General features: G+C 34.8%; 5 protein-coding genes across 6 annotated transcripts; 3 read left to right on the plus strand and 2 right to left on the minus strand.

Annotated features, from left to right (window-relative positions):
- Positions 1-17,435: 17,435 nt before the first annotated feature.
- Positions 17,436-49,072, minus strand: acoxl (acyl-CoA oxidase-like). The gene is made up of 17 exons (XM_042769511.1): positions 48,854-49,072; positions 48,582-48,678; positions 48,120-48,206; positions 47,640-47,726; positions 46,746-46,844; positions 46,312-46,426; positions 45,893-45,979; positions 45,731-45,803; positions 44,710-44,842; positions 43,473-43,507; positions 38,984-39,100; positions 34,606-34,759; positions 32,950-33,039; positions 28,254-28,363; positions 25,613-25,724; positions 20,072-20,159; positions 17,436-17,492 (listed from the first exon to the last, which is right to left on the minus strand). The coding sequence occupies exons 1-17, from the start codon at positions 48,979-48,981 to the stop codon at positions 17,455-17,457; spliced, it is 1,650 nt and encodes a 549-aa protein (XP_042625445.1). The 5' UTR covers positions 48,982-49,072; the 3' UTR covers positions 17,436-17,454.
- A 2,082-nt stretch (positions 49,073-51,154) lies between these two features.
- Positions 51,155-67,420, plus strand: lhcgr (luteinizing hormone/choriogonadotropin receptor). The gene is given in 13 exon segments (XM_042769512.1): positions 51,155-51,604; positions 57,984-58,055; positions 59,437-59,511; positions 59,657-59,731; positions 60,499-60,573; positions 60,876-60,953; positions 62,400-62,468; positions 62,727-62,801; positions 63,890-64,075; positions 64,277-64,342; positions 65,574-65,987; positions 65,989-66,026; positions 66,029-67,420. Coding segments are annotated over 13 exon segments (2,142 nt in total). The 5' UTR covers positions 51,155-51,449; the 3' UTR covers positions 66,793-67,420.
- Positions 67,421-70,193: 2,773 nt separating this feature from the next.
- mertka (c-mer proto-oncogene tyrosine kinase a) lies at positions 70,194-99,840 on the plus strand. 2 transcript variants are annotated; one of them, XM_042769513.1, is made up of 19 exons: positions 70,194-70,461; positions 72,496-72,847; positions 73,381-73,481; positions 73,568-73,732; positions 82,672-82,758; positions 83,114-83,229; positions 83,530-83,710; positions 84,819-84,964; positions 91,929-92,064; positions 93,335-93,476; positions 94,941-95,029; positions 95,127-95,222; positions 95,302-95,382; positions 96,337-96,429; positions 96,574-96,692; positions 96,786-96,895; positions 97,613-97,772; positions 98,424-98,560; positions 99,292-99,840. In XM_042769513.1, exons 1-19 carry the CDS (start codon positions 70,365-70,367, stop codon positions 99,743-99,745), a joined length of 2,862 nt encoding a protein of 953 aa, XP_042625447.1. In that variant the 5' UTR covers positions 70,194-70,364; the 3' UTR covers positions 99,746-99,840. The 2 variants fall into 2 exon arrangements, with proteins under 2 accessions (XP_042625447.1, XP_042625448.1); XM_042769514.1 differs by lacking the exon at positions 70,194-70,461 and having other exon boundaries at positions 72,564-72,704; positions 72,770-72,847.
- A 3,265-nt stretch (positions 99,841-103,105) lies between these two features.
- Positions 103,106-116,235, plus strand: tmem87b (transmembrane protein 87B). Its single transcript, XM_019071512.2, has 20 exons — positions 103,106-103,311; positions 105,769-105,829; positions 107,103-107,194; positions 107,279-107,413; positions 108,156-108,212; positions 108,299-108,352; positions 108,446-108,539; positions 108,631-108,692; positions 109,505-109,688; positions 110,496-110,595; positions 111,311-111,404; positions 112,080-112,151; positions 113,263-113,371; positions 113,450-113,508; positions 113,593-113,696; positions 113,787-113,860; positions 113,960-114,030; positions 114,729-114,781; positions 114,886-114,916; positions 115,497-116,235. The coding sequence occupies exons 1-20, from the start codon at positions 103,174-103,176 to the stop codon at positions 115,536-115,538; spliced, it is 1,686 nt and encodes a 561-aa protein (XP_018927057.2). The 5' UTR covers positions 103,106-103,173; the 3' UTR covers positions 115,539-116,235.
- Positions 116,236-120,133: 3,898 nt separating this feature from the next.
- Positions 120,134-143,396, minus strand: LOC109078315 (fibulin-7). The gene is made up of 8 exons (XM_042769515.1): positions 142,905-143,396; positions 141,492-141,654; positions 138,501-138,677; positions 130,150-130,275; positions 128,268-128,405; positions 126,139-126,276; positions 123,583-123,721; positions 120,134-121,788 (listed from the first exon to the last, which is right to left on the minus strand). The coding sequence occupies exons 1-8, from the start codon at positions 142,974-142,976 to the stop codon at positions 121,413-121,415; spliced, it is 1,329 nt and encodes a 442-aa protein (XP_042625449.1). The 5' UTR covers positions 142,977-143,396; the 3' UTR covers positions 120,134-121,412.
- Between the last annotated feature and the right edge of the window lie 783 nt (positions 143,397-144,179).

Consider the following 144,179-nt stretch of genomic DNA (forward strand, 5'->3'; position numbering starts at 1 on the left):
TGAAACAATGCAATACAAGCTAGGTTTACAATTGCAATACAGGTATTTGGTATGCAGTTTATTTTGTTATTAATTAAATTATCCAGTTTGTGGCACAATATGACAACATGCACCTTTTACACACAAAGACAATTAAGAAAATAGCTCTAACCACTCTTCAATTAGTTTACATCGACAAGTGCAGAAAATCTGGAAATATAAGGGAATGCAACTTTTTTGCAGAACATTAAGAAACTTCCATGTTGCTGTTCTTTGCAAACTTTAATAACACGTAAACAAACTGATGTTTTTTGTGAAAAGAACACTTGAATAAGACAGTTTGGTAGTTAGGTCCAAACTTAGTGTACAGCAATAACATGAATTGACATCCTTTTGAAAACCCAGACTGAGCAGATTTTAACTACATTAGAACCTGTGATCTAATTGTTTACCTTTTAAATAAAGGTACAATTATGGCAGTTGATAGTAGCATTAAAAACTATAGCTGCAGTAATATGGTATTGTCTGTTCAGCATTGTAGTGTGGTTACTGTTACTCAATGTATGCACAACTGCATAAATATTCATTAACTGTGTGTCACGTGATGACTAATTACATTTGGGCTTTTCTTAACACAGTATTCAACTAAAAAACTGCCTTTGGCACTTCTTTATGCTGTTATAGCGCAGATCCAGGCTATCAGGGCTCCTCTGTAAACGCAAGATGCTTGGCTAGTGTTTATTTGAAATCAATTCAGCTAAAATCACTGAAGAATTTAAGAAAAAATATTTAGAACCTGTATGATAGACATAATGTGCAACTCATATAACTGAAATTCCCCTTCTACATACACTCTTAAAAATAAAGGTTCTTTATTGATGGTTCTCTGAAGAACTCTTAAAATCCATGGAACTTTCCCATTGGACAGTAGACTCTTTATAGTGCAATAAGGTTCTTCAGATGTTCTTCACACTAAGGAAAAATGGTTCTTTTAAGAGATGTTCAATGAAAGTTTCTTTATTGGCATCTTTGGTTCCAAGAAGAATCTTTAACATCCAAGGATGTTTTTTTATCGGACAAAAGTTCTTTGAATGTTAAATAAGGCTCTTTAGATGTTCTTCACACTAACAAATGGTTCTTTAAAGAATCGTTCACTGAAAGGTTATTTGTGGAACCCCAAATTGGTTCTTCTATGGCATTGTTGAGAACCCACCCCTTTGTAACCTTTATTTTTAAGAGTGAACAAGAAAATGTAGTGTTGTACCTAAAGTATATGTCATTTTCTCAAGGCCTTGGCCACTAGCAGCAAGTTCTACCATTTTCCTTGGCAAAAAGCATGATGCTTAATCTTAAAACATCAGCTTTGCATTCATAAGTGCATTGACCACCTCCAATTAGTCTTTCATTCCTCCCAACCAATATGAAAGAAAATAGAAACCATTGAGACCAGCAACCTAATTCACTTAATTGTTCTTCCACATCCTCATAAAGCCAAGCTTTTTCTCTCATTTAGAGCTTCGACAGAGGCTGGGTGCTGCTGGGATACTGTGGCTGTGGGTAGAAGGCCCATTCGGCCCTGGGATTGGGGACTCCAGCGATAGGGGCCTGGATGCAGCAGGACGGGATGTTGAAGTCATCGACCACCTTCAGCGCATCATCCTTCACAGATCTGCACAGCTCCAAAAGTTCAAAACAAGCAGAGCACAATCAAATAAGCGTTAATGCAATTACACAACTACAGTATATCATACAACTGGATGCTCCGAAGAAAATGTGAGTAGAGCTTGACCAGTAAGAAAACTCCAACAGTCACTCTCCATAATAAGTTGCACTTTTTTTTTTTCAATAAAACAAACACAAAAATAAATTATGAACAAAAAAACACATTTATACTTAAGGTTAGGGATTTAATCCTTAAGTATGATCAAGAGCAAACACAGCTAATGATACTAGACACTAGTGGAAACAAAATTGGATAATTCTGAACTCACCAGAAGAAAAATTCCCCAAAAACACTGAAAAAATAAAAAATGGTGTAGAGACAATTTTAACTCTGAATATTCTGGTAAATTTCACAATTACACAGACATAACATGAGATTCTGAAGTGGAAAAGCTGAATTAGGATACTCCAGTAATCTTTTATTTACAACTTTAAAAAATAATTTCTACAAGGTATTAGACATCAATTTATCACAGTAAATGTATAACCATAAGCATTACCCTTCTATAACAGCACCCTCTGGTGGATATTAGCAAAGCAACATTGAAAAACGTTAAACTTTAATTTCTATTTCATTTAATCTATATTCCAATTCAATTCAGCAGAGACATTGATGTGTGAGTCATTCATGTGTGAGAACACAGCCAGACTGTCATGTCAGGGTCAAGAGAACAGGAATGAGAAGTTCCTGCCTCAGCTGTGATAAAAGACGGAAATGAATACTCACCATAACCAATGTTTTGAGCAGAACCACAGCATGCTGGATCAGATGACATACTGACCGTATTACTGTACTTACTGCAAAACTGAGTTTTATAATTATTTGTATACTTTTGTATCTCTTGTGGTCCCAATATGGTCAGTTGATCTGTCCAGCATTGTGACATCCTAAACTTCATCTAAAACACATTTTTTAGTCATTATATCATAGACTGATTAGACCGAAAATCAGGGAAAAATACAGATTTATACTATTGTCAGTAGGATTTTTTTACTTGATATATTTGATAAAAAAAATTCAATAAAACAGTAATATTGTGAAATATTTTTAGAATTTAAATTAATTGTTTCTATTGTAATATATTTTCAAATGTAATTTATTCCTGTGATCAAAGCTGAATTTTCAGCATCATTACTCCAGTCTTCAGTGTCACATGATCCTTCAGAAATCTAATTCTAATATGCTGATTCGCTGCTCAAGAATCATCATCATCATCATCATCATCATCATTATTATTATCAATGTTGAAAACAGTCATGCCGTTTAATATTTTTTGTGGAAACTTATACATTTTTTTTTTCAAGAATTCTTTGATAAATAAAAAGTTCAAAAGAACAGCTTTTATTTTAAATAGAATCTTTTGTAATATTATAAATCTTCAGTGCCACATTGGATCGATTTAATGCATCCTTGCTGAATAGAAGTATTAATTTCTTTCTTTGAAAATAAATAAATATATTTTACTGATCCCAAACCTTTGAACAGTATTATCATAGAGGCCCGGACTATTCAATGAAAGATCAAAAATGGTGAAAAAAAGAAAATAAAACACCCAAAAAATCGAAACTTATACACATTTTGATGACGAACAATAAAAAGTTCATGTTATTTTGTAACCTGTCCATGCACAGACGGCTACAGAACAAGGGCGTACTCGCTTAGAAATAAGACTAAAAACATTCAAATTGATTAAATGATAAGAAAATTGGATTCTAATAGGGGAAATTCACAATCACACTATTCATCTCCTGTCAATGCTTCATTCCTGAGGTGTCGCACTGATTCCACAGACATCCTGCGTGAGTCACAGAACCTGCTCTTTTCTCCCACATCGCCTGACAAAGAGTTAATTTATCGTCCTGACACTTTGGCTCCTGCTCAAGTCCTCCAGAGCTCAAGATGAAAGACAAATGATCACAGCCTGTCAGTTTTCTGCAAAGCTCTGCTTGTGTATTTTGACTTTTATAACCCTGTACTATGAAACCCTCTCATTGTTCTGTTTGAGAAACACTCGCTTATCTGTGGCACATTAACGGCTGAAATATGTTTGGACACGTCTTGCTCAATAGCCGTCTGTCCAATAAGAAGTCTGAAATACGTCTGACCACTCTTGTGCTCTCTTTCAAGACTAGATGAAAAGAATGTAGCTCTATGTAGAGGTTACACGCGCCACTGAAGCAAACGGAGAGATAAGGAGAGTGTGTAAACAGAGAGAGAGAAAGAGATGGCATGAAAGAGGAGAAAGGGAGACAGAATGGAAAATTCTGCCAGAGTTTGCTTACTCACACACTATGTACAGAGAGGTAAAGTTAAGTCAAACACAGTGTAATTTGATCAGCTTAAATAATTACTTTCAATTTTAAATTATTATTTTATTATATTTTTTTCTAAAAGGAGAGCTTTAAGTAATGAATGCTGGCAAAGTATGATCTTTATATTTTGAAGGTCTAAATAAAATAGATTTTGGTATCAAAATATCAATTTAAAAGTTTGGGGTCAGAAAGATTTTGTAATGTTTTCAAAGTCTCTTCTACTTACAAAGGCTGCATTTATTTGATCAAAAATACAGTTAAACAGTCTGAAATATTATTACAATTTCAAATAACTTGTTTCTATTGTAATATATTTTAAAGTGAAATTTGTTCCTGTGCTGCGCAGCTGAATGTTCAGCATCATTACTCCAGTCTTCAGTGTCACATGATCCTTCAGAAATCATTCGAATATGCAAAATTGCGGCTCAAGAAAAATTTCTGATTATTATCAATGTTGAAAACAGTTGTGATGCTTCATATTTTTGAGGGAACGATGATACGTTTTGCTTTTCAAGATTCTTTGATAAATATAAAGTTCAAAAAAGAACAGCATTTATTTGAAATATAAATCTTTTGTAACATTATAAATATTTTTACTGTCACTTTTGATCAATTAAATGCATCCTTGCTGAACAGAAGTATGAATTTCCTAAAAAAGAAAAAAAAAAGTGAATTTTATGAAAAGCATCTAAGAAAATCGATACTTAAATAAAACACAATTGAAAGTTCCAAAAGTCTTCATGAAAGAGAAGTAATATGATCTTTTCATACTTTTTATTTTTTATTTATTTTTGCATGTCCCCTAAAAATCCCCTCTAAACAGTTATCCATTACCCATAAATCAACACATAATGCTCACAATTAAAACTAAAAAACAGTCTCCAACACTGCCTCTGTGTTGGGGTGAATGTGTGTGTGTGTGTGTGTCTGTGTGAGAGTTCAGTGAAGCATGTGAGTCTGGCTTTAATGTTGACACATGTAATGAGAGGAGAGTGTGTACAATAAGACTCATTCTAAAGAGCTGGAGCCACACACAGAGAAATCACACTTACATGTGAGGATCTCATCCACAGATACTGTTCTCAGTGCTCAGATTATTTTTGTGAAAACCATGATACATATTTTTTTCAGTATTCTTTAATGCTCTTATTTTTATATTTTCTGAATTCTTTGAAAGTTCAAAAGAACCACATTTGTTTAAAATAGATTTTTTTTTAACAATGTAAAGTTCTTTGCCTTGCTCAATTTAATGCATCCTTGCAGAATAAAATAATTAAATTCTTAAAAAAAAAAAACTATATCTGATTGACCTTAAACTTATGAACAGTAGTGTAAAGGGAAAAAAACACTTGGGTTAATGTTTTACGTTAATGTGTGTGTTTTTGGCTTGCTGATTTATAATGAAAAAACGCTTAGATTTTAACTAAATTAAAGATCAAACTATCTTTTGATTCAAGTACAACCTCATCTACAGTTCTTTCTCTTAGAGAAGAATAGCTCAATGAAATCCATTCAGACAATACCTTCTTAATAAACTTGCAGCAAATTAAACTATTAATGAAAGTGATTCACTCAGTACTGTTTCTTCAACACAGAGATGTTCTGGTTTATCTTCAACAGCCACTGACTCTCAGATCAATAACAAAATGTAATGGCAATCAAAGCTCACTGAGCCTAACATTATTTGCATGGCTTATTTCACGGCATGGAAAACTAGACGATAGGCAAAGATGCTCACTCTTATCTGTCCAAAACATGTTTTCATCTCGTCGGTGGATAGATCCTTTATTTAGCAACCCCACTCAATCAAAAAGTAGACAAATATAGTGAGTCCTAATGTAAACATAAAAGTTCCAAAGGAAAAAATGAGCTGCACTTTTAAAAGACCTAATGGAGTTCTCAAAGTCAATGAAAGTAGACACAAATACAGGTACGTTAATAGTTAACAAACAGTAAGAGCATAAAACTAAAAATGAATATGGATACCCAGTTAACAGGGGCTGCATCCGAAAACTTAGGCAGGTGACGTGCTGCCTCGCTGCCGTATCAGGCAATGACTTTGCAGGCAGCGTTTTTGCACGAAGGCACCTCACGAAACTGATTTTGGACAGGCTTCTGAGGCAGTGTAACGGTTAAATGATCTACAGCTAAATATAGAGAGCTTCGGTCATAACTAAGTGGATATTTCATTACTGCAATATTAATTTCTCGCTAGAAATTACATCAAAAGTGGAAAACTTTGATCAAAAACAAACATTTACGCACAAACTGACCACCGACCGCAACTTTCGCAACTTTTTTTTTTTTTTGGCTTAACTGTCACGAAATGGAATGCACAGGATTGTGGGATATCAAAGGCAGCGAAGGATACATCTATGCTGCCTTCAAAAATCGGCCAGATGAAGGCATCTCAGGAGACAGGAACTGAAGCTAACACTGAATTCGGATGTGCCTTGAATGTGTCCTCCGAAGGCAGCATTTTTCAGTTTTCGGATGCAGCCAGGGAATATTCTCAGGAGTTTGGCTAATGTTGTGACAATGTTCTCTCAAAGTTATGAACACATGCATATAACATTAATAGAATATTTGTTCAAAGTTATCTGCTTTAATAATTTTCTTGAATAATTAGCACAAAAATGTTATCTATACTTCGTTAATGGAACATTTTATTTCTGAATTTATTAGTTGGATGTTCATGTAATGTTTTTTAAACGTTACAAATTGTCAAATATAACACTTATAACAATGTTTGCATGCTCATTTAACATTCATATGACTAAGAAAAAATGTTTTGAACGTTTAGAGGACATTCAGAAATAACGTTGTCACGACTAAATGAAATATTGGCAAAACGCTCTTAGAACATTAATCATATTAGCTGGGAAATTATCTGGGGACATCAGACAACTCTGTTCACAGTGAACCGTTTTGGTGCATGTCTCTCAAAATACTACCTCGTCAAGGACAGCTCTGTTCACAGCGAACCATTTTGGTGCATGTCTCTTTAAATGTTAATGAGCTACTGCTCACCCCGCCCCTCAATTCCATTTTTTGTGTATTCGGTGGCACGTAACCATCAAAAACAAAACAAGTTCACTGCGTCTTGAGTGGCTCTGATGTCGGGAGAAAATTAAGATTCTTAAGGTTCACTTTTACATCTAGCTACAAAACACCTGCATTGCTTACAAGACGTTGTTGTTGCTACAGCTGCTCGAGCGCGGAGATAATGGCAGACAGCGTACAACTGACTGAGGGCGGAAATATGCTAATACTGAACAGTCCGTCAGCGGTCATGGGTGGGGCCTGAACAGTATGACAGCATACAGCTCAGAAAATCAAAACTGCTTGATAATTGAGGTTTTTGAGGGGTAAAAAAAAAAAAAAAGAGAGAATGAATGATTTTTATCATTATAGAGTGGTTGTGTCCACACACTGCTAAGACACATTATATGCAAACACCATGTAAAAGTGAATTTTGCATCCGATGTTCCCTTTAATAATGTTTTCAAAACTTATTATTTACACATTGTACATGGAACGTTTTAATTCTGAAACGTTTTAGTTGGATGTTTGTCTAACATTTACAAAATGTTACTACATGTACAGAAAGTTTAAAGGGGTCATATGATGTTGCTAAAAAGAACATTATTTTTGTGAATTTAGTGTAAGGCAATGTGTTTACATCGTTTAAGTTTTAAAAAATATTATTTTTCACATACTGTACATTATTGTTGCTCCTCTATGCCCCGCCTTTCTGAAAGGTGTCCATTTTTGCTCATTGTTCTGAAAAGGGAGGTGTGCTCTGATTGGCCAGCTATCCAATGCTTTGTGATTGGCTGAATACCTCAAGCATGTGACGGAAATGTTACGCCTCTTACCAGGTTCAAAAAACTTTCCTCCGTAAAATGTGTTGCACACACTCGAATATTTGGACAATGAAACACACAGTGTCTCCACGACATGGCAGCAGCGGTAACAATACTACAGTGAGAATTAAAGTTATTCCTTCTTTCTTTGCATGAACATTTGGGAAGTGTTATGCAAATCTTCCCACACAGTGACGTAGACATGGGGGGGCGTGTCTGAACGAGGCGTTTTATAAAGAATATCTCTTTGGGTTTGAGACTTTAATATTTGCGACTTTACGGATCTTCTGTTTGCACAAACAGCTTTTAACACTCCAAAAATCGCATCATATGAATGTTAAGGAACATTCAAAAGTAACGTTTTCATAATGTTTGCAATGGAACATTCCCTTAACATTTATATAACCAAGATAACATTCAGAAATAACATTTTCACAACAACACAGCTCAGATCATTTGGCCTGAGAAATGTTCATATTGAAACTTTTGATTGCACACTTTGAGCACAATATGAGACATTAAAATAGTTTGACACATTTGACATCACTGGGGCCAAATGTGCAAAGTCTCGATTTGCTCTCCATTTAATCTCAGTGCCGTCCAGGAGGAACAGTCGAGATACTAGAGATCTGGTTTGTGATTCTTATGCACGTCCTTAAGTGAACAGCAGCTAATTATAAACAAGCGATCGGGTTATTTTCGCCACGTTATGCAGCCTGTCACATGATAAATTATCTTCAGTAAGCCATTGAAAACATATAACAATAGTTCATATGAGCTTGCTGAAAGGACCCGTAAGCACATGCCTTCAGTCACGTGCGGCGGCCGCTGCAGTCGCTCTGGGAGAACAGAGGGGGTTGTTTGTACAGAGACAGCGGCTGTGTTGGGTTTGTTCGAGTGGTAAACATGCAGTAAAGCACCTGCTGACCACATACTGACAGACCGGTGTCGACCCCGCTGTCCTCTCGGCTCCTGTGTGTGAGAACCCCAGTGAGGCCGCCTGGCTGTTTAATCACAGCTAATTGTGAACAACTGGCTAGTTTATGTGTGTGTGTGTTTAAGGTGGACAATGGTAATGTGCACATTCTGCCACTCTCTGTAAATTCCGGCTAATGTGTGAAGGGTTAATGAGGGGGTCTAATCCAAAACAGCCTCAGCTGGGTGGCAGAATGGCTTTGCGCCTCCTTTACTGCCTAAAGACTGATTGACAGCATGCTGATACCCTCCTGATGTGGCTGCTGGTCAAATTCAACCCATTCTGTCTCCTAAGGTGTCAAAAATTGAAGCGTGGTCACTTACAGCATTAAGATGCTAAAGGTATTCCTAAGCGTCGATCAACTGCTTGCCTGATGCTTTTGATCAAGATGCATGTACGCAGCCAACAGGGAATGTTCTCACTAACTGTCACTAAGAATGTTTTGTCCTAACATCAATATAACTTTTAAAACACGTTAAAGTAATGTTTGTGGAATGCTCATATAACTTTAACTCTTTCCCCGCCAGCCATCACTATTTTTGATCATTTTCACAAAAGTTTAAGAACCAGAATATTTTGTTGTATAAATATATCTGAACATGCAATTATTATTTTTTTTTAATCGACACGTCAATATGGGTAGGTTTCATGAAAAAAGCAAAGGAAAAAAAAAACATGGATGGATGGATGGATGGATTAGATCGCTTCCACCACCATATCTTAAGCTTGCACGATCCTATACCACTTCCTGGATCATAATTTCATTTAGGTACATTAGGCATTTTTTATTTATATGCTGTTTAATGTTTGATGGTTGCATTATTTTGCATATCCATCTGCTTACATACGCAATAGTTTTTTTCTACTTCCTGCCAAGTTTCTATTCAGACGTTCAGTACTTTTTCCGAAGATGTGTAATGGCGCCCCCTACAGTACACCAGTGAAAACACAGAAAGCCAGAAAATTCCGTCAGTGACGGATGAGGGAAAATTCTGTTAATGGTGGGGAAAGAGTTAATATTTGACATATATTCTAATAATGTTGAGAGAAAATGTTTTTAGAAGAACAACATCCTCAAATCGTCCTTATGATGTTATTTGTTACTTTTTTATAACCTTTAAATAATGTTCCAATCACAAGAAGAAACATTCTTAGAATATTAAAAAATTAAAGATCAAAAAATATATTTTGGGTGAAAGTTAGGAAACATTTTTGTAACCTTAATTTAGAGATCCAATCATGACAACACAACACAACTGGACATTTCAATGTTCTTAGAATATTAAAAATAAACATTTAAATAATTTTAGAAATAATGTTAGCAGAATGTTGTAAAAAAGTTTTTGTAACCTTTAAATAACATTCGAATCGTGACAAGAAAACAGGACATTTTCAAAACATTTAAAAAATAATGTTTTTATAAACTAAATGTTTTATCTGAGTAATTCTCTGCATGCATTTGTAAAAGTAGATGTAATTTTTATGTGTATTTATACTTCCATAGATATTTTTGAGTACCTAACCCCACCTCTACCCTAAACCTAACTACTTATCAACAATATAAAATGCATAGCAGTATAAATGGATTATAAATGAGTCGTGTTGCACTCCAAGTGCTCTTAAGTTGTACAATATCGTTATGAAAAGAACCAATCGAAACTTTAAGTTTTAATGGCTAAAAATATCCCCGTTCCTTGAATGTAGTCGCATATCATTCAAAATAAACATTTGAACTTTAGAATGGCGTATTATTGTGAATTATTGTGGCTATTCAAATAACACCACAACATATATGTCATAATGACAATATCATTCTCCAATTCCCATCACGTCTGTGCATTGATGCCAGTGTTTTCTCATTTGAAAATGAGTTCCTAGTTCATTGATACAGCGACACCTTTAGCGTCTTAACAGTGTGCTTGACAGTGCTTCAGTTTCTTGGTAATGAGAAGGGGTTGTCAAATGAGTGAATACCTGGCTGCGGATCTGTTGGCTGGTGTTGGGGGTCAGGTAGTTGTGCTCCAGGTACCACGCTCTCTCCTGATACACCAGACTAGTGCCATGAAGAAGGCAGAACTGTAGGAGAAAATATGCAATAGTGCAACATAAAAAGACACATTAGCAACACAATTTAACACACAGGCTTGATTTGAACATGTTGCTTCTGATGCATATTTAATATTAACAGGTTGCAGTAGTCAGTGCACATTAAATACTCACAATTTATAAAATGTGTTACGTGTAAGTCTGATTCATTTCTCTTAACCACTTCTTTTGGATGGTTTGTTTTAATGAACCGGTTCAAAAAAATAATTGCAGCCGTTCTGTGACAACTCCATGCCATGATATGTCACGCTAAAACATTCAAATAAAGTCAATTTTGTAAACACATAGCTGAATATTACCTTTAAGTTAATGAGGTTTTTTGTCACTCTGTGATCCTGCATTTCGAATGGCATACGATTGACAAATATTGATTAACCTATGTCCTGGACAAGTTTCCTACATTAAAGTTTTGCACCTAAAACACAATACAGACATTGATACACAAACACTGTTTTGTTCTAGGAGTCTAAAATATCTTAAATGGTGAAACAATGTGGTGTCCACAATGGACAGTTTTGAGCGCCACTCTGGACTACATAAAGAGATAATAGACACTGATAGTCATTATAATACGAATGAACACTGAAAACAATGCAACATGCAATGTCACGTGCGTAATATCATGTAGTCACAGGGAGAACATATCCATCCAATCTTTAAAAAAATCAGAAACAACACTGAGGAATCGATTCTTGGAACCAGAGTCAATTCCAAAACTTTTGGAACAGCCCCAGCAGAAACTGCAAATGCAATGCAAACCTATTTATCAACTTGATCGTTTGAAATATAGGCTTATATGAAGTAAATTAAGGGAGTGAATGCTGTCAAGATGCTGCGAATCAAACGCTGTCTGAAAAGTCTGTCAGGCCTGATGCACAAGTTTCACATGCAGAAACAAACAGCACTTTCAATTCAGCAAATCTGACTGGATCCAGACGATTCCAGCGGTTTACAGCTACGGTTTGAGGTTTGGGTTCAACTGGATGTAAATGTTTAAGTTTGCAATCCCCCGCTGACAATCGTTTTTATAATTTACAGCCGTTGTCAAAGAAAATATTCAGTGCAGTAACCCAAAAATGAAGTCAGTTTAGTTTAAATGCTGCTGCTGATGCAAAATCAGCGGACTTTTAACTAAAAGCACATCTGGACTATACTGCATTTATTCTGACAATAAACTACCAGAAATGACAGGAAGAGACCATCTGAATGACATGAAACTACCATCAATGGGTTCGATTCCCATTGAAAGCAAGAACTGATCGAACCTTTAGTGCATAAAAGCGTCTGGCAAATGCATAAATTTAAATATTACCTTCAGAGTGGAAAAATATATAATATATATTATATTCTCAGCACAAGAATATACTGCAAATCTGTTCTCAATGAGATATTGTTTACATGCAACTAAAGGCTGTAATTCACTGCATGAATTTTGCCCAGATTTGTAGTCTGGTGAGTCGACGCTATTTGCCAATACTCAGAGCCAGTCTGCAGATTTTGAGTGATTTAACAGAAAATGTTTCTGCATTCATTTGTTGTGTTCGGAATGACTCTGGTAGTGTGTGATCCTCAGTCAAGTGTATGATGCCTAGTGTTTTTAAAGATTTTAATAGTTGTGTAGTGCATTCCAGCCTTAAGTGCGTCAAACAAAACTCCTACACACATTTCAAAGTTTCAGCGACATGAACTTGACAGATTTTGGCAGATCAAACATTCATTATTGCCATTTTGTTTCCCGGTGGACTGATAAAAATGTGCACCCTGACTCCTGGAATCCGTTTAAAACCAATCAATCCCAATTTCTGCCACTGTTTTCGTGTGCAATACGCACCAGATAGTCTGTGAATGGCGTGTCACCATATAAGGCTGAGAGCATTCAGTATCAGCACAGTGCAAGGCCAAAAAATGTAAGTGGAAAATACTTGCTGACCACCGTGTATGTTAAGTTATTTATTTTCCATATCTGAAGGACCCTACACAAGCTGTAGCCCTCTTCACGTGCATCAACTTGAGTGAGTACAGGATGTTATACAGAAGATGAAGGGGATGGAAAAACAGAAGCGGTACGAGCTAATATCTCTTCTCCTCAGAGGTGAGGTAGCAACCAAACCACCTAGATACATCAAAGAGCTGGACAGGAAAAAACAGAGCATGCAAAGCAATCGGTTGTAAAGCATGGACACTAAGAGGAATAATATAACCTTTGACCTGTAGCAAGCCGTGCACCGTAAAGCAAAATAAACATATAGAGGCACATGATCTCTCTGGCTGTCATTCTTTGTGTTCTGCTCCCTTCCTCATATGGAAAGCAGAGAATCAATGGCTTATCGCAGAGCCATTGAGTTTCTTATCAGGCCACACCGAACGAGGGTTCGTCTGAAATGGAAGTCACCTTGTTAGCGTGTCAGCTATGGGAACTGAAACCATGCGCATCACGCACAATCATCAGAACAAATGAATAGTAATTATTAAAAGCTTAAAGACCCCAAGAAATGACTTGACGAGAGTAGTTTCCTTTCCTATTTTGAAATAGGAAGATTGAAACAATAAACTGCCAGTATGCTTTAGTCACGTCACCGCCATGAACTATGCTTTACTACTTACTAGTTAGAAACAGCTGATATCGGAAGGAATATTTTCTTCCTAGAATGAAATGCTTTGCTTTTCACAGTTAAAGCCAGGTCAACTTAGTCATTTTTAACCTTTAAAACAGTTAAGTTACACTCAGAGAACAATACTTTCACCAAATCTGTATAAACACACACACACTTATACAATTTAATTAATTTAATTAAATTTTTTTAAAATACACACAGACACACACACAGACACACACACACACACACATTTATACCATTTTTTTATGTATATATAATATGTGTGTAAATGTGTATACACGGACAAACACACACACATTTATACACATATATATATATATTTGAATCAAAAAAACACACATATATATATATATATTTGTATGTATGTATACAACCAACCAACCAATGAATCACAACATTGCAAACTTTGATTTCAAGCAAAAACTTACATGAATTATTTTCTTTAATAACTACATTCACATACAGCACTGTGAATGACAAGCGATGGAGAAATTTAAAACTGTTCATTTTAAAATTTAAATTTCATATTTGTGGTTTATTGCTAAATAAGCATAAAATAAATAAATAGTGTGTATTGCACAGCATTCAATAAGTACTAAGTTAGTTTTCCATTCCAAACAGAAACGTTCCAAAATACTTCTGGTATCTGCACTTTTTGCACTTGACAGATGCTATCTAGAAACAATCAATTTGAAATGTCAAACTGACGTAAGATCACAGAGTCCCATGACTGTGCGAATTGTAAGCATGCTCCTCAGTGCCAATAACAGCAACAGAAGTCTGAAGAAACAGGTGGAAGTGAGGTTTTCCTGTTCCTCACTGGCGCGCTTTGTCTCTCGATCACAGGACTAGTGTGACAGCACACCTCATGACCTGCCAGGAACCAGGTCATTATCTGAGATTTATTTATGCTAGCTGCTCTCCAGAGGACCTGACAGCTGCTGTCAGTGTGTCTGAGATCAGTCCAGTTCTGCTCCGGTGCTCAGCAGCTAATCTGATACTCATATGACTGCAGCGCACATCCTGATACTGCTGCGTCACATCACTGCCGATGACAGTTAATGTGTAAATCCACCGTAAGCCACAACGAATGACTGTTGAAATCATTTTATCATAAAGCTGTCCCATGAAAAGCTGAAACAAATTTCTTAAACAGTTCAACATTTCTGTCACCGTTTACTCACCCTCATGTCATTGCAAACTTGTATGACTTTCTTTCTTTTGTGTAGCACATAAAGAGATCTAAGGCTGAATGTTCACTCTGCTCTTTCTACACAAAGTAAGAGATTTAGACTCTTAAGAGGACAAAAAAAGCACCATAAATGTAGTTCATGCAATATATTCATATTTTCATTTTTGGCTTATCAGTATAAACGCATGACATATTGAATACGAAATATTTTCTGGATATTAAGTAAGAAAAGGTCTGTGGAGGTTTTTCCCCCATTCGTTGTGCAACTGAACAGACTTTTGCAAGCAAAACCACCAACTGTGACTTTTTGGGGCTTTTTGCATAAAAAAAGTTTGTTTTTTGGATTCTGAATGGTTGAAATGGCATTGTTTTTATGGTGTTGTAGGTGGTTGCTAAGGCATTGCTTTGTGGTTAACAGGTTAAGGTGTTTTAGGTGGTTGTGAGGGGATTATTATTTGGTTTTTTGGGTGTTGTAGGTGATTGATAGGGTGTTGCTTTGTGGTTGCTAAGGTGGTAGTTGTTAGAATATTCTAAATGGTTGCAAGGTAAAAGCCAGGTTTAGGTGTTTTAAGTGGTTGCTAGGCTGTTGCTATGCAGTTGTTAAAGTGTTCAAAGTGGTTGCTAGTAGGGCTGCCCCCGACTAAAGATTTTTCTAGTCCATTAGTAGTTGTACATTTAAGCCATTAGTCGACAAATTGCATGCTTAAATTCATTTCATTATTTGTGTATATACTGGGGGTGGAGAACTAAGCCATAATTAGTTTAATTCATAGCCTACCGTATTAAAGGGATACTCCACACCAAAATGAAAATTTTGTCATTAATCACTTACCCCCATGTTGTTCCAAAACAGCGTACGCACTTCTTTGTTAGCCGTGCTGCATGGATGCGCTGTTTTCGTTCAAATCAAAGCGTAAATACACGTAGAAAACGTATCCTTGTATTGCGGCTTCCTAAGAATAGCATACGCAGTTTGTGTTCAGCGGATATCCTCCAAAATGGCACTACGGTGATGTGGACAGATACAGAAGAGATGAATTGTTAAATAAAGTCAGTATTTTTGTTTTCTTCGCATACAAAATGTATTCTCGCTGCTTCATAATGTAAAGTTGAATCACTGATGGCAGATGGACTATTCTGACGATGTCTTTCATACTTTTCTGAAACTTGACAGTGTATTTTATTTGACAGTCTATGGGACAGTCACAAGCCTCCCGGTTTTCATCCAAAATATCTTAAATTGTGTTCTGAAGACGAACAAAGCTTTTTACGGGTTTGGAATGACATGGGGGTAAGTGATTAATGACAAAATTTTAATTTTGGGATGGAGTATAGCTTTTAAGCTTGCTGCAAAGCACCGGCAACAATACTGACTATAAATGTGTCCGAAAAAAATAGCATGGAGATATTTAACTTATTTATGAAAAAACTAGTTCTTTCTGAGTCAGTGTCGGCTGCACAGATGAAGTTGACGATGCTGACTCGCCGTGTCCACAGTACAATGAAGCGCCTTCAGAGAAAAATACACCTTTCATACGGATTACATAATCAGAGAGTATTTGTTTTGAATCGCTTCATTTTAAAGTAGACATTTCAAGCTTTCTACAGAAATATTTCTCATGTCTGTGAGGCAGTAGCCTATAAGCTGAGTTTCAGTCCATTTTTGTGCCCCATTCCAGTTCACGGAGACCGAGACGGCAGAAAGCACATCCTATTTGTTTTCTTTATTTTACAAAAGCACAATGTTTTGTTGTTATTGCGAGTGAAAAGAAATGAAAGTAAACCCTTTACAGTTTCAAATGATGTATTACTCTTATCCGCATAAGTAAAAATGTTGGTGTATTTTAAGTCGTTTCTGCTGTTATCAGGAAAAAAATGACAGTGATCACTCTGGCACCGCCATGTCATGCACAAGCACGCTAACAGCTCCCACACTCCACACAAACACTTGGATACGCACTGAATAGCACACATTTATCTAGGTTATCATTAGATCGAGCAGCCATGTTAAGTTGCTGCTACATGCAAATGATAAGCCATATTTGAGGACGATGAATGATAGGCGAATATTTGGATTTCATGCCATATCTACTGTAATTACTAGCTGTTAATGCTGACAGTTTTTTTTTCTGAGACTAACCAACTAATACATTTTTGGTTAACTAAGCCTCTTCTCATCAACTAACATTTAGTTGACTATTAGGCAGGCAGCCCTAGCTGTTAGAGTATTTTGAATGGTTGTAAAGTATTCTGGGTGGTTGCTTTCTGGCCCAAGTCAAAAGACTGGGGTCTGTAAGCAAAAACCCAGAACACCAAATTATTGTGGTGATGACTTTTGCATGGAAAGCACCACTCTTTTTTTGTAAAATGTAAAAGTGCTTGCTTGTTTTATTATGCTGGCCCTTTACACTAATTTAGCCCCTTTTCTCAGTTTTGCAGCCTGCTTTTTCCAAACACGTGGTTAAGAGTGGAATCCTCTGAAATCTCCCTGCGCCGCTGAGAAGCTCAGTTTATTGTTTTTTGAGTGGGCACGAGGCTGTTGTTGTTGTTTCTGAGAACTTTCCATTGGAACCGGCTGATGAGTCAAAAGACAAAAAGAGTGTCATCAACAAACAGACAAAACAGACAGAACCACAAACATACCTTGGTGAGCAAGGCACAGTCACCTTCCACATTGAAATCTCATTCTCGTACGGCGAGAGCAAACTGCTCCAAGGTCACTGCAGAAATACAATTAGAGAAATTAACTGCATTATAGTGAAATTAGAAGGGGGAGTTGCATTACACATTTTTTCCCTTAGGTCCAAGTTATTTGTATCAAAAACAGTAAAATTACTATTTTTCACCTTCTCCCTGACCCTTAAAATAAAATGAGACACTTTGTCTTTAAGAAACACTCTTTTCACATTTGAAATGAGAAGCAGTGCTTTGATGTACCAAAATCTGCTTCACCCCCGTGCAGATGTTTTCTATCTTGGCAATATTTATTTCAGCTTGAAAGAAGAAAGACCAAAAACAATATAAAACAGAAATGTATTTATCATTCAAATCATCATATTTTGCATTCAGTTAGTCAATTTGCATTCTAGAGTAAGCAAACTACCAAAAATGTGATGTATCTATTTAACTGAAAGGTAGAACTTTCAGGCTAACAAAAATATGTTCTAAGAGCGTTTTTCTAACGTTCAAATTAAGTTACAAAAACATTCTTTTGGAATGTTCCAAAAACATTTTCCCAACATTCCATGTTATCATTCTGCAAACATTCTGGGAATGTTACTTTCGAAGGTTACATTTTGAAACAAGTAGTAACATTTTTAAAAATGTTAGACAAATGTCAAAACGAAGTTGTTGATGTTTTTTGTGCTAACGTTTTGAGAATATTATTAAAGACCAGATAACTTCAAACGAATGTTCTGTTAACATTACTAAAAGAACATTGGTTCATAACTTTAATAGAACGTTGCCAGAACACTAGCTAAAGTTCAGAGAACTTTCCTACAGTCACATTATTGAGAGTAAATGCTTATTCATCTGATCATTCATCATTTATAACTGCACAAATTTCCGAAAGTTACAGTATATTTTCATAGTGCATCAAGCCCTTTTATCTCAAAAGATGAAAGAAAATTTTATTTCTCATGATAGGAGCCTTTTAATGTGTCTTTGTTTGATTTAAAACAACTGTTTGTCATATTATGGCAGAGTTTATGCCATGCTTTGAATGGACAAAAGTGCTTGAATTTACAGAGATGGCTACTTGCATCTCCTTACAGTGCCTGTGACTCTCTCTTTATGACTAATTTGAGGCACTGAAAAATGTCATAAATATTCTGTGATCTGTGATCGCTACTATGTGTTACAATCAGGCGTGTTAAGTCAGTATTAATATTATAAATGAAAGCCCAAACTGGAACACTTGTGTAAAGTGTGAATAAAAGCCCCTCATCTCAATGTTATCAGCACCATCTCAAGAGAAAATTAGCGCATGATCTGTGTGTGTGTGTGTGTAAGTGTGTGGGAGGAGGGTGAGAGAATGGAAATTTGCTATCAGGGGAGGAAAATATATCTTGACACACAAACCCATGCACACACACACACTGAGCATGTGGAAATACTCTAGAACATCAGAGGCTGAGAGATGCACAGCGCCTTTCTGTTGCTTACTGAGTGTAAGAGTGAATCAGAAAGTCAAAGGGAAGTTAAACAGTGTCTTTAATGATCAAAAACGTGTGGTGAGTTTATAGTCTACACGGGCACATGAATCACTTACTCTAGACCTCACACAAATGCACTACTAATACACTGCGTTTGATTGAGTTTAGGATACATTTAATTGTAAAAAAAGGAAAATTAGCTTTTAGGGATTAGTTGCAGCAACATCCTCACTGCAACAGATGTCTTTAAATTAGTCTTTTGACATATTTTCATGGACAAATATTTCAAAACCCTTACATTTTACCTCAAAAACACTGCTCAAGATATTAAGACTATACAATTATCAAGGTTAAAAATGTTTCTTTGCTTGCTGTCTTATAAATTTATTTTAATTATTATAAAAAAAAAAAAAAAATTAGACTTTATTTCAATTTACTGATTTTATTTTGATTATATGTTCATTTAACTATTTTATTATTATTGGAATTGGAATTATTATTGGAATTATTTAATAAATAAATACAGTGAAATCACTAAACAGTAATTGTTGCTCCAATCTGTAACTTAAATTTAACTAAGGATTTTTATGATTTTTCCACTGGAAATTCAGACAAAAATGCTCATTAAGAATAGTTGTTTTGTCATCTGAAGTGTAATTACAAATTTAATTTGAGATTTTATTTGTCTGCAGTTGATAAAACCATCTGGCAAATTTTACAAAAACATATTTGAGCACCCGAGTCACAATTTCAAAGCCAGTGTCATTTACAATCAAATGCTGTGCCAGTTTTTCTCAGAACTAACTTCCCATTTCTAAGCCCTTTTTTTGCAATGATTTTCAACCATCTGATCTTTTTGTGAAATACTTTCCATGAAAATTGTCACACTTTTTTGTGGTTTGTTATTTTGTTAAGTAATTCAGTGACTTTCAGAGGTTTCTTTTAATGTGTTGCTTCAGTGTCCAAATACTTTCTGGTATCATTGTGCATACGGCATCCCGGCATCCTTCAGGGTGACCTTTTGGACCCCTTTGCTATAATTTAAGTCTTTTGTGAGAATTTGGATGTAGAAAGAACATCTGCTGACATTCGTGCAACACATGGACTATATATAATGTAGATAAATGTCTGCTTTCTCTCACCTCTGTGTATGTGTGCCATAGCCAAAGTGGTCACGTGATGTAAACAAGCGTTCCAGGCCATGAAGAACTCATCTTTGTTTTTCTCCACCTGTTCAAGGGAATAAATAGCATTGAATACAATTTGTTACAATTTACAGTTTCAGGAAAACAGAACAAAAATATTGACGACTCATGTTGCATCACAGGTTTTTGTCCAATCAAATGGTCTCTAGAATGAGAATGTCCCACCTCTGCAGCCGACTAGCAAACCAACATGACCACTGCGTATTAGGCAGAGTGAAAAATAATTATTTCACACTTTCTTTTAAGGTGTCTTTGTTACACGTTGCATGTACTAACTATTATAATAAAAATGAATTATGCATAATTACATGTAAGTAACCCTAAGCCAAACCCAAATCCTAACTCTAACCATATAGTAAGTACATTACCAATTAATATTGCTCAGTACTTATATGTATAATTACACCGTAACAAGGACACCTTAAAATAAAGTGTAAATTTTTCTTCTTTCTTTTTTTTTTTTTACTGTGTATTAAGTATTTGAACACTTCCCTAAAAAGAGAAAAACTCTCTTAGAATTTCGATTATTCATTTATTTTTTAAATGACTAAATTTGTTGCAACTTTTCTCAAAAATTCTTAACTGATTTGTGTGTTGATTTGCAGTAAAACCCCACCAATAATCATTATGTATTTATACCATATAATAGCTTGTTTGCAAACACGTGATTCTGATGACCCACGAAATTCAGATGGAGGGCAGGAAGTGAAAAACAGAATGGATGTCCGTGCTATACTGATCTAGACACTGTAAGAGAAAGGTATAAACAGAAAATCATAACATACGTTGACCTTACGTTATTAACTATCGCTATTGACTTGGTGGATTTAGGCTAAGCAATTGCTTACCTGAACTAACCCAGATTGCAAAAAAACTATTCTGAAAGTGAATGAAAAATATAATACAAATTCATAAATGACAATACTCAAAAAATCCAGCAAATATAGGCAAAACTGTATGTAGCCGTTGGTCCTGTTAGCAGCATTTAAAACAAAACTTTTATCCAAATTCTGAATTGATTATAGTCTAGAAAGCGAGCAAATAGCGCATCCATATAATCACTGAAAAGCTGGCACTCACAGTGTTCCGTTATAATCAATGAAGCTCTCTAAACTGCACAAATATCTTATTTACATTGTGTCTACATGTGACATTTAGCATTGAGTGAATTCTGACTGTCTCACGCTGAATGCATAAAAGTTGGCAGCCCTGTATCTATTTATATATTTCTTTATTAATATCTTAATATATTATTATATCTTATATTAACCATTTGCACACACAAGCATTATCCGACTGGGGTCCTCCTGACTGCAGACGCAGGTTTATAAGCCACTTTTTCCTGCATTTTTGTTTTTGTTGTTGTTGGTTTCTTGCCTTTTCCCCTCTTAGGAACAACAAATTGTCGTACACGATAAAAGCTCATTGTGGTTTTCACTCGGTTTGACCGATTTGAGCATCCATAAACAATGCAAAACATAGCCTCTTTGAGTTTCTGCTAGCAATTCCTATATAGAAAAATCCCCTCCTGCCATCCAGCTGCATTTCACAATGACGTCATGTGCAAACAACCTATTACAGTAAGAGTAGTTAGTTGTTTTTTTATTTTGTTTTTCTTAATTACTGAAATCAATTTTATTTCTGACAAATCACAACTTTCCTTTCCTTTTGAAGTCCCAGTGCTCTGTACGGCCAGTCCTTTGCTGCTCATTTAACAAATGACAATTTACTGCAATAGGACAGTTGAACACGTAATGTCAATTTGTTTGTGCTCAGAGTTATGGATATTGCTAATATAGATTTTCCCCCCTGAGGTTAACAATTTTTTACAAAAAATGCAAACTGTTGCAAATAATGCAGCAACTGGTTTCAGTGTGATTCTTGTAAATGCAAGATCGCCAAATCCTGTAAGGACGTTTGATATGTCTTGTCTAACTCAGGTTAGCGTTTTTTTGCTGAAAACTCGTAATAACACACAAAATGCAAGCTGTTGCAAATAATGGGGACAATAGTTCATTTGCACTAATTCAGAAGACAGAAATCACAAAATCTTCCCATTTTCAAAGGGAATCATTTAACATTTGTTTTTATCAGGGATAGTCTCAGATGTTCTTGCATATAACAAGAGAACTATAAAATGAAAGTGAACAGCATAGTAAAAGGATAATCTTGTTTTTGAAAAACATTTTGGGGAGATGACATCTGATTAACATGCTGATTAGGTCCTTGGCAAGGGCTGGATGTTTGCTGGATAGTTGTTGCTGGATTTGATATATTCATGATAGGGAACATTCACCACGACTCATTTCTACACCCTTGAAAATCAGCCACAAGTGATGTATGACTTTGGAAAAACGTATAGATTTCACTTTTTTAGGTTGGTTAGTTTTGGTTTACTTGCCTTTTCCCTATGAGCAACAAAGAAAAAGTACATGATAAAAGCTCATTATGGTTTTCACTTGGTTTGACCGCATCCATAAACAATGCAAAACATAGCCTCTTTGAGTTTCTGCTAGCAATTCCTATATAGAAAAATCCCCTCCTGAGCTGCATTTCGCAATGAAAGTCATGTGCAAACAACCTATTACAGTAAGAGTAGTTTAGTTGTTTTTTTCTATTTGTTTTTCTTAATTACTGAAATCAATTTTATTTCTGACAAATCACAACTTTCCTTTCCTTTTGAAGTCCCAGTGCTCTGTACGGCCAGTCCTTTGCTGCTCATTTAACAAATGCAATTTACTGCAATAGGACAGTTGAACACGTAATGATCAATTTGTTTGTGCTCAGAGTTATGGATATTGCTAATATAGATTTTCCCCCTGAGGTTAACATTTTTTACAAAAATGCAAACTGTTGCAAATAATGCAGCAACTGGTTCAGTGTGATTCTTGTAAATGCAAGATCGCAAATCCTGTAAGGACTGTTTGATATGTCTCGTCTAACTCAGGTTAGCGTTTTTTGCTGAAAACTCGTAATAAAACAAAAATGCAAGCTGTTGCAAATAATGCGACAACTAGTTCAATTTGCACTAATTCAGAAATGTGAGACCCTTGAGCAAGGCACTGAACCCCAAACTGCTCCCTGAGCGCCACAGCATTGGCTGGCCACTGCTCCGGGTGTGTGTTCACGGTGTGTGTGTGTGTGTGTGTGTGTGTGTGTGTTTGTTCACTACTCACTGCTGTGTGTGTGCACTTGGATTGGATTAATGCAGAGCGCAAATTCCGAGTATGGGTCACCATACTTGGCCACGCGTCACATTCACTTTCAAAAGCTTTGTTTCACCCATCACTGTAGGCTACATGCTTTTTAAAATCATTACAAGCGATGTCAAAATTCTAAAACAAATGGATCTTTTGATGTTTTTGGGGGGTTTTTTTGCTAGTGAATCGCTTGAACTGAATGATCGACGTCAAGAGTTTGAATCAATCGGAATGGTTCCAGCGTAAGTGACTGACTCAATTGAATCGGTTTGCTTGTTCCTCTGCTTTTTTTCACGTCTTCAGCCATGTTTACATGACACTGTCAGCACTACTACTGGCTCAGCTGACTAGTTTTATGACATTAACTAAAATAAGAGAAAAAAGTTTGATGTTGAATAAAATATATATTTTTTCCATTCCAAAGATAATATTTAACACAAATCTGCAAACATATTACGGAGAGGTAACTGTAATGTGGGGTTTGTTTCATGTTCATGTTTTCATGTCTTTTATTTTGGAGTTTAGTCATGGTCCTTGTTTTGTCATGTGATATCCTTGTCTGTGTAATGTTCTGATTGGTTCTTTGGTTTATGTGTCATGTTGTGATTGGTTGTCCTGTTCCTCATTGGTTATTGTCCTGTCATGTGGTTCTCAGTTCTGTTAGCTTGGTTGATTCTTGTCATGTGACCCTTAGTGTTAACTATAAGTAGCCCTCTTGTTGCCATTGTCTCTTGTTGTGTATTGATGTTGTAACCTGCTGTTGGTGAGTTGTGTTTCTGTTCATGGTCAAGTCTGTTCATGCCATGCCAAGACAAGTTTGTTTCAAGTCAAGTCAAGTATTTGTTTATTGCTTAGATTTCACATTGTTAATAAACTGCACTTAGGTTCATCTACTACTCGCCTTCAGTGGACTAATCATAGAGTAACAGGTTTACTGCTAACTAGTTGCTCACTACTGCTAACACTCAAAATACATGTTAGATGTTACATTGAGCATTATGATCGAGTTTGTAGCTTAATTGATTCTATTTGAAAAAGTCTGAGCACTGCAGTTCAGTGACAGTTCAATAGAAATCATCCAGTCTCTCACACCACTGAAGTGATTGTTCAGTTTATCAGTATGTATTGTAATAAATATTAGAGAAATTGATTGTTGGGTCTCACTTTATATTATGTGGCCTCAACTACTATGTACTTACATTTAAATTAATCATTTGGTACAATGCACTTATTGTGTACCTGCTGTACATGGTTTTACATTGTACTGATATTTTTAAAAATACCTGCATGTAATTACATCTGTAATGAATTTTTATAATTACACTGTTGACTCATCCCTTACACCTTAACCCACCCTTAAACCTACCCATACCACTAAACCTGTCCCTAACCTTACTCGTATCCCACCTCAATGGCAGCAAATGTGTTTTGCAATACAATATGAACACAATAAGTACATTGTACTCATTTTTTAATGTGAGTACATAGTAGTTAAGACCACTTCATATAAAGTGGGACCGATTGTTGCATCTGATTATATTAGTCTATAGAGTGATAGTCAATGAAAAGAGAGCAAATGAGAGCAGCAGATGAACAAAACTGCAGAACAACGTAAAGTTAAAGAGAGTAAACTTTATCATTCAGCTGAACTGTGCTCGTATGTCTGAAACACTTCTGCTCTCTTATCAGTTCTTACTCCACACATATCTATTAAACCTGTGCAGTTTTCTAGCACATTTCTTGAAATTCTCAGGTAATATCAATGATATGACCTATTTCAGATGTGTCCAAAATACAACAACATTGGTTACATACACATAAATTAAACTGTTTGATCAAAATTATCACTAGGGACAATTAGCAGACGCTGGATATTGATAGAGACATGTCCCTAGCGTCCCTACTAAATTCTGCGCCCTTGGATCTCTCTTTTTTTTTTAAAGTTATATAAATATATTGTTCCTAAAGTAACATTTGTGGGATGTTGTTATAATTTTATCCTTATGATGGCATTTCTACATGAATGTTTTAAAAAAAGTCTTTTCTCACCTTTAAATAACATTATAATCACAACAAGAAAACTGGATTTCTTAGAATATTAAATCAAAAAAAATTTTTTTTTAAATGTTTTAAACTTTACCGCCATAAATATTCAATCAAAGCATTTCACAGCTACTCACACTTGCCATGGATCTCTTGTCACTTGCTCTGCCTTAAATAAGCAGCAGTAAAACACACAGAGAGGAAACTCTGTTTGTTTTCAGTGAGAACAACTGACCTTAGTGTAAAGTCGACTTGCCAGACTGCGCTGTAACACCCTTTCCCTGTAGCTCACTGCTTTCAGCAGGAACATTAGGTCTCCTACTTTGTCCACGCTGAAGCCAAGAAAGCTAGATAAACAAGGAAACAGCCAAAAGCAATACAGATTAACTCAGTCAAACAAAGAGATACTGTATAAAATCACTGCAATAACAAAAACACATATACAAAAAAAAAATCATATTATATAGACCACACAATAAGAGACAAAAAAAAATATCTCATATTTTAAAATATTATGAATAACAGCACGCAAAAAAAAAATTACACCTATCAAATTTTCCTCTTAGGCAAAATTGCTAAATTGGTGACCTAATTGTGAGAGTAAACACAAGCGATGGTAGACAGGTTTCTCAGGGCTGAACAGTGTGTGTGTGTGTGTGGCTTTTCTGGAATGTGGAGTTGTAGAGGCTGGATTATAGAAGCTGATCTTACACAGAGAAGCCAACAGCCATCTAATGAAGATCATTATGCCCAAAATGTCATGATTGAGCTCAGAACATCATTAAAGATGTGGACATCTATCTATCCATCCATCCATGTCTATCTATCTATCTATCTATAGACCCCTTAATCGCCTACGTCACTGTGACGTCACCGCTCTAGCTGGAGGCAAAACATAAGGAAGAACTCATAGCAGGCGCGCTAAAAGTTTGAGGTTTTGACTTTAAAGTGTCGTCTTGTTGTGTTTTTGGCTGCCAGAATAGAAGGAACAGCACTTTTGGTTCAAAACTAAAATTTCACCGGATCCCGGCCGACATTCCTTCACAGAAATCAAGAAGACAATTGTGGTTGAATGCAATACGGCGTACAGACTAGACAGAGACGATCATAAATAATGCTCGTGTTTGCTGTGCACACTTCATATTAGGTAAAATAATCTATGCATATGTACTGGTGTGTTGGTTTTATCTAGTACAAATCAGCAAGTTTATGTTTTATAGGTGAAAAGCCGCCAACCTTCAGCGCACTAGCTAGCTTAAATGTTAAACAAACATACAGCGATAGATGTGTGTGCCATCCTTTGAATGGTCTCTTAAAATAATCCACATTGCTAATCATAGTTAGCCCAGCGATAGGTTACATTAGACAATAAGCCTTGACAAAATTCCCCAAACCACCCGAAAGTAATTCATATGTTGTCTAGGAAATATCCAAAACCTGGTTAAAATGTTTCCAATGAGAACAAGATACAAGAACTACACCAGGCTTAGCTAAAAATAAATAAATAAATAAATTAGGCTACTGTAATGTTATCCACTTGTCATTATATTTTGGTCAGATAACCAGTTTGGTCAGTGAACTGATTGATCAACTGAATTAATTTATAAATGTATGCTAACTCCCACTTTTTTATTATTATTTTTTTTTGTCACGGTCCCGCAGAGTCAGTGACTGTACATATTCGGACAGTTCCGAACCTTCTTCTGCATCCATGTTTAATAAATCCCTCCTAAAACGTGCTAGTTTACGCTTGTCTACATTGCGTCCGCGCCTCTTTTCGCCTCCAGCTAAGCCCCGCCCACCCGGAGACGTTGCAATGTTTACAAACTTTTAAGGGGTCTATAGGTTACTAATAATAATACTTTGTCCCACAATAATTTCATAGCGCATCACCGCATAACTGACACGCTGTGAGGATAATAAAAGATTAGGCTATTGGCTTACTCCTCATTAAAAATGTTTTTAAAAAGATATTTTAAAACAGGTCTATTATTTCTTTTTACAATGAATTATAGGCCTGTAATTAAAATTATTAACACTGCAGTCATCAATGAAAATTAAGAGCAGCTTTATTTCAAGCACCGACTTTTTTAAAAACAACCTGTTTAACTCAAAATACATTTCTCTCTCTCTTTTTTCCCTTGACTATGTATGGGCCACAAGATAGTATTTAGGAATAATTCAAGCATAAATCAGCATATGTTGAAGTAGATTTGTCTATTGTTATCTCTGAAAGAATATGCGCCGTTAATGCAGCGTCAGATGCCGAAAGCGCTGTTAGTTTGTACTTTTTTTTACTTTCACTTTGTATAATTAACTATGGTTAAAATGTTCACTGGCATAACTCTTGAGCAAAGTTTACACGTTGCTTAATATCAGCCTTCATGGTTTAAAACAGAAATATTTCCAATATTGATCACAGGAAGCAGTATCTGCTGATAAGATCTCCGATAGTGATCTTTTTGAAGCCTTTTTTCAGTGATGCTTCAGTCAGGATTTTTACAGACATTCATTCAGTTCACTTTTAGGTGACTCTTGTTTTTTTTTTTTTGAACGGTGTTTTAGACATCTTTTCAAAAATATATAATTATCTCACCTAATGTTTGATCTTGCAGTTTTTACAATGTGGCAACTGCTGCACATTAGCTTACACAGAGCATAAGCCTGGTTTGCTGAGCTGTATGTGAGGTGGCCTTATGTGTGCGCGCTTTGAGCGTGCACGAGAGCACCGAGAGTGCACAAGTGCTGAATGGTTAAACACAAGCAAGACTTAAAAAGAAATGCAAATTATAAACTTTAGTGATGATGCAAACTTCCCAAAGCGATTATCGGCGATTATCAGAGCACCCCTACCATCTATCTATCTATCCTCTTACCTGGTTCTAAGGCTGTCTGACACTGAGCTGGTCCAGTTTCTAATCAGTCCCATAACCAAGTTGTTCCCCATCAGTTTGGTGTACTGGGTCAGCAGCTCCCGTACCACCACCTGCAAAACAACACAACACTCAGGTGTTTGTAGATGATACAACAGTCATAGGCTTGATCATGAACAATGATGAGTATGCATACAGGAACAAAGTACAAAATGTGACAGCCTGGAGCTCCAACAATAGTCTCATCGTTAACACCAAGAAGACAAAAGAGATCCAAAAGAGATTTTTAAAGAGTCCCCTTTTAATTGGAGTGGCTGTAGAGAGAGTCCCCGGTTTTAAATTCTTGGGGTTGAACATTACAGAGGGTTTTTCTTGGACTACACACACCTCCACTGTCATTGGAAAAGCACATCAATGTGTCTATTTTCTAAGAAGATTAAAGAAACTAAGATTGCCTCAGAAACTTCTTTTGAACTTTTATTGGTGTGCAATGAGTGTACTAAAATATTGCATCACATCCTGACACGGTAGAGGCACAAGAGAGGCGCTCTGAAAATAAGCACTCTGAAACATGTTATGAAAATGGCACAAAATATCATTGGTATACAGTTACCATCAGTTGAGGATATTTATTTGTCCAAAATCCCACTCGCCCTGCACACACACCTCTTTTGATATCCTCCCCTCTGGTAGAAGATACAGAATTATTTACTCTTATACTACATGCTGAAAAATAGCTTTTTTGCTAGAGCTGTACAACTACTGAACACTTCCTGATTCGGGGTATCTGCAGGATTTTGAAAATCAAATTTAAGGCTTTTTAAGAACATTTTTAAGACCTGCACAAATAAATGTAACACTGTATGAGCGGGTTAGGGCACTGTCTGTCTATGGTAACATATTAAACCATAAAATGACTGTTAAAAACATGATTTACAGTTCACTGCTTAAAAATATGTGTTGATTTTCGCATTGATCTGAACAAAATATGCAGACGGGCTGATTGAAAATGCAAATGTATTCTCTTCAAGTAGTTGTCACTTTTGGAGCAGCAGAAATATAGCGGTTTCCCCAGTAACGGCTGTATGCAAAGCAGCATTGCGCTCATACTTTATCAGGCATTACAAGTATGATGAAATTAAAATGCCATTGATACTTTTCTCAAGGCAGTTGTTTCCCTTTAGAGATACATTTATATAAAAACAACCTGGCAGCGCTCATATTTATTCAATGAAAACGTTGTTGTACCATTTAAGGAATTTTATTTTATTTTATTAACTGAAATTTTGTACAAAACTTTTGTTTACTTCACAGAGAGTAAATTACACATTGTGGAAACCCAGCAGTACAATAACCATAAAATCTCTTTGTCTACTTTACGAGAGTAAATGACACATTGTGCCCTACTATGTACAACTGCATACTGTAAGACAATCTTCTCAATGTAACTGAACTGGACACACTCTTTCAGGGTGCAGCCAACAGTGTGCTGGTCATGTGTATGAAATTTGGAGCTAAATGCTAATTTCCCTCATGACAGGTGATGCTAAAATCTCTTAATAAGTTCATTAGACTGATGTCCTACAAAAAAGTCCCCAAAAACCAATCTGAGAACGGGAATGAGGAAGAGAAGTAAAGCAGCTGGCGGAGCCTCTCACAGTTCTTGTGACTTTAGTTTAATGTTTGGTCCCACAATCCCAGCACCCTCTAACATCACACAACACAACATTACCCACTGCATAATCTAAACCCTAAACCAAATCACCAAATAAGAGCCCACACAAATATAGCAAACTTGTTGAAGTATGCTTTAAAACAGCAAAACTGCAGCTTTACGATAAAAAAAATTAATAGTAAAATGAAAAACTACACATTTTACATTTAGTTATATGTTCTCTATGATTCAAAGAGATAATATCATGAGATGTTTATTTGATTTGTGACATAAAAATAGTTTGGTGTACTATGAAAAACTACTGTAGTGTTCAGAACTCCAGACACGCAAGCCAGAAGGAGTTCACCCAAAATCAAAATCTGTCGTCCAAGATGTAGATGAGTTTGTTTCTTCAGGGCAACAGATTTGGAGAAATGTAGCATTGCATCAGTGTCTCAGCAATGGATCCTCTGCTGTGAATGGGTGCCGTCAGAATGAGAGTCCTAACAGCTGATAAAAACATCACAATAATCCACAAGTAATCCACACCACTCCAGTCCATCAGTCAGTGTCTAAAGAAGTGAAAAGCTGTGTGTTTATAAGAAACAAATCTATCATCAAGACATTTTTAACATTAAACCGTTGCTTCCAGCTACAATACGAGTCCTCTATCCATAATATTGCTCTCTCCAGTAAAAAAGTAGTTTTGTCTAAATCATGAGAGAAATCAGCACAGATCAAAGACCACTTACAAATGGAAACAGCTCTAAACAAATATGTGTGTGATTTTTATGTGAGAGACAACAGGTGATGGACTTTTTCACTGGAGGAAGCTATTATCAATTATGGACTTACAGTAACTTTGGACAGAACCAACGACTCAATTCAAAAAAACACAACTATTCACTTCACTATAAAAAAAACAAAGCACTTCACTTCACAAGACAATACTTGTGGAGTATTGTGATGTTTTAATATTGTGATGTTTTTATCAGCTGTTTGGACTCTCATTCTGACGGCACCCATTCACTGCAGAGGATCCATTGATGAGCAAGTGATGCAATGCTACATTTCTCCAGATCTGTGGAAGAAACAAACTAATCTAAATTTTTGAATGACGCCCACTTTTACACATGAGTGATGGCTACTGGATGATCAGAAACTTGGCAACACATATTAGGCACTTTTATTCCTAAACAACAGCTGTTACTGGCTGTTTTTCTTTTTTTTATAGAGTTTTAGAATGTCATGAGACTTTTTTTATAGACGTTGGAAAGGAGTGGTTCAAGTCAAAAGTCATCCATTTACTCACCCTAATGTTGTTTCAAACCTTCTGGAACTCAGCAAAGTGATTTCAGCAGAATGTCATGAGACGTGAGAACCAATAACCTTTAACTTCACTGACATCAAATTTAGTGTGTACAAACATAACTGAGATTTGAGCGCAGAAGGGAAGATTCTGTAAATCCTGAATGACTTCAGTTTTACTCAGTAGCACATGAGTCATATGAACTAGTTTATGGAACTTTTTTGCCCTTTTTTGTAGCACGTGAGGGTGATTCATGATGATGAATTTTCAGAAGAAAAAAAAATTGTGAAAGAAATGCTTTTATTCATCAAGGGTACATTAAATTGATCAAAAGTGACACTAAAGACGTTTATAATGCTACAAAATATTTCTATTTCAAATAAATAATGTTCTTTTGAACTTTCTATTCATCAAATGATCCTGAAAAAAAATCTATGTTTCCTCAAAAATATGAAACTGTTTTCAATATTGATAACAATCAGAAATGTTTCTTGAGCAGCAAATCAGCATATTAGAATGATTTCTGAAGGATCATGTGACGCTGAAGAAAATTCAGCTTTACATCACAGGAATAAATTACATTTAAAAATATATTCAAACAGAAGAGTGATATTTTAAATTGTAATAACATTTCACATTTTTTACTGTATTTTTGATCAAATAAATGCAGCCCTGATAAGCATAAAGAGATCTTTCAAAAACATTTAAAAAAAAATCTTAATCAACCCCAAACTTTTGAACAGCAGTGTACAGTATATGCACACAAATATAAACTACAATAATGCAAAAACTCATTTACTAAGCTCAAGTTTTAGAAAAAAAACTGAAAATATTAATCTGCACAGACAGCATTTCTTAAAGAGTTTAAATTCTGATCGCACCATTAAATGTTACAATACCGAATTTAGACAGATATTTTGTAATTGTAATATTTCATGATATTAAAAAATTCTCTCCAGTATTCCGAACCAGCGGGACAAATGTACATGTTTAAGAAATGATAATTAATACTAAAATTCTCAACTGCAATTGTGAATATTGTCCTTCTCAATGGTTTAGATCCTCTAGTGTTGACCACACCATCGGTCTGTTTCCAAGGATTCAACTGCATGACTTTATTTTGGTACTGAAGGGCATAATCTAATTTCAGCAGAAAATACATGTCTTTAGGCTTCGGCAAGCTGTGAATGCAGACGTTGTGTTTGAGTCTCTATGCATGTTATGTGTGCATGTGTGTCGTCTTACATGCCGAATCGATGTGGAGCAAATCAGTACCAGCACAAAATGAATCACAGCAGTCCTCTAATAACCAGCCCCTATGCTAGAGACACATTAATGCTGATTAAATTGTGTGCAATTGCATCAAAATGACCCCCTTTATGCTAATGCCTTCATAATCCACTTAATTCAATTTAGTTTGTGAGACACGGTTTATATTTTTAAAAGAATTGCCGCTTGTCTAGTTTCCCCTCCAAGCGGTCATCGTGTAGATATCTCTGTGTTTTCTGTTTACACTGTCTTGTTTGTCTGAACGTGGGTATTTGAATGTGATATTGGTCTATATTAAGGGAATAGCTCTAAAATAAGTAGGAAAACAAATAACAACCTTAAGGAAAAAGAGGCTAATAAACATGACCCTTGTGACCAAGCATTCTTCCCTCTCAATACTTGCTGGCCAGTTTTTCGTGTGCATTTGTTGTGTGGTGTCATCTAGCTAAAGAAGTATTTATGAATACCTGAAGCATGACCATGTTGTCGCCCTCAAATGTGACAAAGACGTCGGAGTCACACTTCAGAGACGGTATACGGTTTTCCATCATATAGCCCTGGAAGGAAAATCAATCACAGTTTCTATTTAAAAGCGAAATAAAGCAAATCAAAATACACATTTGCCATACATACTGTATATGGAGATCGCTGAAAGGAATAGTTTACCCAAAAATGAAGATTTGCTGAAAATGTAACATGCAGAGGAGTTTGTTTCTTCATCAGATTTAGAGAAATTAAGCATTACATCACTTGCTTACCAATGGATCCTCTGGAGTGAATGGGTGCCGTCAGAATGAGACTCCAAACAGCTATTAAAAACATCACAATAATCCACTCCAGTCTCTTCCCATGAAGAAACAAACTCATCAACATCTTGGATGGCCTGAGGATGTGTACATTTTCAGCAAATTTTCATGTCAACTATTCCTTTAAAAAAAAAAAATCACCCACTTAAAATTTGATATAATTATTGGAACAAAGTTTACACTGTTAAACACTTTATCTGACCACTTTCAATGTACCGACTCAAACTCACACAGCATAAAATTGAATAGAAATTACATGTTTTGTTGTGACCAATTCATTTCTCCAATATTTGCCCACTTGCATCAATTGATTTTGTTTAGAGCTATTAACGTTGGTGAAGTAGAGCAAAAACAGACAATACAATCTTGTTTATTAAACTGTTATGTACAGTAAACTCAATATCAGTCATGTTAATATTTGGGAAAAACGGCACTCTTGTTCATGTGATATTGCTTGACTATATCACACGTTAAACAAGTTCTCATGCCGAGGCCTTTTTTCGCCTATATATTGAATTTGAATTAATTTTGGTGGTATTTTCGCCCCTGCTAATTAAGTTGATGGGAATAAAGAAAATGTGAGATGTGCAAAACTCGCCGCAGTGATGCTAGAATGATTGGCAGGATGTTGGTACATGGTTTCTAATGTGTTCAGAGCCATTTCTAGCACATTAACATATGGTTGCTAGAGTGTTGTTAGGTGGTTGCTTACAGCTCCAACTGGTCAATAATCAGCTGCAAGGTAAAAAATTTTAAAGTTTGGGGCTTGAGCTACAGTAATAATAATACTTGTTTGTGTGTGATAATACATGAGAGAGTTGTTTATTTAAAAGATATCTTAACACAAGCTATTTTCTTAGAATGTGTTTTGTTTTGTGTGAGATCAAAAATATTTAATGTCAGATGTGTGAAAGTAAAAATGTACATCAGCCCTGTGGTTTCACGCATTTTAAACATACACATGCTGTTCACACCACACTCACTATAAACCAACAAAAAGCACAGCCTATTAATAAGATTACACCACTGATATTTACATTTATAATTTTAACAAACAATAATTTATATGAAAACATTTCAAGCTGTTGATCATTTTTGTCACTTTTTGTCTTTAATATGAAAAAAAAAATCATATAGAAGAAGAAGAAAAAGAAGAAGCAGCCAAATCCCAGTTAGAATTGTATTAGATTATAGTATGTAAAACATGTCAGTGCCAACACTGTCCACAAAAACATCAATGCATGTTATTTTTTGACAGTTCAGGATGTTTGTATTTGACATATGTGTGTTTAAGTGCAAAGATGCACGCGCACTCACCATGCCGCCAGTACACTCACGGCAGTCTTGCAAACATGCAACGTTCTCCCATGTGCTGTAGGCTTTGAGTCCTGCGACGAGAGCTTGCAGAGCTCGATTGCTTTGAAGGTCCTGACCCTGACACAAAGCATCATCCATCAAACCTGCAGCGTATCTGAGAGCAAACACAGGAACATACAGTACGGACAATGCACATACAATACAAACACATCAAACCCTAACCTAATAAAGGATTGTTACTTTGTATAAATATATATATGACCTTGGTGTTGCTAGCATCATGCTGTAGTGTTTGAGCTACAGGAATGTTGCCCAAAAAAATCTAAATAGTCTTTCAGACTTTCTGTTTTGTACAAAACAGACTTAATATTTGACAACAAACATTCATTCTCTTTGACGTTCCAATAAAGCGCAAATGTGTCAGATAAATAATGATGAAATCGTCAGTGGTTTCTCAGAAGGGGGCATCTGAACTCCTCTTATCCTTTGATTCTCCTCCTGTGGTATTTCTCAGAATGTGCCACTGACCTGAATTACACAAACACAGAGACCTCCAGTGGAGAGCAATAAAAATGCTCTTTGTGCTGCTACTTTGTGTCCTTAAAGGACAATATAAATGTAATGTAATGTAAAACTTTGACCATTTATAAAAAATAAGCAAAAATGCTTGCTCATCCAAAGCTATTGTATGGCTTAAAAAGACTTACAGTGTTTGTATGTGCTTTTTTAAACTGTTTATTTCACAATTAAAATGTATAATTTTGTATTTTTTTTTTTGCAAATTAAAAATACAATGGACCCTTTTCACATTTCTGGGGTTGTCAGAAGAGGAAGTCGTCATAGTCAGTAAACTTCTACAGCAGTGAATGGGAGATGACATCAGATATAATTTTTGTATTCTCATTTGCTCCAAAAGCAAAAGAAAAAAAATCCATGATAGCATTTCCATGACTTTCCAAAATAGGGAACAAATCTAGAGGGATTGATTACAGAAATCAGAAGTCAAAAGATGTCAAATATTCACTTCCTCGGTCATTGTATTAGAAACACTTGAAATATGAAAACTTTCCTAGATTTGCAATGCTGATAATTATGGAATTATGTTTGATCACAGGGTAAACTAAAATGTATTTTTGCAACATAGAATAACATTTGATTCAATCAAAAGAATCTATTAATTTTATGTTTTATTTTATTTTTTTATTTTGCAGCATTCCTGTAGCTCGAACAGTACGGCATGACGCTAACAACACCAAGGTCACAGGTTCGATTCCCAGGGAATGCATGAACTGGATACCTTGAATGCATTGTAAGTCACTTAGGATAAAAGCATCTGGCAAATGCATGTATGTAAATTTATTTTGTTTTTTTTAGCTTCAGTAAAAAAAATTGAACACAACAGCACTGCTAACATTTTTGGCTTTTTAAAATCAAATTAAACACCTTGTGTCTTTTTTCATATGCAAAAGCATCTGCTAAATTAACCCCAGGAATACTAATAGTTACTAATAGTTTTCGCCATACTTCTAATAACTCACTAATAACTAAAAGAACTCAACACACGTCCCCAGTTGATTGAATACATTAAGAATTGCAAAAAAAAAAAGAAAAGAAAAAAACGATTTATAAGTTTTCTGAGATATTATGTTAAAATATGCAACTGAGGCATACTCTAATTAAATATGCACTAATTTGCATAAAATTAAAGAATAGAATACTGGATAAAACCAGATTCAAAATGGTTGTTTTCAAAGCTTATTAGAGTCAAAGCTTTGCTTATACATTGGGGATTTTGGATATCTATTTTTATTGGTCCATAAATCAGAATATATTTTCAACATCCAAAAAAGTAGAAGAAAAAAAAAAATATATATATATACATTATTATTATTACATATACATACATACATATATATATATATATAAATATATATATATATATATATATATATATATATATATACACAAACCCGATTCCAAAAAAGTTGGGGGACACTGTACAAATTGTGAATAAAAACAGAATGCAATGATGTGGAAGTTTCAAATTTCAATATTTTATTCAGAATACAACATAGATATAACAAATGTTTAAACTGATTTATCATTTTAAGGGAAAAATAAGTTGATTATAAATTTCATGGCATCAACACATCTCAAAAAACTTGGGATAAGGCCATGTTTACCACTGTGTGGCATCCCCTCTTCTTTTTATAACAGTCTGCAAACGTCTGGGGACTGAGGAGACCAAGTTGCTCAAGTTTAGGAATAGGATTGTTGTCCCATTCTTGTCTAATACAGGCTTCTAGTTGCTCAACTGTCTTAGGTCTTCTTTGTCGCATCTTCCTCTTTATGATGTCCCAAATGTTTTCTATGGGTGAAAGATCTTGACTGCAGGCTGGCAATATAAGTACCAGGATCCTTCTTCTACACAGCCCATGATGTTGTAATTGATGCAGTATGTGGTCTGGCATTGTCATGTTGGAAAATGCAAGGTCTTCCCTGAAAGAGACGACGTCTGGATGGGAGCATATGTTGTTCTAGAACTTGGATATACCTTTCAGCATTGATGGTGCCTTCCAGATGTGTAAGCTGCCCATACCACACGCAATCATGCAACCCCATACCATCAGAGATGCAGGCTTCTGAACTGAGCGCTGATAACAACTTGGGTTGTCCTTGTCCTCTTTAGTCCGGATGACATGGCGTCCCAGTTTTCCAAAAAGAAACTTTCAAATTGTAATTCGTCTGACCACAGAACAGTTTTTTCCACTTTGCCACAGTCCATTTTAAATGAGCCTTGGCCCAGAGAAAACGCCTGCGCTTCTGGATCATGTTAAGATATGGCTTCTTTTTTGACCTATAGAGTTTTAGCCGGCAACAGCGAATGGCACGGTGGATTGTGTTCATCGATAATGTTTTTCTGGAAGTATTCCTGAGCCCATTGTTGTGATTTCCATTACAGTAGCATTCCTGGATGTGATGCAGTGTCGTCTAAGGGCCCGAAGATCACGGGCATCCGGTATGCTTTTCTGGCCTTGACCCTTACGCACAGAGATTGTTCCAGATTCTCTGAATCTTTGGATGATATTATGCGCTGTAGATGATGATAACTTCAAACTCTTTGCAATTTTTTCTCTGAGAAACTCCTTTCTGATATTGCTCGCCACTATTTTTTCGCCGCAGCATTGGGGGAATTGGTGATCCTCTGCCCATCTTGACTTCTGAGAGACACTGCCACTCTGAGAGGCTCTTTTTATACCCAATCATGTTGCCAATTGACCTAATAAGTTGCAAATTGGTCCTCCAGCTGTTCCTTATATGTACATTTAACTTTTCCGGCCTCTTATTGCTACCTGTCCCAACTTTTTTGGAATGTGTAGCTCTCATGAAATCCAAAATGAGCCAATATTTGGCATGACATTTCAAAATGTCTCACTTTAAACATTTGATATGTTATCTATATTCTATTGTGAATAAAATATAAGTTTATGAGATTTGTAAATTATTCCATTCCTTTTTTACTCACAATTTGTACAGTGTCCCAACTTTTTTGGAATCAGGTTTGTGTATATATATCCATGTATGTGCTGATGAAGTGGAGAAAAAAACTAGAAAAACTGGCCATTAAAGGGATTGTTCATCCAAAAGTGAAAATTCTGTCATTAATCACTCACCCTCATGTTGTTCCAAACCCGTAAGACCTTCTTCAGTGTTCATCTTCGGAACACAAATTAAGATATTTTTGATGAAATCCGAGAGCTTTCTGACCTTGCATAGACAGCAACTCAAATGACATGTTAAAGGGCCAGAAAGATAGTAAGGACAATGTTAAAATAGTCCGTCAGTGGTTCAACCGTAATGTTATGAATCTACTACCTACTAGAATACTTTTTGTGCACAGTGAAAACAAAAAATAACGACTTTATTCAACAATTCTTCTCGGCTGAACCTCTGATGCCACATGGACATTTTAATGATCTTTCTGGGCATTTAATGTGTTAGTTCCATGCTTTCTATGCCGGGTCAGAAAGCTCTCGGATTGCATCAAAAATATTTTAATTTGTGTTCTTGTACTCACACCCTCATTATCTTAATATATTTTCATTTTTGGGTGAACTACCGGTTTAAAGAGATGCATTATATAACTAAAATCTACAGATGCAAATAGATAAAGTGCAATAAAAATAAACACTTAAAAGTGTATTTTTTATGTTTTCTTTCCACTAGTCTGAAACAACACATAATGACAACCCAAATAGCCAAAAATCTCAAAACTGACCAGCGCATGAAAACAATGTTTTTGCCTGTAGTGTCTTGTCTTTACATATAAAAAGACCCTATTCAATGGGATGTGACCATGAACAGAAAGTGGATTTACCTGGTGGTGAAGATGAGCGCGAGGGCAGCAGCCAGGTGTGGCATCAGTCTCAGGTACTGTGTTTGGTGCTCGATGATCTTCACCTCATCCTGATCCTTCGGACCAAACTGTCTGCGACTGCAAAGAACATTTAGATGTTGAAACTCATTCAAAATGTCACTGCACACTCAGAAACCTCTGTCATTGTCAGATAATCACATACAAACCCAAACAGACACAGCAGGGTCACACCAAAGGGTCAGACGTCCCACAACACACCTGGATGTCGACAAACCGGAGAAATAAACCAATAACCTTCCAGGTAACCCTCTTTTCTAACCGCAGTGCATGCATTAGTGTGTGCGGAGGAAGACTTATTGTGGTGGACGTTTGGTCTTGAGTCTGTAAGTGTTTGTGTCTTTCTGCTGTACTAAAGTCGAGCTTTGTACACCTGTGACTCTTGAACTACCACAAACTGTATCTCTACATCTAACATCTGCAGGTGGCTTCCCCACAGAGCAGACGAGATGGGAGCATGTGTGTGTGTGTGCACGCATATGTGTGGTTTTAAAGGTGAGAAGCCCACACAGAAATCCTATTGTAACATGCCTCATCTAAAGTTGAGTGTCTTCAGTGTTGATTCAATTTAGTTCACTAATGGTGCAAAGTTCATTAAATTATTAATAATTGGACTATAAGCAGAAGACAACAGTGTCATTATTTAGCTCAATGTTGATTCAGTTCAGTTCAATAAGTGTCGATGTTGCAGAGTTTGTCACCTATTGTTATTTATTCTGCAACCAAATATCCAAAAGTAAAATTGAAACTGAAATAAAAAAATAAATTAAAGCTATATAAAATATTAAAAAAGGATACAAATGTCTAAAATGACTAAAAATAAAATAAATAATTAATTAAATCTTTATAAAACTATATAAATAAAAAAAACTAAATGTAATAAAAATGACTAAATAAAAGCTAATATGCAATAATTAGAAAAACCTAATAAAATGACAAAAGCACAACAAAATTACTAAAACCAAAAATGAAAACATAAGAAAATATAAAAATATGAAATACTGCTATTTGTTAGCATGAACAAATAGATGCACAACTTCAGTGACTTCAGTAGAGTTGCTACTGAGATAAAACGAGTTACATACAGCTGTTCATGTGATTTCAACATGACAACCTTCATGAGAAAGGACTGTTTTTATCTGAGAGTCCTTTTGGGATGTTTTACATCCCTTACAGTCAGTTTCTGTAGAAATAAACCTCTTTTTCGTCGGAACACAGATCTATGAACTATTCTGAACTTCGATATTCTTTAGTGGAACATATAGAGCGCACACCTACATTCACATAATACAAACGAGACACCTACATCACCTGAACAACCATAAGTCATATCAAACGCATATAGTGTCTTCTGTCATCTGAACAAATAACACTAAACACACTAAACAGATGACACTCCTGACTCATTTTAAAAAGTGAAATGCACTGTTAGCTACACCGTTAAAGTCAACATAATACAGCATTCACAACCCATTCTATTTCCCATATACTTCCTCCTGGACATCCTGTACAAGAATCATTAACTTATTAACTTTTAGATTATATTAAGATTTTCTGGCATTAAATCACTATTATTGACTGTTGGTAAGATTTTAGAAAGGCTGCATTAACTAAATGCTACTTGGCTGTTGGACAGTACAGTAATTTTTAACGACAACTGAAACCATTATAAATCATTTTCAATAATCAAAAAAAAAAATTACATGAAAAACTTACACTTAAAAAATTTACAGGAAAATTAGCAACCTTGGCAACCATGTAAAATGAGTTGAAGTTGAAGTACAAAAATGACTAAAACTAAACTAACTGAAAATTTTTAAATAAACAATAAATTGAAGCTTTCTAAAAATATTAAAATAAACATATAAATGACTAAAATTTACATAAAAATAAAATAAATCTATATAAAAATGACTAAAACTAAAAGTGAAATACATATAAATCAAAGCTTTATAAAAAGATTTAAAATGACTAAAACTGAAATAAAAATCTATTAAAGCTATATAAAAATATACAACAATGAAAACTAATAAAAATGACTAAAACTACTCAGCACTTACACATCTAGAGAAAAAATACTCATACGTCAGAATGCTGTTTATAGACTTCAGTTCAGCATTTGACACAATCATCCCTCAACAGCTCATCCACAAACTGGTCCAGCTGGGGCTCAAGACTTCGCTGTGCAACTGGCTGTAAGACTTTCTGACTGGAAGACCTCAGGTAGTACGGGTCGGCAGCAACACAACCATCACACTGAACACTGGGGCCCCCCAAGGATTTGTGCTGAGCCCCCTCCTCTTCACTCTGCAGACCCACGACTGCACACCGTCACACAACTCCAACCTCTTCATTAAGTTTGCGGATGACATGACTGTGGTGGGTCTCATTAGCAACAGAGATGAGACAAACTACAGGAGCGAGGTGAACCACCTGGCTGGGTGGTGCAGTGACAACAATCTCTCTCTGAACGTGGAGAAGATGAAGGAGATTGTTGTTGACTTCAGGAGGAGCGCACACTCAACATCTCTGACCATCAACGGTCAGTCAGTCTCTATCGAGAGCAACAACCAACAAGTTCCTGGGTGTGCACATCACAGAGGACCTCTCCTGGACTGAAAACACTGCAGCCTTGGCCAAGAAAGCACAGCAGCGTCTCTACTTCCTCCACAAACTGAGAAGAGCTAGAGCCCCGGCCCCCATCATGTGCACCTTCTACAGAGGCACCATCGAGAGCATTCAGACGAACTGCATCACTAACACACTGGGACATGCACCAGACACTTTGTACAGCATTGGTCTGCTCTCAACCTCCTTCAGCAGTTAACTGACCTCATTCAACCACCTCTTCTGTAAGTTTAAATAAAGAACTGCTCTCTGAGATTTTTGACACTTTAATCAGACTGAATTAGCCCTTTTGCACTACAGTCATTATATCTGCACTGTTTACGTTACTGGTTTGCACTCTATCTACCATGTACCTTGTGCTGCTTTACTTATCTTTCTTTTTTACATGACCTATTTGTATATTTGTGCATTTTTATTTTATTATCTGTATTTAATGTTCTACTGTTAGTGTTATCTGCATGCACCAAGGGTCTGAGAGTAACGCAATTTCAATTCTCTGTATGTGTGCTGTACATGTGGAAGAATTGACAATAAAGCAGACTTGACTTGACTACTGCTGAAATAAAAATCTATTAACTATATAGAAATGTATATTTAAAAAAATCATAAAAATGACAATTACGTAACAATACCTAAAACAAAACCTAAAATGAAAACTGAAAATATAAAAATAAAAGCTAATTCAAAATATTTAAAAAATGCTATAATAGTATATAAATACATACACTGGTATTAGTTAACATGAACAAATGGCTACATGATCTCAGTGACGTCAGTCAAAAACTTTACAGTCGGCATGGTAAAATGATGATCAAAAACAGCAAAGACAAAAGCTATTTTCTTTGGAATGACGTGCACCAATGAACATGTCCAAAGATTGATTTCTTGTTGACTTTAAATGATTGTATGTAACTTCTGAAGATGTGTATAACTTGCGTATCAATCTCTGCCGCTGTCTGTTTGCCTAGTCTTATCCTTATAACTAACTTTCCCACCAACTGACCGAACAACCTTCTACTCTGCTTCTCCCAAACGTTGCGAGCAAATCTGCGAGCCATATGTGCGCAACATGACCACCGACTGTTTGACAGCACGCTGTTGTTTTTAATCTTAAACCCTCTCGTTCAGAAAGTCTGAAGTGCAATGGCTTTGTGGCGTGTGTCGTAATAAGATAAACTCCAACCAAGAAGAGGTGTGGTGGGCTGAGAGCACCGAGCCTGATAACTGCGAGTGCGGTTTTTCTCTCACACCTGAGCGCTCATACAAGTTGTGGCTCTTTGTTCCTCCTCTGATATGTTTGTGCGTGTGGGTGCACAGAGCTGTTTTGCAAATGGAAAACCTGCAACTATAGAAAGCAAACATTTCCTCTCTTTCTGTATTTTTTCAGCCTGGGGATGCCATGTTCAGAGACACCCAGCATCGCCCACGCAGACGCACACATGCACGCACACGCGCACCAAGCCACATGTGAGGAAGATGTGCAGCAGCAGCGGAGGCGCGGACGAGAGTATCCCTCTGAACTGGATGTTCTCTGCGGTGAGGAGAAACTCCACACGTCACGGCGCTCTCATTTTGTTTTCACTCATATCTAGAGCTTGTTGTTTATTTTTCTCTCCCCTACAACCACATAAATCGCTTCTGAAACTCGTCGATGCAGTTTTGATGCGCTTGAAGGAGCGCAACTGTTTAACACTGATAAATAATTACAGGGAATTGTTTTGATCTGTTACCACCGATGCATCGCATCTAAATTTCACATGAATTTGCCACGACATTCACACACAGATTTTTTTTAACATCCCACCTGTGACTGTAGCGTACTGCAATGACGAGCCCCAGCTGTAGAGAAAACACACTATGTAAAGGTGATTTTTACAAAAACAAGTTAATAAGACAGTGCTACTGGATGTAATTAATAATTAAAGCTGCAGATCACCCTAAAAATGATCATTTACTTATCCTCATGCTGTTAAAAACCTGTATGACCTGTATGATGTAAGTTTCTTCTGTGAAACACAAAATGAGATATTAAGCAGAATGACCAAGCGGCTCTTATAACCATATTAGCATTAAGCTCTTTATATACAGTTGGAAATATAAGTATATCCAGCTTTATCTGCATACATACAGTACACTCATGTAAAGCGATATATATACACTATATAGCAAATCTTAACTACCTTTTTTCTTTTTTTTGTCACAAAATGTTATTGTTTGAGTCTTTTGGATATATAATTACGTCCAACCTTATCTGCATACATACAGAATACTTGCATAGGGTGATAAATCTATATAGCAAATCTCAACTGCTTGATTGCTTGTATCGTCTCAAAATGTAAACTATATTATCGTCCAGATCTGATCTGATAAATGTAATTATAAGGCATGAAGATATTAAGATATTGTAAATATTAACATCATGATTTTCAGAAAAGCTGCTTTAAAACAATGTGTACTGAGAAAAAAAGTGTAAATCAAATAAAACAAAGTCATACAGGTGAGAGAGTAAACTGAACAATCCTTTAATTTATTTAATTAACTGGAATAAAATAAAGTTAATAATAAATAGTTTAAAGTTAATTAGAAAGTTTAGTTTCTGTTTAAGTTTTAAGATTTTTAACTAACATTAAACAGCCAGACAAAAACAAAAATACTAATTTAAAACATTTTTAAATAAATTTAAACATTAATTTAGCCACACAAAAAGTTAAAATATAAAAATAAATGTCAAATCAATGGAAATATAAAAAACTAATAAAAATAACAAAGGCACATAATAAAATTTCTAAAATTAAAATGAAAACTGAAAATATAAAAATAAATGTCAAAATATCACTAAAATAGTATAAATAATACTAAAATAACACCATATTACACTTGAGAAATAATTGCATGTCTCCCTCTTGTGGTGAAGCTGAAGCATCACTGACTTTACTGCATCACCCAGAGATGCAAGCTTGTGATGGTGCATAATAATCATGTTTCCAGAGTAATAACACTGATTACTGTTGTGTTAAATGTGAGTGGAGGTGAGTAGAAACCTTCATGGCAGCCATGGCTTGTACAGTGAGACCCAGGCGGGTGGGCGTCAGGGCAGCGAGCATGGCATTGAAGCGACTGCTTTTACTGAGGACAGGAGATGAGTACAAACCATCAGCTGATACTGAACCAAACCTGCAACACACAAGTACAATGAGCTGTGAGAGACATGCATTCCCTCCTACATACAATAAAAACTACAAAATAAAACACACACACACACACACATATATAAAAAAAAAAAAAAAAAAAACACACACACACACACTGCTCGTTCAAAAAAAAAGTCACACACTCTAATATTTCGTTGGACTGCCTTTAGCTTTGATTATGGCACGCATTCGCAGTGGCATCATTTCGATAAGCTTCTTCAATGTCACAACATTTATTCCTGTCCAGAGTTGCATTAATTTTTCGCCATATATATATATATATATATATATACACATGTATATATGTGTTTTCTGATAATGTTGACAAAAAACAAATTTTAATTTTTAATGTTTTAATTAACCTCTGAGAATCATCTTACCATCCAATAAATAAATAATAATACATAACCAAATAGAAATTAAAAATGTATTACATTTTAGATTAAAAAAAATAATAATAATAGCAAAATATTTAGATGTTGTTTAAATATTTTAAAGAATTATTTAAATAATCACTATTTAATTAATTTGATTTCTGTTGACATCAATGAATTTAAATTATTTTTTCCAGTCATTCATAATTAATGGATAAGGACTTTTAAAATGAATAATCATTTAATAATAAGCATAAAAATCTCGACTATAAAATATTTAAAAATGTAAAAAAAAATTATATAAAAATAAACAACCAAACAAAAGTAGATTCCCTATAGAAATGTCCATGATATTTCAAGATTTTATTCATTTCAATTTGGATTGGTTTGGAAATCACAATTTTATCACTTTAACTGATATTTTCTGGTTTTTCATGATTGTGGGAATTCCTAATATAATCTCACGAATCAGTTCGATGCCTAGTCCGTTAACTCACTTTCTCAGCAGATTTTCCCGTGGTATCCGGACGTTATTAAATATCAAAATGCCATTATCAACCCCATGCAGACCTGTGTAAAAACACATAGAAAGTAAAACAGTCAAGACTTGAAATCATTATCGAGGAGGGCTGTATTGAAAAATAGTGTTATTGCATTACCTTCCTTGTGCTTCATGTCAGTGGTCGTCACTCCTGGCCACATGACTCCATTCTGATCACGGATTGGTACAATAAAGCAGTGGGGACCTGAGACAGACATCTTCTCAATAAGAAGCATGATTTAGGTGGTGTTCATATCCATACAAGTTATGTGCTAAAGTTTATCACATGGGTTAATGATCAATCGGTGCATAATACATGTCTCAAATAAGCATGTTTATGCTTTCCAAACATTTTTAGATTACACCAAAATTTTCACACATGTTCACATATACAATTTAAATCAGTGGGTACATGTCTAAAAGAGCACAAATGAGTTGTTAGAAACATGCCAGATATGATGAACTAATGTGCAGACAGGCTTATGATGATAATTCAGTACGTAAAGTCGGTATAAACAGCCGTTGCATCAGTCTTACCCTGAGATTCTCCATTTATAATGAGCTGAGCAAACACAGCAGCATAGTGTCCTTTCATTGCATTCCCGATGTACATTTTCTGAGCATCTTCGGAAGGTGTGTGAATAATAAACTCCTGCAAAACCACCATCAGAAACATTTAAACTCAACTCTGTCTGTTTCGCAATAATTCAAGTGTGGATATGAGTCACAAAAGTTTAAGATCTCCAGTGAACAACAGTTTCAATTCGAATTCAATTTACTCTTTAACCGTTTTGGAGCTTAATTGTATAAATGTCAGCTGTATTTTATTAAATAAGTAAGGATGAATGTCAAAAGGGGTTTACAACATAAGTTGCAGACGCCAGAATTTATATTTTTGGGTAAACTATTCCTCCAAAATTCGTATTGAAATCACTGTTGATCCCAGATAGTCCTGTAGACTTGGGAATCACCTGTGTGGATTGATTGTATCGGGCCTCAGTGATAATGCCTCGAACGTTGCTACCGTGGCCCCTCTCAGTCATCGCAAACATCCCTGTAAACTGTAACTCCTGCAATTAAACACAAAACTGTATAGGGCATGTTGCATTGACATTAAAGGAATAGCATCCATGATGTTGATGAGTTTGTTTCTTTATCAGAACAGATTTGGAGAAATGTAGCATAGCATCACTTGCTAACCAATGGATGCTTCGCAGTGAATGGGTGCCATCAGAATGAGAGTCCAAACAGCTGATAAAAACATCACAATAATCCACAAGTAATCCACAGCACTCCAGTCCATCAGTTAATGTCTTGTGAAGTGAAAAGCTGTGTGTTTGTAAGAACCAAATCCATCGTTAAGACGTTAATCATGGATTATGGACTTGTTATTATGGATCAAAGTATTATAGCCAAAAGCAAAGGATTGAAGTTAAAACGTCTTAACCAGGGATTTGTTTCTTACAAACACGCAGCTTTTGGCTTCACAAGTCATTAATTGATGGACTGGAGTGGTGTGGATTATTGTGATGTTTTTATCAGCTGTTTGGACTCTCATTCTGACGGCACCCACTCACTGCTGAGCATCCACTGGTGAGCAAGTGATGCAATGCTAAAATCATCCAAATCCGATGAAGAAATAAAAATCTTAGATGGCCTGAGGGTGAGGAAGTATTCAGCCAATTTTAATTTTTGTGTAAACTATACCTTTAAATCAATAATTTCAGCCATTGTTGCAATAAACAAACACACGTGCAAACTCATGAAGATCAAAATGACCAGGACTTTGACTTGCAAACATTTTTGTGCACATCTGTTGAGAGTGTTTCAAAGTCTGGAGCGCACAGAATTTACTCATGACTTACTGAAACAGGGAGATACCATTTCATCTTCTGCTCTGGACTGCCTAGATTATTGACAGCACCTCCGTACAGTCCACACACAACACCGAACTGCGGGTTACAGCAGAGAGTGCAGTGTGACTATTCAAATGTGGAATAAATGCAAATGTGTAGTGTCATGCATGCCAACACCACATGCAAATGCCTTGAGAACCGCTCAGAATTCAGTTACAGTGTAAACAACAGCAACCTGAAACGTTAGAAAACCTGTCAAAGCTGATTTCAGTGTAATTACCTTTATTATGAAGCAGCTGGAATTTTAGAATACACCGTCATAATAATTTTACAAGAAAATATTTCAGTTTTTCTACTTCAAATTTTCAAGTACAATTCAATACGTTACTTGCCATTTCTTTGTAACCGTTTGTGAAATTTACTAGCAATTTCTGAGTGAAAATTATTTCTACGCCATTTCTGTCAGTGTATTGCTCAAAATGGACAAACCTTGACTCCTGTGGCCATGTCAGCAGAGCAGATCATCTCAGTGATGCCTAAACTCTTGTTTATGAAGCCTTTTTGCTTCTCTTTTAGCTAAACAAAGGCAAATAATATATTTTCAATATGCATTACACTAAGAAAAACAACAACATTGTACTGCCTGCATGTTTTTGATGCAGTGGGTTTTATGATATCATGGCAAAACCACATTTTCTGTCTCATGTACCATGGTAAAACCGTGCTTTAGGACTTCTACCAATGATGTCCTGTGAATTTAAGTAATATATCCAAGTGTAATCATTTTTACCATATGACAACATAGCTTTATCATGATATCACCATAGTACTTTTTGAATGCGTAATGAAGAGGTGCAGAAGACTCTCTCTCTCTCTCTCTCTCTCTCTCTCTCTCTCTCTCTCTCTCTCTCTCTCTCTCTCTCTCTCTCTCTCTGTGTGTGTGTTGTTTACCTGATTTCGAAGGTGTTCTTTCATGAAAGGCAGTCTTAACAAGTGATAGAGTCTCTCTGCAGTCAGGTCTCTGCTCTGATCCAGAGTCAGTTCATAACTGCAAGAGAACACAGCGAATGCTTGTAAATCCAAATGAAGCACAAAATGGATTTAAATCTATTAAATCTTAGCGAAATGTGCACAGCCTCCATCGTGTGTCTGGAAGAGGTGACAGTATGTTTCCTTTCATTAACTCCCGTGAATCAGTCTTTAAGGAAACACGGCTTACCTACCTGCTGGATTGAAACAGTTCACACTCTGAAATCGCGTCACGAAAAGCATCCTTAATCTCCCAGAATTCTCCATCTAGATATCTGGCAAAGCTGCTGGACTGTATCTGATCCATGGATGATAACAACATGACTTGAGTTCCGCGTGTTTTCACTTTCACTGTAACTGTTGCAACTGTAACAGTCCACTTCCGCGTTTGGATGACGTCACCGCGTTGCGCAGCAACACGGCCAATACACGTGTTTAATTCTGATTGTTAGATGGATAGCATACATTTGCACTCATTTATGAACTGTAAAATAAATAATAACACTAATATAATAACAGTAAAATAATAACAATAGAGACTTTTAAAGTTGAAATCTTTGCGGAATATTAATAATGCGATGTAAAAACGTTCTTTTGGATATTTGTTGAAGAGTGAATGCCGATTTATGCATTGTAGCTATATCTCGCCCGGCCTTTAATATCAAAATAATCATAAATTACAAGAACGCATATGATAGGAAGTTTCATTTTAAATGTTGAATTCCAAAAAAAAATTGTGGTTACGAAATCTTTAAAGTAAAATTATAACATATAGATGCTGATGATAAAAAAAGCTATTTTCGTAAAAAAAAAAAAAAAATGTAAAAAAAAAAGTTTTTTATTTCCTTTAAAAAGTGTTTTTTTTCCCCTTTTTTGCCAAACAAATAAACAATAAATAAATAAAACATAGCAATAAAACATAATAATAATACAAATGTGCATCATAGAAAAATGTGGAGTAAAAACTTTTTTATCCTTTGTGTATCTTGCTCTTGAATATCAAAACAGTAATAAATTACAAGAAATCATATGAGAGGATATGCTTCATTTTTGAGTTTATGAAATTTTTATAAACTCTGTGGCCTATTGGTTAGAGATTTGGACTTGTAACCCGAAGGTCGCAGGTTCGAGTCTCGGTGCTGGCAGGAGTTGTAGGTGGGAGGGAGTGAATGAACAGCGCTCTGTTCCACCCTCAATACTCATGGCTGAAGTGTCCTTGAGAAAGGCACTGAACCCCCAGTTGCTCCCCGGGCACTGGATATAGCTGCCCACTGCTCCGGGTGTGTGTTCACGGTGTGTGTGTGTTCACTGCTGTGTGTGTGCACTTGGATGGGTTAAATGCAGAGCACCAATTCCGAGTATGGCCTACCATACTTGGCCAATTTAATAAAAAAAAGTCAAAGGGTTATATTATTAGAAGACTGTAAAATGATAACATATAACAGTCAGCAATGAAGGCATTATGATTACATGGAATGAGAGAAGTGGCCTACAGCTCTACTGAATTTCATTATGTCCTATCAAGGTTAGATTGCTCCTCCCATTCTTATCAATGGCACAGCCAGGCGCCGGAGCAGACGCAAGCAGACACTAATAAACTACTGGCTGCTTTGCACAGGTCAGCGTGGCCTTAAAAAACATAACCAATTACTGTCTATATGTAAATGTTATATATGACATATATTACCCCATATCATCAGTGATATTGTCATATGTTACTCTAATGCAATATATGTGTACATTCACATATGTGTACATTCTTTGTGTAGATGAAGATATACAGTAAGTTTATAACATATAAAATCCCCACAGTACAATTGGTATATGAATATCTGTGTGATCTACGTGATTTTTATATGGTATTTTATGTAGCAAATATGTCAACTATGTACTGTATATTTTATTTACATACGCTGCTTTATTAAAACAACATATATACAAAAAATATGTGTGTGTGTGTGTGTGTGTTTTAGCTTGATATTTTCTTATAATATCAACATGTATTGATAGGTTTTAGAATGTATATGTCATCTATCTATCTATCTATCTATCTATCTATCTATCTATCTATCTATCTATCTATCTATGTCTGTCTCTCTATCTATCTATGTCTGTCTTTCTATTCTGTAGCCTATATTTTGACCTGACCTAACCTGACTTCTTAAAATAACTTTTTATGACTAATTGTGATGACGTCATGTTGATTCCATATATATATATATATGTGTGTGTGTATGTGTTATGTATGTATGTATGTATGTATATATATATATATATATGTATATATTATATATATATATATATATATATATATATATATATATATATATATATATATATATATGTAGCCTATATTATATATATATATATATATATATATGCTTGATTCTTTGTTGTTTACATGTATGTCTGTCTATACAGTGTGTGTGTGTGTGTGTGTGTGTGTGTGTGTGTGTGTGTGTGTGTCTGTTTGGTGAGTTTGACGGGCCACACGCAGCGCGTTCATTGTTATTTCTGATATGACTCAAGACATACCGTTTATCTGTGAGCTCTTCTCCCAGACCTGATTCCGTGAAAGGACTGTTAGCAAGTAGCTGCTGCACTATCAGAAAAGAAGCTATAAATCAATCGCCTAACTAACTCATCAAAATGTAAGCAACTCGAGGAGTCGGCCAATCGCGTTTATTTCCCATCAGTCTCCAGCGCGCACTCACTCGATCTCCAGTCAGGAGCCCGGCGAGAGCAAAGTGGATTTCACTGCTTTAAAAAAGGTGAAGACAATACGGGACAATGCTGAGATCTCTCTTGCTTCTTGTTTCTCCTCTGCTGATGTCTTTCTGCGGCGGTGTGTGTTTCGTGTGTCCGGAGATCTGCCGCTGTTCTCAGAAGAGCATCACCTGTAACAGCGCGACGGAAAGCCTGAAGAGCAGAACTCACAGCAGACTGTAAGCGCACTGCATCTCACACACAACTAAACATTAAAGACATATTGTACTGCATTCATTTATTAGGACGTGTGCTTTTGGTTCCACTTTACATTTCAGTGTCACTGTAAAAAAAAAAAAAAAGGAAAAATAAATGGAGTAGCCTACGTTTTTAATTTTGAAAGATTATTGGAGTAGCCTACGTTTTGAAATTAAAAGAAAATACTTCTACTTCAAAATTTCACGTTTAAGTCAAAGTGTTACTTTGTCCTTTCTTTGCAATTGGTTTTGAAGCTTACTAGCGATTTCTGAGTGAAAATTGTTTCCACACCATCTTTTTTCCATCGATCTACTGTATATAGGATACCGGGGCAAGTTGTCACATGGGGTATATATAACATAATTACATTTTCCATATAAGTCAGGTTGGGGCAGGTTGTCACATACGCTTAATATGCTGTAATCTTCTACAACTCATCAGTAAAAACAAAGGCTTAATATTTATGTACTGTACAGTATGTACATTTTACACTTTTGAAGTTTTTTGCTGAAAAGCCAATATTTAGTTAATGCATTAATAATTATAATGTATTAAAATAATTCTTAATACATTATTAATATAGACTTGAAATGGAAGACGGTTTTTCTTCACTTTATTACTACAGTTTCATATTTCAAATGAATTCTCCAATCAGAATCAATAAACAGCTTGTTCTCATTATGACATCTTAGCCCATGTAATGTGACAACATGCCCCGCTGTGGTCAAAATGAGTTGCATTTGGACAGTGATGGTGGAAACGTTAGATGGGTTTTTATAATCATTACTTGACGGTTCGTTTCTGCATCAGAAATTGACTTTTAACCATGAAACCCACCTTGAGACACATTCATGGAGTAAAACATAAGAAGAAAATTACATTTACCCATAACAAGATCACATCATTCCTATAAGTATCATTATGCTCATCACTTGTCAATGGATAAGAAACTATTTATATTTTACTATTTAATACATTATATATATATATATATATATATATATATATATATATATATATATATATATATATATATATACTGTATGAAGTATTAATAATAAACAACAATAATGATACTTTATAATTTAAATTATTTAAATAATTGTGTGTGTATATGTGTTGTTTATTGCCGTTTATATGCAACTGCACATCAGGTACAGTATACGTGATGTTCATTCGTAATCATTAATTAGTTAATTAGTATTATTACTTAGACATTTTTGCTGATTCATAAAACTAATAGGGACTGTGTGAATTAATGCTGAATAGTCTGTTGACAGTGATTCACTTTGATAATGAACCTCTTGAATATCATGTACCTGAACACATAAAACACATCTGACACACCCAAGTCGTCAGCTTAATTATTTCATAATAATGCTTGTATTACAGTACAGAATGTTAATTTGGAAAAAGAGGGCAGCTGAAAGGAGGTACAGTATGTCATTTTGTTTTAATGTGTGAATTGGAAGGCCATTCCCTCTTCTCAGGGATTGTATGTCTGTATTCAGTTTATTCTCTTCTCAGTGCATTTTTAAAGACTCATGCAAATCTAACAACAAACACGTACTGTAGCAACAACAACCCAAAAGAGACACTGGACGTGCTTATCTGTGGCTCCATTTCATAACATCCCAAATGCATTTGTAGTCTAAACACATGTGTCCCATTCAGTTATCTGAATAGTGAATAAACAGTTATCTATATTTACTCATTTAATATCTGCAAAATGTACAAATTTGTAAATACAGTCCACACAGAATACATTTTACTGAAAATAACTTGCCATTGTTTTGCCATTAAGCCATTGTTTTGGCTGACGAATTGTAAGAAAAAAAATTGCAATATTGCAAGAAAAAATATTTCAGTGTAACTTTGCTTTCCATTTATTACTTAAAATACTTTTTCGATACCACAGCAAAAACTACTAGCCTAACTAAGAAAGTTTGAACATAATTAAAGACAAGTGAAGAGCCAGTAAAAAATAAGAACAAATTATATAATACTACTAATAATGAAATAATAAGTCTAATTACATTTTAATATTTTAACTATTATTATTATTTTAATTTCCATTATTCTTCCAGTCACTGTATAAGAAACAATTTAATTTTTAACTGTTTTAATATATATATATATTAAACCATGGTTACATGCGTAACCTGAGACGTTCCCCTTCTAGGGACTCAAGCTGCATCCTCTAGCGAACACTTTGGGGAACTGAATGCCCACTCAGCCATGCCACTGTGCATGCCTGTTCACCTGGTGAGAGAACGCCAAGGGAAGCGACAGACATACACCGAACTTTCACTCAGAAAGGGAGCAAGCCACTGACACCTGGGACAACTACATAACTCGGGAAAAATGGGGAACCTAGCCAGTCTGGAAGGACATCCCATTAACCAAGCTAAGAACTCAGCTAACCTCAGAAGGCTATGTTACAATGACCCAAAGCAGCATGCAAGGCCCATGCGGAGGGTTTACTAAAAAAAAACATAGAGGGGGGGGGGCAGCCCACCAGCCCACCAGCCCAGCCCTACTACCTGACTAAGCTTAAGGGATAAGATATAGGAAGTAGACCATCTTTTATAAACCCTGAGGGGAGATGACTAGAAGAGGCTCAGGGTCTGCCTACTTGAAAAAAACTAATAAGGGGAGCAGCCCGAAAACAGACTACTTGAAAAAAGCACTCGTCTAATCTGCCACGGGCGGGCATCTGCCTTTATGTGAACAGACTAAATCAAGCCTTTTAGTGGTGTGTGCCATTACTCCCAACATTTCCCCGGGGCTGGAGTTAGGTTGGGAGGATTCAGTGCTCACACTTTCATCGCCATCGCCAACCACATCCATGCCCTGAGCCCAATATAACACTATAACAGAGATACCATAAAACAAAAGAAAAAGAACATCTATGATGCCGACCACCACACCATCCAGCATCACACGCTTTGAAAAGGTCTATACCCTTTTCACACTTTTCTGCAAGCTCAACGTGTGAACGCAGTGATCAGAGTCTTCACTGTGCCTCAGCAGCAGTGGGACCCGAACCGCAAGACGCAGAGAAGAGGGACAAAAGCGAATGGAGCTTTCTCATTGAAGTTCTCACTATGAGCTCTTTTTGATCCCTCGAGCACTGAACATGCAAGCTCTCCACCAAGACACATAACTCATAGATCGAGTGCATCCTCGGGTGTCAGAAACCTCAGACACAGAGGCACAGACACGGAGGCATGGGGAAGTCGTGGCCTAATGGTTAGAGAGTTTGTCTCCTAACCCTAAGGATGTGGGTTCAAGTCTCCGGCCGGCAATACCACGACTGAGGTGCCCTTGAGCAAGTCACCGAACACCCAACTGCTCCCCGGGCGCCGCAGCATAAATGGCTGCCCACTGCTGTGTGCACTTTGGATGGGTTAAATGCAGAGCACGAATTCTGAGTATGGGTCACCATACTTGGCTGTATGTCACGTCACACACTTTCTAAAATGCTCACCTGCCTTGGTTTCTCCACAACACCTTCACACGCACTGTCAAACAAACGGCTCCTGAAGACAACAAAAGTTGGTGATGTGTTCCGCAGGTGCCCTCTTATACTTTTGGGTGCCCGTCTGTGATGTCATGGGCTACGTGGAGTTGTTTAATACGTGCTTCAGAAACCGGTCCTGCTGGCTTGAGGACATAGAAGGGTAACAGTATTTTCATCCTAGATTTTCCAGCTAATGCATGGTCTAAAGTAAAAAAAGGCCTCTACCAAAATGCAGATTGACTCTTAACTGAAAACTGAAACTTAACTTTTCTATCTCCTGCCAGTTTGTTAGCATGATCACAATAACCTGTTAGTTTACTTTTGCTCTGAATACATTAACAGGCCTGTTAGAAGCTGTTAGTCCTGCTAAGCAGCAGCGGTGATGCAATATATGCTTCTCATTATAGTCCTGCTTACGCATGACACCTCTACCTTTTTGGAAAAAAGCAATTGGGGAGTTGTTGACATGTGGCAAGCTTGTGAAAAGTACTATCCAAAAAAGATGGGTCAAGTAGTTTTGTCTGACTAACGGGTCTCTCGTTTCGGCTTGCCATTGCGCCCGCTGAGCTGATTGTGTTAAGAGAGTCTGTGTTTTATGTCCTTGAGGCCTTGAAATCATCTTCTTCCTCTAGTGAAACCTTGAGCCCTGATAAGAGTTATGTGCAATCAAGGGCATGAGATAAATGAATAATGTCCTTGAAAATAAGTAAAAGCTCTCCAAACTGTAATCACCCAACTGCTTGTCTTTTTTTTTTTTTTTTTTTTTTTTGATGTTTTGTAAATTGTTAAAATGTTTTTAATTCCAATGCGGTTGAAACAAATATGTAGCAAATATCATTAACACAGTTTCTGTTCATGTTTTCTACAGATTTTCACAATTTTGATAAATAATAATAATAATAATAATAATTCGTTTTATTGTAATACTACTAAATTTTTTATTTTTTTTTTAACAAATTTAAATAATTTAAAGGGGTCATATGATGCGATTTCAAATTTTCCTTTCTCTTTGGAGTGTTACAAGCTCTTGGTGAATAAAGAAGATCTGTGAAGTTGCAAAGTTTAAAGTCTCAAATCCAAAGAGATATTCTTTATAAAAGTTAAGACTCGTCCACGCCCCCTTGAAACGGCTCGTTCTAACACGCCTCCACATCTCTACGTCAGTATATTGGAAGATTTGTTATTTTATACACCAAATACACAAAATAATGTTCTTTTTAGCAGCATCATATGACCCCTTTAATAATAATATAAAAGTATTTAGACTTTCCTTAGAAAATACCACCATATATTTAGCAAAATAAATAAATAAGAAGAATTAATAAAAAAAAAAAAAAAAAAATCATACTTTTTTTTAGCACTTAGACATGATTTGAGGCGTCTGTATGCATGTCCAGACACATTTCTAGTAGCTTACACAACCTCCCTTTAAAGATCCAACCCTTAGATGAGCTCAGCACAGCAGAGGGTAGGAAATATGACAGCCTCCACTCCAACCGAGAGGCTTCACGAGCGCTAACAAGAGCCGGGCAGTTACTCCACACTCACATCATTAGACCTGCACTGTAAGAGATGAATCAAGCAGCGCTTCACAATTACAAACTCTGAGAGCACGGTGACCCTCTCTCAAAAACAAACCTAAGTGATAATTATCAGAGTGCAAAGTCTCCAAACTCTTAATTTAAACATGGCCCAGACATACGAGACATAATGTGATGTAATTACTAGCAATTTTCATCCTTATTTTTAGCAGTGCATTGGAAAATTTGATTGTTGTTTGAAATTAAAGGTGTAATGAATGTTATTTGTTAAATATTTACGGTACCTTTGGAATTATTGCTGTAATATCTGAATTTGATTCTTTGTGGGATTTTGAGAAATTTAGCATTACATCACTTGCTCAGGAATGGATCCTCTGCAGTGAATGGGTGCCGTCAGAATGAGAGTCCAAACAGCTTATAAAAACATCACAATAGTCCACAAGTAATCTACACCACTCCGGACTATCAATTAAAATCTTGTCAAGTGAAAAGCTGCATGTTTGGAAAAAACAAATCCATCATTAAGATGTTTTTAACTTTAAACTATTGCTTCTGGCCAAAATACCAGTCCATAATCCATAATAACGCTTGAAAAAGTTCATCCCCTGTTGTCCTCTCACATCAAAGTCTTGTAAACAGTGCTTGATTCATGCTTTTCAGACACAATATTATAGAGGATTCATATTTTAGCTGGAAACAATAGTTTGGACTTAAAAAGTATTAATGGTGAATTTGTTTCTTACAAGCGCACAGCTTTTGACTTCACAAGTCATTAACTGTTGGACTGGAGTGGTGTGGATTACTTGAGGATTATTGTGATGTTTTTATCAGCTGTTTGGACTCTCATTCTGACGGCACCCATTCACTGCAGAGCATCCATTGGTGAGCTAGTGCTGCAATGCTACATTTCTACAAATCTGTTCCGAAGTTTCAAATAAGGATATGGCAGGAATAGTAAGAATAATACACAGTTGTATACTATTCTGAATAATATGATTTTACGTGGTTTAAGTGCTAAAAGAATGAAGGTCAATTGTCTGTTCGTTTCAGATTTGTGGTCCTTGCTGGATGAGCTTTTATCTGCTTTTTCTCAGGATAGAAGTGCTTTGCTGACGTACAACTTCCTTGAGGCTTATCCAACCTTTCAGTTTATGCCAATTTTCCACCGAATAACCAAGTTTATTAATTTTGTCCAATATGCATGAATATTCTGTTCTGAATGGTTGTTAATGTGTTGCTATATGGTTGCAAAAGGGTTTTTTGAAATTTAATTCATCCTGTGCATCTCAATTTCAGAGTTTTAAACTACATCTCACTGAAAACCATCAGCACTCACAGTTTTGATGGCCTGAAGGGAGTAAAAAGAATGTGAGTAGTCACTGTTTTTAAAAAATATGACAACAGATAACCAGATGTTTAGCATGTCTAGTGAAGGGTAATGCCATCCATCATCACTCCTGTTCAAGCCGGCAGACTCATTTCCACATCATCTGATCTGTGAAGAAAATCGAAGAAGCTTTCAATGCCAATTTTCTTTGAAGCCTTTAGAAAAAGAAAAAAAGCTCAGGACATCCAAGTTAGGAGGAACAGTCTGAACATTTGCACAGAATAGATTCTTTTTTGGCCTGAACAGGGGGCATTAAAAGGAGAAGCATTTTGTCTATGACAGTTTTAATATCACAATTAGAATCCAGTGGATTTTGAGAAGAATCTTACTTTCAGTTGTCCAAAAAGAAGCATCTCTTTCCTTCGAAATGGCTTCAAATAAGACGTGTTTGGATTATATGGGCTACTTTGAAAAATTCAAATGGAACTAACCTTTATAAACGTCTTTAAAATGTAAAATGCAGAACTTTATAAAGCAACCACAACATAAACATAAACCTGAATTAGAATGTGCAAGAATGCAATGTGACATGTTTATATAAATGACCATAACAGATGATGGTGAAGCTGTTTTTCTTTTGTTAATAAGTAGCTGATGCAAAAGTATTTTGGCCAAATGTACTGCTTCAGTAATTGTCTGTTTTTGCTTTTTGTCATTTATGAGAACATTTTATGAACAAGAAACATGGCTAAAAAAATCACTGTTTTAAATAAAAACGAGACAGAGTTACAGACAGATTAGCAGGTGCTTCACAATTTTTCTCATTCAGGGAAACGTAATCTCATTAGTATTCGTAAGTATTTGTATGTGAAGTAGCACATGTACCATTCAGAGTTTATGGGATATTAAATATTTATGGGAGTTTATGGGATATTAAATTCTTAGTTTGTTTTTAATGTACTAATAAATGAGATACAGTAAATGGCAATGACATAAATTAAATTTTTAACAGCATCATATTTGTTTAATGCATGCATTAAGTGTAATTCAGCATTACAACAATTATGTTGTAAATTCTTTGATTTCTAAAGACTGGACAGAAATATTTAGATTATTCACAAACACACATTAACAAAAATCTCTCAAAGTTTCTCCATCATTTACATCATATTAATGAGAGTCACGATATTTCAGAAACAAATTCCAGTTCCAGCTGGTTTTATACTTCCGCTGCTGTCAGTCAGTGCATTAATATTGTATATTTTAAATGACATTCAAATGTACATAGACAGTTTAAGCTCCATCTATCAAAGTTTATATGCCATGAATTCAAATTTAACCTGTACTTTCTACATTCCTGTTGTCATTGTGTTTATGGGACATGTTACCTAATATTTTTCTTGTTCTTGTTTTTGGATCCAGAGAAATCGCCCAGAGCATATCAGTGGAAACCATAGAGACGGAAGCATTTAACAATCTTCTGAATGTCTCAGAGATGTAAGCAACCACTCAAGGAAGAATGAAAGTGATTCACGGATCATTTAATGACTGTATTTAATTGCTTGTCGTAATTAAAACAGACTGGAACAGAAAGTTCTTTTCACAAATATGTCTCATTTGTTTGTGATTTCTCGTGTCCCAGCTCAATCCAGAACACACGGAGCCTCGTTCACATTCACAAACGGGCGTTCAACCACCTTCCCAAGCTGAGATATCTGTAAGCAGTTCATCCCCAAGCTCTGCCTTTCTACACAAATTACATTTTAATTGATATTTACCAGAAATCAATATTCATTTAAATCAAATATCAACTTCTCAGACATTGTTAAGCTTTCTTTATTAAGATCTCTGCTGTTAAAATCTTTAAAGTTTCCATTTGTTCTGTAATAATATCATTGATATCTAGAAAAAACAACTTTTGCTTTTATTTTCTACAGGTTGTTTTATAAATAAAAAATTTTTTGTACATTTTAGGAATACTGTGACTCATATATGCATATATGACAAATATATACAACTGAGATATCATAGATAAACTGAGATCAATTGATCTTGTTTATGTTTTTCTTTTTTCTACTGGTTGTTATCCATATTTGATGTATTTCAGTAGTAGCATTTTTTTAAAATCTAAAAGAATATTTTTTAAAAGTATAAAAAAGGTATATATGTATGTCATTTTATGTTTCTATATTTTCTATATTTATTGTTTTTATATATTTTTATATTTATAGTTTATATATAAAATTGTAATTACATAAAGAATGTTATATATGAGATTATAAATAATTTTTGGGTAACTTTTAGGAATGCTGTGACTTTCACACACACACACAAACACACACACACACACATGTATATATATTCTCAAAATATGAATGTAGTATAACAGGCTTCAACCTCTAAGTGTTTTGTTGGTTCTATTTTCTTGTATCAGCAAAAGTCCTATTGTTTTGTGTGTGTGTGTGTGTGTGTGTGTGTCTACAGGAGCATTTCCAACACCGGCATAGGTGTATTCCCTGACCTGACCTCTATCTTCTCCCTGGAGTCTGATTTCATTCTGTGAGTTTTACCCTGCAGCTGTTATGTCTGTGTGAGAGATGAGATACGTGAGATTGAATGATGGAAAGTAATAGTGAAGCTGTAATGCGGGCATGCTACTGTCTTTTATCTTTCTCGAGCTGACAGAAAATGGTGTGTTATGAAAGATATACAGATATACGCACTCTATGAGAGCTGTGAGCCAGAACACTGGCTGAGAAGAGCACAGGTGTATTAGATTAGGAGACTTGGTCCGTGAGATTTATCTTGTCAGCAAAAGGACTTATTGTTTCAATTACTAAAGTGGTTTTGTTCTTTTTTAGGTATATTTGTGATAATCTCAACCTGCGTTCAGTCCCAACAAATGCTTTCATTGGATTGACAAGTGAATTCACAACAATGCAAGTATCTCACAATATGTTCAGATCAGGAATTCTACAAATTTTTATTTATATTTCAATAATTTCAGAATACATTCACGTGTTCACAGTTCTCTAATGTTAGTAACAGGTTACATGTCATCCAGGTTTATTACCGTTCACAAGTTTAGGGTCAGTAAGGTTTTCTTTTTTTATTTAAGAAATTAATACTTTTGTTCAGCAAAGACACATTAAAATGATCAAGAGTCAATAAAGTCATTTCAAATGGAACAAAATATTTCAATTGTAAATTAATGCTGTTCGCAGTCTTCACAAACAATATTAATCAGCACAACTGTTTTCAACATTGATAATAATAAGAAATATTTATTAAAGAGCAAATCAGCATATCAGAATGATTTCTGAAGGATCACGTGACGCTGAAGACTGGAGTAATGGTGCTGAAAATTCAGCATTGCATCACAGGAATAAATTACATTTTAATATATATTCAAATGGAAAACACCCATTTTAAATTGTAATAATATTTCATAATATTTTCTGCTTAAACATAAATTAAACCCCAAACTGGGACATTGACATTGAAGGATATGTATTCCTCACAATATTCACATTAACAATTGATCAATATAGGTTTTTAAGTGGCCAATTAATCTGTTATAATGTATATGTCAAAGGGATCAAATCATTACTTTTCTTTTTGCCTTAAATTAGTTTGTATGACCATTGTCCACCCTCTCTGACCCTAAAAAAATAAATGGGCCATTTTGCTGCTATGCATTAAAATCAACTATGTAAGAAGCCCCCTTGAAATGAATGCAGCTCTTTTGCAGCTCTTATTTCTGAGTTGTGGATTTGCTTTTTGATCAAGTTCGGTTTTTAACTGCCTCATCCTTTAATAGCAGCCTTTTTGCATTACATTGTGACAGATCCATAAAACAATCACTCCTCAAACTATTAAGATCAGTTTGAAACAATCAGTCCATGCACAAGTTTGAAATGATCTTAAATTTTGCATTTTTAGTTTCAATAAATTACTCCCCATGATATGACCCCTATAATAAACAAGTTAAACAAAACCAGAAGTACTACAGTATATTGGTGTTTTAAAGAGTATTGCACAAAAGCAAGAAAGAGCCAAATCAATTTTATGGGATTACAATCTTTATGCAGTCAAATAATTGTCAGTTTTCCTATGCTTGCATTTAAAGACTGACATCATCCAAAGATCATACAATCCTTCTCAATAGTGACACTGAAACACATTTTAGGCTCAACATTATGCATTGTGAAAAATTAGTACTCCAAATAAAGTTTAATTCTAATTTTTATATTAGTGAGTCTTGTGCGATATGTCAGCAAATATGGTTTTTATATGTATAGTTTTTAAATGTATTTTAAATATATAATTTTTATTATGTGCTAATTATATTTGCCCCCCCCCCCCCCCCTTTTGTGTCTTCTCAGGAATCTCTTTAACAATGGATTTCAAGAAATAGAAAGCCATGCCTTCAATGGAACTAAAATAGATAAACTGTAAATATTGACAAATTATGGATACACTAATCTCCTTTCAGTTCTGCTTTACTTCTACAGTTTTGTGCTTTACACTGTAAAAACAATATTTTTTGTTGTAAACAAAAGATTATTGTAGAAAATACTATTCTATACTATAATGCTACTATAATACTATATTATTTGTGAAATTTACTAGCAATTTCTGAGTGAAAATAGTTTCAAAGTAAATCCGACACTATCAGTGTAAAATCAGAGTATAATCTGTTTGTTTTGCAGGGTTCTAAAGAACAACAAAGAGCTGCGTGTGATTCATGAAGACGCTTTCAAAGGAGCGTTTGGCCCCACTATGCTGTAAGTGATATGACGCTGAAATACTGTTGTCAAGACTTTCCTTTTCTCTTGCTAATTGACTGTGAAGAGTTCATTTCGCCTTTCCTCTTCTCTGGACCGAGTGCTTTGTGTCGAGTCTTATCAGATGTCGGTGTGAATGACTAAAGATGGTGCATTACCTTACTCTGAACTAGAGTTTTACCACACGTGCTTTTAACTTTCAAGAAAACCTGAAGACCTTGCTTGGCTGGTTTGGGTGTGATTGATTGCAGGAGCACAAAGAAGCAGGACTGAGCACCTCCCAGGTGGTGTCCAGATTCACATATATAACTGAAAGTTTGTCATTCACTGATGATAGGAAGAGTACATGCTTAATGTGCATGTTTAATTTGGCAAATGGCTCAAGTTTATCATCTTGAAAATGGTGCATTTTTAGCAAAAGGAATTGCTCAGAAACTCAGAATTGTGAGAAAATTCAGAATCGCTGGATATAAATTCAGAACTGCAAGATTTTTATTTTTTAAATTCTGATATAAGAAGTCAAAATTGTGAAAAAAGTAAGAATTGCTATGTTAACTCAGAATTGTGAGAAATAAACTTGCATTTCTGAGAACTGTAAGATTTAAATGTAGAATTCCGAAAATAAGTATCATTTGTGAGATATAAACTCAGAATTGTAACATATAAACTAAGAATTCTGAAAATAAGTATGAATTGTGAGATATAAACTCATAGTTGTGAGATATACATTTGCAATTCTCAGAAATAAATCAGAATTGTGAGATGAATTCAGAATTGTGAGATATAATCTTGCATATAAACATCTTGAAAATGGTGCATTTTTAGATATAAAGTCAGAGTTGTGAGTAAATTCAGAACTGCGAAATATAAATTTGCAATTCTGAGAAAAAAAATCAGAATTGCTATGTTAACTCAGAATTGTGAGGAAAAAAAAGTCAAAATTGTGATATATAAACGAAAAAGTCAAAACTGCAAGATGTAAAAGTCTAAAGTCACAATCAAGCTTTCTTTATTCTAAGATTCCATAGAATTGGGACGCGCGCTACTCTTCTAAATGCAGCGTTTCACTCTCTGTTGTCCACCTCCAGGGATGTGTCATCCACGGCACTGGAGACGCTGCCCTCTCGTGGCCTGGAGTCTGTGCTGATGCTGGTGGCTCGTTCAGCGTTCACTCTGAAGAGACTTCCTCCTCTGAACGGACTGAAGAGCCTGAGAGAAGCGCAGCTCACGTATCCCAGCCACTGCTGCGCTCTGCTCAGCTGGGACTCCAACAGGTCAACACACAAATCAAAACGGGAATAAAATATAATTTCATCTTATTGGTTGTCATTTTTAATAAGAGCATCACTTCTCGCTGAATGAACGTCATAAAATCATTGACATAATGAGATTAAACATAGAGCTCCAATAAGATTTAAGCAGCAGAGATTTATTTTTAATATTATAATTATGTGTATTTTCTGGTTCTCATACAGGGAGGGATCTGTTATCACTGCATTAAAAAATGGATCATCAAACTGTGTTGACAATTCGCCAGCTAAGTAAGACTAAAGTTCTGTTTTCTGATTGCACAGCCCTGTACCTTGGGAAAAAATGCTGCTGATTTACAAAAAAAGGCCTAATAATACTTCATTTGATACTGTGTTTAAAAAATATATATATTAACAAAAAAACTTTCCATCATGTACAGTTTTTTTTTCAAAAACATTTCAAATTATACATATGTATCCACTTTAATGCACTTATAAAAAATAACAAAAGCACACACACATATATATATATATATATATATATATATATATATATATATATATATATATATAATGACAAGAGGAAGTGTTCAAAATGTATCATGTATCAATTAACTTGCATTCTGCAAAGAGTGGAAAAAGTGGAAATTTTACTGACCTACTGTATGCAATCCATATGAATTTCATAGCTCTTTGCTCTGGTTGTATATCAAAAATAGCCTAATTTGTTCCTGATTTTATTAATGTCAAAATATTTAAGATGAAACAAATGTTACAATGTTTCAGTGGCTTCACGTTCCAGAAGATTCTAAAAATGACATTAAGTACTGCATTATGTATTCTATGGTGTAATATAAGCTTAACCTCTCAGTGTTATTTAAGTATCGTTGATTTACTACTAAAGTTTTTTATTAATATTTTGAATTTTTAGAAAGTTTTGTTGTGTTTTTGTGATTTTATTAGTGTTTTTTACGTCTATATATTATTTAAGTTTTAGTTTAGCTATTTTAGTACTCCAAGTTAAACTAAACAAAAATGAAAGATGTAGCCTCAGCAACTAGCTAAAATAAAAAAAGTTTAAGTTTTAAATTTTTTTTATTAATATATTTTATTTTATTTCAGTCAGATTCTTCAGAGACCAGATCATCTGAGCTACGTAATCCATATAAATTTTATAGCTCTGTACTCCTGATGTATATTTTAGTCAAACATTCTAGAGATTTTGTTGTGTCTTTATCATTTTATTAGTTTTTTTTAATATGCCTATATAGCTTTTATTAATTTTTTAGAATGAAATTAATTTAGAATGAAAATGAGAAACGTTGCTTGGTAGCTATCTGAAATAAAATAAGCCTACAGTTTTTCATTTTGTATTTTATTTTAGGTAACGTCTATTTTATTTCAAGTTTTATTATGGTTTTAGCTTTATTTAACGATAATAGCCCCATATATACAACTACTTATTAAAAGTATTGTGTCATGTTTTTCACCATACTGTGACATGACTGTTTCTCATTCTCAGTCCATCTGACGTCGCCTCTGATGATTCTCTTACGCTGGATGGTCCTCTTGCATCTGACATTGTTGGATTCACATCAGCTGAGGACGTGTTTGGCAGCATGGACTTCTATTACCCAGAGCTGGACCTGTGTCAGCGCCGACCGGCCCTCCAGTGCAGCCCAGAGGCCGATGCCTTCAACCCCTGCGAGGACATTGCCGGATTCGGCTTCTTGCGGGTGGCTATTTGGTTCATCAACATTCTGGCCATCGTCGGCAACCTGACAGTGCTGCTTGTGTTATTTACCAGCCGCTGCAAACTGACCGTCCCCAAATTCGTCATGTGCCACCTGGCCTTCGCCGACCTCTGCATCGGCGTGTATCTGCTTATGATCGCCACCGTGGATCTCATGACACGAGGGCATTACAGCCAGCATGCTCGAGTGGCAAACTGGAGTGGGATGCGGGATCGCCGGTTTCTGTCCGTGTTTGGCGGCGAACTATCCGTTTATACTCTGTCTACCATAACCGTAGAGCCCTGGCACACGATCACACATGCTCTCCATCTGGAACGCTGTCTGGGATTGAGGCACGCTTCTTCGATAATGGTTGTCGGATGGGTGGTTTGCTTAGGAATGGCTCTCCTCCCCTTAATGGGCGTCAGCAGCTACAACAAAGTCAGCATGTGTTTGCCGATGGACATCGAGACGCCTTTATCCCAAGCCTACGTTATACTCCTCCTGCTGTTCAACGTCGGGGCTTTCCTGGTGATTTGCGGCTGCTACGTGTGCATTTACACCGCCGTTCGCAACCCCGAGTTCCCTGGACGCGCCGCCGACACCAAGATCGCCAAACGCATGGCTGTGCTGATCTTCACCGACTTTCTGTGCATGGCGCCCATTTCGTTTTTCGCCATCTCTGCGGCCTTCAAAGTCCCGCTCATCACGGTGACCAACTCTAAGATCCTCCTTGTGCTTTTCTACCCCATCAACTCGTGCGCAAACCCCTTCCTCTATGCCATCTTCACCAGGGCCTTCAGAAAGGATGCATACATCCTTCTGAGCTCCATGGGCTGCTGCGAGAGCAAAGCCAACTTGTACCGAATGAAGACGTACTGCTCGGAGAACGTCAACCGAAGCAAGAGCAGCTCCGGCTCCAATAAGAACTCCAAAGCTCCTCGCGCTGTTGTGTGGATGTCCAGCTTTCCTCACGTAACACCTCGACCACAGATGCAAAGGGTGTAGGGAAACGGACATTCAGACTCATTTAATTCCATTATTTTCTTGGTGTTCTGCCCTTGAACTTTGTTCAATCTTATCTGGGAAGATGATTTGGTTTTCAGAGGACAATGCAACTCATTTTCACTCTTATCTGTCAATGTATCGACTTATAATCCAGAAGACACATGAGTCTTTTGACAGAGAATCTAGAGGCTTATGATGCATCAAAAAGCAAAAAGCCACATTATGTGACAATCTCTACAAGATCTTTCTTATTTTACAGTGAGGTGGGAACATCAACAAGAGCATTTTATCCATTTGTTGCCTGAATTCAATCTGATTATTGTTTTACATAATTGCTGTAAAAAGTTTAATTTGTCAGTTTAAGGTCTTTTAATGTGGAAAAGAGTTTCCTTCTTTAAGGTATAGGCCTATATCTAAGTTATATAACTCAGCTAGTTGCTATCACTGATATTTGAAGAACGTGTTCCAGTCTGTTTTATATAGAACACTATGGAATAGCGCCACTTTGTGGACAAATTTCAAAACTAGGCCTATTGTTTTGAATATTACAAATGAAGGACGTTTTTTTTAGTTACTATGTAGTATTTGAGGTCTAATAAAATTCAAGCAAAACTTGTTTGTAGTCTGTTATTATGTACTTGAATTCCTAAACTAGACAACGTATTTTTGAATCTGCCTGGTAGGCTATGGAGGACTGAGAGTGCCACTTAAATATATAATGAAAAATCAATTTATTGATTTAATAATTCAAACATAAAAAATGTAAATAAATAAATCACTTTTTAAATTGACAAATTGATAGACATATTTAAATATGTTTATTTAATTCATGTTTTTTATTAAGTGAAAGTAATGTGACATACAGCCAAGTATGGTGACCCATACTCAGAATTCGTGCTCTGCATTTAACCCATCCAAAGTGCGCACACACACACACCGTGAACACACACACACACACTGTGAACACACACCCGGAGCAGTGGGCAGCCATTTATGCTGCGGCGCCGGGGAGCAGTTGGGGGTTCAGTGCCTTGCTCAAGGGCACCTTAATTTTTTTTTATTCATTTTTATTTTCAAACACATGTAATATTGCTCACTTTTTAGTAAGGCAATTTAATATATATATATATATATATATATATATATATATATATATATATATATATATATATAATATAGTATAATATATATATATATAAATTATTTTCATATCACACTGCTATGCTGATGACACTCATTCTCAAGAACTGGCTAAAAAACACATCTCTTCCATCTTTATTTGACCCTCTCTATTTATGATTCTATTCTTTATGTCTCTATATATATGATTATATATCTATATATATATATAAATATAAAATAATATAGCCCCCTTTTTAGACTTGCACTTATGTATTTACCAAACTGCTTGTTTTCTTAAAAAAAAAACTAAAACTTGCTTCTCTAATCTTTCTGTATTCTATCTGTTTTATTTTTATTTATTATACAATTAACAAAAGTAAAAAAGGCCTCTAACACTAGCTTGCTCTATTCTTTTTCTATTCTATCTGTTTTCTATTTATAATATATATATATATATATATATATATATATATATATATATACGAGACTTGTCATAACCGAGACTTGTCAACCGAGACTTGTCATCATTAAGCCTAACTGAGACTTGTATAGCACTTGCATATCATTGTTCTTTTGTTGATTTTTGATTGCTTTCATTGTCCTCCATGCTTCAACGAGAAGGATAAAAGTAAATGTAAATAATTAATTTGCCTCAAAGTTATTCATTTTTTCCACATTTTTCACATATCTCGCTATATAACAAAACATTTCACATGCCTCAACAAGAAGGAACAAGAAAAAGTAAAAGAAATTTAAAAAAAAAAGAAAAGAAGAAGGAAAAGAAAAAAGAAAAGAAGAAAGATTTCACCTGGTAGAAAAACAAATACTATTAACATGAGTGTCCTGATTCCCACTATGACCACTAGATGGCAGCAGAAGATCATTTATTGTCTCATTTACCTCTTCCACTCTGTAATATAGTACTTTTCACGTTTTGCCAATGGATTTATATATAGCATTTAAAAATCTCCTTTTTGTCATATGTATTTAAAATACAAACAGTAATTTTTATATTGAGTATAGATAAGTAGCAGGATAGGAACAGCAGAGTGAATTGGCTAGTTTGTAACAATAAATATGTTAAATATATCAAATGAACAAATCAATTTTCTATACTAAACATAAATTGGTTAAAATTATGGATATTTACTTACATATAATGAATTTTTAAAGAAATTTGGTATTCCAGTAAATGTACCAGAAAATGTACAGTAATAATACATTTTAAATTTGGTATTCCAGTAAATGTACCAGAAAATGTACAGTAATAATACATTTTTTTTTTAGATGTTTGATTCATTGCCCTGCAACATTTCGATGCAAGTACTTCAGGAATAACCATTTTGAGAATATCGACTGGAAACTGATTTGGACTTATAATAACAAATTCTGTGTCACAAATAAAGTTAGTGAAGTTTACTTCAAAATTATACATATAATTTATCCAACTAACCAGTTTCTCAAGTGATACAGAGCTGATCTCTCTGAACTCTGTGTTTTTTGTGGAATGGATGTGGAGACTGTTTTGCTTTTTTTTTTCCTAATATGTATGTTCAATTTTTCTGGATTGATGTTGAATTTTTATTTGTTTTGTTTTGTTTTTTCTTCCAGAAAAAGTCAATACACCATGTTGTTTATACTTCTGAATGTTAATTTTTCAGCATAGACAATAAAAAATAAATAAGTAAATAATTAAATAAAAAAGCAACCAGTTTGATGTAGCACAGAAATCTTCATTATTTCTATATAGAAATGGATTTGACTATAAAGTACTGGACAGTTTTAGAACCTAAAGGACACTTAAATACAATTAATTTGTAATTGTTTGAGATAGTTTTTACATCAAGTAATGCTGAGTGCATGACAAATTTTGTGTTATTTTTGTATTACCTAGGCTCCAGGTATTTTAATAAAAGGGCTCACTATAGCTTTATTGCTCAGTCAGCTTTTGTAAATGAAGAGCACATCGAACTAAAAACAATGTTTGCAGGTAACTGAGGTTTGCTGTACTTTATCCCAACATTACACAAAGAATGCAATCATTCAGTTAGTGACGGCTGCACAGAAGCTTGCGTGAACAAAAATGTGCACTGCAAACTAATAAAAAATTAGGCTTAAGTTTGCGCAACCATTAAAACACACATACCCTTTAAAAAAAATAAGATTAAACCAAAACCGAAAGAACGAGCAACACCTAAAACCCTCAGTTCCACGCGCATGTCCGGGAAACTCATGCATATTCATGTAAAACCGAAAATCTCAACCGCTCGTAACACCCCTGTGCCGTTCCTCTCCTGCGGGAGCGCGCTGGAATCAGCTGCACTCATCACGGAGAAGCGCACGCATTACAGAGCAAAAGAGCAAAGATGTTATGTGATCTGCACATACTCTGCTTCATGCTTCTATTCATCTGACACGCTTAGACGAAAGGAAAAAGAATAGAAAGCACCATGGGGTTTATTTTAGGCAGAAGTTTCTCCGCGATGTTGCGCTTTTTAGCTCCACTGCTCGCCGGATTGTTTTTACAGTCAGTCAGAGTGACAACTGGTAAGATCTGCGATTTTCTTTAAGTTAATGTGATATTTTGTGGATGCTTTAAAAGCAACTGAATCAGCAACCTTAGAAAGTTCATAAAGAGCTGTTGAAGCGTGTGCATGTGATGAGATTTGTGTCGTTTAATGCTGTGTTTTTGTCATTTGAAATCGATTTATGCGCAGGATCTTTAAGTGGAATCAAATTGGCAACACAAAACGTTTGCTTTTCTACATGAAAAACTTTGATTTGTTACTTATGTTCTTTATTAAATATTTAAGCATACTCCACTAAAAAAAATGCAAACTAAATATCAAACTATATAAAGATAAAGTTTACAAAAAATAGATCTAATTAAATTCTCTGAAAAGTTATGAGAATTAAATTAATATACAAAAAAAATTGATGAGATTTTACTGAAATCTCACAGTAAATATTTCTAATAGTTTGTTATACAGTACTGTTGACGGGTTTGTTGTTAAATGTCAAAAAATAAAATCTTAATTTTATCATATGAATAGATTTTACGTGATAAATTGACAGATTGTGAGTCAAAAACAAAATTAGTGATTTACATTTTTTGCATTTATTAACATTTTTTTTGTATTCCAGACTCGCTTTGATTCAGTTACACAAAATTTTGAAAGTTTATTAAATATTGTTTTAAACTGCATTTTACTATGACTTTTATTATTTAGAAATCTATATTTACTAAATATAGACTTTTCATGCTGCATGTCCATTCATGTATCTGAAATTTCGTCAGTTCTCTTTGGCATTGTGTAAACTGGTTTATAAGACGTGTAATTTTCTATAAAACATGAAGTGATTTATAATATTTTCTAATAAAGAAGAGGAACTGGTTAGCATTGAAATTGAATTAGCACTGCATTGAAACATGTGTTCGTTCCATTCTAGCTCTTGGCTTAAAGACGAAATATGTTACTATTACTAAAGCATTTAATTATGCATAAGGCACAAGTTAAATGTGTTGTACGTGATATTTTTAATGGAGTTCCATGAATCAAGAGATAGTATCTATGACAAGCTCTCTCAATAAAAGCTTTGAATGCTTCCCTTGATAACATATTCCATCAGAGAAAGAATTTCCGTTTTCTCCTGGAGAACAGGATGCTGGTGTTTCTGAAGCCGTGCCAGATCTGAGTCACTCTATAGAAAATATCAAAATTACAAGCATTTCCCTTATTGGAAATTAGTGTGGCCGAACCATGTACACCATAGCTTGATATATTGTTTACCATGGTACTCAATAATTACATGTATGTATTTACATGTGAATTCAAAAGATGCATTTTGAATATATTATTAATAATACTGGTATTGTTATGGAATCATGTCCAATGTCTAAAAGTCAAAAGTTTAAAAGTGTTTGCACTCATAGAAAAACATAATATTAATGACATGATGCTATGTTGTTTTTTTAATTTCAGATATAAATATATAAACAATACATTGCAAAAATATTATCGATAACATTACTAAATTATAATATAAAATGTATGTGTGTGTGTGTGTGTGTGTATGCGATATATATTTAATATATTTATATATATACATATAAAAATATTATATAACATTACTATTATAATATATAATGTATGTGTGTGTGTGGTGTATTAAATTCCATTAGTAAACAGAACAAAATGTTTGTACACTTACACACAATTTTAAAAAGATGAGTTTTAGTATTTTTTTAAAATTTAATTTAAATATGTGTTTGTGTGTGTGTGTATATAAGTTTTAGTAATATATAATAATTATATAAATATATAATTTTGTAATAATACAGCATGTCATAATTATGTAACACATCTATCTATCTATCTATATATATGTATATTTATAAGTTATTTTTGTAATGCTTTTTATTTATATATATTATTTATATTTTTTAGATAAATGTAGGTTAGTTTAGTTAAACATCAACAATCCCATTTTTTTAGATAAATGTAGGTTAGTTTAGTTAAACATCTTCACTGTCATGATTGACATGCTTATATTTACGAAAACTCTGATTTCCTCAAACAGCTGCCAGTTGGAAGCATCCCCTCGCTGTCGTCCATCAGGGAGGCTCACCTCATTGGACAACGCAGGGCCGTTCTTTCAGGCCAACGCAGGCAACGGACCCGCTGATCGTCCCGGCACGAGCCCCCAGCGTACATCTGTCACCGGAGGAGATCCAGAAGCTGCGCTTCAAACCCACCGTGGGCACAATCCAGCGGTCAGAGGGGGCAGAGGTCAAATTTAACTGCTCCATCGACATCAACGACGTGACCCAGGACCTGAATATTCTGTGGTTTAGGAACGGTAAGGAAATCTCTGATGGCATGGAGACGGCGGTCTACAATCAAGAGACGGTCAACCTGCTGTCCACTATGAGGTAATTATGACCAATAATATCTGCCAGAATATGTTTGGAGATTATTGCCTTTGGTAGATGAACAATCTGCCCATTTTACAGTTTAACCTTTCTTCTTGAGTTAGTTTCAAAGTCTACCAACAGCTTTGTCAATGGATAACTTTTAGTTTTTTTTTTGTCAATATAAAGGAATTCTAATAAAAAATATTTTTTTATTACTTATTTTTTATATTAATTTAAATAAATGTAATGTAAATAAATAATTTAATATTTAAATCTCAGAATCAATCTGTTTTCTTTTTATGTTCTTCTACAAGTCTCTACGAAATCATCACATTTAAATATCACTTTTAAAAGTCTAATGGTTTGTTTAATTTCAGCACTGATATGCATGTCTCATGTCTCATTAAATTGCATCAGTCTATGAATATTATATCTGCACTATATCAGTCATTGGCCCCATTTTTCTTTATTGCAGGACGTTTAAGGACTTTTTGTTTTGTAAATATTGTCAGAAATGCTCTTGATTTATTTCCTTTGAAATTCCCTTTCAGCATTAAAAGTGTCAAGAGAGCAGATGCTGGAGAATATCACTGCAGGCTCAGTGTCAGTAACAAGATCATCGAGTCAGACTCTATCATTTTAGAGGTGGAAGGCAAGTAAACCTTCAACTCAGTGACACGAACCTTTGCTTGTGCATTTTAGACATTTGATGTTCTGCCACATTTGACTCAAATCCAGGCCTGCCGACCTTCACCATACAGCCGAGTGACGTGAACGTCACGAGAAACACTCCCTTCACACTCACTTGTGAGGCGGTCGGCCCTCCGAACCCTGTGACTATTAAGTGGCTCCACAAAGGCGAGAGATATGCAGAACACAACGAGTCTTCCATCACCATTGAAGGTAGGAACATGTGGGGTTTTGTTATGGTCCTCGGCACTGACAACATCTTGTTGTCCATATAGCAGAGAATCAAAAAGCCTTAAAAGTGAAGAAAAAAAAAATCTCAGAGTTCAGAAAGAATTTGTCGCCACACAAATAGAGCTAAGTGGAAGATTTTTGTTAGGTTACGGTAATAGATTTGTTGTCCACATGATCATTTTTTAGAGAATTGGAAGTTCTACCACAAGGTTGTACTTTCCCTAGTGCCTGTTGACACTGAATGACCCTTCAGTGCACTGTGTTACAGATGATAAAAGACATGATGAACCGTTCCTCTGGTAAATCACGACATCTTTATTGCAGGAAACAATTGAAATAGAAACTTTGTTTACTTTGATTTCACTTTGAGTGAAGAATAACATGTTTTGGAGATATAAAAGGCTTTTCTTTTCTATTATTAAAAAAATATTTTAGAGATTTTATTTAAGTGTTAATAAATTGCATTTGAAAAAAAGAGATTGAATTGATTTATTTTAACCATTTATTTTTATTTATATACTATTATATTTATTAATATTTAGAATTTGTCCTAACTTTTGACTTAACTATTTCAAGTTTAACTTTTTTCACCATACATTTATATTTTGTGTTTTTGTCATTTTTTTTTATTATTTTTGTTTTTCAATATCTGTTTTTAGCTTTATTTTAATTTCATTTTTAGTAATTTTAGGACTCGGGGCAATGCTTCTAATTTTCATTTAGCTATTTTCATTTAATTTTTTCATCTAATATTTATATTTGACTTTTTATTTATTTATTTATGTTTAGCTTTATATCAGTTTTTGTTTTAGTATTTTAAAAACTTTTTGTCTGATATTTATATTTTACATGTTTGTTCTTTTTTAGTTTTGTTTTTTAATATTTGTGTTTACCTTTATTTCAGTTTTTGTTTTAGTAATTTTAACAATTTTTATATTATACATATATTTTACATTTTAGTTTTGTTTTTTAATATTTGTGTTTACCTTTATTTCAGTTTTTGTTTAAGTAATTTTAACAATTTTTGTCTGATATTTATATTTTACATGTTTGTTGTTTTTTAGTTTTGTTTTTTAATATTCATGTTTAGCTTTATTTCAGTTTTTATTTTAGTAATATTAGTGCTTCAGTCTAATCAAAGGTAATTGTCAGTCAGTGCAGCATTTCTAATTTTCATTTAACTGTTTTTCATGTAATCTTTATATTTAAATTTATTTCAACTTTAATTCAATTAATGAATTCATTTTTTTAATAGTTTTTATTTTAGTTCACAATGACAGCATTGCAGTGAGTAGCCTTAATAGCAACAATCTGAACTCTAGAGCTCTCGTATGCATTTACTTTCCAAACAGATGATGTCATAAAACCTCTTAAATCTATTTTTATTGCCTAGCCCTCTAAAGTGATTAGAACTTTAGTTTTCTGGAAAGTAATCTGTTTCACATTCCAACAGGGCCATGTATTCCCACACAGTTCCCCGGCTGAGATTATCCAGAATATTCTGTTTTCTACAGTTATGGAAAATGTGCCCATAACAGATTTTGTGAAATGTAACTGAGCATGCAGGAAGCTACTGAAGCTGACTTGTGCGTTTAGTGTTGACTCACAATTTTAAGTCTTCAAAGTCAGTGGGATAAAATCTAGGGATGACAAACATTTGACCCTGATTGAGCAGTCAGATTACAGTGAGAACCACGTGACTGCAGTGCTTTAAACAGGATAATTTCCTTTTTTGATCGTATCAAGAGGAATAATTTAATCAGTTTCGGTTTTGATGAGTCACTTGATTGAAGAAAGGGAAATTCACCCTATCTATGTTATGAATGCATGTTATCAGTCTTATTGTAAACCAGTCATCTATGGATTTGTTTAAATGTTAAATTTTTGGGACCTCATCATTTTTAATCAGAATGTCAAAACTTGATCATCTGGTGAGACGACAGGCTTCTCTGTGGTAACCAGTGTGATCCTTAGTATCAGTGACATCACAGTAAAAAATAGGGCACAATGTTTCATCTTTATTTTGCATTTCATTGCTTTGCGTTTTAGGGTTAATGGAAATTTCTGTAAAATTACTGAAAATTTCCAGTACAGTTTTTTTTTTCTTTTTTTTTAAACAGTGTAGTATTGTAGTTTTTGTTAATGTTTTCGATTAAATTTTATATTTTCTGTTTTCATCTTAATTTTAGTTAAAATTTTTGTAATTTTTAAGTGTTTTTGTCATTTTTATAATTTTTTCAAAATAGGTGTATATAATTTGTATTCCATTTTATATTTTTAAAAAAAAATTTATGGTTAAATTATTATAAAAAATTTTTAGTGTGAAAAGGAGAAATGCTACCTTGGCAATTAGCCAAGTTTTTATTTTATTTTATTTTTCAGTTAACAAAAAAAAATGTTATGGTTAAAGTTTTAGATAAACTTCTGTTTTTTTCACCGTTTCACTGTTTTTTTACCGTATTACAACAGCATGATAGCAGTGACCAGTTTCAGCAATCCGTATTACAACAGCATGATAGCAGTGACCAGTTTCAGCAATAGGTTAAACTCCTATTTAAGGTTAAACCCCTATTTACAACAATCGTAAACTTGGCAACAGTCGTAAACCTGAGTTATTGTGAAAGCAGGAGTTTTATGGTTAAAGTTTACTCACTCGGTGCTGATATTACACACACTCAAAAGCCTCATTCAGGGGCCCCGGCATCCCTGCAGAGCCTCGAAAGGAACGGACAGATCAAACTTTAGCTGGCTGGAGCCGAGAGCTCTTTAAAATAAAGGCTTTTTAATGCTTCTTTGCAGCACTGTTTGTTCAACAATAATAATGGTCTCATCAGAAACCATTTTAGTTGTTTATACTGTTGTTTATGGTCCTTTGAAGATACATTTTTTTTACATTATAGGTTCTTCAAATCAGCTATTGGTTCTGCATATTATCTGTAACCTTTTAAAGACGCTGAAAGTGAAGCGCTTTTGAACTCTTCAAAGCACCAGAGCATTTTCTGAAGAAGGTTAACGTCTGAAGGTTATTTTTCAAAACAAAAAATTATTGGGGTATGTTTTACAAGAAAATCCTAAATATTTCAGTCTTTCTACTTCAAAATGTCACATTTAATTCAATGTATTTGCTGTTTCTTTGTAATTATTTGTGAATTTTGGCAGTTTCTGAGTGAAAATAGTTTGCTTAAATACACTTTTTTTTTTTTTCTGGTGGACATTATTTAAATGGTCATATAATGTTGCTATTGTGTTTTGGTTGGTTGCTAGGGTGTTCTTAGTGGTTGCTAAGGAGTTGTTAGAGAGTTGCGAGGTTGTTGCTGTGGTGTTCTGAGAGGCTACCAAGGTGTTGTTGGTTTTGCTTGGGTGTTGCTATGGTGTTCTGAATGGTTGCTAAGGAGTTGTTAGTGTTGCTAGTTGGTTGCTATGGTGTTCTGAGTGGTTGCTAAGGAGTTGTTAGTGTTGCTAGTTGGTTGCTATGGTGTTCTGAGAGGTTACCAAGGAGTTGTTAGTTTTGCTTGGGTGTTGCTATGGTGTTCTGAATGGTTGCTAAGGAGTTGTTAGGTGGTTGCTGTGAGGTTCTGAGTGGTTACCAAAGAGTTGTTAGTGTGATTGGTGGTTGCTATGGTTGTGTTTTGAATGGTTGCTAAAGATTTGTTAGTGTTGCTAGTTGGTTGCTATGGGGTTCTGAGTGGTTGGCTAATACCTTTTCGGGAGTTTGTTAGAGAGTTGTATAGTGGGTTGCTGTGAGGTTCTGAAGTGGTTACCAAAGAGTGGTTAGTTTTGCTTGGGGAGTTGCTATGGTGTTCTGAGTGGTTGCTAAGGAGTTGTTAGGTGGTTGCTGTGAGGTTCTGAGTGGTTACCAAAGAGTTGTTAGTATTGATTGGTGGTTGCTATGGTGTTCTGAATGGTTGCTAAGGAGTTGTTAGAGAGTTGTTAGGTGGTTGCTGTGAGGTTCTGAGTGGTTGCTAAGGAGTTGTTAGAGAGTTGTTAGGTGGTTGCTGTGAGGTTCTGAGTGGTTACCAAAGAGTTTTTAGTATTGATTGGTGGTTGCTATGGTGTTCTGAATGGTTGCTAAGGAGTTGTTAGTGTTGCTAGTTGGTTGCTATGGTGTTCTGAGTGGTTGCTAAGGAGTTGTTAGAGAGTTGTTAGGTGGTTGCTGTGAGGTTCTGAGTGGTTACCAAAGAGTTGTTAGTATTGATTGGTGGTTGCTATGGTGTTCTGAATGGTTGCTAAGGAGTTGTTAGTGTTGCTAGTTGGTTGCTATAGGAGTTAGTTGTTAGGTGGTTGCTGTGAGGTTCTGAGTGGTTACCAAAGAGTTGTTAGTATTGATTGGTGGTTGCTATGTTTTGCTAGTTGGTTGCTATGGTGTTCTGAGTGGTTGCTAAGGAGTTGTTAGAGAGTTGTTGGTTTGCTGTGAGGTTCTGAGTGGTTGCTAAGGAGTTGTTAGAGAGTTGTTAGGTGGTTGCTGTGAGGTTCTGAGTGGTTGCTAAGGAGTTGTTAGAGAGTTGCTAGGTGGTTGCTATGGTGTTCTGATTGATTGCTAAGGAGTTGTTAGTGTTGCTAGTTGGTTGCTATGGTGTTCTGAGTGGTTGCTAAGGAGTTGTTAGAGAGTTGTTAGGTGGTTGCTGTGAGGTTCTGAGTGGTTACCAAAGAGTTGTTAGTGTTGCTAGTTGGTTGCTATGGTGTTCTGAGTGGTTGCTAAGGAGTTGTTAGAGAGTTGTTAGGTGGTTGCTGTGAGGTTCTGAGTGGTTGCTAAGGAGTTGTTAGAGGAGTTGTTAGGTGGTGCTGTGAGGTTCTGAGTGAACACGGTAAGGTTATCTTAGCTTTCAGAGGTGTTGCTGTGAGGTTCTGTGGTTACCAAAGAGTGTTTGTATGAATTGGTGGTTGCTATGGTGTTCTGAGTGGTTACCAAGGAGTTGTTAGTTTTGCTTGGTGGTTGCTATGGTGTTCTGAATGGTTGCTAAGGAGCTGTTAGTGTTGCTAGGTGGGTCTTTCCCCATATAAAATACATTTCTTGCACCTCAGTATGCAGATGAAGCACAGTGAACACGGTCATGTTATCTTGCTTTCAGAGACCGATGCCTGCTGTTTGGAATGTTTTTTGATGTGCATTGAGGAATTTATTCGGTAAATGTGTTATCAACACATTTTATGCACTTTTTCTTATTGGATTGAAATTTATCCACCTCAATTGAGCGCACAAGTTTTTAATGCAGATTAATAGAATTTATGCACATCTTGGCGTTTCCAATTCCATCCAACATTTTTTTTAATGCATAGAAAAATAGGTGGATGGGAACATAGCTAGTGTTAAATACATTGCTCTAGGCAATAAAAAGAAGAACAAAAAAAGAAGAACAGTAATGTAAAATACAGTTTTATAACTATATAAAATATGTAAAAAAAAAAAAAAAGAAGGGTAATTTTGTAATTCAGTGTAGTTAATTTTAGATCCTGAATACAGAGGTGAGTTATTCACTATCCACCGCTGCTCTATATCTAGTTAAAGATCTGTAAATGCACATCCAGAGGGCTTTTATCTGGCTCTGAATATGACAATTCAGTTTGAAGATCAGATCAGATATGTCCATTTCTGAGTGGAATAAGTGCATTTTTCACCTCTCGCATATGTAGGGCACAAAAAGGCTCTCTGAGATTGTGGTAAAACTACATTCCACCTCACTTCTCCTTTAAAGTGCCATTTCTTACTGGAAATATTTCAAACAGTGTTGAATACAGAAATACAGCCTCTAAATTTTCCACGTTGGACTCGGGTTCAGTGTCCTGTCGGTCTCATAATGACTGCATTACATAATGCGCACACAGACACTTTCATTCTCTCTCTCTGGATGCTGTGATTTGTGTTTCCTTTAAGAGGGAACTAGTTAGAGCTGGATATGACAGTTTCTCACGCGTGGAGTAATTACTAGCCAGTAATTACCACTCAAGTTTCTAAATGTGCACAGAAATGCTGAGTTCGGTGAAGCTGTTATGAAGCCACTGAGATTGTGATTAATCATTCAGAGCATATTAAGCACCGGCTACACTTGTGTTTAGACTCAAAACTGAAATGTAAAATATAATAGAAGCTTCATTCCCTCCTAATAACAAGTTAACGAGACAACATTTCAGATTCCAAACTGTTCCCTAACTATTCAAAAACTGAAATAAATAAAACACGGCCGGATGGTTGATAGGGTGTTGCTGTTGTATTCTGAGTGGTTACTAAGCAGTTGCTTAGAGCATTGTTGATGTTTTGTAGTTGTTACGGTTGTTGCTAGGTTCTTCTTGGTGGGGAAATTTGAATTGTGATGATTTTTTTTTTTCTCTTCTGATAAAATGTTGATTGGGATTTAAAATACAGTTTAAAAAATATATTATTATTATTATTATTAATTAATAATTCTAATAATAAATCAAATATTAAACAATAAATATTTATTTTTACTTTTTAAAATATTAATTACTGTTCTAATATTTCATTAAAACTTTGTGTATTTAAGGAAATATCTAAAAATAATTGTATTTTACATACAACAGTAAAATTACAGTTCTAAAGTTTAAATTGTATTTGAAATGCAACTTAAAAAAAAAAAAAATAACTCTGCTTGTTTGTAGGGCAGCACAATTTGCCCAAACTTTTGTGATCTTTTTTTGTAAATTTATTAATTATTAATAACAAGAAGAAAAAGAAATAAAAATATTAAGCAACATATGAAGTGTTACTATTTTAATGTTTCAGCATTTACTGTGACCAAATCCACTCTTCGACTCCGGAAACAGCAGATCATGAGCAGCTCTCGTGTTAAAGCACACATACTTATTTAATTAAATTGCGGCTAGCATTTTTGTTTAATTCAGTTCATTCTGATTTATTATGATAAATCATGCAGCCCTAGATGCTGGGATGTGTTGGGCAGTTTATAAGTTTCTGTTTACTTGGTAATCCAGAATACTTTAAATGTTGGAGTTACCATGGTGCATAAAAATCATTGTTTGTTAGCGCTATAGTAAACTCTCAGATTCTGGTGCATCCGTATGCAGGGCCTGCTAGCATGGCTGTTCTCCAAACCCCATAATTACAGGCCATCAGAAATGTAACGTATACTTCCTGACACACGCACAGAAATACAATCTGTCCAGCCTGCATGGAAGGTTTTTTTGTAACCAAGAGTTTTTGTAGCTTTTTTTTTTTTTTTTTTTTTTGGTAAATCTTCTAAATTTAGTCAGTTTGATTCATAAAAAGGAGTTTGGAGATCGGTCATCTTTCTGATGAACTAAAGCTAAAAATATGAATTTAACTTCCAAAACATTCCATCGGATGTGGGCTTGGCTCACAACATTTCTGTGCAATTTCAGCCCGAAATAGTTTATTTCATAGTTCAAACCATCGTCGTATGGCAACTCTATGCGACTAATTAGTTTCAGTTGGGTGGTTTATTTACAGTATATTTAAATGTTGTATTGTACATTGCTTTTAAACTAAATCTTCTCTGGGTAAGAGGCAGAAAAAGGATTCTTAAGGGAGGTCTACCTTGAGAATAATTCATGCAAAACATCCCAGTGAGTTGGTTTCAGCAAATTAAGTATCATTTAGGAAAGTGTGTATTCAAGAATCCTTGCTTTCCCATGTCTAGACTGAACCTGTAGTCATTCCTAGCCTCAATCTATTATTTAAATTTGTATATTTTTCCAGACGCTGTTTCATTAGCATAGTTCAGTCGCGATCTGTCCCACTGACAGTCACGGCTCTGAAATGCACTCGCACAAAAGAGAGATTATGGTTGTGTCAGAGTGGGACTGGAGTGCTGGCATGGAGTGTCACTGAAAGACTCGTACTGTGCCACACGCTGGTGGTGAAAGTTACGCGGTTCTGCATCCTATTTACCAGGTTTTATTTTAAATTATGTTCCAGGAATGCTACTAGGTTTCTTCCTCTACCTGTATGCATAAGAGTCCATCCAAGATACAAAAATACATAAATACATGTAAAATTATTAATTTGAGGAGGCCCATTCATATTCAAAATCATCTGTAACACCATGATGCTAAATAATCTAAATCTAGATCTAATTAATCACAAATGAATCACACGTCAGTTTTAGCTGAGAATGTGCCCCCTAAAGGTCATTTAAAAGCATTGTTGTGTTAGATGAGTAAAGCATTGAAAAGCACTAACTCGAGTGCTTTAGTACTATATATTTACAGTTAGTTGTGCAAAACTCACATCCAAGATGGTTTGGATCTGGATGGATTCCAGATTTGTTAGTGTTTGTGTGGTATGATCGTTTTGAAAGAAGTCTCTTATGTCCACCAAGGCTGCAATCATTTGTTCAAATATACAGTAAAAAACAGTAATATTTTTACCATTTAAAATAGCTATTTTCTATTTGAATATATTTGAAAAAGTAATTTATTCCTGTGATGCAATGCTGAATTTTCAGCATCATTACTCCAGTCTTCCTTCAGAAATCATTCTAATATGCTGATTTGCTGCTCAAGAAACATTTCTGATTATTATCAATGTTGAAAAATATGTGCTGCTTCATATTTTTTGTTTTATTTGAAATAGAAAGCAATTAAGTGCATCCTTGCTGATTAAAGGTATTGATTTTTTTAAAGAAAATACACTGCCCCTAAACTTTTGAACAATAGTGTATAAAACTATCAGTAATAATAAAAATAATAGTTTGCGAGCATCACTGATTCTTCCCGAACAGGCTCTCATTTTTAATTGTTCAGCCAAATGGCTTGTTCCTCCCCAAATTTAACACTATTGGTTGAGCTAGAAATTCACATGTTGGGTCAGTCAAACAAGTCAGATGAATGTTTTCATTCTTCAGGAAGTCCAAAAAAGTGCATACAGTACTATGAGTATCTTCATATTTAAATAAGCTAAATGTCTTCATTTTTGTTCTGTGCAGGTGTTAATGCATCGACTCAGTACAGCTGTGAAGCTCACAATGAGAAAGGCCTCACAGTATCCAGAGAAGCTCACATCAATATCAAAGGTAAAGCCAATCTGAGAACAGGGGTATTTGTGGTGGTATTCTATTCTATTCTATTCTATTCTATTCTATTCTATTCTATTCTATTCTATTCTATTCTATCATTTATATGCTATATTTTTTTACATTTTCAAATTTCATTTAAATTTTAGTCACTTTTGTTTTGTCGTTTTAATTTTATTTTCATTTCAGTTGTAGTAATTTTAGAATTTTTTTTTTTTCAGTTAGCTGCCAAGAAGACTTTTCTAATTTTCACGTTTTTTAAGTCTAAGTTCTTCATCTAATATTTTTACTTCTGTGTAATTTCAGCAAAACAAAGTAAAAGATTTGTAATATTTGTATCTATTTATTCTTTTAGAGCTTCCTGACAAAGTGTCAAAGGTCACAGTAGTAAAACGTGAGGCCAACAAACTCCTCATAAGCTGGACACCGGGACACGATGGCTTCTCTCCTCTCAGCACATGCTCCATCACAGTAAGATCAACATTACTTGTGCAAGGCCACTGCATTGTGATGAAACCTCTGAAGAACATAGTGTGATTTCTTTGTGTTTGGTTCTAAACTCAAATTTTTACCTTTAAAGAAATGGATATGACCCTTCAGTATAAAATTCTGCACCTATTTAACATCCACCAGGTTGATCATAATTCTGATCACTTGGTAAAGTAACAGAACTCCTTCTAAATTTGAAGAAACACCACTAAAAGCTTTGATTGAATGATGATTGTCACTTTTAGAACAAATAATAAATGTGTTATCCTTCATCTGTTCCAGGTGCGAGAGCTTTTGGAGCCTGGAAGCCCCACTGCCACACACCCCACACGCGTGCCTCCGTTCCAGTATGAAATCACCAACCTCAAGGCCATGACCTGGTACAACATGAGCGTGTCCTGCACCAATGAGATCGGGTGGTCCCCGCCCAGTGTCTGGGTCCAGAGCAACACCACAGAGGGCGGTGAGTCTGTTCAGATTCCTGGAGCAACTTTCTGCACTTGTAAATAATATGTAATGTTTTCTTCTGCTTGCCAAGGCTGTATTCATTTGATCAAAAATACAATAAAATTTGTAATATTGTGAAATATTATTACAGTTTCAAATAACTGTTTTTTATTGTAATATGTTGTAAAATGTAATTTATTCCTGTGATGCGCAGCTGAATTTTCAGCATCATTACTCCAGTCTTCAGTGTCACATGATCTTCAGAAATCATTCTAAAATGCTGATTTGCTGCTCAAGAAACATTTCTGATTATCAATGTTGAAAAAGTAAAGAGATGTTACAAGTCTCTAATGTAATACTTCCAGTTAACTCTGCACACTGGAAATGGAAGATGAAGCTGAGTGCATTAGAGTCAGTAAGAGAAGTAACATTTTGCTAATAAGAGGAAGACAATTATGTCTTTGATATCCAAGAGTTTTCTGAATGCCGAGTGGGAATGGGAGTGACCTTGTAGTTAGAAATGCTTTTCCTGTGGGCTGGGTCCATAAAGGATTTCCTCTGTATTCCTAAAAGAACAGTGAAGGATATTTTTACTCTCTGATAAACATTGTGTTTTATGTCATAGTGTACTTCTAATTTAATACAATCCAAAAATGTGTACTTCTGCTTCTGTATTATTATTATTATTATTTCAGTTTTAGTTTTTATTTTTTTCCAATTTGTTGAGTTTAGTGCTTCAACTTAAACTTATTTCAATTATTTCAATTTTTGTTTAGTTTTTCATCCGATATTTATATTAAATTTTATTTCAGCCTTATTCCAGTTAACAAAAGTGTTCTTAATTTCTCAGAATGGCTTTTTTCTTTAGAATTTCTGCATGGGAACCATTATTTCCATGCATATTCATTTATTTGATTATTTTCATTATTTATTCTTTATTTAAGGTCCTTGTATGCCTTCATATTTTTACAAAATCTAGACAAGAAAAAGCCTTCTTAGATAAAATAATTATGTGAAGTAATTTTTTGTCTGTTTTGCATGCTGCTCAAGAGATGATTTATCTGAAATTATGTAATTTTATTTACATTTTAATTTTTCCATCGAATTTGTTCCAAATTTTATAGTTCCATCAGAAGCTCCCCAAAACTTGACTGTTCATGTGAACAATTCCATGCTGATGATCCGATGGGAAGCTCCACCCCCTGACAAGCTGAATGGAATCTTGCAAAGATATGATGTCACAATTAAACACGGAACACGTGTAAACACGGTTAGTAAATGGGTTTACTAATTTTGTTTCGTTTACTTACAAAATTGACTTTAATAAACATCAGTCACTGAGAAACAGAATAATCTTTTCTGCTTCTGTCTTTCACTCACAAAACTCTGATTTTATTTAGAAATCAGCTTAAAATCATTAGAATCCCGATGTTGACACAGCTTGTATGTATAGAGAGCACATATTTCAGATTCTGTAACTTATCACTGCTTCTTTGTCGATAAAACTAAAAACTAAAATTAAAAAAAAACTATATAGAATTTGTTTGTATAAAAATCAACAAAATGACTAAAACTTTAACAATAAAATGAAAACAGAAAATATACAAGTAAAGTTCATTTAAAATATTAACTTAAACTGTAAAAGTATATCAGGGATACTAAAATAACACTGGTTGCAACTGAAGTAAACATTCTCACATCTGTTCTGTCTGATTGGAAATAATTTAAGAGAATAACAGCAAAACCCCCTGAACAGACTTTATAGTATCTAGATGTCCTGGATATAACCATTTATTTTTATTGCTCAGTTCACCAACTTCTCCAAAGTTGCCCAGAGCAGTGTTTTGTTCAGTATTGCTCCACAGACATGCTGCTTTTTCGGATCTGAGATGACAAGTCACTTTCACCAGCTGTGAGGAAATTAGCTCGAGAATTTACAATAAAACAGCTGTTTCTTAGATGAAAGCAGTAGTCTGAGATCATTCATTTTTACAGCTTCCTTCGGCGTGCCAGCCTGCTTGAGTTCAGCTGTATTATTGAAAGCCCCGTAAGCAGATGTTTTCATTATGATGTTATGTTTTTATCTTTGCAGATCAGTTTGCAATGTCTGATATTTGTTAAAGCAAAAGTTCACCCAAAAATGAAAATTTGCTTAAAAGGTACTCCCCCCTTTATGCCATCTAAGATGTAGATGAGTTCGTTTCTTCATCAGAACATATTTGTAGAAATGTAGCATCACATCACTTGCTCACCAATGGATGCTCTGAAGTGAATGGGTGCCGTCAGAATGAGAGTCCAAACAGCTGATAAAAACATCACAATAATCCACAAGTAATCCACAGCACTCCAGTCCATCAGTTAATGTCTTGTGAAGTGAAAAGCTGCATGTTTGTTATAATTTAATCCATCATTGAGGTGTTTTTAACTTTAAACAGTTGCTTCCGGCTAAACCCTGAGTCCTCTATCAATTATATTGGTTTAACCAGTGAAAAAGTCACCTTGGCTGAATCAGGAGAGAAATATATACAGATCAAGCAACAATTACAAGTGAAAACAGTCCAAAACTGCTCTAAACAAATATGGTGGTGTATTGTGAAGTGAGAGACAACAGACTTTTTCACTGGAGTATGGACTCCAGTTATGGTGAAGTTAAAATGCCTTAATGATGGATTTGTTTCTTACAAACATGCAGCTTTTGGCTTCACAAGACACAAACTTAAGGACAGTAAATGTTCAGATCACTCTCCAACCACAATAATGTTTTTATCACATGTTTGGACTCTCATTCTGACGGCACCCATTCACTGCAGAGGATCCATTGGTGAGCAGCTGATGCAATGCTACATTTCTTCAAATCTGTTCTGATGAAGAAACAAACTCATCTACATCTCGGATGGCATTTTCAACAAATGATCATTTTTGGGTGAACTATTTGTGTAAAGGAGAAGTATGTCATTTCTCCACCGCAAGTACGATTGGAAAAAAATATATATATATATATATTTTTTTTTTTTACCCAGATTGGGTTGATTGGAAAAAAATATATATATATATATATTTTTTTTTTTTACCCAGATTGGGTTGTATGTGCGACTAGAATTGTTTTCAAGGCCAGGTGTGAAACAAGAAGTTGAGAAATCTGCACTTGTTTTTTTTACACTGAACATGTGCCTATAGTCACCTCTCAGTGCCCTGTGTGGTCTTTGTCCATGACCAGTGACCTATCATATGGGAGTGGTTTTGTTACAGCATGGCATTTAGTAGACAATGTGTACTTCCTGTTTCTGGCCTGGTAGCAGGAAACCAAACAGTGTGTGGAGAAGTCATTTGTTATTGTCCGTCTGTCATGACTCACCACTGAGTGACCTGGAATGTAATGACGACGCATCGATGTCTGCGATTAACAATCTGCCGTGACTGACCTGTGTGATCTCATACTGTGAACACAACAGTAACTGGAAATGAGTGTCATGCATTCACACTCACAGCTGCTCTCTGACCAGCACCTGTTGCTCTCCCTCAACAATATCACCAGTTAGTTCATCAAGTAAAATCTGCTCATAGAATAGTGAATGATTTCGACCTACATTTATGTTTGGGTTTTTGGCAAATACTTTATCACAGAAATTTACAAGAGTGTGCACATAAAAGTCTGATAGTTTTAATCTCATAAAACTTTTCGAGAGCATGTACAGGGCAGTGTTATTTTAGTATTATTTTTATACTGTTTTTGTTAATATTTTGAAAGAGTTTTTTTTTTTTTTTTTGTATTTCAGTTTTAGTGTGTTTAATTTGATTCCAGTTAGCCATTTTAGTGCTTCAATTAAACTTGTATAAGTCAGTGGCCAAGATAACATTTCTAATTTTCTATTAGTTTAATTTTGTTTATTTAGTTGAATTGTTTGGTTTAGTTTTTCATCAATACATTTTATTTATTGCACCTTTATTTTAATTATCAAAAATGTTCAGTAACAGTAATAATGATAACTCTGGTAAAGGGTAATTTTTTATTTTTTTTTAAATAAAACAATATAACATTTTTAAAATATAAATATATTTTATTATTTAAATATATATATATATATATATATATATATACATATATACACACACATATACATACATATATCTATATATATATGTGTGTGTGTTTGTGTGTGTGTGTGTGTGTGTGTGTGTGTGTGTGTACTGCATTAAGCTTACTGACACTTGTTATTATTGCTCTTTTGTTGATTTTGATTGCTTCGATTGTCCTCATTTGTAAGTTGCTTTGGATAAAAGTGTCTGCTAAATGACTAAATGTAAATGGTGTGGGGTTTTTTTTGTTTTTTGTTTTTGCTTTGTTTTGGTTTTGTTTTGTTTTTGCTTTGTTTTGTTTTTTGCTTTGTTTTGGTTTTGTTTTGTTTTGTTTTTGTTTTGTGTTTTTTGTTTTGCAATTCTAATCCAGTTCCAGTCATCGTTCAGTTGATTTAAATAACAAGGTGTTGTATTACTGGTACATTTACATTACAGGTAGCTTAGACCCTAAACCCTTAAAGAATTCCAAAAAATATTCATTTATTCAGTGCACTGCAGATCCTTGGATAATTGAGACAGTAATGCATGGTTTACGTATATTCAGTAAGTGAGAGTGTTTTAGTCAGTCAGTTTCTTGGTGAGTTTGAAAAGTGTGTTGTTTTAGGCTGGGTTTAAATATAACTGCTGAGTTTGCTTTTCTGACAGCAATTCGAGGGTTCCTTGAAAAACTTCAGGACCTGTAAAAAAAAAACAGGAAGCCATTATGTGAGCTAGACAACCAGAAGTGGCTTATCGCTGCGACTGGGCCTTTTTGGTTTATTTTTCTTTCAAGCATCTATTTAACCTTGATGTACTGTGTTGCTTCTCATGCATGGCCAACAGAAATGTGCAGAAATTAAGATAATCATTAAAAAGTTCATCCCGAGACACCTGGAGGATAGTTCAAGTAAGGATTGACTAGAAAAACAAATTTAATTGCAGTGTAAATCTGACCAGAGGCATAGCAGACATTAATATGCACACACACCCTAAATACCCTAAACCACACCATGTGTACGTCTCAGGACCCCTAGAACGATTCACTTCTTGTTTTTGGAGAACTGCAGATGCCGTTTTTAATTTGTGGATGTAAAAACTGACAGCATGTGGAGACTTACTGACCTGGTTTATGTGGAAGTGTCAGCATGTCTAAGAGATTTTGGGAACAGGAGTGACAATGGCAACTTTACGCAACCAGCACCATGGGTGTCACATGCATCTGTGTGTGTGTGAGTGTGTGTGTTAACCTTCCTGCGTCCCGCAAGCAAATGGCTCACGAAAACAACTTCTCCTTTTCTTTCTCTTTTTCCATCAAGCCTTTAAGTTTGGTTTTTACACGTTTTTTTGGTGTGATTTCACACTAAAGGATTTTCTTTCCTGTAATACTAAACTATCCCTGTGTAATATTGTAAAATTTTTAATTGAATGAGGAAGAATGAGTTGATACGATACTTGAGTGGCCTATAGCATTTAAAAATGGTGCTGTGCTGGTTAACTCATGATGTTAGTTAACTGTTTTAACCCTGTATATTTATTTGTCCAAAAACATGAAATTCTGATAGCTTATAATGTAAATCTATGAGATCCTAATAACAGTACAGCAGATACTTATATAAAATGCATATAAATACCAGTTGTCAATCTAATCCAAATGCATATAAGAATACCAGATGCTCAGTTTTATGATCAAAACATATAATCAGCAAATGTGCAATGTCTTAGTAAGTTATGTTGTTTGTTTTTATTTTTTGATGCTCAGACGTTAAAATGCAACAACTTATACAAAATATCCAGGGCTGTGCGACAGGGATTGTGGCCCGGATTAGTCTAATATAGTTGTTTTTATCTTTAACGACAAAAACATAAACACAAATACAAAGCAATACAAAACCAACATAAATCAAAATAAACATAAATAAAAATTAACATGAATACAAAGCTCTAGCAAGCCAGCATGCAGGTAAATCATCATATAGAGTAATTAAAAGTTTGTCACACTTTAATTCTTATAATAAAGTATATTTCCCAATATAATCACTTGTATCGTCTTGATACTAGTAACCCATAACACATCATATTTTAATGGTAGGCTTATAAATAGTAAAAAAAAAATAGTATAAATGTTCTAAATTAGTTGTTTATTAGTATATAATATAGATTTATGCTGTAAAATATTAAAATAAATGTCTAATACTTATAGGGGAGAGTGGGGTAAGATTAGCCACTTTTTACTTATGTGGTCCTCAAGATAAGGGAAAATTATGCAAAAGTACAATGATGTTAAATTATTGAAAGTATTCCTACAAAATTAAACTATCACAAAGTATCCAAAAAATATGGCTTCTTATAAAAAAAAGTGTTCCCATTTAATACAACACTAGTAAAAAAAAGTTTGGAACTAGAACATAAATTAAGCTATAGCATCTATATTGTTATATTTAACATGGGTGTAAAATGACCATCTGAACAAATCTGATTCAGTTTGGGGTAGGTTGACCCGAGTCGAGTCAGTGGGTAAGATGCACCATCTGGGTGTAAAATGACCATCTGAACGAATCTGATTCAAACCCATGTAAAAATAAATAATATAAAAACTAATTTAATCATTTCCTCTTACAGACAGTCATATCTCTTTTCATAAAGTTAACTTTAACAACATAAAATCAACCAAATAAGGTTTAAATTTCAATATTTAATTGTTTTTGCATCTCTGAAAACACATATGTTGAACTCCAAAGTTGTAGCCTTCCTAAAAACAGACTAAACAGAGATTCGCCATCACCAACAATAACAATATAATTATATTTTTATTTATTTATTTTTATTTGTTTTCATAGCAATATCTGGCAACACTGCCAGAACTTAAACTGATAGTAATCAAAAGAGCCCACAGAATTGTTATTGCTGACAGGGTACCACATACAGTAAGCCAATCATAAATCTGTAGAACAAAAAAAAAAAACATTATCTGTCAGAAACGTTATCAATGCTATCAAAACAGTAGCATATAACACCAGTGCAGAGATCTGTAGAACAAGTATGTTGCATCTATACTATTTCATAGTTACATTTTCACAAAGTCTCAACATTCATAAGGGCACTAGACAAAGTTATCATATATATAGCAATGGTTATTAATGAAAACTATAACAGTAATAGGCCTATGCATTGCTGAATGAATAATAAACAACTGATGCTCATTCCTCCAAAACTGAGAAAACATCTTTCACAAACATCTACATATCTCTCTCTTTTAAAGTGTTTAGTGTATATAATGAGTGAATTAATTGCATGTATATATATGAGTGGGGTTGCATTATACAGCACAGTTCTCACCCAGACCACACTCATTTTCGAACCCTGGCTACGGCTATGGTGCCTTCCAGTCCTCCATGTGTTTCTCCTTTTCACAGTCCCTGGCAGACAAGACATGTGCACAGTGAGTTTTGCATGGTACTGCCAAAATAGCAAAATGGTCAGATCAGGTTGACACTAAAAGTGAAGTAAAGTGTAAAAGTAAATATGTCGTAAACATTTTGTGTATGCATTTTAAGATATTACTCACTACAAACTTCCAATTCAAAACACGGGTGTTTGAATCATTGTCTGTGGGGCAAAGTAAAGATTCAGCTTTTCACATCAGAGCTTCCCTACGAATGTTTATGAAGACATGATTCCAACCCTCTCAAGTTTAGCTGCTCCTCCAAGAACTTCTACTGAAGATGAGGGCAGGCTCAGAGAGTGAGAGCCCACTCTAATCAAAACCTCTACAATAAAGTCAATTATTACAACTGTCTTCTCTTTTAACTGTATATTTGTAACAACTGGATAATTTGTATTAACAAGCACCCTTTTTTTGGTTTGGGCCACTGCCCCTCAAAATGTCTTTGCATGGCCCTGTAATGCAGTGCAGTACAACGATGATTGAGAGATGAACAAATAAGCCTTCCTCAAAAGCCTGATGATCATATTTGATGCTAAAAAAATTATGAAGTAAACTTAAGATGCTTCAGTCTGAATGCTAAATTAGTATAAGCCAGCTTGGACCAGCATGGAAATTCACGCTGCTCTGTGCTAGACTTTTGACTGTACAGTGATTAAAAATATTCTTGTTTTGTTCTGCAGGTTATATATATATACAGTATATGTAAAGTGTATGTGAAAATGTGTGTTTTTAGATTAACAGCATCACCACAGAGGCTGCGGTGACGCTGCAGATGTTCAACACCACATACAGTGTGGAGGTGGTGGCCTGCACTCGGAGCGGCTGTGGGAGCAAAAGATCTCGCTACTGGCTCTTTGTACCAGACACTGGTGAGTAGATGCAAGAACCTTCACCTGGGTTTTACTGTTAGGAAGATGTTCTGAAATATTGCAATGCAGTGACACTGCTAATAAAAAAAATAGTGATATTTACCTGTCTGTAAGGCTTTGACTATTTTTATATAGTTTATATTTATATATATTTTTACATAATTTGTTATATTATGTTATTACTTCAATTACAATAAAATTTTTTAAATATTATTTAAATTTAATTGTTTGTTTTATATTATTTTGCTATTTCTATTATATTATTTCTATTATATTTTTTTATCTATATATTGTTTATTTCTCTTGATAATGTTCTGTATTATTAACTATTGTCCCAGGTAACTGATGTCCGCTGTGGAGTTATTTATTTATTTATTTATTTATAATTTAATTCATATTTTATATAATTTTATTTATATATTTTATGTAATTTATATTAGTGTGTGTTGTTGTTGTTTTTTGTTTGTTTTTTTATTTTATTTTATGTATTTCTTGATAATTTTCTGTATAACGGATCATTGGCCCAAGTAACACGTCTGCTGTGGATTTATTTGTTTGTTTATTTATTTGTTGTTGCACACACACTCACACACACACACACACACACACACACACACACACACACACACACACACATACACATATATATACATATATATATTGTGTGTGTACTGCATTACGGTTACTGACACTTGTTATAGTACTTGCATATTATTGCTCTTTTGTTGATTTTGATTGCTTTGATTGTCCTCATTTGTAAGTTGCTTTGGATAAAAGTGTCTGCTAAATGATTAAATGTAAATGTTTTTTGTTTTTGTTTTTCGTTTTTGTTTTTGTTTTGTGTTTTTTGTTTTGCAATTCTAATCCAGTTCCAGGCATAGTTCAGTTAATTTAAATAACAAGGTGTTGTATTACAGGTACATTTACATTACAGGTAGCTTAGACCCTAAACCTTTAAAGATTAAATATGATAAAATATTTCCTCTGTAAAATAATTACCAACTTAAAAATGCAGTCCATGGCAATTTGAATGCAGTTCCTGGAATCAGTTTTGATGAAATTTAAAAACCTTTATAAAATGTGGTAAGTTAAATACAAACAATAGACTCTTGCAGCGCTCAGGAGGGATGTTTGTTTAGGAAACAAATAAAATGCTTACAAAGTAAAAAAACCAGCTGAAGTTAAATCACTCGTCTCAAAGGTGAAAGTACATATGCCAGTCTTATTGTTAATGCTGTTGTTTATTAATGCATGTGTGTTTTGCTTTCAGAATTGCCCGTGTCTCCATCCTCGACTCCGCTTCCCAGTCGCCCTAACTCCGCGTACATCGTTCTTGGAGTTGCTTGCAGTTTTTGTCTGTTGCTGATACTGATGTTCACGGCCGTATGGTTGCACAATCGCTCTTATTTGCAGTAAGTTCTTCGTAATTTCTCCTTTTCTTAGTCAACATGAAATCAAAGTTGTTTACTTGAACAGTTCCTGGTCTTATTGTGCACGATTCATCAGTTCATATCATTTAATTTATGTTCATAAAATAAAATTGAAATCATAATAATATAATAATATATAATAATCTTCGGTGTCTGTATGCATTGTTTTTCTGAGGTGTTCTTAAAGGCATTTCACAATCCCAGCACTTCATTTATCACTCAAGGTTTAATTGCTGTAATTGTTGTTAAATCTCACTGTACTGTGGGATTTTCAGATGTCTTTTCATTCCAAGAGCAAATCTGAAAAACAAGGGCTATTTTAGAGACCAGAGCACCTTCATCTGAATGTACTTGTGGCAAGAAATTGAAGGCTTCAGGAAAGAAAAGTAGGGGGAAAGTTGGTCTGTAAAAAACAGCATGGCTTCTTAGTAAAACAAAACTATGGAGGACAGAGCCCGCCAAAGCAGCACTGAGCAAAGAGCTTCAAATTACGTCTGGTTGTTTACAAGTGAGACTAAAGTCAACATCTCCTCCTTCATTCTCTGGATTCCTTTAACAACATCTGGCTGACTTCACCAATAGTTTGCTGTGGTGGTTTTGCGGTTAAAGATCCACTATGTTGCTAACCAAATGTTAACTGTTCAAGGTCTGTTAGACTGCATCTAAAGTTGCTGCAAAGGATGCATAAATAAATCTAATCTGCATTGAAGACAGACAGGAAGCTTAGTATTTGTATGTTGTCAAACCAGGGTTAATGAAATGTTTCCTTTGCCACTGTCTTGACAATGTCTAGGTAAAGGCAAACATTCACAAGGTTTTGTTGTTTAAATATATAGTTACTTCATCCCAGTTCAAAAGGAGGCAAAATAAATGCACAAGAAATCCTTCTATTCAACACTGCATTTAATTTCTTTTGCATTTTAGGAGCCAGTTTAGTCTGAAAAGAGCAGATTAGACCAGCATGAAGTTTCATACATTAGCTACTTAATTTTTTATTTTTTATTTTTTTGACTGTTGTTAGACATTAGTTTTTTTTTAGTTTTTTTTTTTATTGCACTGAAGCTTAATGCACTGCTCTAGTTCCCCCACGCCCCCCCAATTTTTTTTTTTTTTTTTTTTTTTTTATTTTTTTGCAAAAAAAAAATTCAAAGTTATTTAGACATTAACTGTATTTTTATGAGTATCGTTAAAAAGTTTGCTTAGTACACCATTGGCAGCTTTTAAAGGGAATTTATTTTGAAAGGCTTTTTGGCTTTTTTTTTTTTATTTAATTGTAACTTTAAATGAACATGTAACATTGTTTGTTTTTGATGAAACTTGCTTAATTTTTTTTTTTATTTATTTAATTGTAACTTTAAATGAACATGTAACATGTTTGTTTTTGTATTGCTGTGTGGTTGTCAGGTCTGTTTATGTATAAATGCATTTCACTGGCGCCCTCTACAGGTGTTTGTTTGGACCTGCCGATAAACTCATTCCCAATGTTGAGTACAGACCTCAGAGATCCTACAACCGCTCAGCCATCGAAATCACACGTACGTCAAGCATTATCAGTGCCTTTATCAACTGCCTCTGTCCAGTTTCCAAGAAAGTATGTGTTCTAGATTCTAAAGTATTTCTTCTTTCTCTTAGTTGCCAGTCTGGGCATTAGCAGTGAGCTTCAGGGCAAACTCCAGGATATGATGATCGTGAGGAACCTGCTGTCCATCGGTAAAGTCCTCGGAGAAGGTGAGAACGCAGTCTGGTGTGGTGTGTGGTGTTGCAGCTCGTGTCAGATGTAGCTAATGACCTGATGTCTCTCTTACAGGTGAGTTTGGGTCTGTGATGGAGGGTCATCTTAAACAACCCGATGGGACGTCGAAAAAAGTTGCCGTCAAGACCATGAAATGTGAGTCCACTTTTTTGGGTTTCACAAATTAAAGTCATTATTTTATTTAAAATGAGTTGTTTTATATTATTTTAAAAAGTATTACATGTATTATTGTTGTTGTTGTTATATTAAAAATATTTAAGTTTTAAGTATTTTTAAGTATTTTACATTATTTTGAAAAAAAAAATGCATTTTATTATTTTTTATTAATTTAATTAATTTAATTTAATTTAATTATAACAAGTGCTATTCAGTTTGATTCATTTTTAGTAAGTGGCAGGCCGAAAAGATGAGTCTTTAGAGTTTTGAAAATGAGTAAGACTTAGCTGTTCGATTTTTACTATATTATTTTGAACCTCTTGGGATTATTATTGCAGAGCTTATTGCATTTTTTAAAATGTATTAAAATTTTAGTTATTACCATAATTGAAACCATACATTTTTTACATATTACAAAATATTTTGTATTAAAATTTTAGTTATTACCATAATTGAACACAGATATTTTTTTTAGATTACGTTTCATTTTTTACTTATGAGAGAATCTTATTAATGTATATAAATAACTTATTTTAAATAAATTATTTCAAATTAATTCTCAGTATAACCAATTGTAAGCATTCCCTAAAATCAAATCAACATCAAATACAAAAGCGTCTGTAAATTACTTCATAAATATTAACTGTGCAATCGTCTGTGACTCAGTGGTGGGACATTTTTAATCTGGATATTGATAGAAACAGTTTTAGGATTTTGAGTATTCCTGTTTTAGTGATTTTAGAGCTGATTTTATGGTACTGTATTAGCCACATATTCAACATTTGATTCAAGTAGCATGAACTAATCTAACAGCTACCTGTATAGATCTTTACAAGAGCCTGGCACTAAACGTGTATTAGATGAAATATCTGTGTAACTAGATATAATATAATAAAAGATATGAAATGAATCATTGATTTCTGCCTCTTTCAGTGGATAACTTCTCCCAGAGAGAGATCGAAGAGTTTCTGAATGAAGCTGCTTGCATGAAGGATTTTCACCATCCTAACGTCATCAGACTCTTGGGTAAGAACCATGCATTAACAAATAGAATAAAAACAATCTGATATTCATATGAAATGTTCAAATCCATAATATGTTCAGAAAAATGATATCAGAGCATATCCCTTATTGTTAATCTTTTGTTATAATGTTGATTTGTTCACACAGGTGTTTGTTTAGAGCTTGTTTCAGGCCACTTTCCTAAACCGATGGTTATTCTTCCCTTCATGAAGTATGGAGACCTGCACAGCTTCCTCCTTCGCTCCCGTCTCAGTGAAGATCCTGTGGTGAGATGGCAAAAAAAACAACAGCATTACTGTTTGTCTACATGCATGAACCAAACCGTGACGGTCTAATAGGAAGTGGTTTTGTACTTCCAGTATCTCCCTACGCAGATCCTCGTGAAGTTCATGATTGACATCGCTCAAGGAATGGAGTATCTCAGCGGCAGAAACTTCCTCCACCGGGACCTGGCAGCACGCAACTGCATGTATGTGTCCTGAACTTACAGTCTCTTAGTCAGAGTAGTGCCATTTTTCATTTCAGACTCAAGTCTTTCATTTTATTCACACCTCTGTTCAAAAGTTTGGGCAAAATATCCTTTGATGCTGACATGGCATTAAGTAAATATATACTATACTATACTATCAAATGTTTCGGGTCATAAGATGTTTTTTTTTAATTATTATTTTATTCAGCAAGGATGCATTAATTGATCAAAAGTGACAGTAAAGACATTATAATACAAATCAATTCCAAATAAAAAAAACACTTTTCAACTTAACATTCTATTCATCAAAGAATCCTGGGGGAAAAATGAATCATGGATTCCCTAAAAAATTGTTTTCAACATTGATTTGATAATAATCATAATTTTCTTGAGCTGCAAATCAGTATATTAGAATGATTTCTGAAGGATCATGTGACACTGAAGACTGAAGTGACGATGCTGAAAATTCAGCTTTGATCACAGAAATAAATTACATTTTAAAATAGATTCAAAGTGTGAGCGGTTATTTTAAATTGTAATAATATTTCACAATATTCGTGATTTTACTGGATTTTTAATCAAATAAATGCAGCCTTGGTGAGCATATAAGAGTTTTTTTTGAAAAACATTAAAAATGCGTGAGGTTTTATGTCTGTTTATTTGAACCGTTGAAATCTTGGTGTTTGTTTTAAACAATTGACATTATTTTTCATCCAGGTTGCGTGATGACATGAGCGTGTGTGTTGCTGATTTTGGCCTGTCAAAGAAAATCTACAGTGGTGACTATTACAGACAGGGCCGGATTGCCAAGATGCCTGTCAAATGGATCGCCGTGGAAAGCCTCGCTGACAGAGTCTTCACGGTGAAAAGTGATGTGGTAAGAACTTTCATCACAGCCATCTTCATTGTTCTGTTTTATCCAAATTTATGAGATGTTCTGTTTTTAGTCTCTACAAAAGTTTTTTTCTTTTTTTTTCTTTTTTTAAGGGTCTTATGCTCACCAAGCATTTATTCAATCATAAATACAGTTAAAACAGTAATCTTCTAAAATATTATTTCAATTTAAAAGAACTGGTATCTTTTTGAATCTATTGTAAAATGTAATTTATTGCTGTGATCAAAGCTGAATTTTAAGCATCATTACTCCAGTCTTCAGTGTCACATGATCCTTCAGAAATCATTCTATGTTGATTTGCAGATCAAGAAACATTTATTATTAGTATTATTATTAAAATGGGTGTACCGCTCATTCATACATTTATTTAAAAAGATTCTATTAAAAATATGTTTTCATTCATTCATTCATTTATTGGAAATCTAGACCTCATACTTTGCAACTGTAATGTAACTATCAGAATAACTAAAAAAGACAGCACAAACTGCACACACCTCCACAGACAGCATGACTTGCAGACAGCGTACAAAATTCCACAGACAGCATCAGCTGTAGTCAGGGTTTTTGGTGGTTTGTTTTGCAGAAGGTCTACAACAGTTGTTGATGTTTATAATCTCTTAATGTCCTTTTTAGTGGGCATTTGGAGTGACCATGTGGGAAATTGTCACTCGAGGAATGACCCCGTACCCTGGCGTACAAAACCATGAGATTTATGATTATCTCTTCGAGGGAAACCGGCTGAAACAACCAAATGACTGTCTGGATGAACTGTGAGTTCATTTTAAACCTGTGTGTTGAGAGTGTGCATGGATATCCTGTACAAAAATGTTAACATGAAATCAAAAGTGACTGTATTTACTTCTTATTTACTATTTACTATACTGAAGACTTCACCAGCACATTATTCTAAAGACAAGAAAAGGTTGTCTATTATGAAAATAGAATTATTTGCTCCTCCTTTTTAGCTCAAGATACATTTTCTGAAAATAAGTCTTATGTTATGCAATTTTGCATCTCAGGTAAATTGAACTCATTTAAAAAATTTAACCCAGTAAAGCCTGATATGTGAAAGAAATATATATTTTTTAAATGGAGCATTTTATTGAACACTTAACAAAAAAAAAAAAGTTTGCATATGGTGTTTTGTGTCATATTTGATATATCAGGCATTTATGGCTCATATAGTATGATAGATTGAGAATATGGAGCTCATACTTGAGGAGGAAAAACAGCTCAATTTTATTCAGAGGCAAAAATATGCAATTTGGTGCAGATGATGATATAAGGCTAAAAAGTAAGATGAAATTCTGAAAATATAAATCAGTGAGATCTTTATAACAGTATAGCGGATACTTCCACACAGAGGGTATAGAACAGAATCACCCCCCTTTAAAATAATCACATTTTGTTGCTTTGCAGTGTCCTTGCAAGGCCTAGCCAGAGCTCAGACTTAAACAGTACATCTGAATCTCATAGCATGTCCTGTGCTCTTGTGTTTCAGATATGACATTATGTTAAGCTGCTGGAGCGCTGATCCAGTGGACCGACCCGACTTCACACAGGTTAGGAAGAGGCTGGAGAATCTGGCAGGGAAGCTTCCCACGGTTTCCAGCAAGAAGGACATCATCTACATCAACACCAGCTTCCCCGAGGAGGAAGAGGAGTTACGCGGCGAGGCGGCGGCGGAGGGCCCTGTGCTCACATCCACACCCTCCTGTAGTCGGCAAAGCACAGACACGTCGGTAGTGACGGCGGATGTTCACAAGAGCACAGACGCAGAGGACGACCGGTACGTTGTGGTCATTTCCTCTGGAGACCATGAAGCGAGAAGCACTGTAGACACTGTAGATACGCCACTACTGAATCACAGACTCTTGGAGCAGGACAGTGAAGAAACGGTGAGGGACGTGACGGCGACGCAGCAAACATCTAGTGACACCACACGTTTGCTCTGATGGGACGTTGAAATGCATCAGAAAATTGACTTTTTGTGGTATCCAACTGAAGTATATTTTGTCAAAAAACTGAATAAATAATGATTTTATTTAAATAGGGTTCTTGAACACCCATCTGCCATTGTTGGACAAACAGTGCCAAACTCACACCATTGGTTGAGTTTAAGGAATAGTTCACCCAAAAATGAAAATTTGTTGAAAATTCACCCACCTTCAGGCCATCGAAGATGTAGATGAGTTTGTTTCTTCATCAGATTTGGAGAAATGTAGCATTCCATCACTTGCTCACCAATGAATCCTCTGCAGTGAATGGGTGCCGTCAGATCGAGAGTCCAAACAGCTAAAAAAACAAAAAAAAAACAAAACAAACCAATCCAATCAATCACTTAATAACCTAAAAACCGAAAATCTGCAAGAAAGAAACAAACAAATAAATCATTAAGGCATATTTATTTAGATCTGTTTTGTCTTGTAAACAGTGCTTGATCTGTACGTATTTCTCTCCTGATTCAGACAAGACAACCATTTTACTGGAGAAAGCAATATTTTGGATTATGAACTCTATTTTAGAAATAAGCAATGGTTTAAAGTTAAAAACATATTTATGGATCTGTTAATTACAGACATGCTGTTTATGAATTACTTGTGGATTATTGTGATGTTTTTATCAGCTGTTTGGACTCCCATTCTGACGGCACCCATTCACTGCAGAGTATTACATTCATGTAATCATTATGTAATAATATTTCACTATATTACTGTATTTTTGGTCAAGTAAATGCAGCCTAGAGGAGCATAAGAGAACGCTTTCAAAATCATTTAAAAATCCTACCGACTCCAAATGTTTGAACTGTAGTGTCTGTGAATAGCTATGACAACAAATGTCTGATTCCATCTCATGCAACATGTCAAATTGAGTGCAGTGTGAAAAAACCTTGTTGCATGTTTGACCTCACATATTTCACAGTGCACAGAAACACGATGGACCCTAAACTCGCCTGGTGGACCCTGTCTGAAAGCTTTACAATGGTGTTGTCTCGCCCTTAATGCATGATGACATACAGACCGCAAAACTGTGATGCTACAAATGTTTTAAAACAAGCCCTGTATTTTTCTTAAGTGATGAAGAGACTGTTATGTAATATAATGTAATTGTCTTCAGGAGTTATAAAATTAAGCTAAATTGGGATTTTTAAGCATTTCGTGAACTTTGTTTTTGCATAGAATCCAATTTGTATATTAGAAATGCATTTTGTAAATATAAACGAGCTGTTTTTCTTAAATAGTGTTTTTAAATATTTTTATCTTAGAAGTTAAACTGACATGAAGAATCTCTGAATCTTTAGAGGAGTGTTTAAACATGAAGTATTTTTATTACTGTAGCTTTTGATTTGAGGTACAGTAGTGATATCTGCATTCATTTGAGATTGAGAATGTGCAATTAATTACTGCCATTATATCAATATCTTATTAAATACTGCTGACAAAATAAAGTTTGCTTTGAAGTGCTGCCATAAATGTTAACTTGGTCTAGTAATAGTCAGAATGAGGCATTTATTAATTTTGTTCACTTATGATTTCAGTGTGATCTGAGTATTATAGGCAGGATCAGAAGAGTAGCTTGGTCACTCTTCTCCCTCTAGGAGCCAAGAGGAAAAGAGCAGATTTTGGGAAGGTGTTGGATGAGAAGCATCCCTGTTCTAAACCGTGCTCTGATTCTATCACTTCTTGACGCTTCCCCCTCCCCTTAGAGTTTTTTTTTTTAATACCGCTGCTTACATCGGGCTCTGAGGCTGGACTAGTGATGTTCTTATGTATCTCTATATGCTGCTGTAGCATTACAAAGTCAAGTGAATTCGGTAGATATAACAAATACCAAAATTATGAGGCAACCTGCATAACCATTAAAAAGACATTGAAGTTATAAGGTGAAATTACTATCTCCGGTTCAACCCTGTTTAAAAGCAATTAGTTAATTTCTAAATAAATTAAATGATATATAAACATTATTATTTACAGGCATTACAATATTAAATAAATCAAGGTAAAATAATTAAAAAATATATATTTATAACTGCCTAAAGTTATTTCCTTCTCCTGCAGCTGACAAACAAATAATAATAAAAAAAACACACACACTTTTTAGACAGTCTCTTACTTTTCCAGCTCAAAGAGACAACAATTTTTATGTTTTTTTATGTAATTACATTGGTTGGAGCCTAAGAAACTAATGTAGAGAGAGAGAAGGAAAAAAAAAATATATATATATATATATATATATATATAGACATAAAAGGCATTATAGGCAAAAACAAATTTTTTTTTTTTTCATGAACCCCTCAGTTTTTAGGTTTCAGACTATTTTTGACCAAACTTTGTACAAAGAAGATTCTCAACTAGCCTGTGTTATGAAAGATAAAACAGAATGATATACTATTTTACTTTATGCAATGTGTAAAATGTCCCATTTTATTCAATGTATTTATACACTGCATCTAATTTCGGTATTAATGTGTTCTTGTGGCAAACCGTAATGAAAAAAGAAGTGTTATAATGGGAGTAATAACTTGGCAATATTTGGCACAAGAATATCTCATATTTCATAGAAATATTGATCTATAATTTCTTTCCCTATTGACTTTTGTACTGTATGCGCACGAGCTCAAAATACTTCAAAAGACTTCAAAGTAGCTCTTTCTAAATTCATGGACTTTGACAATAATTGCATTTTCTGTAACGCACATGAGGATATGGAGGAAGACTCGTCTCATTTGTTTTATAATTTTAGATTTCGGTCTGATGTTAGCGCCTTTTTATTTGTTCAAGAAATGTTAATCGCATGCTCCCTTTAAAAGATGTTTGTTTGTTTGTTTGTTGCACTCATTCACACAAAAGCAAAATGATTATGTCGTTAGCTTTTACATTTTGCAAGGTAAATACGACAGTCATAAACAAAAAATTGCGAAATGCCTACCAAAATGTGATTTATTTTTATTAGAAATAAATCTTTGAAAGAGTCTCTAATGCAAATTAATAACAAAAAGAATGATATATTGTTGTGGGTAGGCTATAGTTCCCCCACTGTAACTTGTTTTTGTCCTAAGGAAGAAGGAAGATAATTTGAACTATTTTTTAGCTGTTTATATATATATGTGTTTTTATTTATTTAGGCTATTTGTATTTTAGTTTTTTTTTTTTCTCTCTTAAATGCTGTCTTACATATTAAGATTGTTCTTCTTTTTTGTGTATGTGGATTTGATAGTTAAATTAATTGTAATGTTCAACCATTTTTCAAGTAAAAAAAAAAAATGTAAAATTAATAAATACGCGCACGATACGGTTTTTGACGGCATGACGTGTCGTGTCACGCGCATAGGTGCGTGTGTCCGCGCGAGCGTCTCTGGACCGTAGACTGGACACTAACCAACATGGCCGAGAGTAGCCGCAGGTGGTTATGGATCAGAGGCCGTTTGCTCTGTTTTATCCCATTTCTCTTCACAGCTTCGTCTTTAAATGGAGTTAACGCCGCTCCAGAGATGGGCCTGTGGACTATTACAGTGCGTAATGTGAGTCTGGAAGGTGTTTTTGATTATAAATGAATGAAAACGAGCGACGAGTCTAAATGCTAACAGCTAGCATTAGATACCAGGGTGTCTTTAGTTAACGGATTATGTGATGTTTTAGGGCATTGTTATTAAGACAACCTCTAGATATTAGAGACAGATCGATAACACGTTATGAGACAGCTGTCGGAGTTATTAAAATGATAAAACACGGTTAAAAACGCTGTGTTTACATGAAGACTAACGGTAGCTCAGTGCTTAATGCTGCAGTTCTACAAAACACAAGACTGTCTTTTATTTTACTTGCACGAAGGGATCTGCGATAATGAGAGATGATGTTTAATAATACTGTCAGAATCAAATGGTTTTATTTTTTACAACATGTATGTATTGCGCTGCTGTGATGAAAGGTGTGTGTGGGTTAAAGACAAAAAAGGTTTTAAGCATAAAACAAGTGTAATACTGCTTTTTTTCTGTTTAATTTAATTGCAATTTTGTTTTTGTTTTTCTGAGCAAAAAATAAATATCATGCATTTTCCCCTGATTTACAGAAGAGACACACTAAATTGTTATTCAGTGTAACAATCTTGTCAGGCATGTTTACAGCAAAAATCAATTTATGACACATTAAAAGACTAATTACTTTCATCCCAAATACTAATTAGCTGTTTTCAAAATTTGCCACTATCTTAGGTTTTGCCCAATTTGTCAGTAACAATTTTTACTCATTTAAAAAACAATAAGATTTAATATGCTCCCTTATTCTTTTAGATATTTTAATATGTACACGTCAGAATAAGCATGTTGTTTGAATTTTTGCATAAATATTGTTACACTGAATGATGATGTAACATTATTTCAACCAAATTTTTTGACATTTTATTCTCCAAAAACGTATTTGAAACCTTAAAAGTAGACAGTTAACTTACATTTAATGTGCTTTCTATGGGCATAAAATTAATTTTGTAAATTTATTTTGATGCGGACATCTTAACGTATTTGACCCGTGTGTGTGTGTGTGTCAAAGTTGAAAGTTGGTTTTCAAGCATATAAAAGTTTAACAGGCGTATTCAAATCTTATCAGACCAAAAAATACTTACAAACCTACATAGAAAAAGTATAACAAAAAATCTTGTCAGGCATATTTAGAACAAGAATAATTAAAAGAAATCAAAGTCTAGCAGCCCACAAAATACTTATTAATCGTCATTTGAAATGTTTACCAATCGTTGCACTATTCTTCAAACTAATAGTTTTTTTATTTTATATGTTTTAATAAGTAGCCTACAGCTCAGAATGTTGTTTCTTTTTTGCATAAATGTATCCTATTCTGAATGACCATGGAACATTATTTCACAGATTATTTGACATATTATTTTCACAAAAGTTATTTGAAACATTAGTCACTGTACTTGCATTTAATATAATTTCTTTCTTTCTTTATATATATATATATATATATATATGTGTGTGTGTGATATATATATATATATATATATATATATATATATATAAAATGATTACATACAAAAATGTGTGCGTGTGTGCGTGTGTGTGTGTGTGTAGAAATCTATTCTAACAATATAAGTCTTTATTATCACTTGTATCAATTAAATACTTCCTTGCTGAATAAAAGCATTCATTTCTTTCAAAAAAAAAAGAAAAAATATACTGACCCTTTTGAATGGTAGTGTAATCTATTTTGAGTACATGCTGGTCTTTTTAAACTTTTTATTCATCAAAGAATCCTGAAAAAAGTATCACAGGTTCCCAAAAAAAATATTAAGCAGCAAAACTGTTTCCAACACTGGTAATAAATCAGCCTTTAAGAATAATTTCGGAAGGATCATGTGACACTGAAGACTGGAGTATGATGCTGAAAATTCAGCTTTGCATCACAAGAATAAATTATATTTTATAGTATTTTAAATCTTACAGATCCCAAACCTTTGAACAGCTATATATGAATTAATGCATGTCTCGACTTCTACACATATACACATAATCACTTCTGTAAATTTAATTTGATGCAATATGGGATGTCTCGTCTTTTACACATATAAATAATAAATGCATATAAACACAAAGTACAAAGGTGTTGAGAAAACAAAGAACATCTGTTACTATTTGTTGTATGACAGAAGGAGGAGGCGTTTAATAGTGTAGTAGCAATAAATGTAGCCTATTGCTGCACTTTAATATGCAAACTGAGGATTTTACTCAGTATTTTTTTGGCATCTTGCTGTGATGCGGTCACTTTTGATTGTCAATATGATCTGCTTAAAGTTTGTGACCAGGTCTTATCAAATATTTAAAAGCCTGTCTAATTTTTCCACTGAGGTTTCTAGTGGCTGCCACTGTAAGACAATGCCATATTGCACTAGGCTGTTTTACTGCTGAGTACTTTCTGGGGGAAAACCGTATAAAGAATTTGACATTGTGTTTTCTTCTCTTTCGCAGACATCAAGACCTTTGTTGTTAAGAAAAGCCATGTATAAGAATACTGACATTCAACTAAGAGGTGCCTGATGTTAATTCTGCATAGACTGAAGATAATGCTTAAAAGGAGTAGTTCACTTAAAAATTTAACTTTTTTGAACGTTTACTCACCCTCAAGCCATCCAAGAGTTTGTTTCTTCATGGGAACAGATTTGGAGAAATGTAGCATTGCATCACTTGCTCTGCAGTGAATGGGTGCCGTCAGAATGAGAGTCCAAACAGCTGATAAAAACATCACAACAACCAAAGGCAAATCCAAACCAAAAACAAAAATAACCCAAAAAATAAAACACCCTCATGTCTTACTCACCCACACCAAATTCCAAACCCAGAATACCTTTGTTTATCTTTGGAACACAAATTAAGATATTTTTGGTGAAATCCGAGAGCTTTCTGACCCTGCATAGACAGCAATGGAACTGACACATTCAAGGCCCAGAAAGATAGTAAGGACATTGTTAAAATAGTCCATCAGTGGTTCAACCATAATTTTATGAAGTTAGAATACTTTTTGTGCACAAAGAAAACAAAAATAGTGACTAACATTTTCTTCTCTTCCTTGTCACTCTCTGCTGCCATTCACAACAGTAGCACAACATATGCTTGTTTATGCTCGTAAACAAGCCGCAGCACATGCGTGTTCTACATCAGATCGCCGGCTCCTGCATCAGCAGCATCACACGCATGTGTCGCGAACGCACGGCGAAGACTGACACAGAAGAGAAGAACTGTCGAAGTCATTATTTTTGTTTTCTTTGAGCACAAAAAGTATTCTTGTAGCTTCGTAGAATTCGGGTTAAACCACTGATGTCACATGGACAATTTTAACAATGTCCTTACTGCCTTTCTGGGCCTTGAACTTGTCAGTTCCATTGCTGTCTATGCAGGAGCTCTTATGGATTTGGAATGATACAAGTGTGAGTAATTAATGACACAATTTTAATTTTTGGGTGAACTATGCCTTTAACTTCAGATCATTGCTTTTGGCCAGAATACGAGTCCATAAGAGGAAGCAAAGATTTGAAGTTAAAAACTGGAGTGGTGTGGATTATTATGATTTTTTTTATCAGCTGTTTGGACTCTCATTCTGACGGCACCCATTCACTGCAGAGGATCCATTGGTGAGCAAGTGATGCAATGACACATTTCTCCAAATCTGATGAAGAAAAAAACTTGGATGGGCTGAGGGTGAGTACATTTTCAGCAAATTTTCATTTTAGTTGAACTACTTCTTTAATAAATACATGTCCTGTATTGATTGCACAGTCACGTAAGGATCTCTTTTCTCTTTGCAGTGGCATCGTTCGGTTGTCCTGAGGAAGTGATGTTCTCCATTCAGTGGTTTCTGAAATATTACCCCTGTCACAATGAGTACAACAATATTGAAGTGAGTGGCAGCTGCCTCTGAAATCCTTACAGCATGTGTGGGATCTTCTTTGAGTGTTTATCATTTGTTCATTTTCTCGCTCAGGAGATGTATGAAAAGACGCCCCTGAGTCGAGGTGAGAGTCTGGACCCGAACCCTCTCGGACCCGGACAGTATATTCAGCACAAATACAGGGAATTATCCTGCCGCAGTGACATGCACGTCTTCCCCATGCTCAATGTATGTTCACACTGCTTGATTTCAGTCAGTAGTGTTTGCCCTATATTCAGTTAAACCCATTTATGCCACCTTTATTGAGAAAAATAAGTTAATCAAGATTGTTGTTTTTTTTTATAGCATTTATAAACAATTATAGCATTTATCAATATTTTTAATAAGCTTTAAATGTCTTTTAGTTTTAATTTAAGTTTAACTTTAGTCATGTGCTTTTGTCATTTTTTCTATTTAGTGTAAATGTATTTTTATTTCTGTTTTATTAAAGTACTTAAACTTATTTTATTTCAGTTAGTTGCCAAGGCAAAGTTCATATTTTTATCGTCTAATATTTATATTTATGTATATTTATTTTTCCGTCAAATAAAAAAGACACAATTGTATTTTGCATTAACAAATGCTATTACTATTTTATTTTATTTTTTATAAAATATGCCAAACACATTTTATAAGCACATTTCCCCCTCATTACCACAGTGTGAGAAGTCTCATTCTCACATTGTCTGCATTTCCAGACAAAATTAAATTTCTTAAAATGATTCAGTAATTAAAGGTAATTCAACAAATGCTAACATTATGTATGCTTGCATTAATAGATCTCAAAAATCTCATACAAGTGTCATGTTTTCAACCTCTTCCTCAAGTTCCTGACAATCGGCTGATGTTAATCGTTATTTCGGAATTGCATCCTAAGAGATTCAGTGTCACTTGCCTTTTTTAATGTTGTCTATTTCATATTTATCTGCAGAAATCAAAAGCAGAGCTGAAAACAGTGCGACCGGCTCAAGTGGAAAGCGAGTTACAGGTAGAACTGTTAACTGAAGTTCCTGTTTCAAAAGCTACTTCGTCTCAAACAGAGCAATATATATTTTCTTTGTTTTTTAAAAAAAGGATGGCAGCTTCACAAGTTCTTCTGTTGCTGAGACTGGTTCATATAGAGCAAAGGTGAGACATTCTGGGACATAATATACGGAGGATTTGGCAACAGCAATAGATTGAGGGTTTGTTGAGTAATGCGCATAATTTCTTTGTTGGAAAGATCATGTGATTGCTACGACCTGGAGGGACGGGCCCTACCTGCTGGTAGTTCACATCAATTCAAGCAAACAGGATGTCAACTGGAATTTAACCTGTAGGCCTTATCTGCTCTTATCATAGATGTCTGAATATGTAGCTGTTTCTGATCTTATCTCATGCTGTCTTATCTAAATTGTGTGTTTCAGTCAGTGTTGTGATGAAGGGAACCCACGGCTATCTCTCTGTCACCGAATGGCCTCTCATGATCGTGAGTAGTTTAGATGCCTCAAGGGAGTGCTAGAGGTTCTGTGGAAAAGTTTAGAGAAAATCAGTGGGTAAATAATTTTAGAAAATATGGATAGTAACATTTTTGATTATTGCATTTATACATGTATTGTATTAAATAGTAAGTCTATGTGTGTGTGCGTATATATATATATATATATATATATATATATGTATATATGTATATATATATGTATATGTATATGTATGTTTAAATATGTGTGTGTGTGTGACCCTGGAGCACAAAAGCAGTCTTAAGTCGCTGGGGTATATTTGTAGCAATAGCCAAATAAACATTGTATGGGTCAAAATCATCGATTTTTCTTTTATGCCAAAAATCATTAGGATAATTAAGTAAAGATCATGTTCCATGAAGATATTTTGTACATTTCCTACCATAAATATATCAAAACCTAATTTTTGATTAGTAATATGCATTGCTAAGAACTTCGTTTGGACAACTTTAAAGGTGATTTTCTCAATATTTAGATTTTTTTGCACCCTCAGATTCCAGATTTTCAAATAGTTGTATCTCGACCAAATGTTGTCCTGTCCCAATAAACCATACATCAATGGAAAGCTTATTTATTCAACTTTCAAATGATGTATAAATCTAAATTTTGAGAAATTGACCCATATGCCTGGTTTTGTGGTCCAGGGTCACATATAAAGAAATAAGATATTGTATTTTGCATTAGTGATGCCTATTTTTAGACCTTTATTTATATAAATAAAAAACATTTTATGTATTTATTTTTGCATGATTTATTGTGTCTCTCCCTCTCTTTTCTTCAGTTCTACATGGTGATGTGTGTGGTGTACATCCTGTACGCTCTTCTGTGGTTCGTCTGGGCGTCCTGCTACTGGAAAGACCTGCTGAGGATCCAGTTCTGGATTGCAGGAGTCATATTCCTGGGCATGATAGAGAAGGCCGTCTTCTGTGCTGAATATCAGAACACTAACAACGTGGGCTCTGCATGTTAGTCAAAATACACTCTTTTATTTCAACTTGTTACACCTACAAAAAACAAACAAACAATTACACACAATTAACTTAAAATTGTATCATCTATGATCTTTTTGTATTTTTAGTGCATATGTTGCATTTATTTGATAAAAAAAAAATACACTAATATTGTGAAATACAATTTTCTACTTGAATATATGTTAATTTGAATTTTCAGCAGACATTACTCCAGTCTTCAGTCTTTGGTATTATTTAAAAGCTATTATAGTTTTCATTAATATTTTGAATTAGCTTTTATGGTTTTATATTTTCAGTTTTCATTTTATTTAATAAATTTTAAGTAATTTGTTTTATTAGTTCTTGTTCTTTTTAAATATTAATACCAACCTGAATATATATAAAATATTTTTTTATTTTAGTTTTTATTAATTTCCAGTAAGTAATTTTTGTGCTTCTGTTTATTTCAGTTTGTTTCATTTAGTTTTTTCCATCTAATATTTATATTTTATTTAATATCAGCTTTATTTCAGTTAACAATATTTTTAGTCATCGATAATTACCCTGGTCTTCGTGACTATAAACATGCTTCACTAATGACACTAAAGCACACAATACTTTTGCTTTCAGTTTCAACACAAGATGTATTATTTTATTAATTAAAATAAATGACATCTAGATCAATATTTTGTCATCTGACATTATGATATTTAGTTATTTTAATTAATCTGCATCAAGCATCACACTGGCTTTTACTGCAAAACAAGCTGCAATCAATAGGAGTCCAAATGTTTAATAGTTTATTCTCTGTCGTCTCTCCAGCTCAGGGTCTGCTGATCTTTGCCGAGCTCATCTCTGCTCTGAAGAGGACTCTGGCTCGTTTGCTTGTCATCATCGTCAGTCTGGGCTACGGCATTGTCAAGTGAGCGATGAAAGCATTTTTTGACAGGTTTCAGGATCATTAAAGGAATAGGAAAAAATGAAGTTTTGCAGAAAATGTTCTCACTCTCAGGTCATCCAAGATGTAGATGAGTTTGTTTCTTCATCAGATTTAGAGAAATGTAGCATTGCATCACTTGCTCACCAATGGATCCTCTGCAGTGAATGGGTGCCGTCAGAATGAGAATCCAAAAAGCTGATAAAAACATCAAAATAAAAACACACAACTCCACAACAAAAAAAAATGTCTTGTGAAGTGAAAAGCTGCATGTTTGTAAGGAAATAAACCATCATTAAGATGTTTTTAACTTCAAACTGCTGCATCCGACTAAAATGTGAATCCCCGATCCATAATATTGCTTTTTCCAGTGAAAAGAAATCAGGAGAGAAATCTTCACAGATCAAGCACCATTCACAAGTCAAAACAGCTTATGTTGGCAGATTTTGATGTAAGAGAACAACAGGGGATGGAGTTTTTCACTGGAGGAAGCGTTTTTAAGAATTATGGACTTGTATTTTTTGCCAGAAGTGAGAGTTTAAAGTGACGTAATGCTATAGTTATGAAATGCTTTTCCGATGAAGAAACAAACTCATGTACATCTTGTGTGGCCTGAGGGTGAGCAGATTTTCAGCAGGTATTCCTGTAAGTTATTTTAGACAGCATGAGATGTTTTGATGATGTTTTTGTGTTTTCTCAGGCCGCGTTTAGGCACCGTCATGCACAGAGTGGTGGGTCTGGGTGTGCTTTACTTCGCATTTGCTGCAATTGAGGGCGTTCTGAGGATCACTGGGGTAAAGCTGACATCCTGGAGCTTTTTAAACTGTGTTTTTATTTTTATTTTTATAATGCAGTTGCTCAATATAAACATCAATTCTTGTCTAATAACTGTGACTTATGAGTGTGATTGTTGTTGATCTGTAGGTCGAGATAATGGACCAGCCCTCGTCACATACGTTATACTAGCTGTGTTTGATTCTTCTGCTATCTGGTTCATATCCTTCTGATGAGCTTATTGAGGGTGTTCGATTATGAAGAATTCATTTAATTAACAGAATTATCCCGACTGGGTTTTAAAGGGATAATTCATCTAAGTTCTGTCGTCATTTTCTCACCTTCATGTCGACTTTCTTTGTTCTGTTGAACATAGAAGATATTTTGAAGAATGCTGGTGATCAATGCTGGTTTCTATTCCCATTGACTTCCATTGTATTTTGAAGTCAGTGGGAACCAAAACTGTTCGGTTTGTCAACATTCTTCATTCTTGACACAGTTTTCATTTTTGGGTGAACTGTTCCTTTAATATACGGTAACTAATTTAGTCTTTTACAAATGTGAATTATTTGCACTCTATAACCATGTAGTTGAGAAGCATTGGAAGGTTCTTATTCCTTTTAGTGTTATTTTAGTTTCATTGTACCTACTGTTTCCTATTCCTTATTTTTCCCGCCTCTGTGCATCTCCCTCAGGCTAAAGACTCTGACCTGGCCCTGCTAGCCAACATTCCCCTGGCTCTGCTTGACTCCTCTCTGTGTTGGTGGATATCCTTTTAGGAAGCCGTGTTTGTGTCTTTACCCCTGCGCAATCTGTCTATTGAGCTGTATTTTATTCCTGCATGATGCCTTATTAATGGAGTTTTAATTTTCTTATTTGCCAGTTAGACTTTCTTATTAAGCATGATGCTACAAAGAATATTATGGTTTATTTTCAGAATTATGTTATGCGCGTGTGCAATGCTGTTAAATACTATATACAGTTTCAACATGCGTTTACTGTAAATATCCATATAATGGAAGATGGTGCGTTTTAGCACTGCAAATATGCTACTCTTCTAAAGTCTGGGGTCAAGTAAGATTTTTTTAAAGAATTTTTTTTTTATTATTCAGCAGGGATGCATTAAATGCATCAAATGTAAAAGTGACAGTAAAGACATTTATAATATTACAAAAGATTTCTATTTCAAACAAATGCTCTTTTTTTGAATTTTCTATTCATAAAAGAAGCCTGATTAAAAAAACGAATCAAAAATATCAAGCAGCTCAACTGTTTTCAATATTGATAATAATCTGAAGTGTTTCTTGAGCAGCAAATCAGTATATTAGAATGATTTCTGAAGATCATGTGACACTGAAACTGGAGTAATGATGCTGAAAATTCAGCTGCGCATCACAGAAATAAATTACATTTTACAATAAATTCAGATCGCAAACAGTTATTAAAAATTGGAATATTTCATAATGTTACTGTTTTTACTGAATTTTTGATCAAATAAATGCAGCCTCGGTGAGCGGAAGAGATTTCTTTCAGAAACATTTTAAAAATCTTACCGATACCAAACTTTTGAACGGAATAACTAATTCATAAATAATATGCATATCATAATATAATAGCTGAAACAGTGTGATAGTTGCATATTATCAACATTATTCTGTAGTCCAGTCTGCTCATTCCAAGTCTATTTTAGCATATCAAATTCACATCTCTGCTCATTCCAAGTCTATTTTAGCATATTTAGGTCTCATGTTATTTATTTTTTGGACTGTGATAATTGACAGCACGCCACATAGGAATTATTAGATTAATAATAAATCATAATATCCCTAGTCTTATGTTCCTGTAAGTCAGTGACTCGGCTCCTTGACTATATCTCACATATTTGTCAGTCTGGCACAAACCATTAAGACTCTGAAACTCAGAAGAAACCCAGTGAAGTTGTCTTTGTACAGACACTTCACCAACACGCTCATCTTTGCTGTTCTCGGTGAGTATCAAGCATGGAATATCGCTGAAATAATCAAACCCAATTAAGGTGACTGATACAGTATTTGGCCTGTTTCAGCCTCCATTATTTTCATGGTTTGGACAACGAAGAAGTTCCGGTTAGCAGACTGTCAGGCGGTGAGTATCAGTGAGGTCACAGCTCTGCTCTGATTGGAGCAGAACCAGAAGATTTCAAACTGGTTCATGTGTGTTTCTGAGCAGGACTGGATGGAGCTGTGGGTGGATGATGCTTTCTGGAGGTTCCTCTTCTCCATCATTCTGCTGGTCATCATGTTTCTGTGGAGGCCGTCTGCCAATAACCAAAGGCAAGCGTTCTGAAGAGATCATCTCTGTTCCGAGTCCTAGTGTTTCTTCTGAAGCGGCGTCCTGACCGCATCCATGTGCTCTGTGTGTAGGTATGCGTTCATGCCGCTCATTGATGACTCGGATGATGAGGAGATTGAAGAGTTCCTGGTGTCTGCAAACATCGGTCAGTTGCACTTTTTTGTGTCTGTATGTCTGAGGTTTTCACTGTAAGCTGATTATGGTGTTAATTAATTAATTAATTAATATGCACTCTCATCCTCAGCTGATGGGATAAAGTTGAGGGCAGCTAAGACAGAAACCAATGGAACGGTGAAGCCTGCAGCAGCTAATCCGGTCAGCGTGAACATCTAAATAAACTGTCCCATATAGTTGTTGTTTTTTTTATATTTAAACTGTTCTTATGATTTTAAAACGTTCACTTTTTTTAAAGAAATTATTTTTATTGCAAGGACAAATTAAAAATGATCAGAAGTGACAATAAAAACCTTTGTAATGTTACAAAAGATTTATATTTTAAATAAATTGTTTTTTTCTTACCTTGTTTATCAGAGAATCCTGAAAATATGTGAAGAGATTTTCACAAAAATATGTAGCACTGTTTTTAACATTGATAACAACAAGTAATGTTTCTTGAGCAGCGAATCCATATTAGAATGATTTCTGAAGATCATGTGACACTGAAAACTGGAGTAATGATGCTGAAAATACAGCTTTGCATCACAGGAATAAATTACATTTTAAAATCATCATAGAAAACAATTGTTTTAAATTGAAATAATATTTCACAATATTCCTGTTTTTACTGTATATTTGATCAAGTAAATGCAGCCTTGTTGAGCAGAAGAGACTTAATAAAAAACATGATAAAGATCATAGACCCAATTATTATAAATTTTTTTGTTTTATAATATAATGTAAAATATTATTAAAATTAAGCATCTTCAAGAAATAAAGTAGTAAACATCAATAAACGTTATAAATATTATACAATAAAATGCAACATAATATAATCAAATATTGTATTGTTTCAGGATGAAGATTTGAAGTGGGTGGAGGAGAATATTCCTACCTCTCTGTCTGATGTGTAGGTCATTTCTGTTTGACAAAAACATACATACATACTCCCTCTTCTGTTTACAAGAAAAAAGCTTCCCATGTGGATTTGTAATTATTCACTTGTATTTTCAGAGCTCTTCCAGTTCTTCTCGACTCAGATGAGGTATGCAGATTCACTTTATTTCTATCATAGTATTGTTTTGCTGTATCTTTAAGTTTTAGTCTTTTAGTTTTTCTTAACTGTTTTCTTCTTCTCGAATGGTACACATGGGGTGAAAAAAAAATAAAAAAAATCTGATCCAGTTCCAGGGTTCTTATAGTAACAAATATGAAAGCCATAAAATAACACATTTTTGTTACTTGAAATAAAATAAAATAATTGTTAACTTCCAATACATAAACAAAAATTAAACTTTTTTTTTTTTTTTTTCAGCTAGTTAAAATTGCAACATTTTTCATTTTCATTTAATTTAACTTGCCGTATTAAAATAATCGAGTAGTAAAACTCTTTATAAATATAGAAAAAACTAAAATGACATAACAAAATTACTAAAACTTCAACATTAAAATGAATAGAAAAATAGAAAATCATTTTAAAATATTAATAAAATCATCAGTGTAGTATCTAGTGATATTAAGGATCTAGTGGCACTAAAATAACACTGTCTAGTTTCCAGTGTTTTGGAAGACTTGCGTCACCGGTCATACATACATGAATGAATTCATGCCTGATTCTCACACAGGAGATCATGACCACCAAGTATGAGATGTCTAAAATGGAGTGAGGTTGAGAAAGAGCTTCAGCTGAAGCAGACCTCCAGAGATCAACCGAAACTGGCATCTGACTCTCACCGGAGAGTGTTTCCTTCCTTTGGTCCAGTTGGGTGGCAGCTTTTAGGTGAATTGAAGGAATCGTGCTGAAGAGGTGGACGAATCCTAGCTGATCTAGACGCAGTATGAACTTCGTTGAGGTGTTACCTCTCTCTTTTTTTCCTGAACTGTTTAAACGTCCAGAAGACTTCGTCATCATCAGTCTGTATAAAGAGACGACGGTCTATGTTTATAAACTTTTGTGATGACATACCTGAAAAAATTGTGAGCAAGTATTTAAATGGGTTAAACGTCGATTAGGAGCTTCAAGTTGACCAAAGTGTCTTCTCCGTTTCAGTAAGTTAGTCTTTGGCTGTATATAAAGTGTTATTTCAAACGTTTTGTCTCTGATTTCAGCACATGATCATGTGAATAGTAGAATGTCTGTTGGTGTGTCGGATTTGTGTTTGTTTGTGCAGGGAGTCATTTAAAGATGGCAGATTGAGTAATTATATATTCTGAATAATTTGAAGTTGTTTGTATTGTAGAGAGCCCAGCTCAAGGAAAGTTCACCCCAAAATCAAAATTGTTGTTATTTAATCCCCCTCATGTCGTCTCAAACCCACATGCTGTTAATACTGAAGCCTGTTTGGCCACAAGAGTAAAAAATAAATCAATAAAATAAAAAAGCATAATTGCATCTTTTTATTTTACATTTTTTTCTTGCATTTCCGAGAAAAGAAAAAGTCAGAATTGCAAGATATAAACCCAGATTTCTGACATTTTGTTTTAAGCAATAACGGGTTTACATCTTGCAATTCTGACTTTTTTTTCTTTCAGTTGCAGTTTATATCTCACAAGTTGAACTTCTCAGAAATGCGAGTTTGTATCTTGCACTTTTGAGTTTAAACCTCATAATTCTGGTGGAAACAGTAGAACACAAAAAGAGAAGTTTTAAAGCACAATTTAGTAGTGCATACCACTTTTGCACTATATTCCAAGTCTCCTGAAATGATGTGAAAGCTTTGTGAGAGGAACAGCGCAAAATTGAACCCTCTCTTGGCCAAAAGCTTTCCCCCTCACAACATGCAATCTGAATACTTTTGTGAATGAGGTTTGAGAGCAGTGTAATCATTTAATTTTGCTCTGTTCCTTACAGAAAACTATTGTATGAGTTGTTATACTAGACTTTAAATAATAATTTTATTAATTATTTTTTTTATTTATTTATGATCCAAACTTTAAGATTAAAATTAAAAACAACGAAGTAGCATGAATTTCATTAGAAGAAATACAGTTTTATGGGTTTGAAACAACATTTGGGTGTCTTTTTCATTTTTGGGTGAAATATTCCTTTAAATTGCTTTTGGTTTTGTTTTGTTTTTTTCTGAGGAAAAGCGTATGTATCTTGGATCTCTGTGTAGATGCATACTGAAGCCTTAACACACTTCTGTTCTTGAGTTTTTTGCTGTATCACAGTGAAATCGTCACTTTGCCTTTTCTTCCCTGGTCTCGGTTGGACATTCTGTGACATGTCTGCTTAACAGAACGATGTGTGCGGTACCATGCTGAACCGTGGTAAACAGAAAGACTGTTAAACTTCAGAAAGATGTCTTTCTGTTTCCTTGAGACTAAACGAAATGCATTGTCAAATGACTTCAGATTTGTGTTTATTGCAAAGCGCACTTTAAGTGAATGTGATTTATTTTGGTCATGTGATGCAGCTTAATTTATTTGTATGATGCTGCCCTTGTCCTTCATGTGTCATTCTGTTTTGTTTTTTTCCATAAAAATTCTTTCTCTTTCCAATGGTTTTCTTTGCCTTTCTGTTCACTTAACAATCAGCGGCCCTCCTCAAATGTGAGCTCACACTATTCAAAAAGCACACTTGATGTCCTGTAGAGCTCAGGTCTCGTCTGTTTTCTGTCTACATGCACGTTTATCCATGTTTCATACATGTTCAACAATGTGGGTCGCAATAAAGACTCTTTATTAAAGCCAAATCCTGAGGCATTGTGAGTTATGTCAAAATATGTTGTTTTTAAAAGGGTTCCCAATGTCCTGAAGGTGTTTGATAAGACAACTGACCATGAAAGTGTCGGTTCTGTGAAAGATAATAGTATTTATGGAGGTCGTTCTCCTCACCAATCTCAACTAGACCACACACTTTTTCACTTTCACTGTCATTTATATGTCCAGGAAAGCCACGAGGGGGCGTCCCTAACTAAACTGTAAGTACAGCACGTTGTCTTATACCTCATCGGATGTCATGCTGTCCATTTCTTTATGATTCATAAACGTTCTGTGCATCTACATAGCCTTATAACTAATACTAATTTGTCTGTAGAGCTATTAATAGAAGTAGTATCTTTTCTTTTAAGCCAATCTGCTTATAGCTAAGATTACAAACAAGATTTGTAACATGTAACATTTACTCTGAGTTTTGATCAATTTAATGCATCCTTCCTGAATACAAGTGTTTAATAAGTAAATTCAGCATCAGAGTTTTATTGTTATTTTCACGTAACTTGATGTACTGAAATACCTAAATAAATAAATAAAAATAAAAAAAACTAAGGATTTAGCGTGTTACCAATATTCCTCATCAATCTTTCTGGTACTTGGGCCTTTATAAAAATAGAATAAAAACTAAAAATAATTTTAAAAATTGTAAAAACTAAAAAAAAAAAAAAAAATGACAAACACTCAACAAAATTACAAAACTTTAACTGAAATAAATAAATAATAATACAAATATTCAAAATGTCAATAAAACCTATAAAAGTTTCTGCAATAACAGTGCTCACAAAACATCCACAAGTCTGTGCGAGTCTTTCATCTTATCCGTGAACTTTGAGTCTTAAACCAAGGAACATGACAAACAAACACAACCGTACCGTGACCAGAACTAAACAGAGTCAAGATAACAATCTACTTTTCCAATGGCAAACACATGTGCTTTTACTGATGCATGACAATCATCTCAAACTTTAGTCAAAATATATTATGAATAATGCATCAGGTGGGTTTACAAGCATCTCAAACTATTACGGAATTATATTCCGGTAAATTCCTCATACAGAGCTGCTGTATCATAAGGCTTCAGTCAGAAGACTTGGAAAATAATGCATACTGTATATAAATATATATGGATTGCTTGAAATATATAGTCACTAAATGCTTTCAGTGTATGGAAAAGAGCAGTGTGAACACTTCTGAAGACCATCAGTGTTTCCCAGAACAAAGAATGTAAATGGTTACTTTCTTTTCCTCAAAATGTCTTGTAGTGAAAGTTAAATTATGGCAAATCTCTCTGCACTTTTTGAAAACCTTATGAAATCTTCAGGCTGGGCCAGTGGACAGAGTAGAGATGCTTCTCGGTAATTATCCAAAGATTTTACAATTGAAGTGCATTGCCATTTTAAACAGGCACCCGACCCTCCTGAACATGTGCTTCTGGAAGCTTGTGGTTCTTTTGATCTTCTGAGAAAAAAAGGGCTGGAGAACCACATGTGCTCGACATTACTGTCCTTTTCTGTTTCTAGCAAACCAACAAATTGACAAACACACTTAGAAATACTCTTTAATTTCCTGATTGTTATTGTTCCTTGCATTCTTCTTAAGGCCATATTACTTGTCACATGTGATTCATGTGAACTTTACAATCGATTTTTGGTGACAATAACCAGCAAATTCCAAAGATTTAGGCTATTTTGTAATACTCATTTAAACTAAAATATGAGATAATTTCTGCTCTGAAATGGAAGTTTGGGGTCTCTTCTGCTCACCAAGGCTGCATTTATTTGATAAACAATACAGTAAAGACAACAATAGAGTATGAAATATTATTACAGTTGAAAAGAATTGTTTTCTGTTTGAATATATTTTCAATTGTAATTTATTCCTGTGATGTAATGCTGTATTTTCAGCATCATTACTCCAGTCTTCTGTGTCACATGATCTTTCAGAAATCATTCTAATATGCTGATTCGTGGCTCGAGAAACATTTATTATTATTATTATTATCAAAACAGAAAACATTCTTAATTCTTAATATTTTTTAATTATTTTTGTGTGTAAAAACTCACACACATTTCTCAAAATTTCTCTTATAAAAAAAAAAAATTTCAAAAGAACAGCATTTATTTGAAATAGAATTCTCTTATAATATTATAAAGGTCTTTACTGTCACTTTTGATCACTTTAATGCATCCTTGCGGAATAAGCTTTTATTTCTTTATAAAAGTCTTACTAACCCGAAACGGTAGCGTATATAATTAACTTAAAGGGACAGTTCACCCAAAACTTAAAATTTCATCAACATTTACTCACTCTCACTCTGCATGGAACAAAAATGAGGTTTAAATTTATATAGGTTAAAATTATAACTGAACTGTCCCTTTAAGAATGAATTCAAATTAACATTTGAAATGTCCTGCATCAAAACAACATCAAAGATCAAAGAGATGAATGAAGCTGACTACTCTTCCATCATTATTAATAATTTGTTAATAATCAGAATATTCTTCTTTATTACAAAAAAAAAACAAAAAAAAAAAAACACACAGAAAAATGAATTTCTGACTTTAATTAAGAAACATTCAACATGTGTGTGCAAGACAGCAATTAAATGCAATAATGTGTGAAATCAGTATTTGATCCCACACCTGATATAACATGAGCGACAGATGCGAATACTGTAGCAATATATCATATTCAAATGCATAATTACAAAAAAAATGCAATGTTCAGACTTCGTTGTTCTTATTATGAAACATCCAACAAGCATAAAGGAACAATAACAATAAAAAAGGCACTTTTTCTCATGTAGGCAAATGCTGAGAAGTGCTGTTGTTCATTTCAGTCTGTTTGAACCCCGTTGATTGACAGCAGTGCATAATTACAAGCTTAAATTAACCATGTACTGAAGCAGAAGAAGGAAATAAAAACAAGGAATGACCCACTGTTCTGTTCATCAGGTTTAGCTGATGTTTGTGTCTTTAGACTTTCATTCTTTGGCTCTTAAAACACAATCCCATCTTCTTTTCCTAACTGATTGATCGAACCAATTATAAAGCTCTCGTTGAGTTTCAGCATTCACAACTTTTTACCACTTGTTTTTTCTTTCACGTACATTAGGCTATATGCTTTACTCTACTGTTTTCCACTTGCTAAACCTATATTAATTTGACTTTTGTTGAAATGAGAAAGGAGATTTGTGAAATGGTTTATCGAAGGTCAAGTGAGTAATTTTTGTGACCTTCTTTTTTTTTTATCAAATGTAAGGTTCAAAAATCTTAAATGGTATAACAAAAGTCATAATTATCATTTTAAATGGTCTTAAATTTGGGGATAAAGCGGCCTAATGTGGTTATTAAACTTTAAATGGATACGATTTAATTAAATACATGAGTGCTTAAATTAGTTAAATAATGTGAGGTTTGTTCTATTTGGACATAATAGTATTCATATTTGTGCAGCAGGCTCTTAAAATTATCTTTAAGAGTCTTAAATTCGATTTTAAAAACAGATATCCAGCACAAAAGTATATTAAATTTGAGACAAGAGAACACACTTAACCTTTAATCATGAAATGTATTACCGGGTAAAGCAAAAGCATTTTATATGATTTTTTATTTAGGGTTATTACCTTAAAGATCATAATTTCACTTCCATATGAGCATGACTTTCCACTGTACTTTCTATATCTTACGGTTATGTGCTATTCCAGCATCAATATCGAGCTTCATCTGAGAATAACTCTATCATTCAGCTTTAGCAACAAGGAAAACATTCTTTCCTCTTCAAGTCTAAACATCAACACTCAATTTAGACAGCGACCAGCCTCTTCAGAACACGTAGGGTGAAATCAGAAGATTGACCCGCGCCAGATGTTTGGCTTGGAAAGTGCGTTCGGCGTATTCGGACATCTCCACCTCCACGCTGAGCTCCTGTGGGCCTCGCAGCAGCTGGACCAGGATCAGCTCTCCGGTCTGACGGTCTGAGCGCTGCATCACAAACATGCTGCGGGCGTCACCTCCACCTGCGATGCCAAACCGAAGGCTGTCCGGACCCGGCCGACCCGGAGCTGTTGCGGTGGCCATGCGGAACAGGGTGGCCGGGGTGCGCAGGTTGGACGGCAGAGAGAGGTAGTGGTAAGAAATGGTCTTAGCGGCAAACGGACAGGAGCGGCTCTCCATGGGACAGGGATTCCTTTCACATTGGCTGTGGATCATTAACACTACAGATCAGTTCCAAAACCTAGTTAAGTAATCACGCACACACAGTCCCAAGAACTTTACTTAAAGGGATACTCCACCCCAGAATGAAAATTAAGTCATTAATCACTTACCCCCATGTCGTTCCCAAACCTGTAAAAGCTTTGTTCGTCTTCCGAACACAATTTAAGATATTTTGGATGAAAAATGGGAGGCTTGAGACTGTCCCATAGACTGCCAAATAAATAATAGTGTCAAGGTCAAAACAAAATAATGACTTTATTCAACAATTTCTCTCCTCTGTTTCTCTCCACATTACTGTAGCATCATTTTGGAGAACATTACTGAACGCAAACAGCATATGTTCTTCTGTGTCAGCTGCGACACAAGGATACATTTTCTATGTGTATTTATACTTTGATTTGAAAGAAAACAGCGTATCCTTGTGGCGGTGATGCGGAGAGACACAGAGGAGATGAATTGTTGAATAAAGTCATTATTTTTGTTTTCTTCGCATACAAAAAGTATTCTCGCTGCTTCATAACGTTACAGTTGAACCACTGATGGCAGATGAAGTATTCTGACGATCTTTAACGGGTTTGAAACTAAATTATCTCAGTTATTTATTTGGCAGTCTATGGGACAGTCTTAAGCCTCCTGGTTTTCATCCAAAATATCTTAAATTGTGTTCCGAAGACGAACGAAGCTTTTACGGGTTTGGAACGACATGCGGGTATGTGATTAATGACTAATCTCATAATTTTGACTTAGTATGTCATAATTTCGACATTTATCTCATATTTATGACTTATTGTGTCACTGAGATAAAGTCCAAATTTAACATACTAAGTCATAATTGAGATGAAATTGAAAAGAATTATGAGATTTCATCATTTTAACTATATGACTTAACTAATAAAAAATCAGACAAAAATCCAAATGAAACATACTAAGTCATAATTGAGATGAAATTGAAGTCAAAATTATGAGATTGTTCATAATTTTAGATGAAATTGAAAAGAATTATGAGATTTCATCATTTTAACTATATGATTTGTATATAATTATTCTGACTTTTATCTCATAATCATGACTTACTATGTCATTATGAGATAAAAATCCAAATGAAACATACTAAGTCATAATTGATATGAAATTGAAGTCAAAATTATGAGATTACATAAATGTAACTATATGACTTAGACATAATTATGAGACAAAAGTTGGAATTATTATATACTAAGTCATATTATATTATATATATAATATATATGATATATATTTAATTTAGAAATTTGACTAATAAAAAAAAATAAAATACAATTAATAATAATACATATAATACATGAATACATATGCATTTAATTCTATACTAATTAATTAATATTAATTATAAATAATTTATATATTTAATTTAGAAATTTGACTAAGTCAATAATTGAGGTTTACATGAATTGACACGAAGATTTACATAAAAGTCACAATTATGAGATTATTAAATAATTTTTAAAAATCTACTTTTTATGCCAGAAGTGTTCTTATCTCAGAATTTTGACTTAATTTTTAAGATAATTTTATCTCATAATTATGGCTTAGTATGCTATACTTACAACTTTTATCCCATAATTATTATTTCTAATTTCACAGTTTTTTTTTTTAGATTTCCGTTGACTCTTCACTTTAATAACCTGCTAACGTCAGACTATTGGAATGAGTTATCAAGTCTCTTGTGGTAGTTACTTGTTTGTAAAGCAGCTTCCATTTGAGTTGTATGCAGTAGGTAATCAGGCAGCTCACTCACAGAGGTGATGTTTTCACGTAGCTGATGTTGCCGTGCGAGGGTGGACACTCTGGGTTAACGCACTGGAAACCTCCTCCGGTGTTGATACAGGTGGTGCCACGGCTGCAGTTGTGCTGTTGTGTAAGACATTCATCCACATCTGGAGCGCCCGGAGGAAAGGGAGACATTAGATTCAGAAAGGGGAGAAATAATAGAGTGAAAGAGAAGACGCATAGAGGAAAATAGAGAGCTGGAAATGCTGGCTGGCTACATGAGGGACTGTTTGCTTGGACTTTAAATCTGATTTGCGTACAGTTCTCTAATTATGGTTGACGTGTTCCTGGCTGGATTTCTGAGTGAGATCATCTTTGTAACAGCACCACCTGTGTTGAAATACATTGTACACAAGATACTTTTTAATAACTTGTGCAATATCTTAAATTGATGTGTCCTTAAAATATATTTCTATAATTATTGTTATTTAAAATCTGTATCCATGTTTAAATTTTCTGTACTGACCTGCATCATTGCACATCCGACACTCCATAGCATTACATGCAATTTCATGCAAGTTATATGCATAAATTTTACATTAAATATTAGTATTTGCGTATTGTCTTCTTACCAAATTTAATATATTGCTATCTTTGTTACCCTGTCTATTTGCTGTATATAGACAAAGATTCATAATCAAGCCACATTTCTTCCACCTGCCCAATGAAACGCTTTTTATTTATGAATAAAATATTATTTTATTTTATTTTATTTTTCTAAAACAGAAAGCATTTCATTCACCAGTGGTAAGAAATTACTTGTAGATTACTTTTTGTTTTTTTTCTAGATGGTTTCTCTATTTATCTAGATGATAAATAAAATATTTAATTTTATTTGATTTATTATTTTATTCTAAGATAATCAAAATTTCAACTAGAAAATTACACTCCATATAAATTCATAAATGTGTTTGGAGATATTTTATTTTATTTTATTTTATTTTATTTTATTTTAAAAAAAGATATTTTATTTTATTTTATTTTATTTTATTTTATTTTATTTTATTTTATTTTATTTTATTTTATTTTATTTTATTTTATTTTCTCTCTCTTATGGTCCTGAAGGACTTATTGAGAAAGAGTGTCATTGGCCAGGTGGAAGAAATTACTTGCAGATTACGTACGATTTGAAATTCAGATTGTTTTAGAATAAAATTATAAATATTTTATTTTATTTACAATTTTATTCTAAGGTAATGAGAATTTCAGCTAGAAAGGTAATCTGCTACACAACAAGTTACTAATACAAAGTAGCAAATGGCAATTAAACTATTTAAGGAATAAATACAAAACATCAGAATGATGGCATTTATTTTTTTGCTTAATGTGGCAGAAAAAAGAAACAGCCTTAAATTTGACAATACATACAAATAATACAAGAAGACACCCTAATTTAAATATCAAACCTACAAAACATAAATATTAAGGATGGGTCACGAAAATCGATGATCTACGGAAGAGGATTAGGGCCAAGCAATAATAAAAAAAATAAAACCATCTCGAGATTAAAGTCATTATATTGCGAGATTAAACTCATTAAATTTGAGAAAAAAAGTCGAAAAATACAATCTTGAGAATAATCTCATTAAATATCGAGAATAAAGTCATTGTGTTTCGAGATTAAACTCGTTAAATTTCTAGAAAAAAAAGTCGAAATACAATCTTGAGAATAAACTCATTAAATATCGAGAATAAAGTCGTTGTGTTTCGAGAAAAAAACTCGTTAAATTTCGAGAAAAAAAGTCGAAATACAATCTTGAGAATAAACTCATTAAATATCAAATTGGACTGATTTTTTATTCTAAAAAGACCTAGCCGCTTGCAAATTCTCTTTAAAGTTCGTGTGCTAATTATTATTGTGTCATAATTAGCTAAAGTTGAAAGTATTTCTTTGTTACTGAAAGAAAGTCTAAAATATAGCTTGACTAAGTGATCCAACTCTGCTATGTCCTCTATAGGCTATGCAATGAACACTGATCGAATGCGTTATTCTCTACATTTCATTTCAACTTTTTTTCTCGAAACACAATGACTTTATTCTCGCAATTAAATGAGTTTATTCTCACGATTGTATTTCGACTATTTTTCTCGAAATTTAACGAGTTTTTTCTCAAAACACAACGACTTTATTCTCAAAATTTAATGAGTTTATTCTCAAGATTGTATTTCGACTTTTTTTTCTCTAAATTTAACGAGTTTAATCTCGCAATATAATGACTTTAATGTCCAAATTCCTCAATATTTTTCTTCATCTACCCACTTCTTTTACCCCTGCAGGTCTTTGTGAGGTGTCAAACCACTAAAAACAGATGAATTTCTTTGTAAGGTGTCAAACCACTAAAAACAGAGGGTTTTTCAGCAAAGATGTCACACGGGTTTGGACCGACATGAGGATGAGTAAATAATGTCAGGATGTTTATTTTTAGTTGAATTATTTATTTCTTACTGTCCTGTGACATCAGGATGTAAAACACTACTATTCCCAACCCTTATTTTTAAGAGTGTGTGAGCGTTTCTCACTCACCCTCACAGCTTCTTCCATCAGTGAGCAGCTTGTATCCGGTGGGACAGGAACAGTGGTACGATCCCGGGACGTTTACACAGGCGTGACCACACAGAGGCCCTCCACGGTCAGCCTTATACACCTCACATTCATTCACATCTGGGCACATGCACACATAATAACTCAACATATGATTACATGTGTGGATTTGACAAGACACAGTGACAGAAAGGGAATGAGACAAGAAAATAAAATATAGGGTACAACAGGGCTAAAGGCACACCTTAGAGAAAATATTCTTTGAACTACTCCTACAGGATATGATTGCAGAAAAACACATTTTGTGGGAAAAGAAATCATAAAAGTGGTTTGTTTTGTTTAAAAATCATACATTGATACAGACACTGAAGTAATATGTTTTGCATAACATCTAAATTAATGCTGTTCGAAACAATCCCTATTTTCTGTTTATTTGGATAAATAAAAGATTTATTTTTGTTCAATAAACATTTTCTGAAAGCTGTGGAAGAGATCCTATAATAACTTAATATAGCTTTATAGTTGTAACAATAAATGTGACCCTGGAGCACAAAAGCAGTCTTAAGTCGCTGGGGTGTATTTGTAGCAATAGCCAAAAAAAAAAACATTGTATGGGTCAAAATTATCAATTTTTCTTTTATGCCAAAAATAAAGATCATGTTCCATGAAGATATTTTGTAAATTTCCTACCATAAATATATCAAAACTTAGTTTTAGATTTTTAAATATTTGTATCTCAGCCAAATATTGTCAGATCCTAACAAACCATACATCAATGGAAAGATTATTTATTCAGCTTTCAGACGTTGTATAAATCTCAATTTCGAAAAATTGACACTTATGACTGATTTTGTGGTCCAAGGTCACAAATGTGATATTTCATTATATGATATAATTCATATCATATTTTTAAATATGCTGGTTGGATTGTAGATATGGTGATTTTATCATCATCTGAAACTAACCATGTCATGTCAACTAAGTGAAAAGTCAGCCTGTTATTTATTATCATGTCAATTAATATGCCTTTATTTCATGCCGGTGTGCGTTTAGCCCTGTTGTACCCTACTGTAAGAAACAACTTTTGATGAAAAAGCTAATAATTAACTGAATCATAAAAATGTAAAATTATAGTTAAAAATATAAGAGCAATCAAAATGAAACACTAAATATAGATTTTTTTTTTACCTACATATCATGTGACCATTAATCAAGAACTGTGAACATGCGAATGTGTTGTTAAATTATTGAAATATTAACTGTTTATAGTAGGCCTTAAAGAGTTATTTTTACCTGATCTAACATGTTAAAGTGGTCCTTATTAACTCTTTCCCCGCCAGCATTTTTTAAAAAAGTTGACAGCAACCGTCAACGATTTTGATGATTTTCACTAAAATTTGATGGCCTCCAGTATATTTTGCTGTATGAATATTTGAATATGCAATACACCAAAATAAAGATCAGAGAAAAAAAAATCTGTTTTTTTCTAGCTTAAAGCATTTTTTTTATCAACACTTGAATATAGGTAGGTTTCATAAAAAGGTATAGTTTTGAGCAAAAAGGTGAGAAAATAAAATTTTTATCAAAAACTACATCTGGATAATATTCAGTCCGATTATCAAAGCATAAATCCAGTAAATCATTTCCATCAACAGCTCCAAAGCTTGCACAGACATATACCACTTCCTGGATCAACATTTTACTCTGTAACATTATGCAGTTTTCATTTATATGCTGTCTATTGCTGATGATCACATTATTTTTAATATGCATCTGTTTACATAAGAGATCGCTAGTTTCTCCATCCTGTTCATGTGTGTTTTTTGTTCGGGAGGTTTTGTATTTGTTCAGAAGATGTGTAATAGCGCCCCCCGAGTGTATAACAGTGAAAACACAAAAAGCCATAAAAACTCGTCTTTGGTGGGAAAGCATTGTCTACTAAAAGACGAGATAACTCGTCAATGGCAGGGAAAGAGTTAAGTGTCATCTTCTAATTATTTTTAATAAAACATTTAGTATTTACTGGTATAATCAGTGTAATGGAAAGCCTCCAGCAGTTTATTGCTTTAATGCACCGCGAGATCTCTACCAAAATCCCTAGATGGACCCACCCTGACAGATGCTGTTGTCTGAGGTGCCGCTCATGTGGAAGCCAGCGTCACAGCTGCAGTGTTGAGCTCGGTCCACTTTGGCACAGCGGGGCTTGTGGCTGAAGGCCGGGTCATTCATGACGCTCCACTCCGGAGGCGCTGAGAGAGACAGAGAGGAAATGGAAAAGAGGAGGCTTAACCTCCCACAAACACACAGACCCACATATGAATGACAAACATTCACATGCATGCTTTCATTTAAAGACCGGAACACGAGTTAAAGGTGAAGTGTGTCATGCTTCACTACTAGCAGCTCCATTTGAAATTGCAAAAGTTTTTTTTTTTTTTGCATTTTCTGAAGAAGTCCCCACCATGATGTAAGTGGGCTTTTCATTTTTAGGCAAGGATGTGTGGTTGATATTAGGGGTGGGTGATCCATCTATTACCTACTTTTCAATCTAATCCAAAAATGTTGTAACAGTGTTGGGGGTAATGCAGTTACGTAATCAGTTACGTAATCAGATAAAGTAACACACTACTTTTTAATTCACTTTGTTATCCCATTGACTGACTGACAGCTCTCCTGTTGAGAGAAATCAGGAGTGAGTGCAGAGGCGTTGTGTGCACCGTGTAAACATGATTGTTACTGTAGTTCTAGATTAAATGTGACCCTGGAGCACAAAAGCAGTCTTAAGTCTCTGGGGTATATTTGTAGAAATAGCCAAAAATACATTGTATGGGTCAAAATTATCGATTTTTCTTTTATGCCAAAAATCATTAGGATATTAAGTAAAGATCATGTACCACGAAGATATTTTGTAAATTTCCCACAGTAAATATATCAAAACCTAATTTTTGATTAATAATATGCATTGCTAAGAACTTCATTTGGACAACTTTAAAGGCGATTTTCTCAGTATTTTGATTTTATTGCACCCTCAGATTCCAGATTTTCAAATAGTTGGATCTCGACCAAGAAGCTTTCAGATAACAAAACATACACCAATGAAAAGCTTATTTATCCAGGGTCACATATGATACATTTGAAATCATTTCACAGAAAACTGCCACAAAGACAGGGTTTTTTTTTATTGCTGAAGAGTGTTGAACTTTCTTCTCCTGCATCCTATTCTTCATGCAATCAGAATGGCAGCACAGCTGAAAGGTTTGTTTGAGCTGCGTCCTCTGTTGTACAGACGTGAATTTGCATTTCCTTCTGCTGTTGTATTTGCATGCAATTAGTTACTTTTTTAGGGAGTAACACAATATTGCAATGCATTACTTTTAAAAGTAACTTTCCCCAACACTGGTGGGTAACCATTTTTTTTGTCATACTATGCAGTCAGTGGCTTATGGAAGCCCATTTCCGCCACTAAATAAAAAATAAAACAAGGTAATTGTGACTTTTTATCTCACAATTCAGACTTTTTTTTCTCAGAATTGGGTGATATCTCTCAATTCTGACTTTATAACTTGCAATTGCATGTTATAAAATCAGAACTGCAAGATATGAACTCACAATTCTGAGAAAAAAGTCACAATTACCTTGTTTTATTTTTTATTCAGCGGCGGAAACGGGCTTCCATAGTGGCTACTGTCAACTCTGGTTACAAACATTCTTCAAAAAAATACTTTTGTGTTCAGCAGAAGAAAGAAAATCACACAGATTTGGAACAGCTTGAGAGTAAGTAAATGATGATTTTTGGGTGAACTATCCCTTTAAAGACTAACATAAAATAGAACCACAATAAGATCCTTAGGGTTACCGATCCTTTCTGAAAAAAATTATGATATGATATTTTGGCCACATCACCCACCCCTAGTTGATATGTTCCAGATTCCCTTCTGTCCCATCTTCTTGTCTGCCGCTGACACGTATAGAATAGATGAATGAAACACAGACCTGTCTGTGTCTGGTATTGACATTGACTCCCGCTCCAGTTGTGTGGACAGGTGCACTTGAACTGGTTCAGAGTTTCCACACAGGTGCCGCCATTCTGACACGGGTTACTGGTGCACACGCTCACATCTGTGTGAAAGACGACAGCCTTATGTGCTTATGTGTCTGTTCTCTGGTTAGCTGGGAACAATGATGTTACAGTTCACAATAAACAGGTTTGATCGCAAATCATCCCAAATAAATGTTGGCCTGTTTAACACTGTAAATCTGTATTGTATAAAGCGCTATATAAATAAAGGTGACTTGACTTAATGCTACTAATCTTAAAATTATAAATTAAAATATATTCGGTATACAGAAAATGTATTCTATTTTTCGGACAATTAAACAAAAGATTTACATTATTTTAACTTTCTTTTTTTTTTTTTTTTTTTTTGCTAAATATTGTAGAAATATTTTATGAAATTAAAATTAACATAAAAAATGTAATACAATCATTTTAACCAATGATTTAATGCAACATAAAGGCAATACAATACTTATTATAATTATATAATAATTATATGCTGTCATGAAAATAATATCACAGTGCAAAATATCTTATGGTTTATGACCCAAAAAATGCTTGGTTTAATTAGATTCACCCTGAATTGTTGTGTTTTGTAAAGCCACTAACTCAGCTTTTTCTTTTTTTTCAGATTTCATTAATTTTGATAGTTCTTTCTATAGCAATTTTTATGAAATAAAAAATAAATATGGAACAGTAAAAACGTAATATATATATATATATATATATATATACACACACACACAATGTAAATCAATGATTCAAATCAACATTATCTAAAAGCAACCATTAAAATAATTACACAAACATCCATCCATCCATCCATCCATCCAACTATCCATCCATCCATCCATCCATCCCCATCATGAAAATAATGACACAAAGCAAAAAAATAAAATAAAATTTGATTTTAGGGTGAAAATAACCCAAACATGTTTGGTTTCATGAGATTCATGTCTTGTAAAGCCACTTATTGTATTATCTGGAATACAGTCTTTATCATAAATTTGCAATTCTAATTAAGGCCGAATGAAAGAAATAGTTGAAATGTCCCAGATTCTTATCTCCTTGACTGTACAGAGCTGAGGATTATGTGTCCATGGAAAACACCTGAATTGTTGAAGGAATTAAACAAGCCCACATTCTTCTCTCTTTCCTGTACAAAATGGCACAGTCAAATGAAACAGATCTCCTGGAATGTTAACAATGGAGTGGCGAAACGGAGGAAGGGAATGTTGAGCACCTTCTAAAAACCAGTTCATCTAAACTGTGTTCTCTCATTTTTCATCGCTTTCACATTCACAGTATCTGATCGTAAACGGTTGTGAGGTCGGTTAGGTTTACAACAGCTACTGTGCCACGCAACATCTGTCTGCAGCAGCTGCGGGGGGCAAACTGCTTTAGATGGGAATTTACTGCCGCTGCTGTAAATATCTGTAATGGACAGAGAGAGCTTGCTTGTGAGGACCGTGGACAGAAGAAGCCAGAGATGAGCAGATAGAGAACTGTTAGACACACATGCAGTGGTCCCTTAAACCACTTTCTTTTGATTTGATTTGTGTTTATTTCTATAATAAAAGAGTAGTGATGTAAGCACAGGGTGTAATGCTGTGGTTAAGTATCTGGTTTAGATGATTCATAAATGTTTTCAAAAATATGCTGAAGATACAGTTTACATCATTGTGGAATACTGTCAAAAACTATATGCAAAGTAAAATGAAGTGTAATCAGTGTATTAAATTATCAGTTTCAAATCAATGCATGATAAGGAATGTTTTGAATTCAGTTCAAAACTCTTTTGACCTGTTTGTTTATTTGTTTTAACAGGTGCTTACAGTGGAAATAAACATAGCCTTGCACTCAAAAGGTGATATGTGAAGCAGTGTTATTTTAGTATTATTTATACACTATTATAATTTTTATTATTTTTAAATTTCAATTTCTCTCTTTTTTTCAGTTTTGGTGAATACGTCAACTTAAACTTATTTATTTCAGTTTGTTGCCAAGGCAACTTACTAATATTTATATTTCATTTATTTATATTTTTACACTAATGTGAAGATATTTGAAGTGAAGATAATTGTGTGAAGATATAAGTGAAGATAATCCCTGTGTTATGGATAAACAAATTAAAAATAACCATAAATTAAATCAATTCATATTGTGACGAGCGTCCCGAAGATTCATCAGCGTCGGGAAGAGAGAACCCACGGCACCGGAGAACCCACCTGGACATTTCTCTAGATCACTTGTAAGTAAATCCACCCTCCGGGGCATTTACCAAGCACTCGTTGTCGTGTGAGTCCCAGCTAACAGAGTGACCATTTCTGCCGCTCCCGGCACCTGGCCTGTGGAAGTTGGGGTGCTGAAGGATCTTCGTGTCCCCGTGCTGATTGGGAGAAACTGGCCCGCTTTTGACCACCTCCATGCAACATCCAAGCACAATACCAGCCCACCAGCCGGCCGCAGAGGCCCACGAAAGGACCTTGTCAGCGTTCGTTCTTCTGGCCTCGGACAGCGGGAGAGAAGGTGAGAATCCTAACCTCTTCTATGATGTATTCCAACAGCAGACTGAAGCAATCCACTACAAAGGACCGGATCACTGAAGGCAAGCGACAGGCTGAAGCATTGCTGGACACAGGTCCGGATCACTGAAGGCAAGGAAGCTCAGCCTGGCCCCTACCCTCTCCTGCATTTCGTCGTCCAAAATGGCCTGCTCTATTGTGTCGCTTAGCGAAGGGGGGAGGAAAAATTATTGTTGGTGGTACCACGCACAAAGACGGAGACCATATTAGAGCTGGCCCACTCACATCCCTTGGCAGGACATCTAGGGGCCACGAACACCATCCAACAGATCCGCGACCGCTTCCACTGGCCGGGCCTAGTCGACAATCACCCGGTACTCAGAGGCAGTTCCCCTCCGAAAAGCCACCGCCAAAGCCATCGCCGATCAGGGTACCCCCTTTATGTCCCGGCTAATGGCTGACCGGACTTGTCGAATGCTTTAATCAAACTCTGAAGCAGATGTTGAGACAAGTGGTCATGGAGGACAAACACGACATCCTCTTCGGGATCCACGAAGTTCCTCAGGCCTCACGGCCTCCTGGATGTGGCAAAGGAAACCTAGGAACACCAGCCGGCAACCCATCGCTCGGTGATCGAGCATGTAAAACAAATGAGGGAAAGGATCGACCGAGTCATGCCATTAGTCCGGGAACACTTAAGTAAAGCGCAGCAGGCTCAACAGTGCCACTACAACCGGCCAGCCCAACCACGGGAGTTCCAGTGTGGAGACAGAGTCATGGTCCTAGTCCCCAACGCTGTGTGCAAGTTCCTAGCCACCTGGCAGGGTCCCTACACGGTGCTAGAAAGGATTGGGCCAGTAACTTACCATGTGCGCCAGCCAGGAAGGAGGAGAGCTATTGAGGAAATACAACAAATGCTGAAGTTGGGGGTGATAGAACCATCACCCATGGTCCAGCCATGATAGAACCATCACCCATGGTCCAGCCCAAACGTAATGGTCCTGAAACTGGACTGCACCCTCGGTTTCTGCAATGACTTCTGATGCCTCAACGAGGTTTCTGAGTTTCATGCCTTGGGTGGATGAGCTGTTGGACTGACTGGGAAGGGCCCGGTATATCTCGACGTTGGACCTCACCAAAGGCTACTGGCAGGTACCCCTCTCTGAGAATGCTAAACCTAAAATGACTTTTTCTACCCCTAGTGGCCACTGGCAATACCGGACCCTTCCCTTTGGCCTCCATGGGGCACCTGCCATGTTCCAGTGGATGATGGACATTCTCTTGTGGCCCCATCAGTCCTACGCCGCCGCCTGTCTGGACGATGTCGTAATCCACTCCGAGGCATGGGGACCACCTGTACCGGCTACAGAGGATGCTCTCAGAGCTCTGGAAGGCTCACTGCCAACCCTCGCAAATGCCACCTTGCACTCTCCAAAGTGAAGTACCTGGGTTTCCAAGTTGGACGATGTCTCATTCGGCCACAGAAGAAGAAGGTGGAGGCGGTGTGCTCCGCTCCGAGACCCGAGACCAAGACCCAGGTATGAGCCTCTTTAGCATTGGTGGGATACTATCACTGTTTCATCCCTAACTTCTCCTCTTTAGCTGCCTCCCTGACAGACTTGACCAGGAAGAGGCAGCCGGAGAAGGTACAGTGGACACCAGCAGCGGAAGAAGCCTTCCAGAGGGTGAAGGGGGCCCTCACCTCCGAGCCAGTTCTCAGAGCCCCAGACTTTAGCATCCACTTCATCAATCATAACCATTAAATTAAATTAAATTAAATTTATGCATTTAGCAGACGCTTTTATCCAAAGTGACTTACAGTGCATTCAGGTTATCAATTTTTACCTATCATGCAATAATAATAATAACAAAAAAACAACCCATCACCCCTTAAAGAAAACATCTACCACCAGAGCTACAGAAACAACTGATATGGGATTGGGAGCCATCCTGTCAAAGATCCAGGAAGGTGAGGAGCATCCTGTCATTTATATCAGCAGGAAGCTGACCCCAGCCGAGAGAAAATACTCGGCGGTGGAGAAGGAGGCCTTGGCCGTCAAGTGGGCAGTCCTGGAGCTGTGTTGCTACCTCCTTGGCCGGAAGTTCACCCTGGTCACTGACCACGCACCCCTTCAGTGGATGGCATGCGCTAAAGACACCAGTGCCAGGGTGACCCAATAGTTCCTTGCCCTCAAGGACTTCCACTTTGTGGTGCGTCATCGGGCTGGAGCCATGAACGCCAATGCTGGAGGCCTCTCTCAGATCTGGGCAGCTTTCGCAGGGCTGTCAGGGGTCACTCCCCACCCACCCCCTATTTATCCCCTACTGTCTCATATCATCAACAGGACCAGGACAATGTTTAGGGGGGGGGTTCATCAGCATCGCCCTGGAAACAAGCGAGGAACACCTGCCCATCCTCATCACCGGCTGATCGGTCACAGCTGCAGCTCATCAAGCGGCGGCTACATAAGCCACGCAAGCCCTGCCACATGTAAGACACTTCTCCATGCGACTGAGCATTAACATGCCCGCTCATTTCTCCCATAATCAGCAGCGTGTGACCGACCAGCCCCACAAGAGCACAGGATGGATCCACTGCACAGGGACGAAGGAAGAGAGAACCCATGGCACCAGAGCACCCACCAGGACATTTCTCTATATCACTTGTAAATAAATCCACCCTCTGAGGCATTTACTGAGCACTCCTTGTTGTGTGATTCTTCACCCCGTGACAATATTTTTCACATTACAGTAATGTGAATGGGGGTGATGTGCTTACGCTTAATTGTTATGAAAAGGTCAAAATGATATATATATAATATATTGCACCTGGAACATTTTCTACATTGAGAGTGAATGAGTAAAAGGAGGTTTGGAATCAAGTTTTGACTTTCTGACCAAAGGAATGTTTCTTTGACAACAGTACTCACGATCCTTCTCTTGTTTATTTTCTTTCCCAGAAGGCTTAAGTGCGAGAATTTACAGATGTAAAAGGTTCACTTTAGTTCCCAAAATATATCAAAACTGCCTATGAACATAGATATGTTTCTCTCACCAACTCTCAAAGGTGCTTTCGGACCTCAAAACTCTCAAAATAGACTCACTTACACCCACCTGCGGAAATATAGACATTACACGCTCTGTGCTGACTTTAAACTAAACGCTCCCCTCAAACACACTGCGGCACGCTCGCCCCGTCCCACTGTACCACATGGAATGTCATGAATGCTGCCAGCAGCGATATTAAAGGAAGTCATCAATAGCATGCTTAGCATAGTTGCGTGCTATCGGACCATGGGCCGGCCTAATGAAATGTGCATGAGCTTAACCTCTGACCTCTGAGACTTCATACAAAACACAGACCAAGGTACACTACCAGTCCAAAGTCTGGACACTTCTGTTTATTCTTTAAGATTTTCTTATTTTAGAATAATGTTAAAGTATCAAAGCTATGAAATACCATGGAGGGAAATATGTATGTGGCGAGCAAAACATGTGAGAAATGAAAACTACGTTTGAGCTGCTTCTGTTTAGATTACAGCTCTGCTCATGCATCCTGGGATGCTTTTGAAAACTATTGAAGATGTGTGATTTTATGGATGTCTTTTTCTGCCTCAGAGTTGAAAATAAAACAGATCAGATAAAAAAAAAAAAAAATTGAATTTTGGGATATGAATTAATGAGAAACAGTTTCTTATACAAGAAATAGTCACAACCTTTATGTATGTATGCATTTATTTATTTTACCATAGGTATAAATGGGTTCTCATACTCATGCATAACATTGGTTTCAGCCTGAGAGTTTCTAACTCTAATTCTGGGAAAATCGCAATTACCTATTTTTTTTATTCCATTGCAGAAATAAGCTTCTACAAATACTACTTGCTTCGTTTAAGAAAAATGAAAATAATTTATGAGAAATATATTTAGAAGAAACTTTAGTTTTAGTGTATAAGAAATATGTATATAATTTATGTTGGTAAAATTTTACAATAAGGTCCCATTAATGTTAATAAAAATACAACTGTTCATTGTTAGTTCATGTTAACTAATGTTAACAAATAGATCCTACCTACATTTGTCTACAAAGATAAGCAGTGTTATTTTAGTATCACTGAGATACTATTATAGTTTTTATTAATATTTTAAATGTTTTGATTTTTATATTTTAATTTTTTTAAAGTTTTATAAAAAAAATTGCGTTTTTGCCTTTTTTTATTAGTTTTTATTTTTTAGTTATTTTAGAACATCAAGTTAAATGGAATGAAAATGAGAAATGTTTCCTTGGCACTAGCTTAAAAAGGTTTTTTAATATGTATTTTATTTTCAATTAATTAAAAAAAAAATCAAATAACGTAATAGTTTTCGGTTTCATTAACAATAACAACACACTACTGAAGATTTTAGGTCAAATGTTTTTTAAGGTCATGAGAAACATGAGTTCAGTCCTGCGTGTCCAATCTTTTGAGCAGTAGTGTATTTGTAGTCCGAGTTGAAACCTGACCTATGAAGCTGGCTCTTTTTACAGTAGCCAGTTGAACCCAAAGCATGAAGGCCATTGAGACGCACCATGGACAGGAATGCAAGTACAGGTGTTTTGCTGCGTTTCGGGACATTTAATGCTTCTTTAATAAGAGCTTCATTCAGTGCAGCTCAAAAGTGAAGAATGCTTCTCTTTCTTCACCGCTCCTCATCTTTCTGCCTGTGTGTAACTGTGTGTGTAGTGCTGGTTCAGGCTCTATCTCAGTACTGATTTCAGATTACCCAGCTCGCAATACAACAATAAAACAGTAGTCTCGGTGTCTCAGTCCAGGAATTCTGCTCAATAACACAGATATAGTTACATCGTGAAATGCAGTTACATAGCAGCTGTGGGCTATGTATGATGACGATACATGATGCTTCATCTGGTTTTTGAGTTTCTAACCCACTACGACAATAAGTTAAATCAATTCTCTGTTGCAGGAGTCTTCAGTCGTTTCAGGTCAAGAATCATGTGACACATTTTATTAATTATTTTATGTACTATAATATTTTAGCAATCACGTTGTGTGATTCTATCAGCTGTTTTGCGAACGAATCACTATTAATCTAATCGGTCAAATGGGTTTGCAACAAGAACTGAAATAGTTTACGATTCAGATTGATTCATTTGGACAGTTCACTCATGTACTGAATTATTTGTGTGGGTTTTTCACACCATAACGGGAATGAGCAACGCACAGTATTGCAGGAAAAGACAATTTATATCCAAATATCCAAATATTAAAAAAAGTATTATAATATGGGGGCACTTTTTGATGGGGGCTGTCCCTAGTACTTAAGAAATTCTAGAAACGCCTTTCAATGATTTAATGATTCACTCACTTGTTTCATTGCTGAACAAATCAACATTTTTGAGTGAATCGGCTGAATCGATGATTTACTCTTAAAAAGCACACACTTGTTTGCTTGATGGATGAAGGTGTGTTTTTGAAAGAATCGATTGCATTAATGATTCAGTGACTCTTTCCGGAATTAATCAGACACTTGATTCGTTGCTGAAGGAATCAGCGTTTTGACTCACTCATAATGGCAGTCACTTGTTTCATTCCTGAAACAATCAGTGTTTTTGAATGATTCAATGATTCACTCATAAAGACTTGAATCAACAATTTTGAACGAATTAGTTGAATGAATTCAAATGAATTATATACATTATGTAGTGATGTTCCACGATTAACAGTGTATGATACACATTAATTTGAAGCTTTTCAACTCACCTTTGCAGATGACACTGACTCCGCTCCAAGTACCGTTCTCATGGCACACACGTGTTCCCGGTCCAATCATGCGATAACCCTGAGAACACGTGAAATGGACTTCATGACCCACCAGGTACTTTGAGCCAAACTTCCTCCCGTGTGCCGGAGCCAACAGAGGTGGACATGAGGACTGAGCTAAAGATGACATGACAGGAGAAACACATAAAGAGAGAGGAATGTCAGAATAGAACAGGGTTAAATGAGGGCCAGGAGTCACACGTGCTGAAATGCTGGGATATTTTGCCCGAAGGCAGGCATGTGTTACTGAATGTGGGAACTTTCATGAGAAAAGATGGGAAATGCCTTATTTCATACAGACAGAATAGGTGAAGAATACAGGAAAACAAGACCTGGTGCTTGTATGTTGTTTATGTTGTATTGAAGTAAACATGAAATTGAGGTTGACTCTATATGCTTTATTAATACACATTCCTGGTCATATTGTGCACAATTAATGCACAAAAAAAGAAAAAAGTTTGCTTTTGTACATCAAAATGCTATAACTTGTTTCTGAAAGTCTTCAAATAATCAAAGCCTCTTATTCCTCAACCAGAGTTTTTGTAGTTAAAACAGGAGATTTGTTACTTGAAATAAAATGAACCTTAACTGAAATAAAATATAAAAAATGGGAACTTGTTTTAATTTATCTCATTGCCAAGGCAATGTTTCTCATTTTCATTTAGTATAACTTGATTTACTAAAATGAAAAAAAATGTCAAAAATACACAACTTAAAGGAACTGTAAATGTAAAGTTGCTAAAAAAATTTAAATGAAAACATAATGAAAAAATATAAAAATAAATACATTTTAAAAAAAAATTAAATAAAAAACACTGTTTTCAATCCTGCTCTCTCTATATTTTTTTCTTGAATATTCTGTTTTATTCCAAAATATGTCACATTACAGCAGTTAATTAGACTGTTAGTTTTAAACTTTAAATTAAACCAGCTCTGTAAAAATCTTAAATATCTCCTAAATATCTAAAAAAATATTTTTTATTATTGTGGCTGTGTTATTATTTAAAAACATGGTAATACCATTGTGGTTGTGTATTATAATGCTTGTGTATTATATAATATATGAAAGGAAACAACTAATGCATGATGGATTAATGATAATAATAATAAAAAGTCTGGATAAAACCGACACTGGGAGAAATATATATATATACATATATATACATATATACATACATACATATAAACAGTGAGCATGTTGTTAGAGACACTTGTTTTTTATGTCACATTGGGAAATGAGAAGAATGCACAATCCTATCACTTCAGTGCTTTAATGTAGATGTAGAAGATGATCTGTAATTTGTCAAAGAATCTTCTTAATTTTGTCCTGTCAAGCACTGGCTGCTATGAATGCCAAAGTAACTCTTGATCATTCCTGCCGCCAACCCCGGTTCATGAACTGTGCAACAGCTTGAGCCAAATGACACAGCTACACATCCGACCCGTTCACATCATCCGTAGAGCGCTGAGCGTTAACTCCTTTCCAAACCTGAAGAAGCAGCCAGACCACTCTTTTTAAAGGAAGGAAGTAATTTCATGCTTATATAACACAAATAGATATCTAGAGATCTTTGATTTGTTGGAATTCTGAAGCTTGTTTATTAGGATTAATAAATCCTCTTTGTGAGAATTAGTTTCCAAAAACATTTCTTTTTATTAGCTGAATACTTTTGTCGACAAATCACACACTCTTTCATTCAATAAACACATTGCAGAGCAAAAATACATGAAGAAGTTATTGAAAAAAAAGTTATTCATTTTCCTAATTCCAATAAAAGTCTTTAGCCAGACACCATAATTACTGTAAAACTGAAGTGTATAATTTTTTTCTGTGGTCAAATATTTTCTCCTATACTAGTTTCATATGCAAAAACATTGCTCTGTTTGCATCCCGATGCAGCAACATTAACTCAGCCAATGGCACAATCAATATTTTTGCAATTTTGTTTGGTGGCGCTAGAGCTGCAGACTTTTTATGTGCACTGAAAATGCATGAATATATTTGTGATGTTTTTTCAGTTGAATGATGAATACTGAAGTACACAGCGGTGCAACCTGTTGAACAAACTGTACGTTTACCCCCTTAGTGTCTCATTGTAAAATTATATATACTATCTACCCCGACTAAAGGTGTGTTACATTAGCGAAATTTGAGAGTAATTTTCCATACAAAAAAGGTTGGTTTGTTTATTTTATTTTATTTTTTTTTTATATTTACATTTTCAATTGTCATTTTAACTTTAGGTTAAGTTTTATTTATATTTACATTTTCAATTGTCATTTTAACTTTAGGTTAAGTTTTAGTAATTTTGTTAATGAGCCTTTTTAGTTTTGGAGATTTTTTGTAATATGTCAGTTTTAGTAATTTAAGTTACTACAGTTATTATTATTTACAATTATTTTTTTTTAATAGTTGAACTTTACAAAAATTATTTTTTAAGCTGTAAAAAAAACCAAAGATGACTGAGTACGTATAACAAGAAAATATTATTTTAGTCTATCTACTTCAACATTTCATATTTAATTTAATGTGTTTCTTGTAGTAATTATTTGTCAAATTTACTAGCAATTTCAGAGTGAAAATGGTTTTAAAGTAACACTATTTTTTTCAGTATACTTTTAGTGTTTCATCTAATATTTGTGTTTTAATTTTAGCTTTACTGAAAGCTATTTTTGATAGCAATAACAGAGCTGGCCTCGAATCTGAAGCAGCCTGCAGGTTTACATCTTTCATATTCTGCTTTGATGCATGTCTTACAGTGCCCTCGAGCCGAGGACTATGACGCCAGCAACTCCAGATACACACACCTACTCTATGTGGAATCAGTAAGTCAGAGATAAACATATACATATATTAAAAAAGAAAGAACCGGTTACACAGTCCATGGATATAATGAGATATATGAATGTGTCATGTATTATGGCACTTACACGAGGACTGGTCTGCTTGTGGGAGCTTGGACACTGAGTTTTGAAGGTTGGTGAGCTTGGACTTCATAATCCGAAGACCTTCGGTGAATCTGATCTCCTGTCCTTTAAGAAACTTCTCCATTTGATGCAGTATCCCCATCACTCGGTGCTTATCCATACAACCCTGAGGCAAAAAAGCGCAACCATCCCAGCACCTGGTTACAATTTGATGGCAAGCAGTTCTCCCTAAATTACAGATTCGCCTGAACACAAGCTCATATATGGAGGGATATTAGACATCCAAAACGATCGCAAGGAACATTCCCACTAAACGTTAGCTTTGTATGAAAATGAAAAAGATCCAAGCAAGATTAATAAAAGCCAGATGTTGTGGGTGATGTCATGCATTAAGGCACAGGGACTCCTGTGGGGCATGACATGAAAGCTCAGGCCAGTGTTTAGCAGCTCATCGGCGTGCCAGCACACAGCCGAGTTCCCTTAGAAACACAAATATTACTCCAGCAACAATTTATCAGAAGCAATGTTGTCCCAAATGCGTTTGGACCGTGCATTCGGTCAGTGGGCAACCTCTAGGTCCTCTCCAGGAACCACATATAAGAGTCTAATACTCGCTTTTTCTCTTCAGCTGCTTGATGCCAGTTCTACAGAAAGCTGTTAGGCAGATGTCTCTAAGACCTCTGTCCAAAACGCTGGTCTCCTGTATGTTATTCATGGCAGTTAAATACAGTCTCGTTAGAGGAGAGAGGAAATGTATTGGCTTTAAATTTCACTAAGCGCTATGCCATGGTAAATAAAGGCAGAGCTAATCTGGATAAAATACAAAAATGCATCTGACAGATTTAATGACAAAAACCACATCGACACCCAAAAAACACTTAAAACACCCAATTAACAATAAAAAATACCATTTAATTAGATAATATACATTTTATCTATGCAAGTGGGATTTATTGTCAAGAAAAAATAAAGCAAAACTCAAAAATAAATTTGTAAGGTTGAAAAGGATAAAAAGCTACACCTATGAAGAATCGACTTCATAAATCCACTAAAAATCACCAAATTGCCCTTTTAACTGAAAGACAAATACAAAAAATTATGAACAAAATCTAATTAAAAAAACAAAATATAAAACAAAATACATTTAAATCAAATATTAAATAAAAAAACAAAAAATTATTTAAGCCAAGTTTGTCAAATTTTTATCTACTGTATGCCAAGTTTGTCAACTGATTGAGACTGTTTTCGATACCTAGATTTTTGCAACATCCCATTATAATATAAAATCATATAACGTACTAATATAATATGATTGATATTTACATTATAATTCTATATTCATATAAATATTATAGAGCTATTTATTATATGATGTAAATATCAATAATAGAATTATACATATACGTGTATACTCACCTGCGCTGCATCATTACAGTCGTATAATGATAAAAAATTCAGCAGGAGATAAACTGTGTATGATAACTTCATCCTCCTATTTCTGGGTCTCTGTAAAAGCGCTGAATTTTCTTCTTGTGTCGGTTGTTTTTAATCCTTAAGTTAATCCTTCCAAGCTGTGCAGTCTAACACTCGTTGGAAACAAGCCTGAGAGGAAATGTTTGATAAAGTGTTGCAGGAGTTAGTAAAGATGCTCCTGTTCTCCTCATGAAGACGCGCGAGCGCCTGTGGAGTCGTGATGACTGATTCGCGAGTTGTTCTTTTGGAACGATTCTTTTAAATGATTCGATCGAACCGAAGCGCAGATTCTTCTGTGGGGGCAGAATTCATTCGTCCATCAAAATGTCTCCATGTGATACTGCACAGATCTACATATGCATGATAAAAATGAGACATAAAACACGTGGCTTACAATTGATAACATTTGTCTCCTACATTTTCTAAATAAATGTTTTAAAAGTTATTGAAGTTGGGAGGAGGATCTAACAGAACGCAATGTCAAGTTTTTGGGGTTTTGCTGCCACCAGGTGTACAGGTTGGGTCTTGGACAGTAAATATAGAATTTTATCAATCCAAAATTATTTTAGTGACTAAAGGACACTAAAATATATAAACACGGATATTTACACAATAAATTGATAAAAATTGATGATTAAATCATTTGTGAATTGTGCTGTTTTTTATGTCATTACATTGGTTGGTATATATATTATTCATATTTTATTCTATGTCCTGTGTAGAGGACGTCAGGACTAAGTTATTAAAATAAATAAATACATAAATAAATAAAAAGGCGTGTATAAGCAAAAAAATTTTTTTTTCAGTTTTTAGGTTTCAGGCTATTTTAAGCCAAACTTTGTACAAAGATTATTCTCAACTATTTTATGAAAGATAAAACAGAATGATTTGATATACTATTTTTACCTTATGCAACATGTGTGTAAAATGTCCACAAATTAATATCCCTATTTATTCAATGTATCTATACACTGCATCTAATTTGCACATTAATGTTCTCTTGGGGCAAACCATAAGAAGTGTTATTATGGGAGTAATAACTTTGCAACATTTTCATAAGAGTATCTCATATTTCATAGGAATATTGATCTATAATTTCTTTCCCTATTGACTTGTTATTGACTGATTAACAGCAGTTTGTCCTGGTGTCCTCAACAAAAGACATGCATGAAAATTCTGCCTTGTTTCATAACAAAAAGTCATATTCCGATTTGAAAC

Source organism: Cyprinus carpio, chromosome A13 (genome assembly GCF_018340385.1).
Source record: "Cyprinus carpio isolate SPL01 chromosome A13, ASM1834038v1, whole genome shotgun sequence".
Classification (NCBI taxonomy): Eukaryota; Metazoa; Chordata; class Actinopteri; order Cypriniformes; family Cyprinidae; genus Cyprinus; species Cyprinus carpio.

Bases quoted from the DNA above. Each gene is read 5' to 3' on its own strand.
- LOC109078315 (XM_042769515.1), bottom strand. From the start codon at position 142,976: ATGAAGTTATCATACACAGTTTATCTCCTGCTGAATTTTTTATCATTA. The intron at 128,406-130,149 runs GTCTGTGTTTCA...TGTCTCTCTCAG, and splicing joins TCAATACCAGACACAGACAG to CGCCTCCGGAGTGGAGCGTC. The intron at 121,789-123,582 runs GTGAGTGAGCTG...AATGATCCACAG, and splicing joins TACGTGAAAACATCACCTCT to CCAATGTGAAAGGAATCCCT.
- tmem87b (XM_019071512.2), top strand. From the start codon at position 103,174: ATGGCCGAGAGTAGCCGCAGGTGGTTATGGATCAGAGGCCGTTTGCTC. The intron at 108,353-108,445 runs GTGAGACATTCT...CTTTGTTGGAAA, and splicing joins CTGGTTCATATAGAGCAAAG to GATCATGTGATTGCTACGAC. The intron at 112,152-113,262 runs ATATCCTTTTAG...ACTATATCTCAC, and splicing joins ACTCCTCTCTGTGTTGGTGG to ATATTTGTCAGTCTGGCACA.
- mertka (XM_042769513.1), top strand. From the start codon at position 70,365: ATGGGGTTTATTTTAGGCAGAAGTTTCTCCGCGATGTTGCGCTTTTTA. The intron at 84,965-91,928 runs GTTAGTAAATGG...GTGTGTTTTTAG, and splicing joins ACGGAACACGTGTAAACACG to ATTAACAGCATCACCACAGA. The intron at 92,065-93,334 runs GTGAGTAGATGC...TTTTGCTTTCAG, and splicing joins GCTCTTTGTACCAGACACTG to AATTGCCCGTGTCTCCATCC.
- acoxl (XM_042769511.1), bottom strand. From the start codon at position 48,981: ATGTTGTTATCATCCATGGATCAGATACAGTCCAGCAGCTTTGCCAGA. The intron at 46,427-46,745 runs GTGATTCCCAAG...GTGGTTTTGCAG, and splicing joins GATACAATCAATCCACACAG to GAGTTTATTATTCACACACC. The intron at 17,493-20,071 runs GTGAGAGAAAGC...GTATTTCTGCAG, and splicing joins TATGGCACACATACACAGAG to TGACCTTGGAGCAGTTTGCT.